Genomic DNA, 121,896 nt, shown 5'->3' on the forward strand with positions numbered 1-121,896 from the left:
TTGTTAGAAAAGAAAAATATCTTCCCTGAAAATCTTAAACGGGATTTTCAAGCATGATGTGTTTTCCACCCTGAAAAATTAAATATTTGAAAACCAGATTTGTAAGAGAGAAACAATGTAACAGGGACTTTTTGACCATCCCTTTTCTGTTGGCGAAAAACACAGATAAGGGGACTTACGGGAGCCTGATGTACTACCTGAATATTCCTGAAAACAATGAAATGATGGCTTACTGTCTGTGAAGACTAAGCCATAGATGTCATCAAATGCATTTATTTTATCAGAAGATGGTGGGTTTTTACCACCCATGCCCAAATGTCCCCAAAGCTTGCCAACTCCTGACTCTGCAACATAGCTGAGCTTTATGTAACTGACTGTTCATACAGGGAGAGAAGGATTCATCATCAATGCACCAATCATTTCCAGACAATTCATGGCAACTATCCAACTATACAAAATACTATTTGAAACTGTTCAGACTGTATTTGAGAACATTGCAGGGTTGGATCCATGCTGCTGGATAAGTAAGGCCATGCCATACTGACGCCCCTGTTGTCAGTGCTTGCGGGATGATCCGTGCTTGAATCGTTGCACTCAAGTCAAGAGATCTAAGATGATGCTCTTGTCTAAGTCTGCCAGAGTTACTGTGCAATTTTTAAACAGGTTAGGTCAATCTTAGGCCTCAGTTTCCCTACCTGTGGAGTGTAGTTTGTAGCTTAAAAAGAGAAGGAGCATTGCATTCATGCATTAAAATTTGCAAGGCACTTAAAAAGCATTGAACAGAATATGGTATACTCCTGCAAAATATGTTTATTAACTAACTGGCAGAGATCTGCTGGTGTATTAGGAACCTTTCAGAGATGTGCCATCTCATTAGACTGGTACAAAACAACTCACAGCAGGAGGGAACAAGTTGCTTCAAACAAGGTTCAACTTTCTGCCAGTTTAATCTTCATCTCATGGAAAGACTTCTGAATCTTAATTTAATTACAATTCCTTAAATGTTTTCTGATAACATATCTCAATCTCTCTGTTTTATGTCTTTTTATGGTTTCTTTTTTTGTTGTGGGACAGAGAACTAGATCATTTTTCTCCAGTGTCCATTAAAATTTCCATTGCCTGCAGTGCAGTATGCTCTATAAAAGAGATGAACCTGCTGCAAGTGAAATAAGCTGATGCTGCACTGTCTTTTTAGAGCAACTGAAATCTTTATAGATTATTTTTCCAAGTGTCATGAATCGCCTTCAAAGTCACAAGTCACTGTTATCAATTAATAGACTTAATAGTCTCATTTTCAATTCACATTCAGGCCATATAGAGTCTGTGCTCATCCTGGCAGATGGTTGAAAGCTTTGCCTTTCAGAGATAAAATGTTACCTTGTCTGGGGGGTACTGAGGAGGGGGGGGTGATTCAGGAGCAGAAAGACATGTTAAAGTGCAGCACCTGAGGCCTTCTTGTTTCCTGAATTTACAGTCTCAGGCTGGCAGTCGTATAAATGAGTGATGCTCTGTGATGTTCTCTTCCAAGCAGGCTACGAAATTGGCAGGGAGTCTTCAGTTTTGTGCTGATGTGTCCAGAATTCAAATAATTCGATTCTTGGGTATAATGACAATTGGAGGCACAGTATTACCTTGAGAACAGAGAAGGGAGAGACAGCTTCTGAATCCTGTATTGAATTAACAACCGATTCCCATTTACTCTCTCTGCTGAAAACTCTATTATGCAGGGTTCTTATTGCCCTTATTCAAGGACATGGAATTAAAAAAGTGATATCGATGGTAATGCTCTCATCTTCCTACCATGCATGACATTGAATAATGGGGACAAAGAAGGGAAATCTTGAAGGATGATATGCCTTTTAAAATACTGCTGATACTGAAAACATATAAAGGACAAAGCATTTGAATATCAGCTGATGAAGTCATATGCAGATTATTGTGTTTTTTCTGTGATGTTAAATAATTTTGGTGTTTATTTTTATCATTGTTTTTGAAGCATTTTATTTTCTTGTTGTTCCAGGAGGACTCTTTACTGTAAGGAACACACTTGGGGTGAGCATGGAGGTGAAGTATTGGTTACACTAATTCCAAGAAAAATCTCTTCTCCCTCCTCCTGAATCCAGAGAACAAGAGTTACAAATGACTTATGAGTGTTATGAGTAATGCAGCAGGCTTGAAAAAGTGGTAACTCACAGCAGTATGATAAACGCATCTCCACATGGGAATCTAGCAAAAGAAGTGTTAGGAATGACTACAGCATTTTGCCTTATGTTTTTACACTTGACAGTTTTATTTATTTATTTATTTATTATTTTTTTAACGTCTTTTCTGGCATGCGTATGTCTTGTTCTGTGATGTCTCAAGGTGTTCTGGCTGGGATTATCAACAGACTGGTATAATTATACAAGTAGAGTGATACTACTGCTTAAGCAGAGACTCTTCTGGCACAAGCTGTTGTTTTCCGGTTTAGCTTAAGCCCCTTCTGAAGTTACAAGGACTAGATAAAAGAGTTGGCCTTATAACAAAACAAGAATATCCACCCTGCAGCATCTTTCCATTACAAACATACTCATTCAGGTTTTAAACTTATTTCCCTGTGTAAGTTATACCTTACACAAAATAATGAGTGTATTTCCATTAGGATGTTTTCAAATTTTTAAAGAATAAGTGATAACATTTCCATTTCACAGGTGGGCAGAGAAGCAGAATATTTAACTGAATTGCCCAAAGTCACACAGGAAATACTTTCTGGGGTGGGAACAAAACAGAGATCTTGCTTTCATTAGCACAGAGCCTTCATGAACTATTGACACTGTCACCTAATTTCAACTGAGGTGTTAACAAGGCCCCTCATACTCCATTTTCAGTCAGACCTCTTTATAAGACACGGTATGACTGAGAAAGGTTAAAAATTGCACTGTAAAAGGAATAAATGTCAGAAGTATTATCTGTAATGATCTCAGTTGCTTCTGATCATGTCAGTGCTGTCTTTATACAGGTGTAATTCTGTGGTTTCAGATATTCCAGAGTCACTTGTACCATCAAGCTGTGTGAGATCAGAATGTGGCTCAAAACCTCTTAGTGGCACTTCTGAACAGTCAAAATCGCTGCCTACTTTGTCAAAGGCAGGCTCATTTTGACCCCCAGTTGCCCAGGCAGTGTCACAACCACCAACAGAACGCTGCCCACTGTCTGAAATCCATGCTGCTCTTCGGGAGGTCCTGCAGCCAACACCTCTGTGTGTTGGAGCGGACTTCATGCTCCCAGGTGCATCGCGTTCCCTTTGATACCTGTCTGTCTCAGTATGCTATTGGCAGGGGACTGCAGACAGAGCAGCTTTATAACCAGTTACTGTCATCTGTAAAATTTTCTTGCCATGAACTAGTCGATGAAGTTGTAAGCACCCCTCTCTCCTGCTCATACTGTATTATCATCAAGGTGTATTTTTTTCAGGGAAAGGAGAGGAGTGAGAGAAGAGGGCTCTGAGAGAGACACTGCAGTGGCATGACATGGCATGATGATTTGGAAAGTTTTAAAGCTTCATGGCATTTGCCATGAAGCTGTTGTTATTTCATTATCTGTCTATGTGGTGCTCACTGTGTGCATGTGCTCCCATGCACAGACCCAAAAATGATTGTACACATACACCCTGCATTAGCATCACAAATACATCCAGCAAGAGGGGTAAGCTAACAGGGATATTGAGACAGTATTGGCAAGGAGCCACTGAGGGTGAAGAAGATGATACGTGGATTTTCCTTGCTCTGGGTACATAACTTTCTTGTCTGTGTTGACAGGGATGTATTTTAGGCTGAGTTGTAATTATAACGGCTGCCTATGGCCTCCAGAGGTCAGCATATCACTTGAGAAGAGCTAAATCACAGAGCACTCAAACTGCACTTTCTCTTTTCAGGCATGATCTCATTACATCCCCTGTATAGTCTCCCACTTCAGTGGTAATAAAACTGAAAGCTTTTTGTCCCCAGTGCTGGCTGTGACAACAAAACCAAGAAGAAAAAAAGAGCTCTCAGAATATACATAATAAAATGTAAAATGCAAAATGTTGTCAGTAGTTAGTACTACCAGTTGGATGAGATCCCTTAGGTGACAATTCTATTGGAAAGAATCAGACAAATAGATATCCACATGCTTAGGTGCTATTACTCGTACTTTAGTACTGATGGGGTGAATGAATGTAACAACTGTCTTCTGAGCAGATTATCAGATTTGTTCCACTGTGCTCTATTTTTAAAACGTTTGGGCAGAATACCCAGTTCTTTCGACACTCTCAGAAGAACAGAGTAGAACTAGAAAATATACAGAGATGAGGAACAGAGATGTGAAGAGGACCAGAGGTGTGAAATAGCTTTCATGCAAGGAGGAGCTTGGACTATTCATCTCAGAAAGAGACAAGTTGGAGGGGATAAGTTATGGGCCTTTAAAGTCAGGAATAGTGCAAAAACCCTGACAGGAAATGACCATTCATTCTCTCTCCCAATATAGTGGATGCCCAATGAAGAGGTCAGGGAACAGGTTTTGAAATAAACACAGCATAGAATCAAACTGTGAAAATCATTGCTTTTGGACTTCACGGAGGCCGAAAGCGTAAAAGTTGAAAAAGGGTCAGGGCAAACTCATGGAGGATGGGTCTGAGTGTTGAGCAGAGGGGACTGAGGGGAAGTTCAAAGATCTTTGTGTCTCTTTCTGCAAGCTGGGAAGGCTTAATGAGGAGGTCACTCCATGCTTGCTGTGCTCTAGGCTTCCCTAACTCCTACTACTGGTCAGTGTTGGAGTAAGATACTTAATGTCCACTTTTGCCTGACTAGGCATATGTCTCATGTTCTTTATTACTACAATGCTAAGAAACTTCCTTCTACTTAAGACGCAAGTTGCAACAGTCTTCAAAGGAGAGGCTTTGAACTTCACTCTTTCTAAACACGAGCAAGTATTGATTGTCTCTAAGTTATATTATACTGGATTCAATAACCCAGAGCAAAATCAGGACCAGCTGCCTTTCTAGGAGACCCTAATCCTACACTGTCTCCTCTGAGATCAGATAGCTCCTGTTTTTGTCGCAAAGTAACACCCAAATGTATTTCATTGTGGGAATCCAGCCTCAAAACCTTCTCATAAGCACCAAAGAGCCTCAGTGTCACACAACACTACCTGATTTCCCCTCATTGTGAAGAACTCTACAAAGCTGGTGTTCTCACGTTACCGCTTTGAAACACAGCCTTAAGTGGATACAGCAGGAATCAGCTGTAGACCAAGTGTAGAAACCCCTCCACCAAAAAACATAAAATATTTAATGCAAACAAAATATCCAGTCTGGCTCCCAAGAAAGAAATAGCAACACTCAAATCTTCTGTTATTTTTATTAAAGCTGCAGAGTCTTACTACACACAACAAATATTTTATCGATATAATCTAAGTTATTAAAATAGTTGAACAACTCTTTAGATTTATATTTGTATAGAAATGATCTGTGGAACATCTCATCTTGAAACAGCAGTGCCCCCAAACAGCTATTCAGCAGGATTTTATTTATTTATTTATTTATTTGAAGAATAGTTTGGGACTAGAGGATGCACTCTTCATTCTCACAGGAAAAAAAAAAAAAAAATCCATGCAAAAATAACCCCCACCCTCTTCCCACTTTCTGTCCTACCCGAAATGTAAGGCCTTATTGAATGACCACATAAGTGACTGGCCATTTTCTTCCAGTATTCTTCTTCATGTCTACATTAGGAGCTGTTGTCTAAACTGAGTAACTAAAACAAGATGAAAAGAAAAATCAATTGCACAATCCTAGTCTGCAGGTGACAAAGTCATAACATCTCTTTACATAAGTCACTACTGTTTTTCCAGTTATGAGCATTCATTACCACATTATGGTTGTTCCCCAACTCTTGCCTATCTGGCTGATGTCAGTTATTGTCAATACGCCTTTGTTAACAGAAGTCAGTCTATCTACTATTGCTTCGGTCTCCCTTCTTCACTTATATGTAGTTTAGATTCTACGTAGCACTGCCTGAAAAGGGCCTACTCTGTGGTATTTTCCCCCCATTTTAGACAAAGCACATAGCTCAGGTGGTTATCTCCTCACTGCAGCTATGCGTCTGTGTCACCCGTGAGATGTCTTTTATAGACCATGAGCCATGTCTTTGCTATATCATTCCATTTAACTTAGTCCACTCGTAGATGTCCTGTTCACATACTATGTCCGAGTTGATGAGGAGGTATCTGTCCCCAACACAGAAGTGTTTCTGGCAGGCAGCACATTTGAAGCATTCCAGGTGATACACTTTGTCCTTCACCCGCATGGTCATCTCATAAGCCCGGATTCGTTTGTCACAGGAGGCACAGAGGCCATCTTGGCCAAAAAGCCTAAAACAACAACAGCAGAGAAGTAAGCAGAGTTACATTGCCGGAGAGATGGGGAAGAACACAAATCAAAACAGAAACACACCAAAACATCAGTGCCTTGCCCCATTAGTCATACTATTGCCAAAAATACATAGAGGTCACATGGAAAGCTGCTGAACAAAACTCTAAACTTTGCCATACCAAAAATTGAAGTAGAAAGTCCAAGGTCCTCACCTATTTTCAATGTAATTGATTTCTGTGATCAGTGACATTATCCTGAAATGCTGAGCAGCTTCAGGGGGAGTAAAGGACTGCTGGATCATAGCATGAAGTTGTGTGATGCAGATACTTGCACATATATGATCAATATAAATTAGTTACAGCTGCTAAATTTTGCCTATCTTCAGCTGTTGCATTTGAAGTTTATCGGAAGGAAGCTTGACACAAGCTATGATTTAGCATACTGCTGTCTCTTTTTGTTGCCTCCGCATTTGCAGTTCTTTCAAGCTCAAACTCAAACCTGTATCCATGAAATCCCTCCTGCTGGGTTTCAGATGGACACATGGTAAGACCTTCCAGGTACTATGCTAGCCCAAACAATTTTACAATCTGGACTGATCTTTTATCCACATTTAGACCCCCTGCTGAGATTATTATGGTATTGTTTATTAAAAAGAAGACTCTAATGAATGCACCACATATGTATCCCCACCACAGCATGCACCACCACTCTCTGCTGGAGCAGCGCAACATACTCAGCCATGTGTGATGACAAAATGAATGCCAGCACTTCACACAGACTGCTGGTTACAGAGTTTGCAAGTCAAATCATTAATAAATAAGCAGGAAGATATATATATATATTACCTATAGAAGATATATATATATCCTTAGAAGGGGAATTTATATATATATAAATTCTTAGAAGACTTTCTATTACTTGTTTAAGGTTTACAACTACTGAATTTGACTTCTACGTTTTGATACTAATTCCAGAAATACTTTGCCCACCCCCTACACTTCACTTTCATATACTTTGCGTGCTTCATATAACCTGAACTGGAAATGGAATACCCACTAAAGAGAACTCTTTAAGGGGAAAAGATATCATTTCTTTCATCTACCAGGAGATGTCAGTGTCTACTTCTGCCCAACAAAAGTAATAACAAGGTTATACAAAGGTTGCAAAATTTCTTGTTAGTAATGGAAGATATTATAAGTTACATTATTAAATAAATAAACACATTTGAATTCACTGCAAGAAAACAGATTAATTGCATTGCCATATTTTCTATTGCTTCTATTTTAAGATGCAAAGTATTTGGAAAGTGTAGCAAACACTGGTAGATTGCTGGAATATGGCACATGCCAAGTTGTTTATAAGAGGTCTCATTTGCATAACTTGGTTCTTAATTTCTGCTAAGCAAAATTCCCATCAGCAACCTCCAGGATACAATAATTAGGAGCTCCTCTGAGATTTTATTTTATTTTTTGTAGACTTTTGTAAGGTAACTGAAAAAATATAAAGTATCTTTATTCTGTCTATCCACAGACTTCCTGCACATTAAGGATCCATTAGAAGAAATGCTATACAACCAGCACAGCAAAGATCAAAATACTTTTCTTGTAATTGAGAATACAGAGATCTTTTATTATCATTTTTCTTGAAATATATTAATCTCAGTTTAATCCTTCTACTTACAAATTATGGCAAATCAGATAGACAGAGAGATATTAATGAAAACACCCTTAACAAGTGTGTTTGTGGGATCTGATTCAGCCAAATGTTTTAAGTTCATGTCTGCTCAGGACCAGGCTTAAGAAAGTAAAAAATCCACTGGGTACAAATTAGCAGGATCAAACTTTCCTGTACTGGCTGCAGCTTTGCAATAAGCATACAACACATTGTCTCTTTCTGCTTGAAGTGTTCCAGATAAGTTCACCAGTGATGCAGAAAAAGACATGAATCAATCCATGTATAAAAGGCAGTCGCTGCAGAAACCACACGAGTACAGCGGCCCTGCTGGTTGGTGGAGTCAAGCATCTCTTACACAGCCGATATTGCTGCATCAGGAAAATGAATTAAATTCAGTTACCTTGGATACCGTGTTCTTAAATGAGGGAACTAAATGATCTTTCATCAGTAGCTGATCTTGGCACCTGTTTTTATATAACTTCCAGCTCCACGGCTATGCTTGGAGAAGTGCAGAACTACTTAAAGCCATTCTGGGGAACTGGCTCATGGTCAGCTCAAGTGCAGGAAGCCCTTCTTGCTGAAATTCATCAGCGATCCCCAGTTTCTACTTGAGAGCATCCCATGCTGACACAGCTCAGTCAGTCTTGAGCTACTGGGGGGAACAGCAGCACTTAGCAAACCATGTTAAACTACAGTTAAAATGAACCAAAATGAATTAATTATGGATCTTTGTTCACTGCTATACCTTAAATTAATAAGCAAAGCTGAAATGGTAGAAAGAAGGAGAGCTAGGGTAGAAGAAGTGGGCTGGGGAGACTGTATACCTGAGATAGTCCCTTCTGCAGAGCTTCCTGCCCAGTTTGTAATACAACCGTCTCCCCACTTCTCCGAGCCTGCACCCGCACAGGTCGCAGCTGAGGCAGTCTTCGTGCCAGTACTGATCGATGGCCTTCAGGAAATACCGGTCCCCGATGTTCTGCTGGCAGCCACCACATGTCAGCAGTGATGGGGGGATCTGGAGCACTTCATCCACCGGCTCCCTGAGTGAATGAAAGCAACGTTGGAGAAGGAGAATGTACCCTGCAACCCCCCACATGAGAAGATGCAGGAGATAAAACTGAACAAAATGAAAGATTGGTTAAGTTAGAACAGAGAACATCCTCATTTTTTCTCCCAGCAGAGTAAAGATGTATCCCCTTCTGGCATGAGAGGGAGAAGGACTTCACTCTTTTGCTTTAAAAAGAAAGGGACAGCTTAAGATATAAGGAGTTAGCAAGAGTATCCAAGCATCTGCTAACTAGTTTTATACTTTTCTTCAAAGGGTAATGCACAAACACAAAAGTCTCTGTATCACCCATGTGTGTTCATCACTGCAAATACATCTACTTTGTTTAGAGGACCAAAAAAATCAAATAATGAAATTTTCACATGATTTAAGATTGAAGATCTTTTCAAAAAGATGCTTGGATTCACTATTTCATAGAAATGCTGGTTATGTCTGTGTAGACTGACAAATGCCAACAACCACAAAGTCCTAGAAGTTCTTACCATTTTCTTCCTATTTTCAAGTAATTCTGTTCTGCCCACAACACATAGCAAGGCTTTCTTTGCCATAAAAATGTTCCTGTTTTCAACAGGATTTTTGTAAACATTTGTAAGTAACCTAATCAACACAAATAACCTCTGGATTTCCCTATAACTTATGGAAGAACCCTAGCATTACCATAAAGCACCTGTGCATGTACCCCAGAATACATGAGCCTATCTTGTAGACCTGATCCTTCAAGCTTTGACAGTAGTGCTGCTGGAAGCAAGGGAATTCTGCCTCAGCAAGGGCTACAGGACTAGAAAAGATACCTGAGGGATTTTACATGCAGTCAATTTTCCTTTGGGAATTGCAAATTTGAGGACTAAGGGATGATATTTCACTGAACAGCATTAAATAAATACAACAGATGTGGCCATTGCCCAGCTGGTTTATGTTTTGCTGCTGTTTTTAATAAAGCCAGCATGTTAGCTGATGTTACTGCTGTTTTTTCCTTCAGCTAAGGACATGAATCCCCTGAGATGTGTCTACAACAGCATAGCTCAAATGATGTCAAACAATTATTGCAGATTTACACATCCCGTATTGAAAAGAAGCACAAATCTTTAGTGTGATACTAGCACTGACTATTCATGCAAGATTTTTTTTTTTTTTTCATTTTTAAAATGCTCTGAAGTCTGGGTTGGTTCTGGCAACACCTGGGGATAAAGCAGTAATGTTCTTCAAAACTCCTTTCTTAAGGAATACTCTTATTTGCCTTTTTGTGTAGATCTGCTAAAAAAAAAAAAAAAATCAGCAAAAATTAAAAGGAAGGTGCATGAGCTCATTTCTGCAAGTCTTGCAGTGACCTGGCACTGCCACTGAGGGCCTCATCCAGAACCCAGGGAAGTTAATCAAAAGACTAGGGGATCAGTCCTTTAAGCACTTGCTGAGTTTTAAACCTGTGGCTGGCAGCAAGGAAGTCATATGTTTGCACATTTATGCTTTTCTGCTTTGCTGGGTCATGACCAAGGTGCTCAACATGAGTCAGAGCAGAGCCCCAAATCGTTCAGCACACTGCCCTAACAGAGTCCGCCAATGCTTTGCCTCCGTCGCTGGTCTGTCCTCCGTCAGGATGGCGTGGGCAGAGGAGAACCACACTGAGAGAGGAGAGCCAGGCTGCTCTGAGTTTCCAACAGGAAAAATTATGTTGCTTCTGCCTCAGGTAGCTTTCTGTAAAGCATATTTCCTGGGTCAGCAGTTTTCTAGGAAAAAATTACTTTCTTCAGTGTGGAGAAATGATGGGTGGCCAAGAACTTCTGTGCAGTGAAACTGATCCTGCAGCTCTTATTTAGACAAGCTGAGCCCTCAGATATGATCTGATTATACACTAGTCTGCTTTTCGCTCCTCTGTGTTTAAGCTGCAGTGCCCTGAAAGTGCTGCCGTGACACCCCACTCCTTCCAGCTCTTCGCTCTGCAAATTCCATTAAAATCAGGCCCCACTTTTTCCAAGTTTTTTTCTTTTGAGCCCCATCCTTCCTTTCTTAAGGCATGGGCTCCTCTCCGACAAGTTCTGTGAGCCTCTCAGCAGAGCGTGCAAGTATAAGGAAATGCACGCTATTACCCTTTATTGTCCATTATTTGAAACTTCGGACATTGCCCCCCAAATATTTTGTCTTATGGGTGCTTGGGAATCGTGAGCCAGTTCTCTGAAAGCCCTAAACTCCGGAACAGCCTGGCGGATGTTTACGCAGAGCAGAATTTCTGTTTTCTGCATTAGCTGTTTGATGTCCATAGACTTCTAAGCCAGCGCCTAATTCACTAGAACACGCAGTACGTAAATAAATAAATGCTACTAAAACAGTATGGTTCAGACCCAGGCATCTCATACCTAGGAGCTTAGATTATCATTCTGAAAAGATTGCATAAAATAGGAAAAAATGTAGCATATAAAAAGTGAAAAGCAACATGGCATGAATTGATTTAATACACCAAACAGTTCCCATGTGTTCACTTGGGGCTTCGAGAGATGGCATTTTTAATATCTCACAGGAAACAAACCACGAATGGCTAAACTTTCCTAAGAGCAATGTTTTAAGCGTTATCTGAAAACGGAGATTTTATTTTTCTCTCTCTCTCTTATCGTGATTGCCGACGAGCGTAGCTGCGGCTATGGGGAGGCGCGGTGCTGTGCTGCCCTGCCGAGCCCGGGGCTGGGGGCTGCAGGTGCGGAGGGGCTGGCACCCATCCTGGCACCCATCCTGGCACCCATCCTGGCACCTTCCTGGCACCTGCCTGCACAGCACCGCCTGGGGACCCTGCACAGCGCCAGGGTCCGGCCCTGGGTGGGAAACGCGGAGGGCAATTCTCGTCCCCCGCACCCCGTCCATCACATCTCTCCGCATGCCCTTCGCAGCACAGCCACCCCCAGCGGTTTCTCCGAGCCCTTGAAAGTTGCAAAGTGCCTCGCATGCTGAAAATGTGGAAGTGGGGCACCCGCACAGCACAGCCCTGACCTTTCGCTCTGATCGGCGGCGGAGAGCCCCCTCCGAGGGGCCGCCGGCTCCAGCCCGGGCGAGCCCCGCTCCCGCCGCCTCTCGGAGCGGCTCCGGGCTCCTCCGCAGCCGCGGATGCCCCTCACGGCCGCCCGCTCCCCCGCCGCGGCTTCCCCGGGCTCCGCCGCCCGCTCCGCGCATCCGAGCCCGGCGGGGACCGGCCGAGGGGCGCCCGCGGCGGGGGTCCCCGGGGTGGGGTGGGGGGGTCCCCGCGGCATCCCGGCGGCACGGCAAGGGGAGGTGCGGGAGGGAGGAGGCCACTTACTCGGAAGGATCGAGGCTCTTCCTCTCGATGGCCGATGACATTGGCAGGGATTGCTCCTTTGTAGTGTGCCGGTGGTGGGCTCTGCCCCCGCAGAGGCTGTCTGCTCTCGACGCCTTCTCGCCAGCCGAGTTCCCCCTCCGCCCCCCAATGACATTCACAGGATTTCCTCCTGCAACACCAAAGAGAGAGAGAGAGAGAGAGAGAGAGAGAGGAGGAACGGGGGCTGGGGCCGCCGCCCGGGGCCGGGTGTCCGCAGGCCGGCCCGCAGGCTCTCACCTCCCATCCTCGCCGCGCTCCTCCTGCGCGCCGGGCGGCGGGGCCGGGGGGGGGCTGCGGCCGCGGCCACCGCTGCCTGCCCCGCACCGCTCCGCTCCGCTCCGCACCTCCCCGCTCCGCTCCGCACCGCCCCGCACCGCGCAGCCCCCGGCAGCTCTCAGCACGCCCCCGGCAGAGGCGCGTGTGCCGCCGAGGTGCGGCTCGGCATCATTATTACGGCTCCTCTGGCTCGGCCCCGGGGCTCCGGTTTCATTTCCTTTTTCCTGATCACGATTCAAATACAATAGAAGGAAATCACACTTAAAGAGACAGCTGCCCGTTTCTTAACTGGACTCCCGGGGCTTTGGCAAGGCGAGCAGCAGCAGCGCCGCTCGCTCGGCTGCTTAAAGGGACACCCGGGGCGCTGCGGTTCCCTATCGCGACATGGTTTCGCGACGCTCCGCCGGCTGCCAGCCCAGGCTCACCCGAAGGGCTGCGAAGAAGCAGCCCCCGCTTCACGTTTTCGGCTGCTGCCCCCCCTCAGCCTGTCCATCCCTCGCACACGCACATGCCGCACGCACGGGGCTGTGAGATCTGCAGGGGAAAACGCTAGGGGAGAACCCAGGTGCCGTCCTTCTTCTACCTAGGATGCAAACCGGCCAACTAAATGGGGTCTCGCTGCTATCCCATAGCGAGCACCCACGGCTGCCCGCTCCTAGGCGTCCCCGAGTTCTCGGGCAGCGATATAACGCCTTTAGGTCTCGACGCCGCCTGATGTCAGTGAGCTAAAAAAGCTCCAGAGTACCAGGTATTGATCTGCAGGGAGTCACAGAGGAGCTAAAGATGGGAAACTCTCGCCTCGGTGTCTCTATTTCCCCTCCCATCCTTCCTCTCCCCCTCCTCTCCATCAGCGCAGCACATCCCGGAAAGGAGCGGGTGAGAACTGTTACCGCAACTGGAGCATTTTCCAGCCTCGGTGGCATTAGATACTGGCGACTGCTGGGGGGCAGAAGCCTGGCTGAGACGAGCTGCTTGCCCTGCTAATTCCTTTAAAAACAGTCAGAAAAGATCTGCAATAACGCTCCGGCAGAAATACTTACTTAGCTTCTGTATTAATTCCCAGAGCAGAAATATGTTTGATGTCTATTTTTATGACTGCTTTCTATTTTTTTTTTTCCGGCTTTTTGGCAGCTAGGGTTATAATATCTGAATTACATTAATGAGCCCGATTCGAAGATTAGTAATGTCAGCAGAAGGACTGTTATTCATTTCAAGGGGCTTTGAACCAAGCTCTCGCAACACTTTAGAGCCATCACTGGTCATTAGAACACATCTTTCTTATTCTAAAAAAAAAATTATCTCTAACGTATTTCAAGTTATTACAGGATGACAGCCACTCTCATAACCGAACATTTCTGTTAAAGGAACAGCCTCCTTTGTTAGGTTCCAGACAGGATGATGAATATTTCATTTCTTACATATTTACACTGCCATCAGAAAAGTCAGATATAAACCTTTCAGGAAGACAGAAGAATTAAACTATTGCAAGGCACACACACACAAAAAAAAAAAATTAACTGATAGGAAAATTATTAGGTTGGTTTAAAAAAATCAGAAATTGGACTTAAAGGTGGATCAAAACCAAGTATAAGAACTTCAAACATGTTTGAAGAAAGAAAAAAAAAAAAAAAGTAATTTCTATGAGCTTGATTTATCCTGGCTCCATGTTTCAAGGTTTAATAAAGTATAAATCTGAGTCAAAAATTCCCTGATGATTGGGGTATTCATACTCTGAATAGCTCCTGATGGAATAATGTGAACAGTTCTATAATGCCAGGTAAATTTTCTGGTTTCTGATGATGTAGTTGTGCATACTTTACAGCCATATTGGCATGCCACCTCTCTCCTATTCACTTTTCCAAAATTTACACAAAATTAACAACTTATGACACCTGTCCTACTATCTATTTAAAAGAGTTAGGCTAGTTCAACCGCTTTGGTGAGGGACAGAAACATAGACATTGGCACATTTCAGATCCAGAACAAATTTCCTAGAAAAGCCAATTGTTTAAGCATAGTACTTGTGATGGTGCTGGTACCACTGCATGTTCCTCCAGACACCACCTGCCTCCTAGTTTAAAAAGAATTGTAATAATCACTGCCAGGTTATTTCTTGTTTTCTCTCTCCTACGAAAGAGAGATGCTAGGCAAAGTAGTGTGGGTAGATTTAAGAAAATTGAATAAAAGCAGTCAATCTGCTGGTTCATAGCAAAACAAATGGGTTGCTCCACCATGTTGAGTGGGACAGTGCTTGAGGTCAATCTGCTTAAAAAAACAGCAATCAGGAAATGCTGCGTGAGGATTAAAGTTGTCGTGGTGTCTTGAACAAACTGCACAGCAAAGACACCAGGCATCACTTGGCTCCATACATCAGGAGGGGTAAAAGCCAAAGCGTTGTTTTGCAAGCACCAGTGTGGCAGAAGATAAGCAGAAGCTGCCAGGGGCAGTGTCCTGCCCTATGGGTGAGTACCAAACTGCTGTTGGCTTTTGCCCAAATGTAATTTCTGTAAGCACTTTTTCTTCAGCTTTCGGGGTTGGTCTTTACTGAAAGTTCCCACTGGATTCACAGTAAAAGCCCAGCAAGAAGGTCTTTGGCCTTCTAAGCAGGAGCCGTGTCTTCTAATGCCTTTGGGGATCAAAACTGTATGCTTTCTGGGGAGACAATTCAATTTTCCTGTATTGGGTTTATACATAACAGATTCTCACTCTGGACAGTGAAACTTGGTATGCCCACCTGAGGAGCCCTGGGTCCCACCAGAACAGCTGGCCAGTAATGAAGAGTGGCTTCTTTTTTCCATCTCTGGCAGGTCCCTTAATACCTCTGTGCCTCAGTTTTCCCATCTGTAAATATTTACTTCCCTCAGCAGAATTGCTTGTTGATTTACTTTTGCCTCCTGCTGAATAATGTTCACAAAGACAAAGCGTTATTCAGTGCTAGAATTTGTGGTGCCTACATTTCCTGCACGGGGACAAAAAGACTAGTACTATTTTTAGTGAAGGCTTTTCTTTCCATTGTCCCTTTCTCTGTGAGGCCGTATTTTCCAGTGGTGTATTTTTTTTTTTTTTTAGTGCAGCTTTTTGTGTTCACTGATGGATTAAAGATCATGAGGGATGACTCTTGGTTTCAATTAACTTTTATTCATATAGATGCTACTATAGACTAATTCTTGGAGCACAGCTGAGATCAAAACAAGTGTTATTATTCATGTTTGACATTCAGTGCTTGGCATAAATTGGCTGGACTTTTCTCTATATTTCTCTGTAAGAACATTTAATGTAAAACTGCATGGTTTCTATGAGTGATGTCATCTAAAGAAATAGCTGAATGTGTCTGTTTCTGAAGAAACATCCCCTTTTGGACTGAATATTTTCATCTTTATTTTGGAACTCTGCTCATTTGGGAGAGCATCAGGACCACTCGGTCTCAGGTTGCTCCTACTTTTATTTCTTCAGTATATCCTAGCGTTATTCCCCCTAGAGCTTATGGATAATATTGAACAATTTCAGGTCTCCTTCATTTAGAGAAGCCTGTGTATAGAGAGATTAACTTTGCTGCCCTCAATAGTCTGTAACAGTGGTTGCCTAAAACGTACTTTATGAAGATTTAAGTCTCTGCATGGATACAAAAATTAGATCTCAGTGACTGTGGCCTAGATTTTCTGCTAGCAGTTTCTATGGGATGGGAAAGTCAAGACCATGGCTGAAGTTGAAGGATTAATATGAAAGGTAGCAGAGAAAAGGAATATGGATTTCTGTAATTTGGGATACGATCTGCCACTGACCCACACCGTATGGTGTTAGGAAAATCACTGCTGTATTTGAGGGGTCACCTATTTGCCAAATAACAGAATCCTCTTTCCCACCACATGGTGAAATGAATCTTTGATGTTCCAGGTCTTTGGGTGACACTCCACTCTAAAGAAACAGATTGTTGTTGCTTTTTTTTTTTTTTTTTTTTTTTTTTGACATGACTTTGACACTGCAGAACAAGGCTTGGGAGCAATTCCATTTGTCTGTTTCTGGTCTCTCTGAAGAATATAAAATGCTTCAGTAGAAATCAGTTTCTGCTGACAACTTTTGACTACATCACTGGAGAATCAGTGTCATATCAATAGTGTAACATCACCACTGTGTACTATTACAGGCATAAAAGACACCACATAATTCAAAGATTTTTTGTTTTCTTTTTCACAGACCAGGATTCTCTTTTTCAGACAATAATTTCTGTTATACATGATGTCACAACAAATGCTAGGTTTTTTGTTTGTTTGTTTGGTTGGTTGGTTGGTTTTTGTTTTCCATGTCGAAGACTGCACAGCACTCTTCCAGCTAGTGCATTTTCTCACTTTCTTGGGAATGGAAGTGGTGATAGCAGGGATAAGTTCTCCTTGAGTGATGACCACAGTCACAAATGTTAGTCTTTGGAAGCTCTTGGTAAAGTGTGATTCAGAGGATCTAAAGACTCCTGGCTAAGGACACACTTCTCTTTCCGGGGGTTAACCTTCCCTTTGAAAACAAACCAGAACAATAAAAACCACACTGAGGGTAAGGTTTGCCCTAGGATTGTGGGGTCCAGACTTTCCAGATAAGAAGTCTGGTGCGTAAAGAAGTTTGAGCCATAATAAGTTTTTGTTTTGCTGTGCCTTCTTTTCTTCTACAAGCAACAAAGATGAAAAAAACAACCTGTGTTTATAGCTGAGAGAAATCTTTGACTGTGGGTCACACCACAGGTGATGAAAGGTAACTTAGAGGCAGTCAGATGAAGGAATGTTTCACTGCTGAAATGTGAAAGGTTCCCCCTCCCCATTTCCTTGCTCTTCTTTTATTGATTTCTCTTGCTCCCATCAAGCCCTCGCTGCCTGGCACACCAGCCAGATCCAATTACCGTGTCATTTTTATTTTTTTTTTTCCATAAGGCTACTGCTCTACAGTACAGTTCTTTCAAGTAATTTGCACCTTTTCAGTCTTTTCTGTGGTTAAGTACTCTCCCCTGTGCTTATGCATGTGAGTCATCCCAGTAGGGCATTACGGATAGCTTTTATTTCAGTATTAAACATCTCATCCAAAGCCCATCTGTGTCAGAGAAAAGACACATATTAACCTGCACGGGCTTTGAGTCTGACCCACAAATACTTTTCCTTCAGAAAATAACCAGTGACTGGCAAAGAAACACCCTCAGAGAAATTTCAGAGGGAGTCAAAGACCAACCAGAAACTGGAGCTCAGGCTCCCCTGTTTACATATATATATATGCACATATATGTATATACATATTTATATGTTTATGCATCTTTATATATATTTGTATATGCATATGTGCAATGTGTATATAATTATATATTTGTGTATGCATGCATGTAGTTGTAAACACACAGAGACACATACAGACTTGTAAGTTACACGGTTTCATATTTTGCAGCTTTCCAAGCTGTTTCCCAAACAAAAGGTAGCTTTCCAAGATTACCACTGGTCTAGCTGACGCACTAATTCCTATTATCCGAGAGTCACCAGGTAGATGCAGTAACACGGCATCAGCTGGCAATACACCAGGAAGTCTCACATCAGTGCAGGAATACACCAGTCTTGCTGTTCCCCTACGTAACGCTGTTATTTCTGCATTCTGTTATTTCTGGGGCTTCAAGGTGTGATAGAACAATCTTCCCAATCTAAACGCAATAGCAGGTAGTTCTAATGAGCAAGCCTGCCATCCCCTAGTTCACATGGCCATCCTGGTGTCACCAAGGAGGCAGTGTGGTCTTCTGGGCAGCAAGCAGCAGAGACGAGAAATGAATCTGGCTGCCTGCTCTGCCATGGAGTACAGACGTTGTGCCTCAGCTTCTCTGTCTGTAACATGGGAATAGAGTAGCTCAGGAGCAGGGGGATGCCTGGCTTCTACTGTTCCAGGTTCGCAGCTTTCACCTCTTTTTTTCCTCGATGTGTCCTTTTCCAGCCTCAGAACTTCAGCCAGGGAAGTTGCTGCATTTGTCTGGCATTTCTGGATGTCTCATTGATGGTGAGACCTACTGCTGCATTGCTTGGCTATGAACACGTGTAGCACATGGCTAGCCCCAAAATACATGGCCCAGGAACTGCATCACGTTCTTACACTTTGTGTGCAAGTACCATGGACCTTTGGAAAGAAAAGAAAAGAAAAAAAGTCCGGAAGAAAACTGCTCAATTCGTTCTTGTTACACCAGCTCAGATAAAAATTGCACCGTAGAGGTTCATCTAGTTTCAGAAGCTGGATATCAGCTTCACATCTCATCATGCACTTTTTCATGTTCCGTATAGAAATTCGTCTTGCATGCTTGATACTGTGAGCCTGGCCAAGCTTCACCCATGGACCAGTGTGCTGGAACACTTTATATTCACGAACTCACCCTACTTCACTGGGCCATCTTCAGAAGATCTTCCAACACTCAGCAGACATCCCTCACTTGGGAACGTCTGATGCATCCTTTAAGTTGTTTCTTTTTCTCTCCATAACAAGGCTCTGTTGCAGGCATACCAGCCACCTAATTACTAACCTTGACCTTGGGAAAAAGAAGCAGAGTTCTTTTAATAATAGCCCCAGTGAGCTGAGGCGGCCTTGCAATTATGTTGCATAATGTAGGCATGAGAAGAGGGTTACCAGGGAGATAATGGTAAACATCAGCCTTAATTCTGTCTGAAAAATAATTGGAGTGATCTCCCTTTGTGGCTGGGGTAGAGGAGAAAATTGGATGGGTAAATTTCCAGTTACCACAGATGCTAGTCAGACATGCTGCACTCCAGCGATGACCAAATTATTCGCTGCCTCTAAGTGCTCTGGGTATGAATTGTCTGGCTTCCTCTCCATGCACACACGTCTGCGGGTGAGTATCATTTAAATGAGAAAAGAGTGTTGGTTGCAGCACAACTGGCCACTGATCTCCTGCTTACAGAGGCTCCATCAAACTCCTCTGTTTGGCAGAGGATTCATCAGTCTTGACACATTTTTTAAAAAACAGCCCTTTCAGCCCTGGTGACCTTGTCTATGGAGGTTGAAATTATCCTTGTGCAACCTTTCAGCCTCTCAGTGTGCAGCCGGGGGTGATGTGCTGCGGGCAGGCCCCTACTGCCTGCACTGACCTGGCCCTGGACCACTTGGACCATCTCTAGGCTACCTCCACAGTTGCCAGCAGTGCCACCTCCCTGCTCTGGCAGGGTGTGGAGAAGTCAGGTGCACGCCGAAGGAGGAGAGCTGGGATGCTGGGAGGCTTGCTGGCAGAGTACCCCATTTTTTCCCACCCGTCCTGGCCACCACTATCAGGAGCTGATACCTGCCTCGTTATGCCGCCGGCAGCAGCTCCACGTGGACCTCCTGCTGGCTGGCTGGGAGATGCAGGAAGCACGGTGAAGGCCGCTCTCAGTTTGGAAATAAGCCCAGAAGAAGAACAATAAACATTTTGCTCTTGAGTGCACTCTTCCCCAGAGCTTTCCCTTCTACTTTCTTAACCCCATTTGGGACCTTTGTACTACTGCGCTGATGTCACCTACCCAAATTATCCCCATGAAGCTTCTCTTCCTGGTCTGCAGGAAAAATGGCAGAGCCTGGGCATGCTTGTCTGCATTTTGTTCTCTGTCCAGACACTCCAGCTGGGACAGGCTGCCCATCTCACCCTGCCCATGCTACACTTCTGCCTCTAGGTATTTTGGGCAGTGAGTTCTTCAGCCTTTATTTATATTTAGATCAGGCGTTTAATTCCACAACCATAGGGTCTGTACATTTTCAGATTAAACTGTGGTTTCAATTCCCCATTCCCATTTACTCAGTTCTAGAGCTAGCTGAGCAGAGTTACACATACGTGTTGTTACGGTGTGTGCATCGCATGCATGTCAGCCAGCCTCAGCTGACTTGTTAGCTCAGACAAGTTTCATTGAGGTTTCAAAGTGGAATGATTTGGCATCTCCTGTCAATATTTAAGTGAAAGCAGTGTTAGGAAGCTGCCTGTGTTTTCCGGTGCGAAGTTTCTGACAGTTCTGCCTCTGCTTCACAGTGCCTTTGGAGAAGCAGCAGCCAAAGCGTGCGGTCCTGGTGGCTGTAGGTTTCTGGTTGCTGTGAGAGAACTGGACCACCAGTGCGCAAAGCCGTGGTGTGTATATGCTTTCCAGTCTTTGCAGCTCCTGTGTCTCCCATCTTCTAGCCAATTTGTGAGCACGAGTCCTGCTGCCAGGACGCAGAGACCCCTTTATTGCAGAGCAGCCGGGCCATCCAGCTCTGATTGCTTCTGACTCCTGCCAAACTTCTTCTCTGCCGTGGCTCTCCACCAGCTGCTGGTAACCTCAGTGCTATCAAACTGCTGGCTGCAAAGCACGAGCCCTGCTAGGCTAGGACAGCATCCAGCACTGCAGTACCACCACACTCTCCCCCTCCATTCCTCCGCAGATCTCTCTTTATGTCAGCCACACTTGTTGGCACAAACACATCCTTTATAGCTGCTTTCCCCCGGCCCCCTCTGCTACCCAATTAGAAGGCTGTCAGCGACAGGGCCATCACTCCTCCTGCAGCTTCTGACAAGCCTGGACACAGCTATACTGCCGCAGAAGATTAAAGGAGTCTTTCCTTTGTATCACCCAGTGGCTGTGTGCTAGCCAGAAACTAATTCCCCTTCCCAATGAATGTGTATGTGGAACAACTAATAGGCTCTGTAAGCCTGTCTCCATTCCTTATTAAAACGAACACACTCACCATGGACAGAACTGTCTAATACACATTTCTCCCCTGTTTCCCTTTTTACTAAGCCTCAAGAGAGTTGCAGTTCCTGAGAATTAGAGACGTCAGGGCGTGGAGGTGCTTTCTAGTAGTTATGACAGGACTGGGCATCAGGAATCATAGATGCTTTTTAATGATTCATTTGGAAGTGAGAGTGATTGCATTTGCTCTTCAGCAATTGCTTTCCACACTGCAGCTTCTCTGAAGCCGAGAAACAAATGGGTGTGTAATTCTTGTACCTCCAGATCGCTGGCTCAGATCTGCTCCAGGCTGGTAGTAACAGGACATCATTGTGCTCTGAAGGCTCTTTGGCAGCCTCTGTGAAATGAGTTGAATGACAATCCCGTACATTAACTTTACCACCAGGCATAAAGATTACTGGGTAGTACAAAAGAAATGTTGCTTTAATCTCCAGCAGCACTACAGAGGTGCTCGGATTTGTCAGGCGCTGCAGAAGGAGTGATGGTCTGGGGGACCCAGATCTCAACAGCATCCCAGGGTGCATCTGGGACTGCATTTGGCCCATTAACTTCTGAATTCTGGCTGCATTACACAGTAATCCTGGCTGATGGAGTATGTAGAGCTAAAACACAACTGAAATCATTTATCACCTATAAATCCTGTCCTACTCCCAAAGACATTGAACTAGCATGTATAGATTACTTAAAGCTTGTTTATTCATTTAGCATCCAATAAAGTGTACCTACTTACACTGGTGTAAATCTGGAGTAATTCCACTGAAGTGTATGAAATGTAAGGTCAGTAGAGTTGGCTAGATTTAAACTAGCATCATTGAGAATCATTTTTTAGCTATAAAGCATGAAAGATAAACGTCTTTTGAATTCCTGACCCCACTATGAAAATGAAATACAATACAGAAACTCTTTGAAACAGACAGAGATGTCTCTGCCTTAGATCTCTCTCCCCCTCTCTCTGTTAATCAAAACAAGGCACTGTAATCAGCTCCGATTCTAGGTCTATCTGTAAGGAACAAAGTGAACTTAGAAAATTAAATCATTTAGCATTTAGCGTTTCCTTCCTCATTTCGGCGCCGATTGAGCTTATTTCACAATTTCTCCCCCTTCTGCAGCTCGGTTATCCTGCAGCCTGCATGGGCTGGCAGTGCTGTCGCAGGGCAGCAGCTTGGCAGGAAGGCACCGACTGTTCCTGTTTGCTGGGGGGATCACTGCTTCTGAAGATTCCCCTTTAGACTCAGAGGTTTCTTCACTGCCTTCCTGATGTCTGGTTTCCTGTTTTCTTTACTACCTGCTGAGTAGGAAACTTGGGACAGGCCTAAATGGGGAATAGTTTGCCTATGCTATTACACCATAGCAGCAAAGTGCGTGATTTTGTAGCTGTAGCTTAAACCTTAAGCTTCTGCTGGAAGAGTTTATTCCAGCCTTACTTGGATGAAACACACTATGTTGGCAAAAATGCAGTTTTGTTGGTATAAATTATTCTGTGCTAGGAGCTTTTTGCCAGCGCTGCTGTGTTGATCAGGAAGCACGTCTCCTTACACCTCTGCCTGACGTGGCTGAGCCAGCCAACATGTGTAATGTCAACACAGGGAATATTCTAAAGGTCTTATGGTAATTTTACTTCATAGAAAATATAATGCTTGCATACCCAGTGGCCTGAGCAGAGGAAGAATATTTCCCAAATGGGATAAATCCCCTAGTATTTCAATGACAATTATGAACAGTATAATAGTTCGCAATCTCAACATAATTATCTGCATTTTCTTCCACTGTCCCGTGGTTCTTGTAGAATTAGCAGACATCATTCATTATTTAGCCATTTTAAAAGTGCATAATCTTAATTTGGGAGGAGGAGTTGGCTTTGCTTTCTTAGAAGGCTCTTTACTGAGATCCTACAGGTGCACTCTGCAGCATTGATTTTTCATGACTTATTTAAAGTTTTTAGCAGACTTTGTCCACTAATTTTTTACCTATTCTCTTCATCCTTCCTCTTAACCCTCTTGTGTTTTGAGAGTGCACCAGAACACCAAGCACAAATTTCTGGGCAGGCAAAAGTGACTCTTCTCAAGAAAGGGGCACACTGTGTTTTTCTAATTATTTCTATTTCAAATAGATTTCCTGTTAGCTACGCCTACAGGAAATAAATGCAAATCTGTTATGCATCAGTTTCTGAACTAAAGCAGTTTGCATTCCACGACTAATAATAGGTGACGATTTTCAATTGACAACTTGCTTCCTTCCTGGTGTCATTTATGGAGAGCGTCAAGGAGAAAGCTGTCAGGGAGAGAAACAAATGTTTGCAGAGGCAGCTGGCCTGGCCTGACTTCCTGCGGAGCTGCCTTCCTGCAGCCCCCTGCGGCGTGGGGTGCCTCCGTCGGCTGCCCGGTACAGATGGCTTCCTGCGATAGCTCTTCCTGGGCACCACGGCTTGCTGGGTACCAGCATTGCACTACTTCATGCGCTGTGGTAGCCAGCAGCTCGGGCTGCTTATTTCCACTCTGCTTTCCTTTTATGCTCTGGTAACCCCCTGCCTCTTAGCTTCACAATTGTAAGTTCACAATTGTAAGTGAAGGATAGCAGAGCATGTTGCTGTTGCTGCAAGTCCTGTCTTTTCTCCCAAGGGTTTCTTCCTTCCTCAGCCCAGAAGGACATAGAGGGGCCACAGTCTTATCCTGAAGTGGAATGACTTCAGTAAAGATGACCTCCCCCAGATGAAAAGGGGAGTAGATAAGTGCAGCAAAAGCTCAGCACTGATGAAACTGAATCACAATTCTTTCCACTTCTATTCAAAACATCAGGCCCTGCCAATAGTTGGGGCAAAATAGGATTATCTTTGCAAATAAATACCACTGAATACAGTGTCTTGACTGCCTTGTCAGGACTAATTCCTCTCCAGTTGAAAGTTATCCAGAAATTCTTAAATATTCTTTTGAGACATGAATATGCAGCCAGGTTCCAAAGCCAGCCTTATTACTCAGCTCTCTGCAGAAGCAGTAATTACCTTTATTTTCTATTTTCCTGTGGGAAGCTTTGGAGCTGAGCGTAGATGTGTAGCTTGAGGGTTTCATTTCCAGAGCACGCACGAGGCAAGTCCAAGTCTACAGGTCCCCTCAGTGGCTTTTAGCACAGAGGAACAAGATCTTCACCCCAACAGCAAGCTAAAGCTGTGGAGGTGTGCTGTAATTGATGCCAGGTGGGTGGGCTCATCCACTAACAAAAACTGCCTGAATTCTTCGATGGCTCTGAGCTAGGTCTGTATCTTGCAAGTCCTTCTTTTTTAAAGGAATCATTGGCTCACATATTTACTTATTACTGCAAAATTGGAGAAAAGGGAGAGCGTCTGACAATTTCCTACCAAAATCAACACTGGCAGTCAGTTTATCTTGAGGAGATTGTGCTAGTACACATGTCACAGAGCCACCATTTACCAAGACTATTTCAGCTTTAATAAGCTTTGGGGGTTATCAAATTACTTCCTAGTCAGCTTGGGCAAAATTCACTCTATCTTCATACAGTCCTGGCTTATACTCATAAGCTTAGGAGTAGCTGCTGTCGCGCCTCTTGGGTAAGTAATAAAACCCCTCAATCCACAGAAACACATTGTACATTCCCTGCCCTACCAGTGTGCTTTTGCTTTGGCTTAGAGAGAAATCCTGGTTTAGAAAGACTTCCCAAACAGCTCTTCTGCCAGTGGTCCCTGCTTAACTGGTCTATGGACATAAGTGACAGTGTTTTGCTGTCTATGCAAAGACTGATTTCACATTTTCTGAGTTTAAAGTGAGTTTAATTGCGCTCTCAGTTGTATCCTGGGTAGCTCAAATATGTAATTCATCCTGGCATTCCTTACGCGAGTGCATATGTTTCATTAATATAAGGGCAATTGTTGTCTTGTGCAACAAGGTTATTAGAAAGTTTGAATTGTTTTCTCAGCTTGAGTTGGAACAAAAGTGTAGATCTCAAGAAGCTTTTAAAGAAAATTGTTGGGATATATTGAAACAATTTAAATAGTTTTGAGACATATAGTTTTAATCATAGCTTTTAATTATTATTTTTTTTTTGCTATAAATTAATTTCTGTTGAGGAAATATTAAAATTAGGTACTTGGGTAATTTTAGTATTGGTTTTGAATAATAAATTCCTATAAACTGGCCCTGTATGACTCTATATTTTAATTTTGACGACTTGTCATATATTTTGAAAGATTTCTTCAGGTAAGCACTTTTTCCTCTCTGCAAATGGAAACATTCATTGCAGCACAGTTATTCTCATATCATTACAGTGAAATAAGAGGTTTACAAAAGCTACTGGCTCACCATTTATTCTTGCAGCAGAACTGTGACCTGCCTAGCAGTGAATGAACAGAATCCTGGCCATACTTATTTGCATATACCAGGCATAATTGCCCCAGTTTTGAATTACCTAATTTCTATATTCATATATGAATAGACAGAATTTGAGCACTCATTATGCCTTTCATATTCTTATGCACTTGAGTACTTATGAAGGCCTGACTATAAATTAGAAAAGCCACCAGTATGGACTAGAAATCTGTTTTCTACCTATTGACTTCATTTTCGTCTTTCCATCTCAGTACTCCATATTTCAGGAACTTAGGTAACACAACAGGCAGTGTTCCATTAAACCTGCACACAGCTTAAAAACTGTGTTTCCCAGGGGTCTGATTGGGTAAAAAATGAAAACCAACCAACCAACCAACCAAATAAAAATATGGTATTCTCTCGATATACCTGGATATAAAAGGTGATTTGAAAAAAAGAAAGCTTTCTACTTCTGGTCATCTTAGCACTGCCATCATTTAATTATAGAGGCCTCTGGATCTGTTGTTGTAGACAGTGTAGATACTGTCCAGCTTTGCTATTTTTCTTTCTAGTTTCTGCTTCCCAAAGATCATTGGTGAAAACTAGAGCCTGTAGCCAATATTGCAGTGGTGGTTTTCTGTCTCTTTAATGATGTTTTGGGTTTCTGAGCCTGGAGCCATGTTTATAGTGCCTCAGACACCTGCCGTTAACTCAAAGAAGATCATGAGTCTGAGACTATGAAATCCCACTGGCATAGCTGCTCCTAGTTGCCCCCAAAGGAGAGAGTGGTATCAGTAGATACTGTTAACCTTTTTGACATGAACTTGCTAATGCTTGAAGATGGTCCACACCATAGTCCCATGATCTAGAATCCTCTTAAATCTCAAATATCTAATCCAAAACTCAGAGACAAATGGATCCATGAGTTTTGTAAGAGCTTCTTGCTACTCCTCTGCAAAGTGATTTGCATTCATACTCTAAGAACAAGCCCCAGAAACCCTGAGCTAATTAATCACTAAGGAGAAGTCTCTTCTTCTCATCATTTTCTGAAGTTCTTTTCTAGTTTAATCTGCTATCTTAGACTTCTGTCTACCCAGTTTCTGTTTGCTTTCATAACTAACTTGATGCTGAGTTGAGCAAAACCCATAATGCTATAGCTATCTGACAAGTTCACATGTGTATTTTGCTTTACTTGCCTGGATTTCTTATGCAATAAATATGTTTCATTGACAAATAAAATCCAGTTTAAAAACTCACCATCTTCATTCTCTGGGTCTTTTATCCCTTTGTATACTTCAAGGAAAAAAAAAAAAAAAAAAACACACTTCAGTCCTGCTGGGTATGGCTCCAGCAAAGTAGATTTCATTCTTTATGAAAACCTCATTTTCCTTCTTCTAAAGCTTTAATTTTCTTTGAGCTTGAATGACTGCATGATTGACTGGGAGATGGGTAGACATACACATAGCCAGAGCAGTGCTATTAGGGACAACCTCTTCTAAGTTTATCCCCCTCTTGGCCGACATTTAACTGAAGTCTATCAGTTTCTGCTTGCATTGGCTTAGTGATGATATGTCTCACATACAACTCAGCTTGCCCAGTATTGGGAAGAACTTGAATTTCTGGCAGAAATCATTAAGCTTGTTAAGAAATATTATCAATGTGTGCATACAATTTCTTTTTCATCTTCTTTCTCTGAAATTTTAGGTTTCTAACAAGCTGTACATTTTATTTTGATTACACAGAAAAAAAACAAAACAAAACAAAACAAAACAAAACAAAACAAAAAAAACACCTTCTTTCAATATTTGTGCTGGACTCTTTTATCACCATAATATTTATTGCTAACTGACCCACGGAACCTATTCAGTACATAACCTTTCTCTCTCTCTCTCTCTCTTTTTTTTTTTTTCTTTTCCCTGTGACCACAATCCATTTCCCCTGTGTGCATGTGTTTCTCTCACTCCCTGTATCTCATCCCATCCTATTAGCTCTCTGTGCTGAATAGCCTGTTCCAGGACATCAAACTTTAATTTAAACAGAAGATGATCAATACGCTTAGCAAATTGCCTATGGCAACATCAGCAGTTTGAATCAAAGGGCTTTATAGGTAATTTAAAGGGCATCCTCATTCACCCCTCCAATGTGGCATATACCTATTGCTTGCCTTGCCAACTACAGCTCAGCTGGCTGAACAAAAGGAATAAGAGCTTTTTCTCCAAACCCAAAACGGAAAATGGTACATAGCAGCTACTCTAGGTGCTTATGATAGTGTGTTTTGAAACCACAAAAGGCAGGGCACTTCAGGGAAGAAAACAATCTAACAGAGACTTGTTAAAAACAAAACAAACAAACAAACAACAACAAAAAAAAAAAAAAAAAGAAAAAAAAAAACACAAAAACACATCAGAACTTAAAATCAATATCAGGACTAAAGAAACATAGATGTAAAAAAAATAAAATAATAATATGTACAGTCCTCAGCTCAAGCCCAGTTCTGCTGATTCTGTAGTTTGGGACCATCATTTTTTCATATAATAGAAGAAAGATTGTATTCTCTTGTTTCTGGAGCCTTGCCAGTGTGATTTTCAGACATCTTAGGTATATCCGCAATGTTTATGTCAGAGAGCTTGCAGAAGAAAAACTGCATCTGTAAACACAATTTTGAAGACACTCTGTTTGTCAGGTGTACATGTCCACTGGCCTGGATGATCATCTTCTCCTTCAAGCTGTGAACACTTTTTTTATTAAACTTCCCTTGAGAACATGAAGAGCTGATTTGAATACAACTATGAAGACAATGAACTAGTTTGCTAACTGAAGAAAGCCAATGGCTGTCTGACACATGGCTCAATGTTCTTGGCTCCCGCCATGTTTAGCTTCTGCACTACCAGTAGATGAAGTTTTATGTGGGGTATACACCTACTGCTTTTACAAATTTGAGCTATCAGCTGTCTTTTTTTGTAAGAAGAAACCTGGTATTGCATATGGGAGAGAGGAAAAGAGGTGCCATGAATACAGCAGTCAGTCAGAGGCAGCTACCAGACAGCCTGTGAGGGAAAGCAAAAAGGCTCCCAAGATGTCCTGCAGAGATCATGAAATGTCGTGTTACAGAGGTTGGTAGTTTCAGAAACCTAAGTGAAAGTATAGAAAAGGGGTCTTCAGAAAACTGTGGGCTTGGTATATAAATCTAGGGAGTTGCCACACTACGTGAGCAAGGTTTGCATCAGCCATTTCATTGCCAGGGGCCTGCATCTGCATTGCTGAGGCCTAGTTCTCCCTCACCAGAGGCCTGCTCCGGAGGAGTGGCTGCTCTTGAATTCCAGCTGCACTTCTGTTCCCTGAAAAAATTACATTGCTTCCGTGTTCAACATGGACAATTTGAGCTTGTTTCCCTGCCTCCACCACCATTTTGCCACAGTGAGGCCAACTGGGTGTCATAGCTGACTGACAGCTAGATGGCTGATGGTTTTTTTTGAGAGGAGGACAAAGCTGGGGAGATATGGTTGCTGCTACAGGTGCACTCAGCTACAAAAGGGGTTCTTTAGGCGGTGGGCAGCAGCTTGTCTGCAGAAGCTTGTGACAAGGAGCAGGACTTGGATAATCCAGACAGACAGAGGGCCCTGTAGAGGCCATGGCAGCAGGAGCCAGGCAAGACCTTCAAAACAGAAGAAATTATAAGACATAACGCTGTGGTGGCTTCTTAGGGTAGGTCTTTGGACTGTGTTTCAGAAGCAAAAATATCATGCCCTACTATTTAGTAGCACATGAGGCCAATAAGGCCCTTGTAAGAGAGGATATAGATTTCTAAAGGCACTTAGTTCCTAGCTGGCTCTAGATCGGAAATTACACAATGGATGTTGAAATGTCGGCTTGTTGAAAAGTTGTCATTTGAGTAATGGATGCTTTATTTCCTGTTTTTGCTGAAAGCTAAAGCGAAACATAATTAGCAAGCGAGAAAGCAACCTTGGCAGCCAAACAAAAAAAGCACATTTTGGGCTCCTGAGCCAATTAAAATTGTTTATGTAACCCACGAACAATATTTTTCTCCAAATCATTATAACTGAGAGAATTTATCAAAACGCAGCCAGACTTGCTTGTCAACAACCTGATCCCATGCCATGCTGTGGGCCATCAGCTCCCAGGGATGAACTGAGGGCACACTGCAGCGTCCAGCACGCTTGCAGGGAGCAAAGAGAAAATATACGGGACTGGGGGGAGGCCAGACTCATGACTTTTGGTTCTGAGTGTGTCCCCAGCACACCAGAATAACCTCTTTTCTAAGCCTACTGCTCCTTTTCTAGGGAAAGCTGGGGAAAATTCAGAAAGCAATAGATGGTGAAAGATTCATTATGCTTGAGGTATCATTCTCAGCATTTCAATTGTTTAATCTTTATCCAACTTTAATTTGCTTTCATGATTGAAATATACATTTATTTTAGATTACAGATATCTTTGTTTCAGCCTCTCTTACATATACAGAAACCGAGATCTTTTCCTTTTTATTTTGGAAAATCTTCAATAAACCTGCACTATCTTCCTTTTTGAATCCATATCCTGCCTGATTCTCATCTGGGTGCTCAGAGACTGAGTTTCTGATTATATAAGGTTTGGTGTCGACTTTCTTGCCATGTGAAAAAAGAATTTTTCAAAAAAATGCCAACAGGTGGATAAATATTACTGCTATTTAGTACGATGTTCATCTGTTGCTCTCGTAACAAGTTATTATGCTTTTTGCTTGTTTCCGAATTCTCAAGTTCCATTCCTGGGTGTACGTATGGTCATTTTGCGTGAAATGTCTTATTTCTTGTTGCTGTTGTTTTGTTTTGATTTGTTTGTGGTGTGTGTGTGAATTGACCTGTTTTAACGTTTTGGTTGTTTCTAAAGCAAAGGTAAATCAGCCTGTGAAAATTATCACCTCCTTTTGGTGAAAGTTGTACGTGTCCTGAAATAAGCAAAAGTGAACGGATCAATACAGAGGATAAAGAATTTTTCTATCACGTAGCCCATTGCCAAGCAATAAACATTAAGTGTATAGACATGCAAAACAAATGCAGCCTGTGTCTAGACTTGCCCAAAGTTGTATTTTTCTGTAAATGTGTTTTGCTTGCTGCCTATTTCAGGCCATGTTCAGTGCTGTGTCTATGTGTGTGTGTTTATGTTATCAAGCATAGCCTGTTTTGTTTAGAGACTTTCAGAAAGAAAAATGATTTGGGTGTGACTTGCCCTGGGAATGTTCTCAAAACAAAAGTTTGGGTGGGTGTTCAGTCTGTTTTGACTTGCCCTTGATATGCAGTCTAGAGCATAAATGGGGAAAACGGACTCAGATCATAGCTGAGGGAAGTAGAAATCATGGACATGGGCTGCAGTCCCCACAGAACTGACGTGCCAGGAAAAAAATGAGCAGAAAGAAAAGGGAGTTGTCTGAACATCTCCCAGGGAATGTCCCTGCTGCATTTGAGTTTTAGGGCCCTAATGGATGTGCGTGATTTTCACGGACATCAAAATCCCTATGCTGCCAAAGGAGGGGCTGGGTAGGACAGTGGCAGCTGCAGCATGGGAGGCACAAAGGGCAGATATGGAGAACAACACCTTGCTGGTTACAGTGCCAATGAGATATTGGAAGAAGCTTCTGTTGGAATGGTTATTGTTCTCTTCTTCTGGAGTTAAAGTGCAGGTTTTGGCATTTATTTAGCATTAGCAGCTTATGTGTTGGTCTGGAGCCATGCTCTGCTGGCACAACAGGCCTTGCACCTGGGACACAGAAACTGAAAGCACCATGGTTGATTCTGCACAGGTCTGTACCTGTTCTCAGGCAAGGGGAAGTTTCTATCCTCATCCAGATTGAGTTATAATCAAAAAGAGAGGGACAGAAATGCAGATAAGAGATTCGCATCTCCTTCATGAAGCAATTCCCAGGCTTCTGCCATGAATAACAAATATAAATATATAAATAAACAAAGCTGGGTGAAGGGAGGAATTAAACATTATCTTACAAGATGGGCCAATGTAAGCATTCAATGACCAGAAATAATAATCAGAAAAAAAAAGAAAAAAAAAAGCTCATCACAGGGAAAGTAACTGTAGAGGAGAACAGACAGAAGTGGAGCTATCGTGATGTTTACAGATACCAGTGCGGGACAGGTAGAATGAAACGGGCATAGCAGGCAGGCATAGTGCAATAGGGATATTTGCCAGTGTTTGGGATGTGCTGGGACAATCACAGAGTGTGTCTAGGGAAATATGGATTTTGATGGCACTGCTGTCGTTCATATGGTTGTCATCATCTCTGCTGCTGGGTGAGGGTCTCAGCTCAGCCCGTGCTGAGAGCTCCTGGTCCCACCTCAGTCAGAAAGCAGGGAGCAGTCAGTCAGAGCAGTCAGACCTGAAGTGCTTGCTGACAGGAGCAATGGCACAGCCTGTGCGTGACATGGTGTTCTGTGTTAAGCCTCGATGAAGTCTCCTGGGCACGCTCCTCCAGTTCTCTTCTTTTCACAGAAGTATGCTCCTGGGTCCTGAAAACAGTATGTCTTTACTTTGTTGGTGCACTACATAGCAAAAAAATGTGACATAAACTATAAGTACTTCTGCTAACCAGTCATATATAGCAAGAAATGTTTAGATCCAGACAATAAGCAGTATTATTTACTAACTGTGTCGTTAGTATAAAATTGGTAATGAAGCATGATATACAAGTGCTTACCTGATCAAACAAGATATTTTTTTTTCTACAAAATGTGTTAGCCCAGAGGGGGTCTAACAGTTTTCTTTGATAAATGTATGCCACTGAAACAGTCTGTGATGGGGCAGAGAAATGGGCAGCCTGGAAAGACCACGATAGCCTACAAAACATCTTGAATGAAACAATTGCTTGTCTAAAAGCTAATGATTTGGTCAAATCATTGCTATTGTGAGGTTGTGGGTTTCCTATTACTGTCATTGTGGCATTAATACACTGCGAATTTCAGATAGTTTATCAGCATCCATTAAGGAATGGAAGGAAATAAGGACAAAAGCCTGTTGTTTATTCAAGGTTGTGTTTTATTTATCCTCTGGCTTTTAAAAGCCTCTTGTTTTATATGCCTTCTGGGCACAGAGGCTTCAATTTAAAAACATCACCACTAAACCAAACAACCAAACTGACAAAAGTCATCTCAGGGAGAGCAGTTGAGATGTAAAAGCAACTCAATATTCACAGTGCCTCTTGAGGTAAAAGTCTTCCACTGAGGTTTGAAGGACAGTGACCCCCAAATCAGACCAAATGGGGAGATCATGACTCCCTGGTAATGAGATGTCCTTAATTTGGCTCTTCAGAGTTTATATCTGTGAATTCTTAGCTATCTAGGCTCCTGAGATGGAGAGTAAGAGGAAGTAGAGGGATGCGAGGTGGTGGAATGTGATTGCATCCCTTTGCATAGTGCCACCATGCTAGTGTTAAGCATGGGACACTTCCGTGTAAAATAGAGGGTAAAAATAGACAGGAAAAGTAGAGATAGACAAATATTTCTATTTCTGTGGCCTGATGATAAGCATAAAATCTGTGTGCTTTCTCCCCAGTGCTATCTGATTTTCCAGCTTCTTCTCCCACAGTTCAAGGCTCTCATATTTTTATTTTCCTAGTGGAACTCGTCAAACAGCAAAATACTGGAACTTTCCAAAACAGCCCCCTCATATATATATATTTTTTAAATAGTATTATTATTTTGCTTTTATTACTTCCTTTTCTGATCCATCACTGTCAGAAAGTCTATGCTCAGGATAGACTCAGTTGAGTAGAAACAGCTACTAAACCACTCCTCCAGGAGACTCTCCTGCATTTGTTTTCACAGGCAGCTTCTCCTTCACCACCAGCCCCATGTCCCCTGGACCTACCTCATCAGGTCAGGACCTAGAAGTCCCCACCTTTGTCCTGGGAAGAGGGGAAACCCATTCTGAACTGCCTGCCCTTGACCTGATCCTATGCTCCCTGGCTATGTCTTCAGAAGTAACTGGTGTCTGTGGACCAGCATAGTTGTGATGGACAGCAGCAAAATTCTGCATGCAGAGCTGAGAATTTGGGAAATCCTGCCAGTAGGATTTTGCAGGTCCAAGAGGTTGAGGTAGTACTCCAGTGTTGTGGACCTAATCTGCCAGGAGAACAAACAATTTGAAGCTTACTCACTGATTTTTTTTTTCCATGGTTGGCTCTGAGGACTGTTTTATTATTGTTGTCATTTATTTATTTATTTTTACAATTCTTTAATGCTCTCTATTCCAGACAGTTGTAAGGCTGATGCTTCAGTGCAGTGTCATGAAAAACTCCCTTCATAGGTGGCCTCAGTGCCACTGTGATACTGCAATGAGTGATGAGTGACTGTCCCTCTTCACCTGAGTCGTGGTGGGAACACATGCTGCAACTGCCATCAAAACAAACTTCTACAGAGTCAGCAGCTTTTCAGGACTCCTGATATCTTTTATTCTCGCTGCTAGATTAGTGCATATTATTATTATTTTTTAAATCAAATTTTCTGAAGACAGAGCAACTTGAACAGATAAACAGGAGGCCTCATCTCTACAAATCATTACAAATGTCAAAATACCCGTCCAGCAAAAGCAGAAGAAAACAGTTCTTTGGTAGAATTTAGCTTAAAAGATGAATTTTCCAGTCAGATTCTGGAATTATTAACTAAATCAGTGTTTCTATTTCTTTTTGTAGAACATGTTGAGAACAGGCTGGCTCTCGCTACATACTCCAGGTGTAAGTACTTGGTTCTCATTGGGTGTCTGTATATACGTGGGAGTGGGTGGGTGTATTTATGTGTGGGTGAATGGGTATGGAGGTCCTGGTGAATCTAACCATCAAAAAATACTGAAGTACCTCAAGATAGAGAGTAGATGAAATTAAGCTATCTTTGCTCTTGGACAGCGTTAAGAGGCCATTATGACAAATAGGTTCCAGTTTTATAAGAGAACCAACTCTACACCCACCACTGTTCCTGTGCCATATTGACACAAGCCATGGTATACGTATCTTTTATAAATAGGTTCCCAGGGAAGTAACCTGAAAAGGAGGAAAGTATAGGAACTGTGTCCCCCAAGAATATTCATGATCTCACTATGCTAGGGAAGTTCACCTCGTTGACTACCATTGCAGTATGAGGGTGGTTTTACTAATGTGAACTGGTGGAGCCCTCAGGGAAGTAATGGCACCAGTTCACAAAATAGCCTTTGCGTGGAAGGGTCCTGCATGCATGTTGAGGGTTTTTTTATGTTCTGTTGAAGAAATACTGAAATATTTGGAAAAAAAAAAAAAAAAAGAGGGAGGCTAAGAGGAGCCTGGGCTCTTCAAAAATCCTTTTGCCACAGACAAAAGTCCTAAAGCATTTTTCTGCACTCTGTCCTGTCCGTGCAAAGGGACCAGCATCCAATTGGATTGTAGCACTGCTGATTACTTATGATTCCCTTCCTGTGAGGACAGGCCCTGATGTGTTGTTTTTTGATAACACTGGCTCCTTTAGAGCAATAATGCTGGTACAGTTTCCTGTCTAATCGTAGTGCAATTACTGCACCTCAAACGGGAAAACATTTAGAAGAACCCAGTTTTAGCTCAGAAGAGATAACAGGAACATTTTCTTGCAAATCTGTAGTTAGACTTGAGCTCATGCAAGCATCTCCCATGGCTACACGTGACAAAAATCAAAAAGAGAGGAGAGGCTGAGGGTTGTTCTTATCTACCATGTTCCTGTATGATCAGGATCCCCTGCTGCTTGCATGGTTTGGGATCTGGGATCTTGTTCATGCCCATTGTTGTAAGGGAATGTGGAATCTTTTCCTTCCACTTCCCTAATCTGAATTTGGTCTAGTTTAGTGGTGAACAGCACTTGCTATTACTGATTTCTTTTCAACAATCGATGCTAACTGAGCTAGTGAACTTGGCAAGTTCCTCACTGATGGAAGGTGACTGCGTCCGAAAGGAGTAGGCTATACTTCAGTGGCTTGCAGAGACATTATTAGAGCTGCCTTTGCCCTGCTGGTAAACTCATTCTTATTTTCAAATGAATTAGCCAAACCAGTGTCAGAACAAAATCAAAGGTTAAAGGGCTAGGAATGTGTGGCCTTTTCACACCAGGCTGCCTTACTAAGGTGAGGCTGTGGTAGCTTGCTAATAAAGCGGAATGAGATTGCAGTGCTTTAGTCTGTTATGTGCTCCTGCTTGTGAGGTAGTAAGTTCACTTCTGAGTCCAGCACATCACACTAACTCTTTAGAAATGATCAGAAACAATTGATTATGAATTCTCTTAGTCTGTGCAAAGCTCTTGTGAACTCTAGATTATGAAGAGCTGTATTTTGCTGTACACAACAGTGGCCTTGAAACAATGGGTGAGACAATGTGCCAGTGTTTGAAATTAATGTACTGGTGGGGGGGCTGTTCTGCAGTTTGAGCTTATTTTTTTATACTGGTCTTATTATATTGAATGTCATTCCATCTGGCCCAACATTTTCTCAATGACAGACCTGATTTACTCAATAATTTTATGTCTGTTTTTAAGAGACACATTCTTTGCATCTTACCCACTTGAAAGATTATTCCAACAGAGTGATATAACCAAAGACAGTACTAATCGGTAGTTTTGAAAGCAGACTGACAAACAGAACATCTGAGGAAAAATAGTCTCACTGTACATCTCCATTTACACAGGATGCACTGAGGTCAGTTGACTTCATTGTAGTCAAGATTTCCTCCCTAGCTCCGTTCCCATCTCTGCTACTGATCCACAGTGTGACTCTAAGAAATAATATGATATAAACTCCTCGTTGACATGTTTTGGTGTTTAAGTGAAGCCAGAAGTGTGACACAGTTTGCTTGGACTCCTGGATTTTTTTTTTTTCTGGTGATTCAGTGTTTTCTGCAGAACTCATGCACCCAGGCATTTCCATCTGAGGCTGAGGCATGTGCTTCCGACCTCCTTGCTGGAGAACTCTCTGGATACAAAGGGTGTGTGTCTGTGCTGAGAGAAGCCCTATCTCACTGAAGTAGAGCAGAGAGAGGAAATGACTCAATCATCAAAAGGCCCTCCTTCCTCAGGGAACTATCCTTAATCAGTATTATCCCACTACAATAATACTATTTCAGAAGGACTGTGAACCAGAGCACTGCGTAGCCATGTAAACTGCTTCCTGTATTTGCCAAACAAAACAGCAGTCAGCAATTAATAGAATTTAGCTATTAGTCCTGCTATGATAAAACAACAAACATGGCTGTTAATCCTGCCGCCCATCTTGGTGCAATCCTTCTCCCAGCAAGAGTCCTTTTCAGTTTGGAGATGCCTTACCTGCTCTTCCATAGTTTTTGTTTTGTTTTGTTTTGTTTTTTACCAAGAAAGAATAAACAAGATTGCTTGCATTTTGCTTGGCTTAAAATGTCATAGCTATGAAAATTGTCCTCATTACCCTTGCAAGAGCTATAGCAAAGCTTCCTCCTGGGATACCCTGATTAGTCATTGCTTTAGAATTAAGCTGGGATACTTTGTGTTGCTTGCCAGGGATCCTGTACAATCTCTACCTTTTGGTGCTTGATAATAGGCAGCTACAGAAATTGGCAGTGGAAGCTACAGAATAAAGCAACGGGTCCTTCAGAGCTTGGGGACCAGGAGTATTACAGAGACTCAGCTCTTCATAATTAACTCTGATTAGACACAGCCACAGATGTGCAGCATCTCAGCAACAAATGGACCATTTGTTCTTCTTTGATTTGATAGAAGAGAACCTCATGATGTGACAAGAAAATGCCATTTGTAACTTGCTCTCCCCTCACCATTTCCCTTCTATGGCTGTCAATCAGCCATCTCCAAGGCTGAGCACGGGGGGTTTTGCAGGCTGACTTCTCTATGTGTCTGGCAGCAAAAATCATACCGTGGACGGGACAGAAATTTCTCTTCCTATGGTCAAGACTATTGCTGCTGCGAGTGTAATTGGGGAAGAATGTCTCATGTAGGAACCTCAACTCCAGCGTAGCTGGCCTTGTTTAACCATGCGGTGAGCAGACAGACGTGGATTGGGAGAGCTTTCATAACAGTATCAAATAGTATGAAACACGTGAATATAGGAACAAGACTGGGTAAATGCTAAATAAAAGTGGAGAGCTAGATTAAAATAACAAGCATACCAAATACACAGTAGACAAAAATCATTATTACATATGTTAATTTTGATGTGGAAATTTTTAAATATGCAAAGGAATCTCAAAAAAGATGTAAAAGTCTTACCTATTAAAAATTGCCAGCTTTTTTTTTTTTTTTTTTGTTTTTTTTTTTTTTTCTCCCACATACTAAAAATGGATTTTGGATATATCAAAAAAGAACTTTAAATATTTCAGTCAGATAATTATGTGTCCAAAGAGATGTTCAGGATCCCCAGCTACTCAGGATGACTTCACCAGTCTGGGGTTTGCTCCTGAGAATAAATTAGCTGATAACCAAACAGACTTAGCATGGGCATTTCAATATGCTTTGTAAACATTTGCTTTGAAGTCTTTCTGTGCAGGCTGCATAGGCTTACGGAAGTCTGACTCCCAGGGCAGAGCTTTGACTAGGAGGCTTCAGAACAAAAACACGGAACCGACCTTGGGGTTTGGGTTTGTGTCTAGTTATTTTCTTTTTTAACCCAAATGTAGGAATTAGATGTTTCAAATGCACAAGGATTCGATCAGGAACAGAACAGTGAAAGAGAACATGTGCCTTTAATTTTCTTGGAAATACAGATTGCAAACTTCAGTGTCTACCTCAGCTCATTTCTGGCTACTGCCTCAGTGGGAATGATAAAAATGCAAAATCAGGACATTAGGGTCTTCTCATCACAAGAGATGAAACAAATGGCCTAAATTTATGGCTGATGTAATTTCACTCAAGTCGGTAGAGTTACATTGCAGATTCTCACCATATGCTTAGGCTTTTTTATATATGATGAAGCTGAATGGCATTGATGGTACTATGACAGCTGTGATGTCTTTTTTCAACTCTAAAGAAAATGCCTGAAAACCTTCCACTGTATAATAATCCAGAAGGGATAAGTGTAGTAACAGTGAAGTTGTATATCTGATGCTCAAGTCTTTAAATTGCAAGAATAGTGTCAAGGAACTTTTTAAAAGAGACTCTCCTTTAAGTTCTTTGTATACAAACAAGATGTCACCAGAACAACAAAACTGCACCTGACCTCAAATGGCAAAGCTCAAAAAGAGCCAGTGATGGCACCAGTGAAATGAATATGAGGCATGGCTAATAATGAAAAGTGACAAAAATAAATCTTTTCCAGAGTCCATTGACTGCCAGCAAGGGTACAGAGTTCCTGCTGACCTGCTTAACTGAACTTCTAATTGTAACTTGAAAAAAAAAAAAAAGAAGTGGTTAAAATACTTTTCTGCATTGGATAATCTTATTTTTACTTTGCTTGAGAAAACAATGAAATATATATTTCATTTGGGACTCTATTTGAAAACCACTAAAATTGAAGAGTTCTTTCCACAAGATTTGTATTAGAAAATAAACTGATGGGGTGAGGAAGGATGGTCTTTGAAGGACTCAGGAGATGTTAATTCAGCTCTTGGCTGTGCCACAGGTTCCCAGGGTGATCCTGGGAAGACTGCCTCATCTGCCTGTGGAAGCTTTCCATTTGAGTAGTCAAATGATCCTGCTTCCTTTCTACTGCCATTGTCTGGCTTGTCCTTGGGAATTGTTTGGGTGGGATCCATCGCATACTGGAGTTTGTACAGCAGAATCCCAGGTGAGGTAAAATTATGTAGAAGGACGTGGAAGTTAATGGAAAAAGCAGTTTGGTGGGAACAACATTAATTACTAAACATTATTTAAAAAAATGAGCAGTTGAACTAGCAAAACATTAAAAAAAAATAATCCTTGATTATCCTTATGCTTGTTCTCATATTTTGTGCTGAAATTGAAAAAAACAAGAGACATAAACAGAAGAAAATTTAATGTACTCTTTCTTAAAATTTCATTGTTAGAGATGTCTACCAGAGGGTTAGCAATTTCAAACTTTCAGCTTCTGAAGATACAAGACTAGATTATTCTGAATACACTGCTGTAAATACGGAACAACACTTCCAAGACTTTAAAAAAGAAAAAAAAGTTTGTGGCTGCAGCTCAAAGAAAACACAGGACTAAGGTTTAATCAAAGAGAAAATTCATTAGATGCTCAATGAAACAACAAAGAAACAAGAGTATCAAGAATATCAGCAGGGCTTTCCAGAATTTGTTGTGGTATTTATATGGAAATTGTGCAAACAAAACTGCACAGAAAATGTTAGATATGTCCCATACTTTTGCCATACTCCAATCATGTATCTTAAAGCCATTCAAAAAAAAAAAAAGGTAGATATAAAATGATAAATCCACCAGCTATCCAGCTAGAGCTCTCTCTGGCCTAGACTGTAGTCACCATCTCTTGGAACGAGCTCAAGGTTTTAGGAAGGTGAAAGGGGAGGGTGAGGGTGATTTTGAGCCTCACTAGACTCAAATATCCCTCATATTGTCCCTGTATGAACTGTCTCAAAGTTGGAAAAAACAAAGTAAAGCTCCATTGAGCTATTTCATACCAACACTGGAGTGGTGGTAAGCAGCCCAGACCACAGCACAAGACAAGTCCTCCTTGTTTGGAATAAAAAGGCAGTGGCTGTGACTTCTTTCCACTGAGGTATCCAAAGGATGACTGTCTGGTACCTCCCTCCATCCTTCACATTTAGTAGGAGCAATGCTCCTTCTAGTCAGCAGCATTATATTTGGCATTTGCAGGGCTTGATTCAATAACAGGATCCAGTAATATTTCCCATTTGTTATTGCTGCCACATGTTACCCAAACAATCAAAATCCTTAACCTTCTTCAAACAATTTTCTGTGAGATGAGTCAGTGTTTAAGAATAGCTGCACTGGCAAGACGGGGAGGCTGTTTCTAACAAGTAGGCACATTTTAAATGAACAGTGAAACTTCTGGGGAGCTATTTGAAGAGATTCTCCATCTTCATTAGAATATCAGAAATAACATTTGCATTTCTATATCTGTCACTATTCCATTCTATTTAGCTTAACCAATCCAATTTGGATAGAAGATCTGTTTTCCTCTAAATTTGCGAGCTGTGCATCCCATAGATACATTCTTGTTCAGAATAAATCATGAGTAATGGAGACCTGAATGTGTTTAATGTCTATGATAACCCAAGGCAAATTTGCAAATTAAACCTTTGTTTATTATGGCAACTGATCAGGAAAATCTTCTTTCAAGATAAAAACATTAATTCAGAAGAAGCAGAGGCACAATATATCAAAGTCTTTGGCAATAAAAAGAGGAAAATAAAAAAGTTGGCATATCTGGATAAAAGACACAAGCCCAGGTGGGTAACCATTCAACCCAACATGATACAAAGTCAGCCTTTCCTGGGAGTACCAGTATGCTGGGCAAGATAACAACGGAGTAAAAAGATGACATTTTTCTAACTTTAATGGCAAAGAATACAAAGGGTCAGATCCATCATGCCTTTGTTAAACCAAGTCCGTAGAGACTTTTCTTGACACAACCAGATCTATCAAAAGAGGAAGAAAACACAGTTAGTACCGAGTAGCAACAGATTCTTGTCAAGTTCTCCAAAATTACTTTGTAAATATCTTTTCTTCAATGCTAGACTTGCCCCTGGCTATTAAACATCTATGCAATTGTAGAAATACTTGAAAGACTGCTCAGTGCTAAAACTCAGAATAAAATAAAAGGTTTTCTTGTGCAGTCTGATATGTGTATAGACATACAGTAAAATAGATCCCCTTCTGATGGTCATACAAGACTGCAGGAAACACACTCACATGAATTTGTCTACACCTAAATTATGCAGTCACTGTTAATCTAAGAGAGATTCCTCAAGAGTACAGCAATGTCTATTGTAAGCAGAAGGGGTGAGCTTTCCTTGTGTGAGGAAACATTCGTGTCCCTCTGGCCACATTTCTGTTTCTCCCTTGTTCCCTGAGCTTCTTATATATTGTCATGTTCCCCTATTACTCTAGGCATGCCATGAAAAGCACGTTCTGGCCTGGAATATTTGCAGATGAAAGCCTAGTATCACGGAGATCCTCATAACACACAAATATTCTGGCAGAACTCGGTAGGGCTGCACAAAATCTCACAGTCAGTTATGTACCTGTGTACCTGAGTGGTTCCAGAGCAGGAGCAGACATGGTATTGATACCAACATGCAGAACATCAGTTTTCTCCCTGATATGCTTTAATCAAAACTACTACCTAACAGGGTGGAATGTATACAGAATTGTGTAAGAAATGTAGGATATTTACAACTGAAATAAAATCTCCTACCCAATAAAAGTGCATGGTGCGAGAAATACCTGGAATGGAGGATTACAAATGTGTCGCCCTGCTAGCAGAACAAAAATGTTATGGGAAGAGAAGGAGCTTCTTGCAATTTCTGACCAGGCACAGAGGGAGCAGGAGCCAGGTCACTGGGAAAATCAGAGCAGCCACAACTCACCTGCCTGCCTATTGGCCCTTCAGATGGCTCTCCTAAAAGGCTGTGGGTACCCGTGAGGGTGGGCTCCCCGGAGGGAGCTGGCTGCTATTCCCACCAGATCCTAGCTGTGGAGAGCTCAGAAGTTGGCTCTAAGAATGTTATTCCCTTGAGATACTTCCTTAAAGGTAAAAGCTTTTGAAGAGGGAAGGTGAGAGGATTAAAAGACAAGGTATTTCTGGTTCATTCGTGGCTGATGAAGAAAACTGCTAGGAGGCAACCTGGTCTCCTGAAAATGCAGTCACTAGAAATACCTTGTACTGCTGGCCGAAACTTACCATCCGTCCTCATTTGAGGTAACCTTTTTCTTAAATTCTGCAGGCATAGGGCCGTTGGGCTGAGCTCCCCAAACACACCGCAAAATTGTTCTCTGAGTGGACAGGCCGTGTCTTGCTGAAATGCAGCTGAAGGCGCTGATAATGTTGCTTAACAATAGAGCAAGAAACACAAGGTATAAGCACGGCCAGCGAAGCTCAGGCACATGTTGCCGAGTGCTTTCTCTGCAACATGATGATAATGAGGAGACAGCTATCCCTCCCCCCGTATGTCCTGGTGTCTCAGAAAGAGCAAGCCAAGACGGAGGAAAGGGAAAGGCTGTGTGGTCAGCGGGTGGGGCGAGACCACCACCTCGCACGCATCCTTATCGGCTGTCACAGAGAGGCAAACACTCCTTTCACAAGGGTGTGTAAAATAGTCTTCAAAGTGATAGCAACGGAACCAACTGAGAAATGTCCTGTAAAAAGAATAAAAAACAAAACCTTTTTTTTCTGCTTTCTCTCTCTCTCTCTCTCTTTTTTTTTTTCTTTCCCAAACCCTTCCTTAAGACCGAATCTGCAGCCCATAGCCCTGCGTAATGAAACAACTGTGTTAAGCAAGTCACCTCCGAGGATCACTCTCTCTAACTTTTGGTAAATGCCGCCGGTGAACCCTTAGTCAAATGTCACAGTGTGTGCCAGGGCACAGTGCAAAGAGGAAATGTACAAAACGTACTGAGCACTGGGAAACTTGTGTGGGAGGGTGGGTCAGTGGGTTGCAGGGTGAGTAACTCGTCAGTGCAAAGGCACTTAATCATGTGTTTGTTGGGTTTTAATCTTCAAGCTAGTTCTTATTTGTGGAAAGTTGTATGTAAGCGTACTTTTTACACATCCTGAACAACACAGTGGGCCAAATTCATCACTGGGCCGACACCACTGGCTGCAGAGGACTCAGTGATCCAAAATGACCCAAATACTTGTTCTGCAAGTGGCTGAACTTCTTCGCCTCTGCTGCAGTGGGGGATATGGAGGGGCTCAGCAACTTCACTGAAGGCATAAGTGAATATAATAAAGTAGGCCCAAATGAGGGGTTCGCAGGAGGGAATTGATTCTTGGAGAAACATGTTCTGGGCAGGGGAAAAGAGGGAGAAAAAGGAGGGGAAAACAAAAATGAAAAGAGGTGAAGGAAGCTAGCAAAGAGGATAGAGAGGAAAGTCAGGGAATGGGATGCTGTACGTGATTAAGGCCAAAAATGTAGCTGGAACACAGTGACAAGAAAACACATGGTTTACTGTTGTGGAAGCATTCGAGTGCATCCATTTATATAACGACCCATCTTTATAGAAACAATGCACAGAAGGACTTTAAAGCTCAAATCATAAACACTTAATGCTAGTTTTTTTGCCCATAACAGAGATGTGAATAACAATGAATAACAGAAAAAGTCACGGTAAAGTCGAAGTCACAGTCCAGTTTGCTTTCTCCATAGTACACAAACAAGGAGACATTTCATGGCATTGAAAGGCAGTATTTTTTTTAATGGACAATGATTTTATCTTTTACCCAATGAACAGTTATTCTACACAACTCATCGCCATGATGTTTAAAGCCAAATATATGGGAAGACTCCAGGTGGGACATGACAAATAATGAAAGTATTCCCAAACACAACAGGTGAAGAGGGGAAAAAAAAAAGGCAACAACAAAAAATCAGAACAAACAAAAACTCCTGCATTTTTAACCATTTCACTACTAACCAACAGACACTAGAAGGAAATTTTGTCCTAGTAGCGTTTTCTTTTCATCATAATTCCACATTAAATTTCATCTCTAACTGCTGCCGAAGTCCTGTAATGGAAGAAGAAGGGTTGCTGATCCAGCCTAAGAATTCCATCATCATCTGCAGCAGGACAGCTTGTTAAGTACTCTTTCCACCCAGACTCTCATCATTCATTGACTTCAAGGAACAGGGACATGGGCATGAGATCTGAAAGGCTAACATTTTTAAAAAGTGGCCGTAATAGCCATAACTTAAAGAATTAAACCAAACTTCCTTGTACAGTGATCTTGTTATATCTGATATGTTAAAGAAGATCAGTACCTCCAAGGCCTTCAAGTACTTTCAAATGACATGTTAATGGCATTTGTTACTTTCAGTTAGTAGAAATCAGTCATATATTAAGCTTTAATGATAAAACACAGCATTGGCATCATGAACATCTTTGTATATGAATGATTTAAAGACGCTTTGCAAGAACAGGCATGTTAACTTGCAAGGCAGTGCTGAATCAGTACTTAGCCAGGATCAGAAGAACAAACAGAGCAGTGAATCAGTTAAAAATGAGAAAGGTAGTGGAGCATGTGCAAAAATACAAACAGCTGTGGGAGTGAGAGAGACTACCAGGTGACTAGCTGAAGGCAATAGCTCTAGAAAGAGATCCTGGCAAAAGAAGATCCTGCTGATCAAAATAATTATGGAAGTGTAAGCTTATTGTCAGTACTGAGAAAAATTCTGTTGAAAGCAATAGTCAACAGATCAAAGCTAGTTTTAGAAGGAGTAGTGAGACAAAAAGTGTGGCTGCAGACCAGGATGAAGTTGCATTAATCAGATATTCAGATTTTTACAGTTGATTAAAAAAAAAAAAAAGAAAAAAGAAAGAATGAGGTTTTAAAGTGTTTGTTATTTTCCTTGATGCTATGAAGGCATTTGTTTTGGTTTGGAAGGAGTCATTTTAGAACACTGAAGAAATAATAAAATATTCAGATAAGGATGTTGGTAGTATAAATGCTGGGAACTCCTGCAGTGCTATGGAATTGGCAGAAAATTAAGCAACTGGTTCAAACCAAGCCTGGTATGAAACAAAGGACTACGAATTCATCATATACTTCAAATGGACATTAGGTTAGTAAATGAGTTGAAGCATGTGACAATGGAAGATCTAAATTTCACATTATGCAAATGATACTGCATAATTGTCAGATAAATGAAGTAAAGATGATTCTCTTAGCTAATTGACAAAGTCGCTGCAGTCAACTTGTGTTTAAAAATCTATCAGTAAGAAGAAGGACAAAATAAATAGTATTTTAAAATATGCATAGGAGGGTTTAAATGGTATTATGGAAAAGTAGGAAAAAATAAAAACACATTCTTAGCCAAAAGCTTAAAGTATGAAAGCATGTATGAAAGAGAACATTAATACTCTATAGGCCAGACATGGAGCATTAAGTAACAGATATCTGAATATGGCTGATGTAGGACTTCCAAAGGTAACAGGCATTATATGAACTAAGAATGACAGAAATTGGGAACAGGCAAGGATGTCAAGCCAAGGTTTGAGACCAGCTACAATGGAAAAATGTGCAGGGATCCTGGAAAAGGGGCTCAGATGAGAGAACACCAAAGATGTTCATGCACACACACAACACCAACAGCTGCGCTGTGCAGAAACTGGCCTCCAAGTACATGGCTGGACATTTCTTACAGGAATGTGACTGAACTGGATTTGGCAGATGCATAAGCACTGGACAAGGATGTTATACTACTCCTGAGTTTGCACAAATAAGCCAGGAAAGAAGACATATTGAAATTTATGCCTTGGCCAAATTCCAACTCAATTAATTACAAACTGCTTTTTAAAATTCCCCCTGAAGTTTCAGCTAGATGATATTTATTCCTTGCATGTCCTATGAGGCTGAGAAGTGTTGCAGCCCACTGCAGAGCTACCCTTCACACAAAGCATGATTTCTGTGTGCAATTCTTATGTCAGGTCAAGTTTGTGAAGGCCTTGGGAACCTTGAAAATGGGAAGTGTTGGCAGACCGAATATGATGGAGCCACAGAAAAATAGCAGTAGTCACTATGCTATAAATCTTCCTGCTGTGCAATGTGTTGGTGAGGGTGCTCATAAAACCTCACATCTGCCTTCTAGTGGATAAAATACAGGAGAGAACTGCAATAGAAAAGGAAGAGAGAAACAACTGACAAGAGAAGTGGTTTTGGATTCCACAGCATAACTATTAACAAGCCCTGAAAATCAAATGCAAGCAAAAATCTGGTATTTTTTTACTCATAGCAATGACTGTTGCATTCACTTCTCACCTTTACTCCATTTGGCACTGAAGCTAATTAGGATATTTACATTGATTACCAAATTCCCATGTTTTAAAATGGAGCCAACACTATGTGGAAGCTCTGCAATACTGAAATGTTCAGTACAGAACTGATTTTGATTACTACAGACAGGTCTTTCTACATAAACTCCTGGCCATATTATGAATAACTTTGCCACTAATACAAAGAACAGAAAGAAATGTCTTTCCCGACAGGAGGCCTTTCAAGAAGGTGGTTTTCAAACTAACATAAGAAGTAGTGCATAGGAAATGCAGATTGCCACACAATTTTTCTTTAAGTAAGCAATCAGTGCTCAGGTTGGCTTCCAAACAACTTCAGTATCTGCAGCTTATGCTGATGTACTGTAAACCTGCAAATTAGACTAATGATAGATTAGTCTCAAAATCAATGAGTGCAAATGTAAAGACTCCTCTAAGCTTGATGAACGTGTCCCCAAATCTATATATTTCTGCATTCTAGAAATTACAAATGAGTCCAATGGTTTCTGGATGAGAGGAGCAAGAGAAAAGCAAGTTAAAATTTGATGGAGTTATTTTCAAGCAGAAGACTTTCGTTAAGCTTCTTCTGATACAGATATTGTCTGTACAGGTACATGTACATGTAGGAGAATAAAAATTTGGTGAAACCACCTTCCAAGTAGATGCTTCTTCTGTTTTTGGGAAGGAAGAGCCCCTGACAACCATACAAGCTAGGACCAGCTGGCTGGGGAGTAGCTCTGCTGAAAAGGACCTGAGTGACATGGTGGACAGTAAGCTGTATATGGGCCTGGCAGCAAAGAATACAGATCATGGGCTATGTTCAGAGGAGCACTGCTTGCCTGGAGAGGTTGTGCAGTGTCCAGCCTTAGAGGTTTGAGAGATTGGATTAGAGATCTTCCAAGATCCCTTCCAACCTGAACTATTCTCTGATTCTCTGGTTTCAGGGTTCCCAGTGTATAAAAATTATCTACAGTCAAAGGGTTTTGAGATGTTCTGCTAGATGAGAACCACTTCTGAGCCTTACCTGTTGACTCCTTAACCATGTATTTATCTAGCAATTGGCAGACTCTGCAGCAGAAAAGGAATACCAGAGAACATCTGGTTTGGGCAGAAGGGACTTCATTTTGTTGTTGTAACTTAGGAAGTGAGTAGGGTAGGGTACAGACAATGAAGAGCTGTCCAATACAGTATATTCCAGATTTTTTTTTTCTTTTCACTCAATTAAATGTGTCCACTGTGTCTAAAGGAGGGCAACAAAGATGGTGAAGGGTGTGAATGGAAAGATGTGTGAAGTGGTTGAGGTCCCTTGGTTTGCTCAGCCCCAAGCAGAGCAGGCTGAGGGGAGGCCTCATGGCGGCCTGCAGCTCCCTCACGAGGGGAGCGGAGGGGCAGGCGCTGAGCTCTGCTCTCTGGGGACAGCGACAGGACCTGAGGGAACAGCATGGAGCTGGGACAGGGGAGGGTCAGGCTGGGGGTTAGGGAAAGGGTCTGCACCCAGAGGGTGCTCGGGCACTGGGACAGGCTCCCCAGGGCAGCTTTCACGGCACTGAGCCTGCTAGTGCTCAAGAAGCGTTCAGATAACACTCCTGGACACATGGTCTGAGTTTGGGGTGGTCCTGTGTAGAGCTGTGAGTTGGACTCGATGATCCTTGTGGGTCCCTTCCAACTCAGGACTCAGACTCTATGACTCTATGTCAGGTAGTCAAGGGGATGAGTTTTCAAAGGCCTCAGGAAACTGAGAGAGGTCAGTTATATAACAAACATTTTAAAAGTGCAGAACCATAAAAAGAGAGTCCACGGCAACTCCTGTGGGACACTAATTTGGTGTAAAAATACATAATCTCTGGCAGGAGTGAGAAGCAGAGTGGCAGAGCTGTTTTCTGAGATGTTTGTCCCATTCCCTTCCATCTTGCTGCTCTTAGCTTTCCCTTTTTCTTCAAGGAGCTCACTTGCTGGCTTCAGCCACATCCCCATTTATTCCCCAGACACACCAGTGGGTGTGCAGGTTTATGGCATATCAGCTGCTGAAAATGAAAGGACATTGAAAAGTCGAGAATTGCCTCCATTCCCTCTTTATGTCCTATGCTGCCTGTGTTGGCAGAAGAAAGTCGTTTCATGCTCTCCGTATAGAATGGGTGACTCTTCCCAGCCCCGTCCCCCTCTGAGACTTCTCTCTCGTGGCCCTCCAGGCGAGGAGCCCAGGCAGCGCAGAGCAGTCCTCAGAGTTTTCAAAAACAGATTTTTAAAACAGCTTTTCAGCGCTCTCTAGTGGTTAAAATAACAAATGCTTTAAATGTCACCTATCACCTTTTCAACCTTATTTTAATTAATAAATTTCTTATAATGATTCATGTATCTACAAGCTAAAATAATGGTTTAAAATTATGGTTATAATTATTTTTATAATTATAATATTAATTATAATTTACTAATGGGCATTAGAACAGTGTTTTTCACTACACAAAGCCCCAAAAGTGAATTGATGTTGGATTAGATGATCTTTAAAGGTCTCTTCCAACCCAAACCATTCTTTGATACAATGATTCTATGAACCTAATATAATGATTGTGTGTCAAGTATGGTTTTTCTTTTTCTTTGGCCAACTAACTAACTGCAGTTTTCATCCTCGACTCTGCTTGCAAAGATCTGTGGTCACTAAAAATTCACATTACCCACAACAGATATGAACTCATTCCTTACTGCATATTTTACCACATATTTTAGGTTTCCATACTAAACCACTTACTATAATAGCCATTCAAACTTCTCGTAGAAGCCCTGAATATATGTCACAGAAAATGCTAATTCTCATTTCACATCAGAAAGCAAAGTTGAGAAAGAACTGGGTGACCCAGTTATGGAAATCTGGCAGCTCCAAGTCCAAAGGACAGATTAAAGTAAGAAACATGCAGCAGACAGTAATGACAAAATGCTTGTGTGGTTTTTGAATAATTAATAGATCACAAGCCTGTGTCCAAGTGAATATTTGCATGAAACTTTATTTACAAACCTTTTCAAATGTTAATTGTAACCTGCCTTGCAAAAACAAACATACTGGTTCACAGACATGCTATTTGAATTTATTTATTTATTTTTTCCTACACTCTGTTTATTTTAAAATTGTGTCTTCTTATTTGTCTGGCTTCCTTGTCAGTTACTACCTTAAGCATCATCATGTTCATCGCTTTAACCATCAGACTGCTTTTCAAGTAGTCTGAAGGAACCTGGAATGTTGCTCCAATAACAACCCTACACAAAAACACTGGGTCATGTAAAGCCCTGTGTGAGTATCGTATCCCCAGTGCTTCATTCCAAACCACATGTTTTGCAGATGTATATTTTGATGCAGTATTCATTCATTGCAATTTATGTAAATATGTATCTTCCTTAATACAAGAACTGTAAGTAATAATCTGCCAAATAATGGCATTTCTACGTGCTCTGAGTTTTGGACCTGCTGAGCTTCTGATGTGGTACTAACCACGTCCAGCATTTCTCCAAATTACAACAGCTTTTTCTGACTTTCTGGCAGCAAGTTGTTGTCCTTAAATTATTCAGCGCTCCCCTTTCTCCTGTCTCATCTTCCATTCCATCTTCTTCAAAGATGTTGTGCTTCCCTGGTGGTAAATCCTTCTGCAGAAGGGATATTGCTCTGGCAGCCACACTGCCCCATAGCAGGAGACAAGGTCTGATCTGGCTCCTTTGAGCTGCAGTGCTGCATGTTGCTATGATTGTTGACATTCAGCGCATTCGCAAAGGGAAAAGGCAAACTGAATTGTTTCACCACTGAAACGCTTCCTCTAGCTTGCTGTTGTACTCAGGCTTCATCCCTCTCTAGCAGCTGTGTTTTTTACTGCTGCCAAATGTAGGTCTTAGCTCTTGTCATGAACTCTTCAGGTCTTGCAAGGCCTCCCATTCCCACATGGTGTCTGTTACAGAAGTGGTGACGTGCCATGAAACTTGGTGGGCCTCTAAGGAGTTGTTACAAGCACGCCTCCAAATTTCTTGTTGGTAAGGAATATTTTCTGCTTACCGGCCAAATTGTACTCCCTGATGATTTTTCATAGCATTTCTCAGCCTTCATCCTGATGACAATTTCTCTGTTATTAAGCAATTAAAACATGATGTAATTAATTTTCTAATTAGATAATTGTTCTGTCATTGCAATTCTTAGAGTATAACATGTCATTATTGCAATGTGTTAGCTACGAAGGTCAATGAATCATTTTCTTTTATTAAACTTGAAACATTGTGTTGGTTCTCAGACATTCTAGGAGTGTGCTACGGCCTCCTTAGGAAAGCTCTTCCCAAATTTCTTATTTCTTCAGCTTCACTAGGGTCCTACCCTATGTGTTTATGATGCTGCCTGAAGAATAGCTCCACTGTTTATCAAAGTTGTTTATAACCTGTACTTCACCGGGTTCAATAGAATTGCCCAGTGGACTTGAAGAGTTTGGAGTTTCAGAGTTTGGACTTTACTTCATGACTGCAAAGGACATCACTCCAAAAGTGACTGACTGTAGTCATGTACGGGCTGTCAAGGACTGCTTCACGAAGGAAGGAGAACCAGGAGCCAAGGGCAGGCACAGCATGGGGCAGTGATCCCACTGACCAGAGAGCAACCCTGCAGTACCTGCATGGGGCCAGGCTGGTCACAGTGACAGGTTTCATCGAGAAGCCATCAGATGCAGTGAGGTGACAAAGTCAGGGTCTATCCAAGCAAGCTGGTCATGGTCAGGAGGAGATGGCTGAGCATAGGCCTTCTTCAACACAGTTTAATCTCAATGCCTCCAAAATAAACAAATATTGAAGGGCAGGCAATAATTAGCAATAAATCTGAATTTATGTCGGTGATCTCTTCACCTGCTTCAGCTTGATTTGTACGGCTTGGGTTTTTTGTTTGGTTGTTTGGTTGTTTGTTTGTTTTGAACAGAAGCATGTGGAATTCCTTAGTGGAGGAACTATTCAGCTTACCTGGGACATATATGGCTTTGAGGAACGTATTTGTGTATGACTCCTAGAGTACTGAGCAATCAGGAAGAAAAGGACCTACAATGCCAGTGGGTACTGCTAAAGACAGCCTGCTTTTGAAAGCTAGCTGTAATACTGGTGTACTTGGAAAGACTTGTTTAATCTAATCATTAGTTTTTCTTCAGAGTACCTGTACTTTAGTGTAGGGTCTGTGATTAGTCTTCCCCAAAACAGCTCAACTGAGCCTCAGGGACTGACAGTAGTGTGTGAATTATCAGCCCATCCTTTTTCTCATCTGGACTGGAGACATTTTATATCTACATGGAGAAAGGTTTTCTGCATCCTTTTCTTGCAAGTATTCATTGTGACATCCAATTCTATCCACTGTGAGGAAATGTTTTCTGTATTACCACTTTATCTTCTAAACAAATAGATAGGTAGACACTACAACAGCAGATAGATCCATACGTAGATAGATAGAAAACATTTAAACATGGCCAATATTCTGAGCACTTTAAAATATACCTGACTTTTGTGAGAATTGCAGTTCCTCATAGTCTTTGAAAGTTAGGACATTTGTGCTTAAATATGATCGAAAAAGAATAAGAAAACTTCCACTGGTTTTATTTTAGTTTATAGTTACATTGCTATGATTTAAAGATTGTACAGTGGAATTGTAATGTACAACCATTATCTGTCCTTTGTTAACTGTAGAAGCTTCATATATTCTTGTTTGTAACACCTTGTAGGTCTTTCAGCCATGCTTACTAAGCATAGTTTAATTTTCCACATAATAATATTTTGTATGCGGTTGTAGGCATTTCCTGTTCCTTCCTTACTATGTTGTAGTGGAAAACAGACAGTAGGATGATAACTGTAAATGATAAAGCCTTAGATAAGCAGATCTGTATAACCAAGTACACAAAACTTCAGAGGGGTATGTTCTCATGTCAGCGCACAGGGATCTACAGGTCAGCATTAGTTATTTTCTGTTTTGACAATGGCAGAACTTTGCCCTTTGAAAGCTTTTAATATATATATATATATTTTTTCAGATGAGAATCAAAATAAAAGCAACAACTTGAATTAGCCACTTGCACACAGAGTTATACACTAGATCTTTCTAAATTAAGTTAGAGATGCTCTACCTTTATTCATGAAACATTTGAAATGAGTGGGAATAGAGGAGATGAGTAACAGCCAACATAACTTTGTCAAAAGCAAACTGTGTCAAGATTTTTAATTTATTTCCATGAAGAATATCACGTGGAAAGAGGAGAAACAGATGACATACTTTGACTTCAATAAGGCTTCCAATACTTTATTATACAACGCACAAGCAAGCTAAGAAACTATGACCTAAATGAAGCTACCACAAAGGGGTTGCAAAGCTGGTTTACTTAAAGAATAATCATCAATAATTCTCTGTCAAAACGAAAGGGGGTATCATGCAAGATATCACTGGAATTTGTTTGTTTTTCCATGCTAGTAAATATTTTCATTATGACCCAGATGAGGGTATGAAAGCTGGAAGAAAATGTCAAATAATTTGGAGACAAAATGTGAAGTGGTCAAAAAAAGATTTAACTCAACATGGATAAATCCACTTAGGTCAACAGGCTAATCAGTATTTCTGCAGATGTGGAGGCGATAATGTATTACAAGCTCAAATTCAGTGTACAGTGTGATTTTTTATTTTTTTTTTCAGAAAAAAACAAGTATCATATATAGGTGTGTGAACAATAACGTATTCTGTAAGACACATAATGTAACTGTACAATGCTTTCATCAGTAATAATGACTCAGCTGAAGTACTGGATCCATTTTTAAGCACTACATTTCAAAGTATCTATAGACCAACTTGATAGAGCATTGAGGAAAAGGTCAAGAAGTCTCAGGTGAAATGAACACCACCTGTATGAAAAAGTTGAAAGAACTGGGGTTGCTTCCCTTTGCAGAGAACACTGTAAAGAATTGTACTGTCATATTGTAGAAAGATGGCTTCAGAGAGAAAGAGAAAAATGAATTCTAATGAATGTATGTGACCAAATCAGATGAAAAGCTTAGGCACCAGTTAACTGGCGGCTAAGTTGGAAGGCAATAGCTGGATCTGCCCCTTTGAGTGTGAAGAAATATTTGGACTTCTCCATTCATAGATACGTAGAAATTAAAACAAAACAAAGTTGTTAGACCCAGCCCAAGCCCCACATTGCCACTCCATCTACACTACAATCATTTCTGCTTGCTAAAATTTAAGGTTTAGAAAGGTATTAATTCCTAACCTGGAGACATCAGAAGATGGAGAACATATTACATGACTATTTGCTGCAGCTGTTAATCTTTCTCACTGCTAAAATGCGTTTCTCTCTCAGTTACAACCTGCACAGCTGTGAAGGCCCGGAGTGCACTCATAAGCCTTAATTGCCTTAAGCAGCCCCACTTGGGATCTCCACGCCCAGCCTCTGCCCATGGGCCCAAGAACTCCTTTTAAGCTCAGGCCTGGGCCTAGGCCTGTGCCTGTTTATGGGCCTTGGCAGTGGAGGTTTATGTCTTGGTTGACTTGGAAATAATTATTATTATTTTTTTAAAGAGGGTTTCTTTAATTTCCAGGACTATTCTGCTTTTCCAAGTTTTGGATATTAAAGATTCTAAGTGCTTAGAAGTAGAGGTTTATACTTGGATATAATAAATCTGAGTTTGACTTCAGCTGTATGATACTCTCACTTTAACAAGCACTGTAACTTATGTGGGAAGTGGCTGGCAGGTGCATTTAAAAATGTGAAGAGAAAATTGCTGTTTAGGGAGGTGTTTTGGTTGAAGTAATGCATAAATATGAAAAAAAAAAAGTAAATTACAGGGAGGACAGGCATAAAATAATCTAGCCCATGTGGTAAACTTGGTCTGTTCAAATGAGTTAAGTAAATATAAAGCCCTAAGCAATTCTGAGTTGCTGTTCAGTATAGAGATGTTTTCTTTACTATGTATAACCAACCTGCTCCATTTCTATGTGGGGGCTCTATGTTAAAATTAACTGTGGAATTTTTCTGCATATAGTTTATGCAGCAAAGTACTATCCCATCCTGGTTATTTGCTTCTGAAAATTAAAGGCTTAAGAAAATTGCTTTACAGAAAAGGAGAAGGGGAAAAAAAAAAGGCCAAGGAATTATGTGATATCAGTACAAACAGAAACATGTTTTATGATTACCTGTTGATAGCTTTATAGGGAATTCTATCATCTAGCTGTATTTAATCATTTTTTGAAGTACTGGATTGGAGTTACACTTGTTTTGACTAAATCATAAAATGGCTCCAGTTGTGTGCCATTAAATGTCATTTAATCTCCTTTGAACCCAAATATCTTCTGAATTTTCATTTATATGGCTGCTAAATTCAGTATTTGACAACTGTTATACACTATTTGTAATTTAATCTTATTCAGATAAACAACTATTGAGCTTTTAATTCTTATTCAAAGAGTTTTATTTTGTCTGAGTTCAGTTTTATTATGAAAGTTAGTCACCCTGTAGGGTTAGATAGAATGGGAATTTCTCTTGCCTGAACAAATTCCTTAGGAAAAAGAAACCTAAATAAGGACAAAGTGATAATTTTCTAAACCTGCCTGATAAGTGGCATGGACTACAGCTTTTGAAATATGCAGATTGGGCCTGTCTTAAGACAGCAAAAAAACTTGAGTGATTCAGGTTCTCATAAGATTCCATTTCTAACTAAGATTTATTCTTTGGGTTTGTGTTGCTGTAGATACAGCTCTAACCTCAAAAGTAATTCTGAAACCTCAAAGGCAACTAAACTTTGACTCCATGTTCATTACTCTAGCTTAAATGTTATTATTTCACAAGTTGAAGTACTGTGTTTCTTTGGCTAACCACAAGCCCTGTATACTGAACCTTGGAACTGGAAATAAAGGTTGGTATTTCTTGTTTTCTGTGCATCACTAGTGGAATAGGATCTGCTTTTCAAATTAAGCCATGGTTATCTCTTCCTCTGTTCTTATGGTCATGTTCTCAGTAGCATTCCTGAAGGGACATAACATTCAATAGGTCCATTCAGGAACTAATTAACAAACACATCTGTGATAATGTGCAAGAAGATTGTCATTTTTGCCTCATGCACCCTACTGGGGGGAAATAGCAGAATAAACAGAATAAACAGAAGTTGTTCATCTTATTTCATTATTCAGAATAATTCTGAGTGTGAGTAGGAAGCAGGCCCGCAAATTAAGAAGCAGATAACAGAATGCACTGAATTAGGGCTCCTGGTTTGAGGAGGCAGAGTAGAAAAGCTTGGAAAGATTGATTGCTGTCCTGGAAAGGTGGGTAACAAGATGGAAGGACACAGGTCTGGGGTACCAGATTTGGTGAGTCAGGAGCATGTCCCCACTTGAGTGCTTTGGTCATCTGTGGTCAGAAGGAAACAGAACTGTGGGGAGACACAGGTCATCCCTGGAGTTTGCAAGGAATTAATATGAGACCTGACTCCTACTTGGATATAGACTGTACAATGCTGGAGAAGGAGGTCTCTCTTATTTGTTTTTATTTTTTTCTCCAGGTAAAAAAAATAAAAACAACAGGCCAAGCAACTGGTAGTTACTCCCTGCAGGATTTTCCCAGAGGGAAGGCCAAGACTTGTCTTGCTGGAAAGCCACCAGGCAACTGGCCACATGAGGGTAAGTTGAAATGGGAAGGGCTGAGAAGGTGTGTCAGGAGTAACAGAAGAGATGTACAGGCAGATCAGAGAAACTTTGCCTGAGACATCACTTCAATGAGAAGGCTCTAGGTTCCCACAGAATATTTACACAACACTTGAACCTTGATTACAGGTACACCAGCAAGCTTACAGGCTTTCTTTACTTTTTTTTTGTATGTGTGTAACTGGTTGGTTAAGTTTTTTAAATACACCTGTGTCTGTTTTTTTGCCCATTTCTGTTTCCTGAGAGCTGGAAACTGAGAAATGGAGAAGTTATACTCAAACGCCCTAAGAGCAGGTGACATAAAATAATAACTGAAAACCTAGAGAGATCCAGCATGGGAGAAGCCTCCCTGGAATGCGGAGAGCAAAGCTCTCCACTGTCTCCTCAGTCTGGATCTCTACGCTCAAGGCCTTCCCTCATCTTGAGCAATGTTGTGGTCTAAAGGTTCATGTTTGTGCAAGTGCTGCATATGCTTTTGCTTGCTAAAGGGACTTACTTTCCTTTCTGTTTCTGGAGCAACTCAACAGATGTGACTTCAAAATCAGCAGCTCCAGATTTGACTTTTATTTACACCATTCATGAACATGGAATGTAAAGCCAGTGTCCTTCAAATAAATTTGATCTTTACCTTAATTATGCAAAAGAGTGATTTTAGCCAGCTATCTGACAACAGTTCAAGGGCAAAGAGAGCAGAATCCTATTCTAGAGGGAGATCATACCACGTGGTAAGCAAGGGGCTACTTATCACTAAGAAATGTAAAGCTTGAGATGTGTTCAAATGACAAGATTGTCATGCTAGAAGTTAGCAGGAAAACTTTTTCCACAGGATTGCCTCTATACAAGTTGTTCAACATTTCCCTGAAGTAAAAAGAAACTTGTATTGTAAGGTGACAAATTCTTATATAGGCTTTTCTATCAGGTGTTGCTTCTCAATATCGTTGGCACAGAAGTGTGGATGTATTTGTGGTCACTGTTTAGAGGAATGGTATGGAGGAGGTAGATGAATATATGACAGCATGACCTGCCTAAAATTATTAAGCACATTAATGTGCAATTACTAAGCACATTAAATATTAGAGATTTTAAAAGATTGACTATGCAGTACAGTTTGTGTGAAAGTTACTTTAAAATGTCCATGCTTCCAAAATTGACTTTAAAGTTGGCATGGACTAGGTAACCACGCACTCTTGAGGTGTTCCCAGGCTGCTCCAAGAAACTGCTGAAGGTTCTGGAGATCTGTTATGGAGTCTGCACAGAGCAATTATAGCACAGTACTGACAGTGAATCATGCTGTAATACAGCAATGACAAATGTCTTCAGTATAAAATTATGTTGTGGTAAGAATTTCCTAAATGAAGTTAGGAAGACTTGACCCATGCTAAATTTGCAAGTGTATTTTTTTTTTTTTTTTTTTTTTTAGTATAATGTGAAAGTCCTCCTTTCTGAGGACTTATTAAATTTCTATGTAAGATACGTACTTAATGCTTTGTTTATATTTTTGGTTTAGCATGTAAGCTTAGCAGCAGTCTCGGTTCCGTCTTTGGCTAACAAAAAGGCATCCAGTGAAATTATGAAGAGCTTTGACACAGTAATTGTCATGTAATTATTGCTTGTGTAATCTCATGTAATAACTGCTCTCAGGAACAGTATTTTTAGCCCTTTTTTGAGACTGAATACTTGCTATTTTGTTACCCCCTCCCCCAAGAATAAATATCTTATAAGAAAGATCAAGGCTTTTTTCAGGTCCAGCATGTACTTTTGATTTATTGTCACCAGTTCTTCCATCAGCTTTTTTTTTTTTTTCTTGCAGATTTTTGTGTTAAGAAAGACAGACTTTGAGTACAAACTACATTAGGCTTCTGTGACTTGGCTGCAAAGTTTTCCTAAGCTGTCATGTTCCCAGTGCTTATACGGAATTGCAATGGCAATGTAATAGAAAGGAGAAATTAATACCAGTGGATGAAAGAATTTCATATTTTCAGGTATTATATTTCATGGTTGTAAAGCCTCAGTGTGCTTCAAATGTTTATGAAGAAACTACATTTGACTTGGGGAAAACAAAGGTGATTTCAACCCCTGTGTAATGGGATTGCAGAAATAAATTACTACATAAAAATTAAATCTTACTATGGTATGAACTAAAACTTCCTGGTGAATAGTGAAAATAAAATGATTTTCGATATCTGCAGACATTTCTTTTATACTTTATTCAATTGAAATACATGGGGTTGACTGATTTGTTACAGTTGTGCTATAGCATGTTATACGAAAAGAAGTGAATTGGAAAGCAAATAATCTAATATAAAATGTCAAAGCACTGAGCTGCTATGCAAGCATACATGAAGAGTGTACAAAGCAATATTTACAGGTGCCACGAAGAAAAATCTGTCCATTCAAGCATTAGCTACTAAAGCATGAGGTCAAATGAAAGTTTCCTGCTAGATTACCAGCTTGAATGAACTCAGGAAGCAGAAATCAGGATGGAACAGGGGCAAGGCCTGTGTGGTTGTGCCCAGGGATCGGGTGAGGGCAGGAGGGACGAGATACCGCCCTTCTAGTGGCGGGGCTGGCCGAGCTGTTCCAGGACCAGCTCACGGTTGTGTTGATGTCCTCAGCTGTGGATCCAGGATTACATGGATCAACCAGCGTTGGCTTAAAGTAGAAATGAGGTCCTAAACTGGAGTTACGAGTGAAAACTTCATTAATTGTTTTTGGTGGAGACGATTTTAGGGCTGTAAGTTCCTGACATCTTGTGTCCATTAGTTCCAAGGTGACAACGGGACGTGTACTGAACTTGGCCCAACGTTGGTTAGCCCCCGGCCTGCTGCAGGCAGCGGTGTTTCATTTTCCAATTGCCTCAGTAAGGAGGCTGAGCTATCTTTCCAAGTTTTCTTCTCAAAAAAAGAGGAAAAAGAAGGAAAAGAGGAAAAACCCCTTCAGCGTGGCTTCCCCAGCCAGAGGCGATATCGGCTGCTGGCCAGCAGGTCAAGGTTCACGCAGCTTTGGGTCAGGGCAGTGTGATGTGAATATTTCAGGGATATTTCATGTTGTTGTGCTCAGGGGCTGTGCTTGGGGCACGCTGCGCCATGTAGCGCTAATCCCAGCCCAACGCCCGACCCGCGGCCGTTAACGCCCGCTCAGCGCCAGCGGCCGGGGCCGTGCCCTGAGGGCGGGAGCTGTGGGGGGGGGGTGATGGCGCCCGGGGTCCTCGCCGCGCCCCGCCCCGCTATTGTGTCCGGCGCTCGGGCGCCCCATCGCGCGCCTGCAAGCCCCGCGCCAGGCGAGCCGCGGGGCAGGCTGCTCGGCGCCGGCGGGCTCAGGCGATCTGCGCGGGCAGCCTCGGGCGGCGAGGACCCGGCGCCGCTCGCTCCCGGGGCCGCCTGCCTGACGCGCTCGCGTGCGCGCTCCCGCCCCTCTCTCTCTCTCTCTCTGTGTCTCTGCCTCTCTTTCCCCGGCGGCGGCGGCAGGAGGAGCAGCGCGGGCGGCGGGGCCGGAGTCGGCTGAGGCGGCCATCCCCTGACAGACAGCGCGGCGCACCCGCACACACACCCCTCGCGCGGGCCGGTCACGCACAGCGGTGAGGGGCTTGGGGGGGCTGGGGGGAGGCGAGGCCGGGCGGTGACCGTTGGCTGGGCGAGAGGCCGCCCGTCACGTGACCGCGCCCGCGCGCGCCCGAGGCCGTTCGCGGCGGGAGGGGGGGGGGACGGGGGGGAGGGAGCGCGCGCGCGGCAGGTGCGGCTCCGGCTCCGGGCTCGTGCGCGCGCACTGGGCGTGGGGAAGCGGCGGCGGCCGTGGCGAGAGCGCGCCCGCCCGCCCGCCCTCCCGCGTGTCCCCTCCGGCGGCCCGTTCGCCCGTAACGCGCGCCCGCTTCTCTGCCTCGTTGCCTCCCGCACAGAGATGCCCTCGGCTACCAACAGCACCGCGGCGAGCAGCAGCAGCGGCAAGGCCGGCACGGCCACCGAGCCCGCCCCGGCGGCGGCGGCGGCGGCAGCGGCCCCTCAGGCGTCGGGCGGCAGCATCACCTCGGTGCAGACCGAGGCCATGAAGCAGATCCTGGGCGTGATCGACAAGAAGCTGCGCAACCTGGAGAAGAAAAAGGTGCCCGCACGGCCGCCCCCCCGCGCTCACCGCCCCCCTCCCGGCCCTCACGGCGGGGTTCGGCCCCCGGGGCTCCCCCCCCACCACCACCCCCAGGCCGAGGGCGCGCGGGGCCCCTTCCCCGAGCCGTGCCCTCCCGCTGCCGGCTCCGGGTTGTTCCCGGCCTCGCCCCCAGGGGCCGCCCGCTGGAAGGTTCCAGAAGGGCGAGCTGCTCTCTCTCGGCCTTCCCCCTTCCTCTTTCGGGGGTCCCCGGGCCCCTTTTCCTGGGGCTCCCCCCGCCTGGGCCCCGCCGCCCCCCGGTGAGCCCCCCGGCCGCTCCCCCTCCTCCTTTCACCGCAGCGGCCGGGGGGCGATGGGGGGCGGCGGGGGGGCCCCGCAGGCTGCCGGCGAGACCCCCGTGCGGCGCGGTCCCTCCCCCCCCTTCCGCCTTTTGTTCGCCGCGGCGGGGCCTTGCCCAGCGGCTCCCCCCCCCTCCCCCCACCTCCTTCCCCGGGCCCTGCTCTCGCTGCTGCCTTCCCCCGGCCCCGCTCCCCCTTCCCCATCCCCATCCCCGTCCCCTCCCGGCCTCGGGGCGAGCGGGCGGCGCTGCCGGCCCCGGGGCCGCGCACATGGAAGCGGCAGCTAACATGGCGGCGGCCCCAGCCTCAGCCTCCCCGGCGGAGCCGCATTGTGCCAGCTGCCTGCACAAAGCCGGGGGCCGCCCGCGGCTCCCAGCTCGCCCCTGCGGGAGGCTGAGGTCAGCTGGAAGCGGCCTCCGAGCGGTTATTTATAGAAAGAGCCGCTGGTAAAGCGGCCGGCCTCGGAGGGTTCGAGGTTGTGACAGAGGAGAAGAGAATAGAGGGTGCTGGAGCTGCTCGCGATTTATATGGCACCCGCTCCGCGTTGTCAGGTGAAATGAGCCTCGGAGGGGTTTCCAACCTACACAGCGTGAGGTGTCCGGCAGTAAAATACTACCAGATGCATAGCCTAAGGACTTGCTTAAAAACACTGTGTTACTAAACTAAAAATTGGGAGCACTAAAATAAAATTTTAGGCCTGCGCTGAGGCCCTATATCTCTTTCTTCTGTTAAGAGTGAATAGGCACAGTTACTCTATTAATTTTTTTAACCTAGCACTTCAGGTTTTAGTAGTCTAAACTAGTATTCTATATTTATAGAAAACAAAACCATTAGCCTGTACAGGTGAGTCAAAAATGAAGAAATCCATGCTTTACTTTGTAGCTGTAAATCTGTATGGTGTGTGGTTTTTCACTTAAAAAAAAAAGTTGGATTTCCCTTTTCTTCAGCAAACAAAGCAACAAAAAGAAGCAAGGCAGGAGCTTTTAGATAAGCTTTAGAATTGGAAGATCTCTTCTTGAGCCTTGTCTGAACACTGTTGTGTATATAGGGGACAAAATATTTTTCTTAGCACATGCAAATGTGTGCACACAGAATAATTCTGGTCCTCAACTTGAAAAAGAATGCAAATCCTTCAGTCCCAAATGGTTGGGTTAAAATAAAGTGTTTTAGAACAATCGTGTTCCACCCAAAAAAAAAAAAAAAAAAAAAACACTCAGGAAATAGTCTTCTGTGATGTTGAGAATCTGTATTTTTAAAATTAAAAGGTCTTCTGATCTATTTTGTGGCTTAGAAGAAATACAGAAGATAAGCACACTTATTGGTGTGCAAGTCAGCTTTCCTTTCTAGTAGTGTTTTTATTCACCTTTTAAAATAAATAATTTATACCTGATTTATATTTGGTGGAGCCATTCCCTTTTATTTGAATGGACCTTTTGGATGGCTTCTATAGTACCTAAAGTTAGAAGGATGTGTGGAAGGCCATTACTCCAGAGAGAATGCAGTGAAAATTACTGGTCTCATTAAAGCCCTAGTTTTTTGTTATTTCTTTGTGTATCTGTGGCTGCTGTCACTATGATTTTGTAACTATGGTGTCATTGCAGGTATATGCAGGGAAAATGCCTTTTTTTTTTTTTCTGGAAATGGCTTGAAGGAAGATCTATTAAAATTACTTAGTTCCTCTCTGTAGGGAGAGTTGGTGTTAAACAGTGTGACCCTAAAAACAGACAAAAAGCTAGGTCTTTCTTTAAAAAAAAAAAAAACATATATAAAGTGGTAGGTATTCTCTTAGAGAGATGAATGAAAATTCAAAGATTTCTGTAAGTCTTGTTGGCTGAAAGCATTTGAAACTTAATGGAGTAAGATTCTAATGTAAACACTGTCACAATCATGAGATAATTTTGCTTAAACGCATCAAGATGAATTTACTAATTTGTGGACTTGAGCTTGCCCTTTAGTGGGGGAAACAACAGTTCTTTACTAAATCATCATTCCTTATTAAAGAGATCATCAAATGCTTAAAATAAAACTTGCTGTACACATGGACTTCATTATTTTTATTGTTACTTGATAAATTTACTTAAGTACACAAATTCATTTCCTTTATTTTCAATCTTTTGATGAGAATGTCTTTTTTTGGGGAGATAAAAAAAAAAAGTCAGGAAGAAATCTTTCTTAATGAAAGACTAGCTTGCAGAAAGCTCCTGCTTAGCTGAACGTTTAGTTCTTTGTGAGCAGCTGATAACAAAGGCCTGTAGAGATGATTTTGAGGGCTTTATTTTTGAGAACAAATATAAAAATATATTTGACACTACAACGTTCTTCCTGTGCACAAAAAATACTCTGTAAAAAGTACCATCTTAGCTCGTAAATATGTGCAGCTTTTGGTTAAATAAAGGTCATTCTTTATGAAAAAAATAGAAAGATGGAAGTAAATTGTTGTAATGTTCCCTTTTAAGCTCTGAGGATAAAATGATGTGAAGGGAAAAATAGAGAATTCAAAATCATAATACTCCTGAGTTCTGTGCTGTTTTTGAGTATTCATAAATTAAAAATACTAAATTCTTAGTTATGCTTTTTTCTTCTTGTAAAATAGACCTTTTTATTTTAAATAATTAGTCTGGCTTGTATTAAAAGGGATTAGGATAAATTGAATTAATTCCTAAACGTATGTAGGAACATGGCCTGAAAATGTCTGTGCTCTCTTTATATTTGGAACTGATAGGAGTGGTACTCTTGTTTTTTTCCTCTGTTCTTAGATGACTAGATCCTTTCCAAATGAAGCTGATTGAATGTAGATCAAACTCTCACATCTTTGTACAATGGGGAATGAAAAAACAAAGAGCTGTTTGATTTCAGCTCAAATAATACAGCATGAGTTATATGAGAATGGTTTTTAAAACCAAATGTTCTGTAAGATGGACAAAATGCCTCATTTGCTAACATGTTTTAAGGTATGGGCCAGTGATCACAAAGGTTATTCTTGAGCGACTGCACGTATGCAGTATGTTAGCTTGAGCTACCTAACATGAGTTGGGCTTGGTGTATTCAGGTTACAGTTGTGAAGATGGGGCGCTTTAGCTGTAGATGGTAACTTAAGATGCAGTTGCTTTATCAGCTTGTCTCTGAATTCCTGAATAAGTAAAATTGAGACCGGGTTAAAAAACTAGCACTTAAAATTGCCTCTGATATTATTACACATGAACTTGCTTTGGAGCAGTAGTTGGGTATTTCAGGTTGATCTGACTTAAGAGGCAGCTGTCTCCCCATTCAATGAAGTGTTGGATTAACAGCTAGCAACCTATAGCGAAAGCTGAGATCAGTTTTCTATTCCTGTAGGTGCAGCTAGTGACAGCAGGAAGGTGCTGTGTTCCAAGTTACTTGTCAGCACTCCCAAGTGCTTTTGCACCATTCCGTGGGCCTCTCGCATGTTCAGGGCTTGTGAGTGTCTCTCCAGAACCTCTCCTTGGAGACTTGGTTCTGTCAATAGTTTGCCCTCTGAGTGAGCCGTTGGGTTTTATGGCATCAGATCAGCTCTAGGGGTAGCCTACGTTTGCAGTGTGTGTAGGTCCTGTCCTGTTAGGATGGAAGCAGTCACCTCCCTATTACTGGCACGGCACCACAGTCTTCTCTCTGCAATCTTAAAAACGCTTGAGGGATGCAGGGTGTATTGCTGTTCCCAGCAGTTACTGTGGTCTATCACTGTTACACGCTGTTCTTTAAAGAAGGAATTCTTTTATCACCTCCTCTTCTCCCCCCTCCTACCCCCACACATGTAAGTTGGTTCTTCTGGAATGCTGATCTAGAATTTCCTTTAGAACAAGCACTGCTTCAGAAGGGTCTGGTTACAGGCTATGCTGGATGGAAGTACCTGGCTAATTCAAATCCCTCTTCAGAGAGGAAACAATTTTGAAAGCAAGGAACCGTAAAACTCTTTGAAACTGTATTGAAAGTCTGAAACTTTCTCTGAAACCTTTTTTCATACCAGTTTTGGATAACCAAGCTTCATCTCTTAAAAACCGAGCAGATATATCAGTGAAATTATTTGACGTTTGGTAGGTTTTGGTTTCAACTTACTCCATTTTTTTTGAACCATTTCATATAGCATAGGGATTATTTCTGTTAGCAAGTTCTGTTAACTAGGTTTATGTTGACCCTTAGAAGCTGTGTAAGGTCTTCCAGTTGTTCAAGTCCTGCTGCTGCTGACTTGATGCTTTGCTTTTCCTGTTCTTTCAGAAGGAAAAGATAAACAGAATGTACTGGGAGAAGGTTGTACCAGTGGTGTTTTTTCTACACTGCAGTGGGGGTAAAGAAATAAAGTATTGTGAAGCAAATATGCAAATAGGGTGTATTGATAATGTAGAAGATGAGACAAAAGTAGGAACTTTTATAGCTTTATTCACAAATAAGAGCCTGTGTCGTGGAGTTTCCTTGCTGTTGTAAAAGCAGCTTGTGTGGAAGAAAATCTAGGTCTCTTGCAATATAGACAGCTTATTTACTAATTCATAGTGTTTACATAGGAAATGGGTAATTTGGAAGGAGAATGTACATCCGTATGCAGTTGACAGAGCTTTTAGGAGTTTCACTAATTTGTGACTTAACTTATTGCAGGTAACTAAGAAGCAGGTTTTCTCTTTGTCAACTCATTTGCATTTGAAAGTTTTCAAAGAATGCACAGTTCTGCATTGCTTTGGGATGGAGTGGGACCCGACCCGCTCCTCGACCCGCTCCTCGCTGTTCTCACATCTCTTATCACTATACATGTTTGGCTGGATCAGGTTCCTGACCCAGCTGTCAGTCTGGCCATGTTGGTGTGTAGGCAGGGCTAACGGTGTGGCACCCAGAGAAGGAGAACACCCCTTTTGTGATCAGTCTCGGCTGGAGTAAGCTGATAATGAGGCTCCTGTCCTGGAATGGTCATGTATCGTTCACTTCAAGCTTGTCTAATATCTCATGGAGATGCTTTTTCTAAACTGTCAGACTTAGTTTTGGGCAAAAAGAATCATAAAAATGCTTAAAACTGTTACTTCAAAAATTGTTTTAAAATGAGCTCTAAGCATGCCTGTTTTGGAATACTGGAGTACTTCATTACCTCTCTTTGGTTATAAATCAAGACTGAAACAGCTTCTTGGGACTTCTGTTAGGTGTGTATATATAATTTAAAGTATATATATTATATATAAAATATGTAATAAAGTGAATGTGAGAATTGTGGGATGTTTTTGAGAGATTTTGAACTTCTTTTTTTCATTCATTATACCATTCAATTATTTCACATTTTTCCTTTTTTTTTTTTCCTCTCTTTTTCTGAGGAAGTAGGAAGACTGATTTTTTTGATCATTTCTGAATAGGCTTTGCTTGGAAGCTAAACTGTTATGTGACTAGAAAATGATGGTGGGGGAAAATAAAGTATAATGTGCAAATGCAAAAGGTTAACACAACTGAATTTCATAGCTTGGCTTTTTTTGGTTGAGTGGGAGAGGTCTAAGAGCTATGTGAAGTTTTGAATTTTCTTAATTGCTTAATGATGATTTAAAAAAAAAATGCAATTTTTGAGATATCTTTGAAAACAGACTTGAAGTAGTCGTACCACCCCATCTTTTCTTGGCTTGTAGGGAAGTGTGCATTGCAGTGCTTGCCTCAGTGGGTTGAAGAGTTCACCCTCTTCCCTTCCAGCTTGTCACGTACCGTTGTGCTGATGGAACTGGTATAAACCATATCATTGAAATTACCTGGTTAAATATAGTGCCTCCTCCTGCTCCCTGCACCCCCCCCTCCCCTTTTTTTTGAGGGTTATTTTTAATCAGATCATTCCAGTGATCCGGTTTATAGCATAGCACTGAAAATGACTGTAACAGCACAGCTGAGTGGTCAGGCATTTTGAAACTAGTGTCATGTAACTGCACTTCTTTCACTTCAGGCTGACATTTTGGAGGCAGTTCAGGTAATGAGAACCTGAATCTGAGGGGAAGGTAACTGTTACCATAGAGAAGTAACTCAATGTTGGATTCCTATTAGAATAAGATACAGGGTTTATAGTTAAACAGCTAACACCACCATCTCCCTGCCTTCCCCCAGCCAAAGCATGTTGCCTGTACGTAGTGCTTTTCTCCTAGGGAACTCCAAAACAGTTCAAGAATCTCAGTGGAAAAAGAGCTGTAGCATGTTGGTTTTGTCTGCAGAACTGGGGTCTGCTGACTTGCGAGCTGCTTAATAGACAATTTATAAATTCACTTTTCCACCTGATTTTTTTTTTTTGTGCTGGTTTAGCTTTTATGCTTCATCATGAGTAAGGGTGAAGTTGTAGAAGGGGTAAAATTAAGAAAATCTTGCAAACACTGCAGTAGGTTGCTAAGTGGGAATTTTACTGCAGTTATTTCACAGCACTAATGCTGCTGTTTCATTGGTGTTAGTTGACAGTGCAGATTAAAAAGAAAGCTTTGTGCTTCCTTAATGCTTCTGTGTAGTGCAACATTTTGATCTTACTGCTTCTTTGGGATGATAGAAAAATGCTTACCTTGGCACTTGAGATCTTTCTGATAACGTGTAATGAACTGCACATTGACTTTGTCCTCTGCATTGCAGCTGAAAGGGATTTCCTTCTTTTGCTTTTCCTTTTCTGATAGGGACGTTCTCAGGGAAGAAAAGGTGAAGAGAATTAGCTGTTCTGCAGTTCCTAAAGGCTAGAAATAGGCATGTTATCCTTTGCCTTTTAGTTGATAGAACCGCAGAATGAAAAACAAATGAATAAAGCATTTACGTTAGACTTCAAGATATTCAACCATTGAAGAAAAGCTTGTATACTATTTGAATAGGTTATTGCAATGTGCTTAATCTGAAGATACCAGCCATGCTGAAGTAAGGCTGTGTGGAAAAACTATGCTGAAACAATCGTAGTAGTCAAGGGTATTTTCATCTCATCCCTTCCCTGTGTCCCTAGCCAGCAAAATAGATTATGTGAGTGTTATGCAGCATTATTTTGCAATATGTTTTCTTCAACAATGCTGATCTAAGTAGTGTTCTTCTATATTTTGGTGTTCCATCCTATTGGTTTTACTGTTTCGATATTTTATGGGCTTGTGTTGGAAATTAGATCACTGAAATTGTGTTTTTTAAGGCTTTTAGCAGACACTTTTTGAATAGGCTGATATTAGCAGTCAAATTTACTGTGCAGCCTCACAAACAATTGCATCAGTGTGACTGAGGGAATGGTAAAACTGCAGCATGGGAGTAAGTGCTTAAGCATGGGAGTAAGTGCTTAAGCAAATAAAAACTTCTTGAAATCTGTTTGTGATGCCAGTTTAGCGTAGGGCTTAAGCCACCTTAAGCAGAGAGCTTCGGTTAACCTGGCTGGCATTGCACTGGGGCATTGGCTTGTGTGAGCTCTTTATCCTGCCTTTTCGACTCTTCACAGCTCAACTAGGATCTCTGAAATCATGAAAACTACTACTTTTGCTGTGCAACAACATCATAATCTATTTTAAAAGAAGACAGTATGTGGAAGAGTCAAATGCCCTTATTTTGTGTTGTAGATTTCCAATATGCCGAATGCTTTTCAGAGTCATTTTTAATGTATTTCCAACCGTGGCTGCTGCATTTCACAACTGTTGCAGTGCTAGTCTGTCTCCAGCATGAACTTCCAAGTAATGTATTTCTGGAGTTCAGGAAGTTGTTCTTTGATTTTGCTTAGGCCTTTCTTGACTCTAATGCAGTGAAAGACAAAGTAGTAAAAATGTTAAATGTGTGGGATTTTCAAAGAAATAAATTGCTTTGTCTGTGGGTAATGTCAGAGGACCAAGTTGCGTAATGTGGTTCTGTATTTGACTAAGTGATGCTGGGCATCGAGTAAGATGAGCTTTGTTGTTAAACTGTTTCACAGACTTAAGCCATTCCCAAAGGTCTGATGGTGAGCACAGAAGGTGAATTATCTAGAAAAGTATCAATGAAATATTTTAACTGAAATGTCATGAAGCAAAAGAAGTTAGAAGAAAAAAAAAAAAGGAAAACAATCAACTAACTAACCAGCCAAAACTAAGCCACTACCACCACCAAAAAAAAATAAAAAATCTGTCATTGAGTGACAAGTATAAACTCGAAAACAGTGGTTGAGTTGTTTTGCAGGGTTTTAATTCTTTTACATTCAGAAGGAAGTGTTTCTCTTTGTTACATTGTTGTTATACTAGATTGGAAAGATAATTATTAAGGATTCATGTTAATGCTTTCAATAAGGTCAGGACAAGCTTCATAAAATTAAAACCAGTTCTGATGTAGAAATAGTGAAAACTTTGAGTTTAGTGGGAATGTTATCCTTAAAGACTTTGCTTCCATTCTAAGACCCTTAAAACCTACCCCTGTAGATCCTTTGTCACTTTGGGCATGCATAAGTTTTACCTGCTTTTGGCTACTTGTCAGCGTTTTGCATGGTTTTGTATTTAAGCAGATCAGAGAATTGCTCCTGTTGAAAATTAACCTAATGATTCCCTTTCTTTTTTTTTTTTTCCTCCTGAAAAAGAGTCTTGATGCTTTTAAGCAAAAATATTCCAGAGCTATTAATATGAGTTGTGTTGGTGGGCATTCTTGCACAAAGGATTGGAAACTATTTTAAATTCTTTGAGACTATCTTAACTGGTGCCAGCACAAAGAATTAGAGCTCTGAATGTTATTAGCAGTGGCTTTTTTTTTTTTTGCAGTCATGTTTTTGGTATTGTAGTGATAGAGTGATGATAAGCTCAGGCTTAGAACTCTGTTCATCTCTCTATCACTAGGACTAAAAGAAATGTGTATTGAGAGCATTCTCTCCGTTAGGAGAAATGTCTTTCCTTAGAAACTAAGACTGTTCATGAAGATGTATAGCGATAGTCCAAGCAAACAAGATTAAAATATTTGTCTCTTGGGAAAGTATTCACATTTTTAACCGAGTAGGCAAGTTTTCTCAGGTACAATTTGTACATGACAGTTGCGTGTTTTGTGTAATAAGTTACAGTCAGTGTTTACTGTAATTTCTTAACAGAAGTAGAAAAAGCAGTAACCTGATTTTGCCTCTTTGTAATATCATTCTTCTTCCTTTTCAGAGTAAACTTGATGATTACCAGGAACGAATGAACAAGGGAGAACGTCTAAATCAAGATCAACTGGTAAAAGAAAAAAAATATACTAACCAGATCTCTTTTAAAGTGTTTAGTGATGGTGGTGGGGAGGGAAAGGCTGAATGAATTTCACTTTGTTTCCCTTGCTAAAATCTGGATTTTTATGAGTTCTAACTTGGATTCAGTTTCTTAGTGCTTACAACACCTCAGTTTTTCTGTTAATACGAAACTGAAAGAATCAGTAGAGGAATGTGTTGTAATGCTTTGTTATGCTTGTTGAGGTTAGGTTGTAAGTAAACTGTGGTGAAAATTGGCCTATGTTATAACCTAGTACTGTTGAAAGAGCTAAATGATACCTTTGAGGTTCTCTGGACATCATTCTTTTCTTCCCAGAAAATGTTCCTAGGGAGAACTTCAGGAGCTTAGTCACTTGGTGGTAACTGACAAATATCATGCAGTCTAGTTACAAGGGTAGCATGGACTGAGTTCTGCAGAGCTCTCAAAAATAAGCTATGTCAGTGTGTATCACAGTTACCAGTGCAACAGATATAACACTAGGTAAGCTGGGCTTATTGTACATATGTGTTTTTTCTCTTTGTTGAGGCTGTTTCTTAAAGTAGGTTATTGCAGAGCTCAACTCAGCAGCTATTTTCCAGTTGTAATAAATATGAAGCAAGTATCAAATTAAATTTGGTTGTATTATGCAAACATGCATATTGATAGTAAAGAGATTACCAGATGCTTGGTAATCAACAATATTTTGTTGATGATTTTCAGCGCTGAAAAGGACTAAGAAAAAAAATGTACTCTTCAGCAATTGCAGCTGCTCACACTGCAAGAATTAGCTGCTTCCCTTGGTCCATGTGATCTTTTTATCTGTCTAGGCTTCACGAATGATTTTTTGTCTGTGCTAACTGACAACTGAAATATCACCAATTTATATATTTTTATTTTTTAATGGTGTTAATGAAGTTATAAACCATGAGAAGTTTTCTGCTTGATGAGCAGGAGAGATAACTGAAATTGCTCTTCTCCCATCATGATCTTCTCCCATAACAGGCCTGTCTGTTAGTTTTTCTCAGAAACTGCATAAAGTCAAATCTTAAATTATATATGCTTGTGAGCATATAAGATGCATACATTTCAGTTTACTTACCTAACAAGTGCTGAAGACGTACACAAGTCTCTTCCGTATTTTGGATGGTGAAAGTCAATACTTGAGTTTGATGCAGTTCCATTCAGAGATGGTTACCTTTTTAAAGCTGTCTCACTTAGAAATTAAAAAGCAGGAAGTAGTTTGTTGGAAGTGTATACTGTATTCTATTTCTGATGGCTTACTTTTTTTTTCTTCAAGGATGCAGTGTCAAAGTACCAGGAAGTGACAAATAATCTGGAATTTGCTAAAGAACTGCAGAGGAGTTTTATGGCTCTGAGCCAAGACGTAAGTAAAGTAGTCCGATGTGGGCTATAAGATGCAGTGGGAAATGTACTTTAAATTCTCTTTCGCTAATACTAGATGCGTTAAAAACTTCTGTTAATGGAAGACTAAATGCTCGCTATCTGTATGTTTGGCTGTCTTCTCTTACTGTGTACTAGCTTGTATCAGGTTTCCTGAAGACTATTCCTAAAATATTTTTTCTGAAGGACTGCATAAAGATATGACAACAAAAATAAAATGTTAATTTTCTGATAAAAGCTAACTGTTGAAAACAATGTGATCACAGAAGAGGCCTGCAGTACAACATAGTAGACTGCTTACTGCCAGTAGTAACAGTTTCTTTTAAAAGAGTGACTTCAGAGGTCTGCTTTTTTCTTTGGCTGAGTGTTCTGCTTTTTTATATTACTATATATGATATCAAGTCTCATCAAATGAAAGGCGTTGCATTGCAGTTCTTTTTTTCAAGATTCATGCAGTCTTATTAATGGCAAATATAGTCTGAAACTATAGCATAGGCTGAGTTTCATGACTAAAATTATTTTCATAAAAGATAAGTTAATTGAATACTAGTAAAACAGGTAGACTGCAGCTGGCGTTTCATCAAGTGATAGTGTGATTAGGTTATAAAACTCAATAGACAATTCAGTTACATGAACAGCTTTGTTATTTTCCTTGTGACATGCTTCAAATAAAAACTTTAGACCTCTGCAATATTGTTGCAAGGAAGAATTAATTCTGAGCAAGCTGAAAGCTTAATCCATCCTACACGCTTGGAAGATTCTAAACGTAGTTAGAGTTGATGAGTTACAGAAAGAGCAGCAACACTGGTCTAACAAGTGTATTTAATTCGTGAACAAGCTATATGATAATTTTAAGGGCATTAGCATCCTTGCATTATAGGCTGCTTTCTGCGTTAGATTTGGTTATAAATTCGCAGGCATCTAAGGCAAGCCATTTCTTCGCTTTTCTTGCGTCAGGTTTCCATGTATGTTTATGGAATGTTAGTAATGAAGAACTTTCTTTCTCTGACAAGTCTGTCCTGAAATATTTTCCTGGTCAGCTGACTGCTAAAAGAAATGAGTGAATCCAGGAGTAACAAACTGATAATTCTACTTTAAAGTTTGCTTGCATTTTTTTTCAGATCGGAGTTAGCTATTACACAGTTGAATATCAGATTAAGTTTTTGGCTTAAAAAAATAAATTTAGATGCTTTGAAATGCAAAAGTTACTATCCAAGATTACATTTCTTTGGAAAAGACTGTTAAAGTATTGTGTACTTGCAGAGACCAAACTGAGTTTTGCATGCTAGAATTAGGAATAGAAGAAATATCCTGTGGGTTCAGAACAGTAATGCATTTTGACCAGTACTGTGACAGTGGTTGCAGAAGGTATTATGTAAAGTAGTACCTGGCTGATTATTATGTCATCTATTCCCTTCCAGCATCCATCATCATCAAACTGAGTAGAAAGTATATCCCTTCCTGTTCCCTTTAGTATCTCTGGACCAGTTGTCCAAGGTTTTGTTCAAATCCTTTTTCTAGTTTTGCCGATAACTGCCTCTCCCCAGCATTTCATGGAAAAACATTCCATGAGTTACACACTCCTGTGGGGTGTACAAAACAAGAGTACTTTTGTTTATCTGTTTTAAGCTGATCTCCTAGTAGTTTCAATAAATGCGTTCTACTATGATACGATATGGTAAATAACTACTTGTTCATTTTATCTGCTGGCCTTTGTGACCTTTATAAAACAAAACAAAATAATCTGGATTGCCCATACTTCTCCAAACAGTAGAGCCTGAAACTTGGTCTCTGCTCATAAAGCAGCTGCTCTATTGCATTAATTGAGTTGCCCTTTTCTCATACCTTTTCTACTTGTTGTATTTCCTCCCTGAGTTATGGAAGTCAGAAGCTGTAAATAGCCATAATGTTCCTTTAAAAGGTACATTTGTACGTTCTTGCCACTTTCATCTGTGTCAAAATCATTTTGTGTTCATAGAATAATTCATAAAGGAAGCAAATAACAATAAGCTGGGCTTGTTTCATATAATACAATGTCTGAAGCTTTAGACACTGTAACTGCAGTTGCTTGACTAAACTAGTTATAAGTCACACAGAAATACAGGCTTCAAGTAAGAATATGATAAAGACCCAATACAATCCAAGATTTGTGGCATTGTTTGTAAAGTTTGCCTTAATTTTGGGGCTTTTGATTTTGCTTAAGAAGTATTTCTTGTGCTTCACAGATTATTCTACTGTAATGTTGAATCGATAAGTGGCAGTTCAATACCAACATCCATCTTTACGTATCAATAAAAGACATTTCAAGTCTACATTTTCCCTTGAATTCACTACGTTGGAGTTGAAACATGCTGAATTCCTTTTTCTTCTTGAACAGATCCAGAAAACAATAAAAAAGACGGCTCGTAGGGAGCAACTGATGCGAGAAGAAGCTGAGCAGAAGCGTTTAAAGACTGTACTAGAACTGCAGTTTATTTTGGACAAATTGGGTGACGATGAAGTGCGTAATGACTTGAAGCAAGGATCAAATGGAGTACCGGTGCTGACAGAGGAGGAACTGACAATGTTGGATGAATTTTACAAGTTAGTTTACCCTGAACGAGACATGAGCGTGAGGTAAACTTAAAATAAAGTACTTTCCTTTGTAATTGTCAGTCAGTTGACGATATATTTATACTATGATAATGTAAAGGCTCAGTAAGAAGTTCTGTTATTGTTTTTTAAGGTTGAATGAGCAGTATGAGCAAGCATCTGTTCACCTGTGGGACTTACTGGAAGGGAAGGAGAAACCTGTTTGTGGAACAACCTGTAAGTGTATTCTCTGTATTAAAGGGGCAGTGCACCCAATTTCTGTTTGAACTAAAATAGCCTGATATAAAAAAACTTCAGCAGTTAAATATCTTTCCAGCTTTTTAGAGTAGCTACTTTTTCCCGAACATTGTACTGTAACAATAATTGGAGAGTGAACTTACGGTGTAGTGTATCTGTATTTTTGTCCACTGATACAGCATTATTCAGTATTTAGCTTAGTCTGTTCTTGCTGTTTTAGCAGTATTCTACTGCCATTGATGCTTGGTAGCAATTCTTTGTTTTCTGGAAACGTGTGTGTGTGGACCAGGAGCTTAGTCAATAATACGACCTAATATGTAAACTGTCCTGGCCTTACTTAGTGTGCTGTTCAGCTCTCTGCTGTCCCCTCCTACATACGCATTTTATTTCTGTCCTAGTTTTATTAACTCTGCAAATTGGGGCATGATCATTCACATTGCATTTCCGCAAGAAAACAGTCAAATTTCCACAGATACTTAGCTTCTAACATTAGATATTAAGAAAACGGCTCTGATAGACAGTTGGCTGTTTCTTGTATTGTAGGGAATTTCTGAGGTTTTTAGCTGGAAATAAATAGCAAAATTTTAGGGAAGATTATCCTTCTTTGTAGGTAAAATGGCTAGCAACTTTTCTTACTTGCTTTTTAAATTTCCAGTATTCCTTATTATGTTACAATAATACAGAGCTGTTGAAAGAGTTTTTGTTCTCTTTGTAGAAAATGAAATAATGGCATTGCAGTTGTTATCTAGCCCACTTTACTGAGGAATGATACACAGAAGATTGTAAAATACTGTGTCTTTAATGAGTATAAGACTCTGCTTGTTAGTGGCAGAATACAAAACCTCAAACCATTTATATTGTTAAAATGAAATTTTGTGATGACATACCAGGCTATTGGTTTTTTGATTAATACAACCATTTCAGACCTAGAGTTCTTGCAGAACAAGTGATGTTGGATTGTTATGAGTGCCAGTAGATGTGTAGTGTATACGTTTTTAGAGAGAGACAAAAGAGGAAGGAGAAGGTATGGGGAGTAGTTTTGGGGGAGAGACTAGGTATGTTCCTTGGAGGCCTTGTCATTTTCTTACTGGATGAAGTCAGGCTTGGCATTACATCTGGACCTCAGGATGAGCTTTTAGTCCTGTCACTGGCAATGGATCTACATTCTGTGCTCTCCTGTGTGTATGTATTGATTCATAAAGTGACCAACATCACTTGTGAAACATGCATTGTAAATCTTCTGTTTTGAGTCTATTTTTTGTTGGACTAAACAGACAGTATTGCTCACTTTCCAGTGTGGTTATACTGATTTGTTCTGGATTGAGATGGCGTTTGTATGAAGCACTGAGTGTAAGTTTGTGCTTGTTTCTCTTAAAAAGCTTGTTCTGAGCTGCTTACCTCATGGGAAAAATTTTTGTGATGGTGGTGCCAAATAGTTAATTTGTACTGTTACTTGTTTTTATAAGACATTGACTTAAAGTAAAGTTTCTTAGTTGGGAAATTGAAAAGAAATCAAGTTGTAATTTTTCAAAGTCAAAAGTGACCAGCGATACAGAAGTAATACAAGTGTAATCAAATATATAAACTCTATACTCACTTCAAAGCATTTCACAAATCTTCTGAAGAGTATTGTATACTTCTAAGGTTCTTCCTGCCCTTCAGATTTTTCTGAACTAAGGTAGAATACTTATTAAGGTAGATTAGTTATTCATTTTAATATGATCTAGTAATGTAGGCAGTAGTTCTGTAGCAGTAGTGTCTGTGGGCTAGATAGACACAGCAGCATCTTCATAGCAAAAGGTCAATAAAATGTACATGGTATCTTTGGGAAGAAAGGAAAAGGGTTAGTAAAAGGATGAGAATTAGAATTGAGTGCCTTTTCATTTTTAACTTTTACATTTTTCCTTTTCCCAGATAAAGCCCTGAAGGAGATTGTTGAACGTATTCTTCAAACTAGTTACTTTGATAGCACCCATAACCATCAGAATGGGTTATGCGAGGAAGAAGAGGCAGCACCCACACCTGCAGTAGAAGACGCTGTAGCAGAAGCTGGTAAGACCATGAATATCCATTGTGACTAGCATGTTTCTGTTGTAGTGTCTTGTTGCTTTGGATTCATCAGAATGATTAAATTGAAAATGTAATTTTAAGTGCAAAAGGCACTTCATTTTTTTTTGAAATTCTTCATGCATACTAGTGTCTTGAATAGAAATGTAGTTATGTGATGATCAGATACACAAACAGCTGGGCAGTGTATATCGGAACAGTTAGCCATTCATCTGGCCCTGCTTTCAGCACTGAAGAAAGAAAAGCAGAGCTGTGTTTCAGAAGATTTCTGTAAGGGTGTCTTATGTCAGCTACTTTTTTGGAAAGATCACTAAAGTCCTTTCTGATGATCACATTGTAAAATTTCCTTAGTCATCCATAGGGAAAGGCTTAAAATTCTAACTGTGGAGCATCACCTGAGTGAAGGAACAAAGTCACTTGGTGGGACTCGCTTCTGAACACATCCTTCAGCATTTGCTGAAGAACCCCAACTAGAATGAAATGATTTGGAAGCAGTGTTAAGCAAATGAAAATTATTTCCAACATCTTTCCTATTCTTTTTTTCCTATAGAACTTCATGTTATGAACACTTACAAATAAAATTTTGTTTGTGGCATTAAAATAATCAAAGATTTAAGTTCTGGTTGCCAGACGCTTTTCTACTTTGTGGTGGTTCTTCCGTCAGTTAGTCCTTTTTTGGAGAGCAAGAGCTTTTGAAGCCAAGAGTATGCTTACATGCTTAAAGTTCTGAACATGAAGGAATTTTTTCTATCCTTTTTTGCCCTTTCGAATATGTTCTGGAGAAAATTTGAAATTTGGGGTAACTGAATGTAATTCTTTGTAGTAAGAATGCATTTTTTAGTTTATTTTCAAAACTTTGAGTATCTTTTTTATTGCTTAACTGTTAATATTCTGATACTTTTTATTTTCTTAATTTTGAGACACAAGTTTATTTATAGCATCAGGTTTGTTTCAGAGCCCAACAGATACTTAATTGAACAAGGCAGTGATATTGAGGCTCTGATTTTAGACCCAGTAGAATCCCATACCCTTTTGTATAGTAGGCTTCTAATGTTAGATATTAATATGAATCAGGTGTAAATGTGTCTTCACTCTTACACCTAGCTGTAATTCCTGTGAACTAGTCATTTGTAGCACTTCTTTAAAGTAAATTTTTTTTTTGTGGTAAAGAAAATCTAATCTGTAATGTTTGCTTCTGTCACATAAGTGGTGGGTGGCTTTTTTTTTTCAGAACCTGATCCAGCAGAGGAATTTACTGAACCAACTGAAGTTGAATCGACTGAGGTATTACTCATTGGAAAGACTGTCATTTTATATAGCTGTAATGCCACTTACTTTTACTTTCATACCCTTTCTTATTTTTATTTTAGTATGTAAACAGACAATTCATGGCAGAGACTCAGTTCAGCAGTAGTGAGAAGGAACAGGTAGATGAGTGGACAGTTGAAACGGTTGAGGTAAGATCTTGTGTACTGCAGGTAAAATTGCAATCCCTGTTTCCACTGAATCACAATTCATGACAGGTTTTAGTACTTCACCCTATCTCCCCCAACATGTATAAAAAATATATATATTTAAATAGGCTTGGGATGGCTATTCATTCTTCAATGGTATATTTAGTTCAGGAGTACTTAAAATAAAAACTATGCAGCCTGGCTAAGCTTGTGGAGATCTTGCTTTATTCAGTAGTAGCTTGTATGGGAAAATGGGACTTTAAGACTTAGACTTAAAAAGACTTGAGATTTGAAGACTTTTTTATTTCTAAGAGACTTTTGTTGCAAATGTAGAACTTAGGTTTACCTGCATAGCTGCTGACAGCATGGCATAGTTGTGTGTTTCCTTGTGCAGTTTCATGGAGAGCAAGCTGAATTTTAATACCTGTTCCAGATTGCGTATACACATAATACAGCATTAAAATATGCTTATATATACATCTCTGCTTTCAAGAAATACAGTACTTGACATTGTTTAACTCGTTGCTGCCTTGCAGTTGAGTGATTGTTACTCGTGATGTTTGTGGTACATTTCTACTGGGATCTATTCCCAGCTAAGTAATTCAGACTCAGCTGTGTGTTTAAGTCGATCATTGTTATACTAGAATTTGTGTTCTTCGTGCATTGGAAAGGAAAAGCCTCATGGAGTCATTCAAATCATTGGTATATTGGACTTTGGTTTGTGTCTGTTAGAGCCAGTTACAAGCAACATCTTTCAAAAGCTGGAGATGTAGTTGTTGGTTCACATTAGCTTTTTGCAGCAGGAAATTCCAGATGATCACTATTTTAGATTCCTCCCCTTGCTTTCTTCAGGTTTTTAAAGTGTTGGAGTGGAGTGAGAATTCATCATCTCTTTAAGGGGTGTAAAAAAGGGGCCATTTTGACATGATTATCTGTTCTGCCTTGTTTTAGTTTGTTTGGCCAAAATTCATATATTAGGGTGTTGGAAACCACTAAGAGATTTAATAATGCTTAGGATGGGTGTGAGGCTTTTATTGTTAACTAGACACTAACTAACATTGCCACATGTGAAAGATTTTAGGAGTATTTTCTCATAGTATTCCATTCCCTCACATAAACATGCTGTAAGGCATCACTGCTATTGAATGTGTTTCAAGAAACCTCTTGTAAAATAAAGAAACACTCCAAATAGCACACAAAAGAGGGATGCATATTTGAGGTATTTGTACTAGACACACTAGTTTAATGTTGAGGCTTGCTTGGCTTCAGTCTCTCTACCCAAATTACGTCTGTGTTTGTACCAGGTGTCCAGAGTAGCTCAGAGGTTCAGTTCTCTGTAGTTCCTAAGGTAAGTAGTATGGATAAAGGCATGAGAATATAGAAAGTGTTGTTATGATTGGAGCCTGGTGTGCTTCCCTCTGCTCTTCAGGTGTAAGACTGTGTATTGCACAGGTGAAAAATCTACCTCATGGGAATGATAATATGCAGTAATCGTATTAGTATGGTAAAATCATTGTAGTTTTGTATGAGACTGCTTTCAGAAATTCAATTTTCAAAGCCCTTTTAGTCAGCTAAATCTGTGTTATATCAGTTTTGTTTCTGTAGAACAATACAAAGCAGTAAGAATTAGATATTTAGCTCTCCTTTTTGTCTGAATTTCTTGTACTTTAAGTGAGAAATTCAGAAAAATCTGAAGTTGAAGACTACTTCATAATTAAGAACTTTATTTTCCCACATTTAACTCAAAAAGGGGTAATTGAGAATAACTGTCTTTGGAATGACTCTTGCTGTACTTGCTGGCGTCAAAATCCCACTCCTTCTGGAGAGAAAAAGAATTGTCCTTAGGAAAGATGATTGTATATACTGTATAGTTTTTCTGCGCCTCAGCTTACAGTAGCTGTGGTGATATGAATGATAGCTCTTTATTTTGGAAGCTGATAGTGTTCTGAAAGAGCGAACTTGCATTGATTTCCATAATGGTTTATGAAGAGGAAGAAGGCTATCATGAACTCATTTTTTTCAGTAACTTTCAAATAGACACAATACATTCCAGTTCTCAGTGGTATGTTTATAGTTTGAGAACTGACAATATCTGGCATGACATGAGCCTTCCGTAAGTTTTAAACTGAAGAATTTGCTTGTGAATTCTCAAAGTGTGCTTCTTTTTGAATTATGTGGTGTTTTAATTTCGGTGAAGGTGTCCTTTAATGGTAATAGTGTTTTTTCTTTTTTCCTTTCTCCCTTTGTACCATGTACCTGAATCTATGTCTGCTTGTATACAGAGTTCTTTGAGGTTTAGATTACAGAACATTGGATGAATGTGTGTGTATTTTGTGTAAAACTGGAAACTGTCCTATGATTGCCAAGAGCAGGTGTTCATTCTGGCTGACTTTGTGGTCCCAAAAATGTTTGTTCTTTCATCCCCTTCTGTTGTTGGTTGCCCACTGGCCTTCTGGGTTAGCTCTGCCTAGTGAGCAGCTGGGCATACAGTTTGAGTCAAATACTGCACTGCGGAGGGAGGTTCAGCTCTCCTAAGAGAAAAGTTTCTTCTTGATGCTGCCCCACTAGGATGAAGGGAGATACATGATTGTGTAATAACTTGCTGGGTGCTTTTTAAATAATGATTTTTATTTTTAAATAGTCTCTGTGCCTTTCTCATGCAGCAGACTGGTAGAAAGCAGTTAACTTCAGACCTACCAGAGCTGTTGTGCTTGTTAACAGCCTTAGGGCATACTTCCATGGGAATTCTCAAGAGCTTCATTTTGTAAGGCTAATAGTAGAGATTTGGATATGAAGGGAGTCTTGAAGATGAATGTAGATTGTGGTTGGCTTTTACTGTTGTTCAGAGATTTTTTTTTTTTTTTATTTTTTTAATCACAGATGGCTAGGGATTTGGTACAGGGAATATCTACTGGAGTTTGTCAGGCACTTACCCATGTAAATGTCACATGAGCAATGTGTGTATGATCAAGGAGTAGGCATGTTGAAAGATGCTTAAGGTTTCTTTTGAGAAGTTAAAAAGAAAAGTAAATGCAGACTTGAGAGAGTTTAAGTTTAAAGTCTAGATCTGTGATTATAGAACTGGACTAAAGTAAAGGTTTCATCATTTGTCATGACTGCTGTACAAAATTTGTCTTCTGCAGTTATATTAAACCAGATGTTTTACATAAATTTAATTATTTCAGACTTAGATGCATATAGGCTAATTTATATCCTGTTCCATCGTTAAGTTTAAGCCTTGCTTGCTTATCTGGAGGATGATTATTAATTAAACTCTTGGGATCATGGGATTAGAAAAACAATGGTCAATTTTTGTGACAGTTATCTTCTTAAAGGACAGTTGTTGATGTAAATGCAAATTGGAAATGGCATTTCTGTAGTAGGGGAGTTACCTGAAAAGCAAAATTGGTTCAAATTGCAGAAATGCTACTTCTTGTGCACCTCAGCCATCCTTGTAACTCTCGGCTTTTGAGCCATTTGATGATGGCTGTGCTTAGATTTAGATGTTCACGTTCAGCTTCCCTGATTACTTTGTTATCTTCAGCAAGGTGGTATGTGAAAGCATCTGTTGTCTTCTTGTTTGCACATGACATGCTGGAATATGTCTAGTAAATCCTGTCTGCTGTGCTATGTCTGATGAAGCTCTTACCATCTTTCAGTCTCAGCTTTCTTGCCTGCTATGAGTTGTACTACTTCTGGGCTTGTCTTGCAGTCTTTCCACCAGACACTGCTACCTGCTGTTCTCAGACCATAAATAAGTTTAGCTAGAATAATGCTTGTGAAAGACATGGCCATGAAAACTTAAAATTCTGTAGTCTTAAGAATGATCCGCAAGTTCAAACTGTTTATATTCACCAGAAAAAAAGGTAGAAGAAAACAGTTGTTTTCCATGTGTAAATATTTCCAAAACTTGCTTTTCCCTTTATTTGAATTGCTAAATGTTGACAAATACAAGATAAATTGTCGCAAATTCAGTGCTTAAAAAAAAACAACAACAAAAAATTAACATAGAACAAATTTTTTTTAGCACTTTAAAAAATGGAAAATAAGAGCAGATGGAAAGCAAATAGAATACAGTCTAAGCTTTCTAATCCTGTGAATTGCTTAGATCATGTCTGCAGGAGGATATAGGATTTTTCCTTCAAGAACACTAGTAATTACGTCCATAATGAATACAGTGGTTTTTGTAATTTATGGCTATTGTCTCATTTTTTTTTTCTGTGCATTGTTATCTTAAGCTTAAATTTCAGTTAGATGCTTGTTTCTTACTAGGTTGTAAATTCACTGCAGCAACAGACACAAGCTACATCTCCTCCAGTTCCTGAACCTCACACGCTCACTACTGTGGCTCAAGCAGATCCTCTTGTTAGAAGGCAGAGAGTACAGGACCTCATGGCGCAGATGCAGGGCCCATACAACTTCATGCAGGTATGATGAACCCGCTGCAGTACTGTGAAACTGGAGCCAAAACCAAAAAACAAAACACACACAAAAAAAAAAGCACTTGCTGGCTTTTAATCATTTAAAGAGCCGCTGATGTTTGTTTGAAGAATATGATGGTCTTACAAACCTTATGGTGCTGTATGACAATATTTCATCCAAAGCCAGCAAACTTATTGTATTGCTATGGAAGTACAATTAGAATGCTATTGAGCTTTTCAGTTGTGTTTGTACTAAATCTGCAGAGGATGTGGAACGTAGTGGACCACTGAATTAAGTAATGTATGGTGCCTAAGTGAAACTTGCTATAAAATACCTCAAGCTCATTTTAAATTGTGTTATGAAAAAAATCTGCAACACCCAAAGGGCATACTTTTTGGGTGGCTTCTTGAAAGTTTCTGAAACAAAAAGGTTTCCTGAAGTTTCTAGTGTCTTTTAACCTCTAAAATTGAACAACTAGAAATGCATTGGGAAGTACATGAATGCGTTTCTTCTTACTCCCTAAATAAAAACTTCACTAATATATGAAGCATATACTTAAACTTGTGGTTTTGGTGTGTTTTCTGTTTGTTTGGTATTTCCGTGTGTGTTTTTTTTCCCTACAAAGAAAAATGCTAATTTAGGGTAAAGAATAAAGAACCACATCACCTCCTATTCTACCTGGCTATTTAAATCTGCCTCTATTTATATCAAATAAACTCTAGTTTATGTATTTGGACTGAATTTTCATTGTCTTAAATACCTTTTGGAATTCTTAGTATTGATATAAGTTTTAAATGGTAAAATTAGCTGTTGGTTAACTGTGGACTAGGCTTCTTTTCTTGTGACCTGCTCATTTGTACATTTGAACACTTTATCTTTTAAAAATCCAATAAACTAAATTTGATTTTTCTTATTTTTTTCCCAGGACTCTATGCTGGAGTTTGAGAACCAAACACTTGACCCTGCCATTGTATCTGCACAGCCCATGAATCCAGCACAGAACTTGGACATGCCACAAATGGTTTGCCCTCCAGGTTTGTAATGGTAAATCCTAAACATAAATACTGGGGAAGCCTGCAAGTCGTCTGTTAGAAATGCTTCAATTACGGCTACATAGTGAAGGGATCATTCCAGCTAATATTACAGTACTGTTCAGGTGTGTTTTTCTACGAAATTGGATTGTACTTCTGAGGCGTACTATTTATACACTTCCAATCCTCCTTTTTGTTTTGAGTTGGAACATTTTAAACGTTTTTAAATAGGCAAATTAGATTATTGCCTAGTCTTTTGGAAATACCTGGAGTGTTTCAGATAACTGAAAAAAGTATTTGTGTGGAAAATAAATGGGTATTTTGTATATAGTTTTTCCATGCTAGAGGGATAATCATCTCTGATGATGATGTGTCAAATAACTGAATTTAGATAAGATTGCAATGATGTTCTGTAAAAAACTTTGATTGTACTATATAATAAGTGAAATTATTTCATTTCAGTTCATACTGAATCAAGACTGGCCCAACCTAACCAGGTCCCTGTGCAACCAGAAGCTACGCAGGTAAATTTTCAGTAAATTTACAATTGATTTTAGTCTTAATTAGTGCTGTAAGAGGATAAAATTCCAAACTACAGCAGAAACTCAAAGGTGAAATGCAAAGGTTTTTTTGTTTGTGTTTTTTTTTTTTTTTTTTTTTTTTTTAAGATCTAGTGGAAGAACTGTTTGGAAAGCTGCTTTGTGTAGTCCCACTCTAAATACATGTAGTTGAAGGTTTCTCTGCATTCTGTTTGAGACAGATTAATAATTTGACATGCCAGTATTTGCCTAGTAGCTTTCTCTTCTATGTAAGATATGTGGTGTGCAGTATTTTTTAATATAGACAGAAGCAAGTTACTATTTATTCATTTATTTGCAGCAGAAATGCAAAGATCAGAATCACTTGGTTAAAGGGCAGTCTGTATCTGTTTAAGTGATCAAAACCAGATTTTACAGATTAATTGCATAGTTCCTGTTATTTTTGTCTTGCTCTGTTAAGAATTAGTCCCAGTTGCTTGCTTGGAGTATTTTATACTGGAGTTGTAGAGCTGCCAGAATGAGTTTGAATGCTGTTTTCAGTTGAGCTTTCCTGCAATTCTTTTTAAAGTAGGATTAATTAAACTTGATTCATTAATGTATATGTGATGTATTCTGCCTCTCATTAAGATGTGCAATTTCTTACTGAGTTGCCTAGTGATTACAGAAATTCCTGACTTGGTATTAAGCATGTATGGCATCTCTGAAGTATTCTGCTGATCTCAAGTAATGAATCTGATCCCTGTAGGTGTGTGGAAGCCAAAAGAAACAGATGTGTATCGTAAGAGTAATGACAGTATAAATGGCTGGCTTCATCTTTTAGAGATTAGCTCTGCAGCTTTTAAGTCACTTGTTTTTGTAATAGCAGGAATATGTTTTGTTCTTTTTTCTTGAGAGTTTCCTCTGTATGAAAATGCTGAAATGCTAGTACTTGTGCAGTTTTCGTTGTTTGTAGATGTAGAATATCTTTTTTCATCAGTTCTCTCTGCCCTAGCTTTTATTTATTTATTTATTTATTTATTTATTTTGTTGTTAAGTGTTCTGTAACTTACCCCTGTGGATTTTTTTTTCTGATTTTCCTTGCTTCAACTAGTGCTGCCAATGATTCTCTCAGCAGTCTTGCAAGTGGTAGCTAAACTCAGTTCTTTTTAGTATTCAACAAGATGTTCTGAACACGCCAGTAACTCAGTATCAATCAATTGCCTCCTGAAGTCCTCAGTAGCCTTAAATGCAGAGTTTGCTGGTTTGTTAGAGTTTTCACTTACCCTGCGTAGGAGACCATAGACTGTAAAAAGAGCAAATTCAGTCCACTGAATAACCAGTGCCTTTTCCATTTCTGTATGAGTTTGCCGTTCTCCCATATAAACTTCCTTATTTTTCTCTCACTCCCTCATTTCCCAGGTTTATTGTAATGGTAGTTGTGGTTGTGTAAGGAAATTCTTCAATTAAAGCAAATGTCCAGCTGATAAAGAAATATTCACAGAATCAAATTCGGCAGGCGATTGGTGGCATGGCATGTCACAATATGTCAAGTTGAGGTAGCTAAACCTCAGCTCATTACAAAGTACTTCATTTTTAATGGTTGTAAAGTTGTGCTGGAATAATTATTTTTACTAGAGAAAACCATTCATTCCAGAGTTCTGTGATATTTTTTATAAAACTCTGTGTGAGAATCAGCTGACTTGGGGGCATTTGGGGTTTATTTTGTCAGGTTCCCTTGGTTTCTTCTACAAGTGAGGGATATACAGCTTCCCAACCCATGTATCAGCCTTCTCATACAACAGAGCAACGGCCACAGAAAGAATCAATTGACCAGATTCAGGCAAGTCAGATTTCACAGAGGTGGGAAGGACTATGCTTGCAGGTGTGATCAAATGTTCTTCTGTGGTTTTTTTGAAACTGAAGCTTTGTGATTTTCAGTTATCTATTGATAGGGCTGTTACAGTTCCATATAAGTTCAAAATTTTGAGCCTGTCTGTGACCAGAAAGTCAGTCCTTTATAGGGTTGTTAAGTTACTAGATTGTCTGTTTAGTTAGAAGTAACATGCCAACATTAGCACATGAGCATCCATGGTATTAGTTTAGTTTACACATTGGCTACTAGTTAGTCCAGAAACCTGTTCATTTTGCCCCCTTTGTTTTTTTTATAGTTGTGTTTCAAGTTAATGAGGAAGAAGTCTGTTACATTTTCCCTCTCCCATTATGCTGTTGTGAAAGAAGCTGTTCAGCTGAAGTAGAAAATGTTCGTTTGCTGGAGTGAATCCAGTGCCTTTCCTTTTTTTTTTTTTTTTAGTGAAGTTTTCACTACTATTCAAAAACTGCTAAAATGTCGTTTGTCTGTTTATTAGGCTTCAATGTCACTGAATGCAGACCAGACCCCGTCGTCATCATCACTTCCCCCTGCATCCCAGCCCCAGGTTTTCCAGGCTGGATCTAGCAAACCTTTGCATAGCAGCGGAATCAATGTTAACGCAGCTCCATTCCAATCCATGCAAACAGTAAGTAGCAAATAGTTTTTGAATGACTTTATTTTGGTAGTCATTCCTTTTGTTGTTGTTACAACATTGGAATTGGTTATGTAATTGCAAAAATGGTCTTTGGTTACTCACATTTCTTAGTCTTGCATATTTCTTTACATGATCCAATGAGGGGTTATAAAAAAATGCATTGGACCAGAAAGCTATCTTCCTATATTATAGGTATTCAACATGAATGCACCTGTTCCTCCTGTTAATGAGCCAGAAACCCTTAAGCAACAAAATCAGTACCAGGCCAGTTACAACCAGAGTTTCTCCAATCAGCCACACCAAGTAGAACAATCAGATCTTCAGCAAGAACAACTCCAGACAGGTAAACTTATTTTAGAGAAAATTAAAATGCTGAGAGTTTCAGTAGATCAGATAATCAAGGCTGTGAAGTCCTAAGAGATACAGCAAAGCATGTCACATGTTCTCACATATACCTGGTCTTGCAAAGCTGCCCTTCACTGGGCAATGTCTGACTTCTGTTACTTCATTTTGCACCCCAGTATTCTGTCTTGGTTTGAATATTGAGCAGGGGTTGAAATTCAGTATTTCTCCAACTGTCAAAGTAATTTTGCCACTTGGTTCAGTTATAAATAGAATTATAAATCACAAACAGGATTAATGATTATTTGAAAGGTGAAAGCAGTATAGTGGAGTCCTTGCTCTGCTGATATTAAAGTTAAATGTGCCAAAAAAAAGTTCATTGTACTAATTCAGATGACAAATTTTAAAAAATAAATGGTAAGATAAAATTGTGAGCAAATATGGACTGGTTCTCAGAGATGGTGGAATGTTCGCAAAGGTCTAGAACCTTCTGCAAAAAAGGTTAGACAGTTAGAATATAGCAGGCAAAGTGGTTTCCAAGTTAGCAACTTAAGAAAAACAACTATAATACAAAGTCTATGTACAAAACTATTCTCCCAGCCTTCCTATTATTGCTTTCCACTCAGATAAAATGTGTAGATGCAGAGGGGGATTACAAGTGAAGGACATTGGAAAGAGATGGCAATGGTGAAGTGCTAACAGCTACTGGAGGTGTGGAGTAAAGGAAAAATGTGATCCTTATTCTCTGCAACCGATTATGATCATGAATTTTGTCTTCCTTGCAAACTGGGATAGGGAGGTGGGTAGATGAGAGGAGGGGGAACCAGATTTCCATTGTTGCATTGCACTTTGTATGGCTCAAAAAACAACAACAAAACACCAAAAACGGAGTCTGGGGAACAGTATTGAAAGTGGGCCATGCAGTATTAAGTGCTTGTCATTCTGTAACATTTAAGTAAGTGTAACTGTTGACGCAAAAGAAATACAGTGCCCTTACAATAAAACCCTGCCCATTGTAAAACCTATAAAAAGGATGACCACTTCATGCATTCCTCAAGAACAGAAAGGAAGTTGGGAGATCAGAGAAGTTTGTAGCACCCTGTGGCTGAGTGAGCTTGAACTACAGTCATGCTCCCTGTTGATGATGAAGTCTTTTTGTGTATAGGAAATAGGAGAGGGACTTATCGCTTAAAATTGAGATCTTGCTTTAATATTTGTTGTCAAGCTGAAGTTTTGCAGCTGCTTCACTCTTACATACAGAATTCCACTTTCTGTGTTGTATTCCTAATCCATTTTTGATGATTGCTGTGATACAAAGATGTGACAAACATTACTCCCAAGAAGCAGACAGTTTTAAGCTATCTATGCTGCTTTTGCCTTGTGATTTATGTATCATATAGAAGGAAAGGATCCCCCCATCCTATACAGTCAAAGCGGCCTCCGTGTTAAAACATTCCCACAACCTCACCTGTAGTCAGGACGGCTATGCCTAAGAGAATTTATTTAGAGTGATTGCAAGTATTTGTTAGTGGCCCTCCGCTCAGTTCAGAGGGGAGGAAGTTAGAGACATGGGCTAACTTATTCACATTGGTTTTTAAGAGTGTGTGTGCGTGGCTGATTTTTTTTAAAGGGTTTGAAATAGCACAGGAAAATTTTACCTGCGTTATGAATACTTATTTCTGAGCTTACAATAGAGACTATTTGACATTGACTTAACCCAGAAATGGCAGATGGATGATTTATCTTAATATTGTGGGATGGCTGACTAGTAAGCTTGACACTTAATTCTGCAGATTATTTTTCTTCAGTGGGTAAGCATTTATTGATGTGTACAATGGTACTTCAAAGCTTTGAACGTTGAGTTAGAAGGGGGTATGTGTGGGAGTATAAATACTCAGCCTTTATGCTCTGCTTTTTCCCCACTTGAAATATATAGTGGTTGGCACTTACCATGGCTCTCCGGACCAGACCCATCAAGTGGCAGGTAACCACCAGCAACCTCCCCAGCAGAATACTGGATTTCCACGGAACAGCCAGCCTTACTATAACAGTCGGGGAGTGTCTCGTGGTGGATCACGTGGGACTCGCGGCTTGATGAATGGTTACAGGGGACCGGCAAATGGATTTAGAGGTAAACAGCTTAATTAAACTCTCTCATCTGACTTTTATCTGGTCCTTTCTGGAAACACTGCGTCAAGAAACCATGTGTTATAAAAATGATGGTAGGTCATCTGTGCAAGCTATTTATACTTGTAGTAAATATTCAGTTTGTTTTGGCTTACTTAAGCAGCTCAAATTTTAGATGCTTTGTTAGGCTTCCTACTAAGATGTAAATAAAGAAGCCTTTTCCCTGTTCTGCGCTTGAAGGCTTAATGTGTTTGATGAGGTATCTTAAGTTGTATTGCAAGCATAAACAAACATGGAAATACCCAACAGGATGTTTCACAACTATCAAGTGATGAATTCAGACGTCAGCTGGTACTTCAAAAATGTTTTTTTTCTAGTCATGGTAGAAGTGGTATACTTCAGAGTTTCATCTTCCATCTTATTGAAAATGGGCTTGATAATACAGAAATACAAGAACAAAAAATCCCAAAGTCATTATTCTGAAGGAATTAATAGGAGTGGAGGAATGATACTGGATTTCTGGATAAATAAGAACAATTTAATCGGGTATTGTTGCGCTTTCAGTGTTGCAGAGATGGCTGGGATGTGTGTTAGAATGAGGAAGACATTGTTTCCTTGTTTGGTTTTCTGGGATTAGACTTGTGAATACAGCACTGAAGGCTGGTTTTTCTTGCTCTGGTCTTGTCCTCTCATGTGGTTGGAGAGTAGAGAAGAAACCTGTGTAACAAAAATGCAATTGATTGTAGTTGAGAGGAAGTGTTCACCATTTGTTTGCATGGAATTGATTTGGAATTCTGAGTTTTGGACTTGGGACTGAAGCCATCCTTGTCTGTACTTCCTGGCTTTCAGAATATTCGCTCTGGAGGAGGTTGAGTTGGCTGTTGTGGCCTTGCAGGTCACAGCTGTTATGTTTAGATCACAGTGTTTAGCTGTGGGTTGAATGTTATCTAAATGAAACCTCAAATTACTAGAGAAACACATTGAATGGTTATCTCCTCCTCGTTCTTACTAGATCGTTGTTCTTGTTGCTTGTAATAGTACTAGCACTGATGCTGCATAGAGTTGCTTAAATTGCAGGTTAAACAGTGCTTTTTTTTTTTTCTCTGAGAATTAGGTAGAAAGCTCTTAAGTTTTTCTTTGTGGTAGCATAATATAATAGGTTATCATTTCTAAGTGAAGGATGTGCATTCTTTTCCATAGGAGGATACGATGGCTACCGTCCTTCATTTTCCAACACTCCAAACAGCGGTTACACGCAGCCCCAATTTAATGCTCCTCGAGATTATTCAAACTACCAGCGGGTAAGCTACCAGTATGTCATGTCAGTCTAGAAGTAGAAGAAAAATACATGCATCAACAAAAGCACTGATGCAAGTCAATAAGTGAAAACATTTCCCTGTGACTTTTTTATTTCTAATGAAGACAAAAGTTTTATATACTAAACATATATTTGGAAATTGCTGAATTGGAAATGGCCAGTTATAATTGGGAAGCTGAGTGATTTCTGAAGTAGCTATAGCAAAGTTGAGTGAATTATAAAGAATTCTCTTAAATACAATTATCATCACAACTTTGTGAGAAAGAATGATACTTAAAGAACATAAATCCACTGAAATCATCTTTTCAAACTTGTAAGGGACTGTCTATCTTCTGCAACACTGATTTGTTACTCTGAAATGGATGTAAAATTTCAGTGTTCTGTAGGAAGTATGCTCTGTCTGCTCAAAGCTTAGTCTGACTGGAAAATATCTGTCTCTGCATTATCCCCAAGCAAATATTCACCAACAAAGGAGAAGACTAATTTTGATCCTACCATTAGAATGTCAATTCATTTTTTGACTGGTCCTTTATGGAAATCCATCTGTTTGACCTGTGTGGAGTTGGTAAAAATCAAACACTAAACAGTTCTGTTCGCCTTTATTACTTATATTGAAAAAATATTCTGTAACTGGAGAGAGGATTTGTCATTGTACATTCTTATTACAGTTGCTAGATGCTAGGAGGACTAAGACTTCATTTTCCTCACATGAATTAAAGCTAGTAAAATGCTGTATGTCGAAGTTACAGGTGTTGCATCAGTGCAGATTGTTTTAAAAGCTCTTTATTTCACTGATAACTATTAACATCCTGAAACATTATAAAATATTTGTTTTATGTCATAATGTTTTTCCATTTTTATACTTCAGGATGGATATCAACAGAATTTCAAACGTGGCTCTGGACAGAGTGGACCTCGGGGAGCTCCTCGAGGTAATTTCTGAGTAGTGTATACTTGATTTGCGCTAAATGGAAGTTCTTGATCCAAATTCTGAACTTTTGTATTTAAAAAGCAACCTCAGTCCTTATTCAGCAGATCACAATTGAAGGATAAGCTTGCTTTCCTCTGACCTCATAGTTGACCCTGCTTTGGAACACGGTCTTTTACTTGTAGAAAACATCCTGAGGTCCTTTCTCACTTGAATTTTACTATGTAAGGGTATGGAAATGTGTTGTCCTGTAGCTTGTTAGTGTCTGCTATGTGTACGTCTGAGAAAACAACAAAATATTTATTGTAAGGCTGTAATTGAACTTACATGTTTTATTTTTCAATGCTGTTTTCCACATTTTTTTTCAGTAGATACTGGGTGATAAGATTGTCTTCTGCCTCCTGCAGACATTTTTGTGATAATTCAGGTTGAATTTTGAAAAGTTCTGTCCTTGACCCACTTGGTACTGAGGGCCCCGTAGTGTGGAACTGTGGCCTGGAGTTAAACATTTCACCACAGCCTGATGCAGCTGAGAACATACTACGGAAACCATAACTATAAATGAATAAAAGTCTTGAGGTTCATTGTCAGAGATGTGCAGGCAAGCATGAGAGGACTTCACCAAGTGACAGACAGTTCTCATATATTGAGAGTGCAAGCTACAAACAAATCCTTTCTTAATGAGGGACGGAATAAATGGAAGTAAAAATGTGATTTCGTTAGCTTGCAGTATCTATATTCAAACACTTAAACAAAAAAACGATTGCCTCGCATTACTGCAGAGTTTGTTGTTTTAGTTTTCATACCTTCATGACATATTTTTTAAAATTTTTCTTAAAGCTAGTGTGGCTTAGTGGTTCTGGGAAAAAAGTTACTGGGCTGAAGTTGCAAACTACAGACAGGTTACATAATGCTGAAATTTGATTTAAAGGAGCTTTTAGAACCATATATAGCTTAGATACACACCAGGGACTTCTTACCCAGTTTATACTCAAGCTTTTAGGATTTTTTTTTTTTTTTAACAACCTGACTTCATGCATAATTCAAGTGCTTTTTTATATTTTTTTCTAGGTCGTGGAGGGCCCCCAAGACCAAACAGAGGGATGCCTCAAATGAATGCTCAGCAAGTGAATTAAACGAATTCACAGGATTACATGAAACGCCAAAACCACACTGGCCAGTGTACTATACATGTTACCAGAAGAGTTATTATCTATTTGTTCTCCCTTACAGGAAGTTTGTTGTAAAGGGACTATTTTCATTACCCATAATGACAGGACTACAGTTGCCAGCTTTATATTACCTGGATATGGAAAGAAATGAAACAACGTTTACTCTGCATGTTCTGTCCTAAGCATCATCTTGAGCCTTGCACATGAGATTCAGATTCCTCACCCTTGCTAAGAGTAAAGCAAAAAAGGCAATTTTCAGGGTGATCCAGTCTCCATGGTTAACTGAAGTGGCAGGAAAAAGCAAAGACTCACTTCTGACATTAAAGTGATGCAACAAATTTTGGATATAATCTGCAAATTCATAAAGATTTTCTGTGGTGGCAGTTAACAAAATCTAATGTTCCCATGAAAGGATTGAAAAAGTGAAGTGTGGCTTGATAGAGCAACTGCATTTCAGCTTTTTCGTATTAAATTGAAGCACTGAACAGTTCAAGATGTGTAGTGATGCATATTTCCCTAAGTAGGCTTATAGCCAGTTTTTGACAAAGAAGAAGCACCCTTAGCTACAGCACTCCTCATCACCAGGGCCCTGTTTACTGTGGCTAAGGATTTAAGATCGCTTGCATAACTGCTAATGTAACTGTGTAATTTTTTTAAAAAAGAAAAAAGCTTTGATTTGGCACTTCAACAAAATTTTGCAACAAATGTGAGATTTAACCTGGATGGCCACTGTATATTTGATGTGAAGTATTTAGATATCTCTTTGAAACACATTTAAGTTTCTTTGATAGCAATGACTTTTGTAAGGATTGGTACTCTCTATCATTCCTTATAACTTGCACATTGTCTGTCACTAATACTTGACCTTGCTGTATTATCACCTAAATAACTGATGCCGGTACTGATGGAAATCTCTAATGGATAATCATAACACTTTTGGTCACATGTCCTTTTTGTCTTTCCTGCAGCCTTGAAGGTTTTAAGAAATCTCAAATGCCCGCTGCTGCTGCCCTTTTAATTGCTATCTTTTGAAAAGCACCAGTATGTGTTTGAATTGATTTCCCCTTTTAAGGGAAATGACAGCCAGCAGTTACAGTTCTAATGGTATAAGCAAGACAAATAAAACATGTTTATAAAAATTGTATCCTGGAACACTGGTTTTCAGCGACTGAAACAAATTCAATGTAATGGGTTGACATTTCATAAGGTTTTTTCATTGAAAAGATTTTCTTTTTCCTGAATAGATGTAAACCTTCCTCCTGTTTTTCTGATTTTATTTGAATATCTCTTGTGACTTCTTCTGGCAAACTTTTCTTTTTATGGAGACTTTCCTTTTCATCAAGGCAGCAATGTATAGAAAAAATGGCATAAGACTAGGAGCTGGAAATAACCAAGTCTTATTCAAGTTTTACTGCATACTCGTAGTATAATCTTTGGAAAATCACTTGTGCCTAACTTTTGTGCACATGCACTCTCTCTGCAGTGGGGAGAATATATTGATAGCTGCCTCCATAGAGGTGTTGGTAGTTCTGTTGCATTTATAGCACATGCAAGAAGAAAAGTGCTATAGTGCTCATCAAATAATTTGTGTGTGTGGAAAGGTGAAATTAAAGAACAGCTACCTGTTGTATAACTGTTATATACAAAACTGAAGGTTGTTTTCGCTCAGAGGTTCACTCAGAGGGCCATTTCTACTTTGTATCACAACCGAACTTTCTGAACTTGTAGTCAGATTTTTGACTTCATTGTGAAATAATCTGAAACTCCATATAAATAGGTGGTAACATCACTTTTCCTTGTTGCGTGTGAAGAGCACAAATGAGAAATGTTTTTACTGAGAGAAGTGAAAAGCTTTTGAAGACAATACTACACAGCAAACATCTTGAAACAATGCTGATGGTTAGAAGCGCAGCAGTTTTAGTCAAGGCCTAGAAACATTCCATACCAGTATAATGATATAACCTGCAGTCCGGTAAGAAATTGCTGTTCTGTGTCTTTTTTAGGAAGCTATTACTGAAATAATAGTCCCAACTGTTTTTTTAACTGGAAAAAAAATAAAAGATGAACCTTTTAATGCTGAACTGACATAGGAAAATAGTGAATTCTTTTTTTTTGTTTTGTGCATCAGCTTACTTTTAAATGGTTGGTAGAACACAAGCTATTCAGCCTTTTCTATTGCACACCAAATGCGAATTCAAAAGCTAATTGTAGTTTGATAGTAAACTTGCAGCGTACTGAATTAAAGACCACTGAATGGATCAGAACATTCCACTTAAGTTTTTTTTTTTTAAAGCATAATTTAAATTTATTAATAAAATGTGGGTATCTGAGAGGTCTCTTATTTGAGGTACACAACCTTGTGAGCTTTTCCATGTATGATAACGGTCTTTAGAATAGCTGCTCTGCTGTATGCTGATAGAGGGAGATGTGTTTTAGTAATAACTACAAAACAAGTACTTAATACGTGTTTGATCTGGGAATTTGCACTGATTCCTTTAATCAATTCATGCAGCTAATAAACAGTATACTGAAAAATTGCTTTGAGTCACAGTGTGGCGCACAGATCCACAAACTGGTTTTCTGGCCTGCTCAGGGGGTTCTGTTTGTCAGCCTAATGGTTGATTGTAAGGGTCCAGATTGTTTTCTTCTCTGCTTGATCCACTGCAGTGCGAGTGTGGAGCTATGCATTTTAAAGAACTATATTTAGAGAACTAAAAGAGCTTTTAGGTATCTTCACTCCCTAACTTAGTTCAAGATCTGAGTCACATTCAGATCACAAGCACTCCTAGATAACTTTAATTTGAAAAAGATCGTCTTTAGAACAATGACTGTTACAAAAAGTGATGATACTGAGGTAAAAAGGGGGGTAGTTCTGGCTCTGTGTTGCAGAGTACTTTCTGGATGCCGGGGGGGGGGAAGGAATTTATTTCAGTGAGCTGCTGCTTTAGGCTTAGCTGGCTTTAATGCCTGTGGTTGTAAAGAGTTGAGTGAGTGTAGTACACTCCTTCTGAGCCAGTATATAAACACATTGATTGCCCTCTTTTGGTGGTTTTACTTGATTCTTCTGTGAATTAGTCTCCTGAGAGCATAACACACTTGTAATGACTGCCTTACATACAGTCAGCTAAGAGAGAGACAGATTTTTATTTTTGTCTGGGGCTTCGTTAATATTGTTAGGCTGTGATGATATGCAGTGGTATGCATTTGGGAGCTGACTTTTAGCATCAGTGTCTGTAATATAAGGATTCTTGAGTAAATCATTTACAGATGGCTCCAGAGTTTCCAAATGTTTCCACCTAATGTTACTCTGGCAATCTTGGATCCTTTCTAGACATCCTATAAGTTTTAACTCAGAAGTCATGAGTTGCTTCTCATACCCGAGGACACTTTTTTCCTACTTTTTACTTAGTTCTCCGTGTGTATGGGCTCTCTTCTTAAGAAGAGTTCACTAGTACAAATTTTGTATTTTGCTGTGGAGTTAGTTGAAGACTTTAATCACTATTTTCTTTCCAAGATACTGTTTCATGTGTAGCAATATCTGAAGCACTGAATTCTGATGGCTCTAAACATCATCCAGAGTAGCTGCAAGAGTAATGTTGATGACTTTTAATAGCTAGTAATGTATTCTCCTGGGACTTTCTAACTTTCAGAGAATTCACGACCTTGAAAGTATGTTGTATCAAACTGTTCTGCATATCTTATTAGGTAGATTTTTTGATTGAATTACAGGTTACCTTCATACATGTTGTCTTTGTAGAATGGATTGAGCTTCCTTCTCTCACCAAATGGTATTCAGTGATTTATATGGAGAGGGAAAAGTTTTCAAATGGCTTTAAGCCTAGACAGACGTTGAAAATAGGATTACTGCTTTCTCGGTATTTACTTCCTGTGATTAACTGCAAATAGGGCAAAAACTCTGTAATCCAGTAGAATAAGGTACGTAAGTAATTAGAGGAGTTTTGATCTTCCTTTCCTTTATTTGAAAGATGTGGCACTAGCTAAGCTGAGTAGTTGACTTTCACTTCTTTGCAAGAGCTATTCATTATAAATGCTCATCTGAGACACGGGTTTAGTGTCAGTGGACAAAATTGTGCTGTTCAGATTTCTCCCATGAGGAGGCTGCTTATTAACCAGCCCTGTTAATGAGGCTGCCAGATTTGCATCTTGAAAAATGAAGATTCTTCCTGTCATGCATGCAAAACTGTTCTTGAACTGAACGCAAACTCAGATACATGAAGTTACAGACTTACAGATGGAGTGGAGGATGTTTGCAACTATATGAACATGTCTGCTTGAGTCTTTCAGGTCCTTGTACCTGTTTATACAGTACTCTGCATCTGCATTGGACATGGATGGAATTTTAAAGGTTTTCAAGCATTTGAGCTAGCACCATTGAAGTTCTACAGATGGGGCAGATAGTTATTCACCACTGATTGACCTAAAAATCAGTGCGTCATCTGAAAAGCAAGCAGGAAATGATCCTAAACAATAAAATTTTCATTTTGAACTTGGAAAGATGATTTTTTCTTTTTAAAACCTGGGCTTAAATACAGTTATGATTGTCCTCTGGAACATTGCTGGAAACTCGAGCACAGCAAAATTGTCTGGTTTCCTTGTGATTCTTTCTGTAGGTGACAGTATCTTCGTTGAAGCTTCTTTGACTATGCCATCACAACATCAGCATCTGAGTGATCAGTCTCATACTAGTCTTGGGTTTCTTACATTCAGTGGCAAAACTAAATACAAGGATCTTTGACATTAATTTTGTGAAAATTCCCTTGTTTATTTAACATCAGGTTGACATATCCTGTACTCGTGAAGGGTAAACACTTTTTTGTTTTCAGAGGGAAAGGGGGATGATTTCTCAAAATCTCCAGTTCACAATTCCTGCTTTCTCTTGCATTCAGATGGATTTTCTTCCAAATCAGTACCTTTTCGAGGAATGAAGCTTTCATGCATTTTTATAAACACTACACTTGTCTGCTTAGAGAATGATGCCGAATTGAAATCATCTAACATTTAAGAAGTAATCTAAGCTGATGAGAAGGCTCTAGTGGACTTTTAATGTCCTTTCCCGTGTGAAATAAATCCCTACCCTCACTTGCTTCTACGAAAACTTAAAAGCAGCATCTTGGGTTTCTACTCTATTTCTACAGAGTTTCAGAAACTGGACATCCTTGAATTTCTACTGTGATTTGACAGAGCCGCTGATAAATAGGAATTTCTGATGATAAACTGATTTTCTAAATGGTTTATTTAAGGGAAGAGGTGCTATTCTATTCATTTTCTTAAGCTTTTTGAATATAATGCAGTTGAAGTTATTTGTGGCTCTGTAGATGTAGCCTTAATGGAGGGAAGGTAAACTCCCAAATTTCACATCCTGAAGCCAGTTTGAGTGGTGTTAAAGAGAACTGTGTTAGCAAAACTAAAGTCTAACTTAACAATTGTAAGTAGTTTGTTCTGAGTGAAGTTTATCAGTTAGCTTTTGCTGCAATTATCATCCCTTTAACTTTAGAAGTTAGGTTACTTTCCTCCCTTTTAATGTTCATAAAACAATCAAATGGATGTAACTAGTTCAGTTCCAGCTATGGTGTCCTATTTCTCCTTTGTATGAAATGTGCTCGAATACCTGATAATGGATCAAGATTACACCTGATTTTTTTGGGGATCGAGATTAAATTTTACTAATAATCCATTATATGTGTATTAAATAAAAAATATATTTTTAAAGCTATTCAATTTTAGAATAAATTTTAGTAATGCATCTACCATATAAAGTAAGTTTTCACAGTTACATTTTAGTTAATTGTTAGGTTCAAATTTTCTGATGGCCTTAAACATACTTGTATGTGTCTGCAGTTCTTTAACTCTCCAAGACAAATTGGTCCATGGCTTATGTAAACACTTGAAAAATAAATTATTTAAACGTTTTATGTCCTTTTAAGCAAATATTTCATACCTATACCTTAAGGACTTGGTTTGCTCCACTTCTGTTGCATGGGTGGTTTTGTCTCAGTAACTGGGGTCACCTCACTAGGAACTGTTTCACAGCCTGTATTATTTTTAATTCAATAGTTTTGTCATACTTTTGCTATACTTTAAAACTTAAAATATCCCAAAATACATCCCCTGGTATTAAACACCTTTTTCTATCATGTTATCTGATTATTAAACTTTATTAATCATTTTTTTTGGCAGTCTTAAAAGCTAGGAACAAATGTATGTATGTTTGAGCTTGGCTCAGCTGTGGTAGGGGAGGGTTCAGTGTCCAGCTGTGAGGGCAGGGAGAGCCGTGCTGTCAGTTTGAGAAGGAACACGGAGTTTCTGCATTCCCGCAGGGATCGGAACCAGCTCGGAGCGACAAATTTTCACTTTGCAACTTGTGGTGTTGTGTGGAAAACGGCACCAGCTCTGCCTTCACTGCACAGCACAGCTTCAGGGCTACGAGCTGCTTCAGACTTATTGGGATTTCACACTTCGGCAGCACAAAACACCCCAGGCTTTGCCCTTTTCACGTGCGTTGCGTTTTTATTTCGGACAAAAGCGGGGCGAGGGGGCTGCAGGCCTGAGGCGCTGAGGGAGGCGCGCGCGCAGGCGCTCGGCGCGGGCAGCCTCGGGGTCCTTTGCCGCGCTGCGGCGCGCGCGCGACCGAAGCCGCGCGGCTCCCACGAGGTGCGGCGCGTGCGGCGGCCGTTGGCGCCGGGAGGAGCGGCCGTTGGCCGACCGTTAGGGACCGTTGGCGGCCGCCTGAGGGGAGGCGGCGGGGGGGGAAGCCGCCGCCATGCAGCGCCGCAAGGTGGACAACCGCCTGCGGGTGCTGATCGAGAACGGCGTGGCCGAGCGGCAGCGGGCCCTCTTCGTGGTGGTCGGCGACCACGGCAAGGACCAGGTGAGCCCCGCAGGGGATGGCGCGGGCCGGGGGTGCGGTGAGCGTCGGGGTCCCGACGGCTGCGGAAAGGCGAAAGTGCTGGAAATGATTTCGGAGAATTGGTTGTCAGACGTCTGCCTGAGGAGCCTTTGAATGTTACCTAAAAGCAAGTAGAGGCAAATTGGGTTTGTTTTTATTTTTTAATGAGGTAGAAAGACGTCTCGTTGCCTGCCTGGCAGGAGGTTGCTCTGTCCACCCGTACAGTTTTTCTCAAGCCGTGTCTTACCCAGTGAGTCATCTTGCAGATGTCACAGCTTGGACCGGAGGTACCCGGTAGCAGTCCACCACTAAACCCCGCTGTCTTAGTGTTTCTGTGCTTTGGCAGGTCGTTATACTTCACCACATGTTGTCTAAAGCGACTGTAAAGGCCAGACCCTCTGTTCTGTGGTGTTACAAGAAGGAGTTGGGCTTTAGCAGGTAAGATGCTCCTCATGTCTCATGCTGCAGTAAGTGCCATTAGTGCTCTGTGTGAAGCAAAAGCTCTGCGGCTGGTCTGCTCAGTGGGGGTTGAGCAATTTGGTTGTCAGGAGAAACACGATTATTCCTGAAGGAGTTACAGGAAGTTCAGTTTTCCAGTATTGAAATTTGGCTTCAGTAATGCAGTTGACATCAGCATGAGGTACTATGTAGGAGTCAGTACAGATCGGGCATTGGAATTACTTTAATTTGAAAAAGGGTTTAAAATTTTAATTCTTAGATTTGCACGCATCCTTACAGTCTGGGCACAAAGTCAGAAGGGAAGTGTTACATGAAACTACATGATTACTACCAAATGGTTTCTTGCAAAAACAGCTGTTGTTTGTGTGTGACTTCCACTGCTTTGGGCTGAAGGCACATGGGAACATACCACGAATGCAGCATGTATGATACAAGATCCTTGGAAGCTGAGCTCTGAATTCCAATTAGACTTTGAAGTAGGATTTTGAGCAGTCTTCGCAAACCTCTTCCCAAGAAAATTTCCGTATAATTTTGTTTTCTAGCCACCGTAAGAAGAGAATGAGACAACTGCAGAAGAAGATTAAAAGTGGAACCTTAAACATAAAACATGATGATCCTTTTGAGTTATTTATAGCAGCCACAAACATTCGCTACTGCTATTACAACGAAACTCATAAGATCCTTGGTAACACTTTTGGCATGTGTGTACTTCAGGTAAGGAATTAAACTTTTGACATAACACCATTATCAGTTACTTTCAGTTTAAAGGCTGTAGGAAGGTTTAAAGTTTCAGTTTAAAGGCTGTTTGTTGCTCCTATTATTTAAATTATGATGTTCTTTTGTATCTTGTATGAGTTTTGCAAGGGTGAGATAGCCTCATTGGCAGAATTTTAATGGGAAATGGGTTAATGCAAATATTAAGTTTGAATCAAACTTTGAGAAACTATGCATTTAGATTTTCTGTTCCTTCAAGTAGATGCTAATTGCACTAGTGAATTCTAGGCAACTTTGAAGGTTTTTTTTTTGTATTTCCTAGGATTTTGAAGCCTTGACTCCAAACCTGCTAGCTAGAACTGTTGAAACAGTAGAAGGGGGTGGAATTGTGGTAATTCTCCTCAGGTCTATGAACTCGCTGAAGCAGCTCTATACAATGACCATGGTATGTTCTGTGTAACACGTCTATTCTACGTAGGCAGGTTCGGCTGGCGACTTAAGGGGTTATTTTTTTCTTTCTTTATGGGCTGTGGTTTTCTTTCTGTCATTTTTCCAGCTTTCATTCGTTTATCATTGAAGCAGTCTTGTGGTCAGGCAGTTCTGCCAACAAATGTAACTATTTCTTTTGTTTCACAATAATTTGAAAAAGTATTTATACTGTTGGTCCATGCAACAAAGTTAAGTGACAAACATGTTTTGATGTTTTGTGACCCAGCGCTATGCAAGATCTGCTTCACAGTTCCTGTATATTTCTAAATATGATCTGTTCACCCTGAGCATACTTACCCCTAAAGCAGGAACAATTTTTATTAGTAACAATGCTAGTAGGGGAATTAAAGCAATGGACTTCTTGCCTAGGTTGTTTGAAGCGTTCTGTATCTGGCAGAACTGACTTTTAAGTCTGGAAGAATACGTAAGACCACTGTGAAAAGTATTGGTGGGAAAGGTACATTTTAAACCAGTATTTGGAAAAAGTGGATGTCTCACAGCAAATAAAATTGGGAAGAGAGGGCGTGGTCCACAAGAGTGGAAGAGGTGTTGGATTATTCCATGAATAATAATCTTGTACATGTCACAGTTACCACCTTTCCTTCTCCAGATTGACTTTTTCGTTTTGTTTCAGGATGTGCACTCCCGATACAGAACAGAGGCACACCAGGACGTGGTAGGACGGTTTAATGAAAGGTATGTTATTGTGAGTGTAAAGCATCTCGGCTGTGTGCCCAGTATAAGTTGTTGGAGAAATGGTATACAAAATTTTGGCATGATGTTACAAGGGATGTGCAAAGGGGCCCTAATTTTTAAAGTATTCTGAGTCCTGTTCTTGAAATGCTCTCTAGCAATGTATGCTCCACATGACCAGTGATTCAGATACCTTTGACGTTAGCTTGAAAGAGAAAACTGCTCACTGTGGGGTCTTTTCTGTAGTCTAGAACTTTCTTGTAAAGGTGTTTTCTCCACTTTTGATGTACTGAATAGGCAGCTCTTCTTAACTGAGCCATATCTATCCCTAGGCATCGAAGAAATGCAAAATTTGTTCTTTAGCATACAGGTGGTGGTTATGTGGTGTTAGAAGCTAGAAGGATGAAGAAGCAGCCGTAATTGACCACAGTCTTTGGCGGTCTGCATGTGTCACAATTGCTGTAGATTCAAGTCTTAAGCTTTTATACAGCTGCCTTCCATTTAAATGCTGGGAGTCACTTTCTAGATGTCTTAGGAGATTGTCTGAAATAAGCGGTTTTCATTGGAGGTATCCTGGTAGGTGGATGTCTGTTCTGCATGGACCATCCTGATTCTATGGTAAGGGGCACACAGCTAGTGGTGTGAACTTAGCTCAGCTGTAAGCAGCTCTTGCTGTAAATACCATGTTTGGGGTTAGAAAAGAGGGTTAATTAACTATGAAAATGCACCAGTGTTGGTACTGCTTTTACTGATTTGCCTTTACTTGACTGCTCAGGTTCATTCTGTCTCTGGCCTCATGCAAGAACTGCATTGTGATTGATGATCAGCTGAACATCTTGCCCATCTCCAGTCATGTTGCAAATATCACGCCTGTTCCACCACGGTCACAGGTCAGTAGACTACATCAGCTAATTTTCTTTGAGAGAAACTGATCTGAGTAGAACAGTGTTAAAGAGAGGAAACTTTTCACCCTGATTGATATCAAATAATGGTCTTGCAAAGCAGATGAAGAATGATTTGCAAAAAATATACCTCATATGGGTGAAGTACGGGAAACTGTCTTTTCTTTCCTCCTCTTTTTTTTTCCCTCAGCCTTTTTTTGTACTTGTCTGCGTTTATTCATTTTGCTGCGTTGCCGTTTAGCCTCGTGAGGTGGAGCTTAACTGCTGTGGTTGCTGTTTCCGAAGAGCTTAAAGAGATTTTAAGCTGATGGACAGCTGGGAGGAGACAAATAAAAACACATTTCAGGCGCTGGACAGTGAGAAAACACTTGGGGGAAAAAGCCCCTTACAAGTTCAGGAGACACCTGGTACCTCTGAACTGTGGTATTTACTTCAGTTTCGGACTGAGTTATGCATGTCAGATATAAGAAGGCATTCGCTGAATACAAGCCAGACATACAGCTTGCACTGTTAAAATGCATCCCTTCATGACTTTCAATTGTAGCTGAAAGTAAAGTGGCGTGCAATTTAAACAGAAATATTTGAGCTTTTGAACTGATCTGTGTGTCCAATGAAATAACATCATTGATTCTGCCAGAGACATTAAAAACATCTGAACAGAACACTGATGTAAAAAACAAATAACAACCGCTTAACATTCTAACTACGTTGGCAGCAGCACAAATGCTCATCTGTTGGATGGGTAAGCAGATGCTTTTGGTAATCAGTCACAATTGGGCAATTCAGAATCAACTTCTACTTAAAATAGATTTCTTTTGTGTCCAAGTTCATTTATTGGCTTTGAAAATCCTGACATTAGCTTGAAAACTGATCTGTTGCTTCAGTAGTTTTTCCCCCTAGTAGTTTTCCAGTATGCACCCCATATGACAGGTATAACAAAGATCATAACATTCTGGCATACCCTGAAGACTGAAAAATGAATTAAATTCTTTAGAAAACTTGTTCATGGTCTCTTCTTCCTAGCACTACCATTATCCAGTTACCATCTACTGAAAAATACTTGCCTTTTTTCTTCCAAACTTGGGGAAGCAAGGATACCTCTTGTGTATTTCTCTTGAAAATGCATTAAAGTCAGTATTAAATGCCTGTCTGTCCATTTAAACATTTCTGTCTCTAGGGAGTATTCAACTTGTTTTAAGTCTTTCTTTCAAATGTCTCCCTGCCTGATAAAAGATATCACAAGACATCACAAAGGTATAATTGTGCCAAGGTGTCCTTTATTAATCTTTTAAATACTGTGTTTATAGGAAGATAGCCTCCGGCCACAAGACTTGGAGCTAAAAGAGCTGAAGGAGAGCTTGCAGGATACACAACCTGTAGGAGTTTTGGTGGATGGCTGTAAAACCCTGGATCAGGTTGGTGTGGTGCTTAAACTGAAGATGCTATGCATTTGACAAGTCAGTGTAGGTGCAGATGTTTGTCTCATTTTGCAAGTAATCAAATCTGAGAGTATGAACATCGATGGGGGTTGTTTTAGGGAGAAAGCTTCCTTGAAATTAGTTGGACAGGGTAGCTCAAAGACAGTATCAGTGATTTTATTTATGAAGTTGAGAACAGTGGAAGGACTAGAATGGAGACAGGAAGCTGATCTGTAGAAGTCCACATTTCGTCTATAATCCTCATAATCTATATCAGGTTTTGTTGTGCCCTCATTCCTGTCTCTGACACTTTTCCTGCTGTCATCTGAGAATCACTGACTAGTGCAAATCAAGGCCCTACAGCAATTTCTTTCAGAGTATCCACTGAGAAATTGCAGGTTGGTGTGGAGGCTCCCAGACCTGTGCACTATGTTCATCCTCCTCCTCTGGTAGCTCCCTAGGCATGTACATCTTCCTGTTGTACTGAATATATTATGGGGTCAGTGTCATGAAAGTAGTAATTGAGCTTTATTGATTGTTGATCTGTGTTTTGACCTTGCTAATTTCAAGAACTCACTGGGTCAAGATAACTGCTTCTTTCACATTATTCATCTGGAATTTAATGTTCAGCTTTCCCATGTTGTCTTTTTCTCCTTCTTCCTGTTCTAAGGAAAGACTGCCTGGCATTAGTGGTAGGTCTAAGTAAAGAAAGTTCGGAAAGCAGTTTAACCACAGCTCCTTTTTGTTCTCTACATTTTTCTGATCATCAGGCAAAAGCAGTTCTTAAATTTATTGAAGCCATTTCAGAGAAGACTCTGAGGAGCACTGTGGCATTAACAGCAGCCAGGGGACGTGGTAAATCTGCTGCTTTGGGACTGGCCATTGCTGGGGCAGTAGCTTTTGGGTGAGTAATGTGCCCCATCTCCAAGTTTCATTTGCATCCATGAGTTTAAAAAAAATGATGACCAGATTTGAATATATTTATAATTTCCAGACCTACGTCCTTCCCTTTTGTTGTTCTATCTTTCATTTGCTACATAAATAAATGCTCAAGTTTTTCTGTTTTGTAGTAATCAGAACTCCTCAGTCTTTAAAAATCAATTAATTACTCATACAAAAGTGAAATAAATATCTAAAGAAACCTGCTGTGTTTTGGTAATTAAGTAAAATCAACCCCACATATTAAATATATATATACTTATCCTTTCTGTGTATATGAAAAATCTCTTAGAAAAAAGAGTTAAACTCGTGTTGTTTGTTTTTTTTTGTGCAGTTACTCCAACATCTTTGTCACATCTCCAAGTCCTGATAACCTTCACACTCTCTTTGAGTTCATATTTAAAGGCTTTGATGCACTGCAGTATCAGGTAAGGAGAGCAAAACATTTTACAATGTTTACTGTGAGCCCGAAAGTGGCTCACAGTACACTTGTATATACTTATTATAAGTCAGGAAAGTCAGTTTCTTAATATGTGAAAATAGTTTTTAACAGGAGTAAATAATTCCTCAGTTCTCCTGCTTCTGAAGGTTTTGTTACAAGAATTTTTATGTGTAATTTGAAAGGCCAGGACACATGTAGCAAACTTATTTTGATGGTAATGGTAAACAATGTTTTTCTTACATCTTGGCCTGTTAATACTGTTTAACAATGTTTTCTTTCAGGAACATCTAGACTATGAGATCGTTCAGTCTTTAAATCCTGAGTTTAACAAGGCTGTTATCAGAGTGAATGTGTTCAAGGAGCACAGACAAACCATTCAGGTAACCAGCTTTGTTTGCACACTGGCCTTTCTGCTTTTTGTTTGTAATTGTTGGCATTATTGGTTGCTGCAGTTGTTTGCATTTAAAACATGTTAATTTTATGTAATATGTAACTATACTGATTGATTTTGCTTTAAGGCAGACCCTCTTTTTGACATGTGAGTTTCACAAAATTAGTTCTTTCTGTGAATAACTTGTAGGTTACAAAGCTTCCATGGTTATCGTGTGTTCCTTCTTGAAACCAAAGGAAGGTGAAACAAACAGTGAAGGAAGAGCATATGTTTCCAGTGATTAGGTTTCCTATATTTTTGTGGTCTATCCAAAAAAGTGTCTGTGGAAATGTTTAAAACAATATGTGTTACCTAGCCCTTGATAGAGAACAAGAACCCTCTGCCATCGGTTCTCTGATCTGTTCAGGAAGAACAGGGAAAACAAACAGCTTCTCGGTGCTCCATCTCTGCCAGTTCTGGCCTTTCCCTACATCCCAGAGCTGTTGTTGACAGTGATGATATCCTCTCATTCCTTACAGTACATACACCCTGCTGATTCTGTGAAACTGGGTCAGGCTGAACTTGTTGTGATTGATGAAGCTGCTGCCATTCCTCTCCCCCTGGTGAAAAATCTGCTAGGCCCTTACCTGGTTTTTATGGCTTCTACAATCAATGGGTAAGGCTTGAGCACCAGCTGTCTACATGTGAAAGCAGTTGTGCGAGTGCTAATGGACTGTTTCGTATCTACAGTGCTTCTCTTTTTACTGCACACTATCATAATCAGGTCATGCTGATACCTGATCACATGGAACTGCTCTTCAGAATAACCAAGAGTAAGAGTCAGTCGGTGCTTTACTTTTGGTTCCACTGCAGGTTCATTGAGCATATACACCTCTTCTGTTCTGCTGCAGGGAGCATGCAGATAAACATTCTGTAGTCTGTTAGGAGACAGGGAAGAGTGCCGCCTTACTTCCAGTATGCTGGGCATAAGAAAGTGACAGAGGAAGCTGCTTTGTCCTACATGTGCAAGAGCATCAAGAGGCAGTAATTCTCAGAGATGGCTGGGGCCATTACAGGCCTCAGAATGTCACACAGCTCTGGATAGCAGCATAGTTCTCTGTTGGAGCTTCCCCATGGCTCAGGATTGCTTTTTTGGTTATTTGCTTCAGGCTTTTGTCTTCTGCTTTTCAGATATGAGGGTACTGGTCGATCACTGTCTCTGAAGCTTATTCAGCAGCTCCGGCAGCAGAGTGCACAAGCCCAAGTCTCCATGACAGCAGAGAACAAATCTACAGCTACAGCTAAACTCACCTCAGGTACTCAATTGTATTCTGGGCTGCAGTGTGCAACCCTGATCCGTGGTGCTGCTGCCTGACAAGCCCTGTGTGTGTCCCATGTGTCCATGTACTTTGCAGCTGTAGGAAGGTAGTGGTATGGGAAAATGAAGGAACTCTTCTTTTAAGTTTTTTCCTCATGATTTTCAGATGTAAAGTCATTTAGAGGATAACAGCTATGCAAGTAATGATTGCTGTACCTTCTTCCCGATGTTATATGAAGAAACAGGCTGTGAAGGCTCCAGTTAGAGCAGTTACTTCTCAAGTGTCTTCTCTTCTGTTCAGATTTGGTGTGTTTCTAATTCCTTGGGTACTGTACATAGGACAGTGATCCTATTGGATTCTTAGCTAGCTGTAACTTCCCGTACTAGAGGTTCTTCTCTGAAATCTGTTTGCAGCTCGTACATTGCACGAAGTCTCCCTCCATGAGTCAATCAGATACGCCCCTGGTGACCCTGTTGAAAAGTGGCTGAATGATCTGCTGTGTTTGGACTGTCTCAACATCACCAGAATTATCTCTGGCTGCCCACTGCCTGAGACTTGTGACCTGTATCCTTACTCAAATGGTGTATTCTGATAAAATACATTGCTTTCAGGTGAAGGATGCTTTTTCAAACTGATTAGTAGTGGCTTCTCAGGCTATGACATGATTACCTCAGTGCACGATCTTTTGGCTAAAGACCACACTTCTGGAGCTGAACTGTTACCACTGCCTTGTAAGACTGGTGGCTTGTGTTACCAGGACATTACCAATGCATTTTATTGCAGAGACAATCCTAAGAATGGATTGAATGCAAGGAAATCTTGGTTTATGGATGAGGAGTGTGAAAGATATGAGCACTATGCAGTCATTCTTACTTGTAGATAGAGCTGCAGACTATAAGAGTTTTAGCCAGCATGTAGCCTAAGGCTGCATGGAAAATAACACCCCTAAAACAGCAAGGAGCTCTTTTCCTTTTTTTTTTTTTTTTTTTTCCCCTAGGAAAGTTGTTTCCTTAACCCTGTGTTTAGATATTATGTAAATAGAGACACACTTTTTTGTTACCACAGAGCATCAGAAGTTTTCCTACAGAGACTGATGGCCCTCTATGTGGCTTCACACTACAAGGTAAAGCTCATGCTACTTCTATCAAAAGTCCAGCTTGGAATTTTGTGGAGGAAGTACTGCTTGTTGAGGGCAGTCTAATTGCATTGGCCTAATGGAGATTTTCTGGACAGCTTCAGTTGTATTTTGTTACATACAGATCTGTATTCTCCTAAGAAGATTTCTGCCTTAGCCTTAGCTGAGTACGCTGGATTTAAAAATACCTAGAATATTTTAGTCTTGGGAAATCCTGGAGACTAAATTCTAGATGATCCTGCAAGTTTGTTGGGAGTGGTATCAGTGATGAACCCACTACTCTTCTCTTCACAATATTTCAGTAGCCTCAAATTAACCAAAAGAGTAGTGTCATTGTACTATTGATAAAAGTAATAATTCATCTCAGTTTCAGGACCATGGGTGACTAGTAAATTTGGCTAGTGAAGGCATTAAATGGTGAAGTAATGAGTACTAAAAGTCTGACACTTCAAAAAATATTTTAGATCTGGTAGCAGAGGTAAGTAGCTATATAAAAGTAGAAATGTCAGTTCTACACATAGGAGAGCAAGAGATTTCACTTGAACAAAACACATGTTGTCTGGTAGTACAACTGCCATGAGCTGTCTTGTGAGGAGCTTCATCCATCAGTACTGTACTAGTTCTGAGTCCCTTAATAGCCATAAATTGAGAAAAATGGAGGAGTGTGTAGAAGTCAGATACTAACACTATACAGATCTTTGAAGCTCTTCTCATGGAATAATACGTGAGCTTTCTGATGTGTATTTACCCTCCAGAACTCTCCCAATGACCTCCAGATGCTATCTGATGCACCTGCCCATCATCTTTTTTGCCTTTTGCCTCCTGTTCCACCTACCCAGAACTCATTACCAGAAGTACTTGCTGTTGTCCAGGTAAGAGAGCATCATATAATGATGAAGTGAACTGTTCAATAATGAAGCAGTGATACACTGTGAGACAGCAGTGTACTGTCTAGGAGTAGATGATATCTTCAGGCTGTGTTTTTATGTGCCACAGCACTGTATTAAGGCTGGGTTTTTTTCTTCCACTTTTCTTTTGTTAAAACTATTTGCTCTATAAGTATATTGTGAAGCTAATCCCTTCATATAGACCTTCCAATCTCTAAAATGGTCTGTGCCAAGAAGCCTTCCGAGGAGCTGAATTATTGGTTCAATAAATGACTTTCTCCTCTCATTTCAACTTCGCGCTAAGGAGAATTGATTCACTGGTTCATTCTGCTTATTCTGTGTCTCCAGAATTCCTTTTATTTGCAATAGAACTGCAAAAATACAAATTCCTCAGATACAGATGTTCAGAGATGTAGAAATATTTCAGTCCTTGACTGTTAGATATCTGACTAAATGCTTTCTTCCTTAAGAACACGGATTCTTAATTATCTGTGTTCAGTGCAACTAGTTAAGTCGACTATTTCTTAAAGGGAAAAAAAAAAAAAGCTGTATTTGACTCTTAAAGAGAAATACTGGGAGGGATAATGTTTTATGTTTGCTGCTGACAGACTACAGAAAACACTTAGAGCACATTGTATGCTTTAGTCTCTTCAGGCCTCTGTTGCACCATTGTGTAGTGCCTGCTGTGCCAGATATACCTGGCTGGCTCACTGGTGTGCCTCTTGAGACTGCTTGTAGGGGTAGAGCCTGTTGTTTGGCTCATACACATTTGTTTATCATGTTGCAGAGTAGGGGTCAAGTGACATGTCAATACTGCATAGTGGTCTCAGCAACTGAGGATAAATTTTGTTTACGCTGTATTGGAGTGACTCTGGGATAAAGCACTTTGTCTCCATTCACGGTCTTCTGCCTTTTCTGTCAGGTGTGCATGGAAGGGGAGATTTCTCGCCAGTCTATCATGAACAGCCTTTCTAGAGGAAAGAAGGCTTCTGGTGATCTTATTCCCTGGACTATTTCAGAACAGGTGAATAATTTGGCTGTGTACTCACACCCACACCCAAGACGTCTTTCAGCACTACTGCTTATTTCCAGGGCACCCTTCCGTGTACTTTAAATTGACTCTTGTCTCTTATACAGTTCCAAGACCCGGACTTTGGCGGCCTCTCTGGTGGGCGTGTTGTTCGCATTGCAGTTCATCCGGATTATCAGGGGGTAAATATTTTGAAACCTATTGTAAGTAGTCAGCAGTGGTACCACGAGAATGGCTGTACAGGCAGAGCTAAGTTCTACTTGTCCCCGTGTACAATCAAGATCCAGTGACACTTTCTGTGAGATTACCAAATGTTCACACTGGTGTTTGGTATTTTCAGAGTGCCAGAGATAATCAATGAGAATTATTATACTGTCTTGAGCTACCGACTGTGCTCTTGTTGTGCTTTTGGTCACCCAGCAAGGTCTATAGTTTTCTTCCCCATGGAGTTCCTGTGTAGTAAACAAAATGCATTTTTGTGGTGGCCGAGTAATTTCTAAACGGGTGATTGTTAATGGAATTTTAAGGGGAAAATGTTGTCCTGCTTTAAAAAATAGATATATCTCTTTGCTTATATAGCATTGTTCATAATTCACAGATGGGCTATGGCAGCAGAGCTTTGAATTTACTGCAGATGTACTATGAAGGTCAATTCCCTTGTTTGGAAGAAAAAACAATTCAGAAGCCAAAAGAAATTGCAACTGTAAGCAGTGAGGTATGTAACTCAGTATGTTTCTTTTATTTTCTGTTGTACTAAAGCTGTCTGCTTCTCACTAAATCTCAATATTGATTTCTCTGTGTAAGGATGAAATATTTGTATTTATTCTTTGTACAAAATATGAGACTTAATTTGCAAATTGCCATGAGGAATGCTACTAACCCACTTCCACTTTCTCTTTCAGACTGTTAGTTTATTGGAAGAGGTTGTGACGCCCCGGAAAGACTTGCCCCCTTTACTTCTCAAACTAAGTGAGAGACAAGCTGAGAGTCTAGACTATCTAGGGGTGTCGTATGGCCTAACACCAAGATTACTCAAGTAAGACCTTTTTCTGTTTAGACCCAGTGCAAAAATATAACTATATAAATAATAGAGTATCTGTGATTTGTAAATGATATGTAGATACAGATGTGGGTATTTTACCCCATAGACTTTCTCCTCTCTGCATGTTTCACTTGGTTTCTAAATCTGGGCAGCTCCAAGCCCTCTTCTCTTGCAAGGCCTTGTCTTGTGCAGTAGAGCTGAACCTAAGCACTTAACGCATCCTTCAGGGTAAATTTTCCTCAAACTCCTCCTGAGGGAAAACCCATTTCCTTCTTGATTTTTTCTGTGACCCTTCTGAAGAGTTAATTAGCTTTAATTGATCAGTTTTTCTAGGCTAGAGAACACCACCTCTAGTAAGTAGGAAGTTAAATACTCCTTCTTGTGACCTGTAGAAACTTGAGCTGCTGCTAACTTCAAAGTTAGTTGTTTGTTTCCTGCCTTATGTAAACACTTGCCAGTAGCAACTGCATCTACTTCTCTTTTTTTTTTCTCACCAAGGAGGAAGTGAATTACTGCAGCAAAAAATCATTTATTAAAATTTTTAATTTTTCTCTCCATTTCAAATTATAGTTCTGTATTAGAACTTACAATTTTATAATACATGGTAACTGTTTTTATATATTACGAGAATTGGTAAAATATCTAGGTTTTTCAGACTTTCTCAGTGTGTTAAGAGTGGGAGACAGTTTCAAAATAATGCAGAATTGTTTCTGCTACTAGCCTAACAGCAAAGCAGTCATTTATCACCTGAAACTTTGCTCCCTTGCTGGCTTATCCTTGTTTGCAGGGGACCATCTCACAAAAGATGAGATTGAGTCCAACAGAAGACCCAAGGAAGCCAGTTTGTGACTGACCCAATCAGAGCTGTTAGACAGCTGTGTGCGATTTGGCATTTCAGACACAGACTGTAGCCTGTTTTGTTCCATGGCAAGCATGCAGCAAAATTCATGCCAAAATGTGATGGTGAATTGTGGAAAAAGTCTTAATCTCTGCAAATTATGAAGCAAATGGTTCAGATATCTTAATTGAACAATCTCTCTCAGGGCAGAGGAGTGTTTGACTACTATGTTTTTAAAATTATTTGTCTGTTAGGTTTGGTGGGATAGATAAGGAAGAATAGTGGGGTAAGGAGAGGCTGGGATGCACATATAGGGCTTCCTGCTAAAATCTGCCTCATCCTGCACAGCTGGTGGGTAGTCATCCTGTGGCCTGCGGAGGTGGGTTGCCAGTGACAGTTGCTGTGGGGCTTGGCTTCTTTCTTTTGTCTAGGATGCCATATATTTTGTCTCACCAGTTCTTTTTATTACTAGTCCTCCTTTTCCTGGGCAAAATGAATTGTAATATCAGTTCACAACTAAGATGCAAGAAGGAAAAGGAGGATGGAAAGGGATGTTAGTAGGATTTTGCAGGTCAGATTGGGTTTCTCTCTGGTCCACCAGTGATTGTGAGAAACCTGGAATTTGCCAGGGAAAGTCAGCATTCATTGAAGTCTGAAGTAAACTGTAAATCCTTCAGACCTTCCCTGGGGTATACTTTAGGAGTCTGTAGTATTTGTTTGTGATCAAAACCAGTTTGCATTTTTTTAAAGGAGGTCCTGGAAACATGCTGAATTCAAGAGTTCTTGTGTCTTACCTGTTAGTCTTTGAAAGCTCATTTATTTTCTGTTGTCACAGTCATCATTGTTTCACTCCTCAAAGTTAGAATCTCAGTCAGTTTGATTGCTCTCGGAACTTCCTGTCAGTGGTGAATTTTATTAGCTGCAGGGGTAGTGCCTACCTTTCAACAGTTGTTATTGTGCAGTAGATAGATTTTATTTAACCACAAGTATTACTACAAAATCAACAGCTCCATAATTATCAGTGTACTTTCTCTTATCCTTTTCCCTAGGTTTTGGAAACGTGCTGGATTTGTGCCAGTTTATCTAAGGCAAACACCAGTAAGTAGCATACTGTTTCTGAATGAAATCCAGCCCTATTGAAATCACTGGGCATCTTTCCATTAACTTCTGTGAGATGTGATTTAGGAAAAAATAATTCCAGGACTACATTTGGGGTTTGTTTTGTATTCATTTTTGTTCTTTGGTCTAATAGTTAACTAAGGGTTTCAAATTTTAGGGTTTTGAATGTGGTCCTCTGAGTAGTTTGCACCTAAAAAATTATAACAAAGATGCATCTGTTCAGCGTTGTTACTGGTAAAATATGCTACTGGCCCTTGAACTGACTGCCATTGCTTTCCCTAGGTGTTTACCAAAAAAAGCACGAGCTGTTTCAGTACTGTTGGAGAGAATAATTTGTCCCTTGTTATCCCACTTTCCTTATGTTTTTTTGGCTCTTGAGCTATAACTGCGATTTGCGACACTGGTGAGTGGTGGTTATCTCAAGAAGCCAAAATCTCTCAGCACTGGGATTTACCAAATTATAGAAGTTCATCAGGTTTATATTTGGTGGTGGTGATCAGTAGCAGTTGATATATGAGTTGTTGGTTTAGAAGACCCTTGCCTTCTTCAGTTTAGCATAGAGTATACACAGTTCATGGAGATGATGGGAAATGTATCTTCATTATTAGAATGACCTGACTGGTGAGCATTCATGCATCATGCTGAAGATGCTGAATGAAGAGGAGTCTGAACAGGAGCCTTGGCTTACAGCCTTCTGGAAAGGTAACTGAGCTAATGCTGGAAAAATATTCTGGAATATTTTTTCTAGAGGTCCACATGAGTCATTTGTTTTCTGATCTTGTCCTGTAGATTTTAGGAGGCGCTTCCTTTCTCTGCTTTCCTACCAGTTCAGCACATTCTCTCCTTCACTGGCATTGAATATTCTACAGAACAAAAATATCAAACAGCAGTCACAACCCCGTAAGTACCCTGGCTCACATACTCATTTAGAATGCAATTTAAAGTCTTTGTGTAGGTTTATCAGAGTTCTCAAGCACATGCATGGTGTGATGCCTCTTGTGAGATGTGATGAATTGTTCTTAGTGTTTTGTTTCCATCATCCAAAAAATAAAAAAAAGCTTGTATTTTTGAGTAAAAACTAACAGGACATTTTCTGCCAATTAAAAACAGGTAGCGGTTTGGGGTGGTGGTGATTTTTTTTTCCTGTGCTTTTTTAATTTCAGTCGGAGATTTAAGTACTCCAAAATTAGAGGACTGTAGCAGCTAAAGGCATGACAAAACAAAATCTAGTGAATGAATAAAGAAGTCTACTCAGTTCAGTATGGAGTTAGAAGAGAAGCCTTGAGAATCAAAGGTCAATAGGCAAAGCAGCTAATTTAGGATCTTAGGGAGAATGTTATCAGAAATTTGGAAATTCAAATTATATGTCTTTCTAAGAGAGAAGCTTTAGTTGACTGTGTGTTCTTTGGGCTTAGTGCAGCACTTGCTAGGGTGAACACATATGTAGTAACAAAAAGGGCCAGATAAGGCAACTCTTAACAATCCCTCATGGCTTAAAAGTCCTCTTTAAAAGCAAATTGATGTCTTCTCAGTAAGCCTAACAGAGGGTGGTCCTCTTGAGTGAACTTGGTAATCGGCGTTTTGTAGGTTTTAGTATGTCTTGGTGAAAGAGGTTTGGTTGCTGCTACAAAGAAAGTTTTTATCAGCAAAACCAGTGTAATACATTGAAAGTCTGAGCAAACTGATTCCCAGTTCTCACTGTTTTTAGTCTATCTGGCATGTTTGAGTTGATAAACTGGTCTGTTTTGACAGTTGCAATGTTCTTTATATGGTTGTATTTCTGTCTGAAAAGACTTGGAATAACCAAGCCAGTCCTAGTAGCAGTGTTATACCTAGTGAGTTGAATTCTGAAGTGTGTTGGAAAGTGAACTTCAGGGATAGCAGTTGGCCTTCAGTCAATGATGTGAAAAAGGAGTTTGTTAAATAATGAGATCCTGGAGAGCTGTGAATAGCAGTCTTGACAGTGATGTCTCTTTATCATTCAGCCATCAGCCGTGCTGAATTAGAATCTGTTTTCATCCCATATGACTTGAAGAGATTAGAGATGTATTCTCGCAACATGGTGGACTATCATCTCATCATGGATATGGTACCTACCATTGCCAGGATGTTTTTTCTCAACCAGTTGGGTGATATCTCTCTCTCAGCTGCACAGTCGGTATGTATCACTGAGAGCAAGCCATGCTTCATCTCTTTTTATACTTTTCTGCTGTCTCCTAATTTTGGATTAGTTTCCCATTTCATGTCATTTTTAAAAAGAAGCCTTTGCTTCAGTTGATTTATACTTCTGTGGTCCTCTTTATGGTTTCTCCTGCTTGTGTTCTAACTTTAGTGCTTGCTTTGAATAAAATCTGCAGAGATCATACTGTTGCATGTTCGGTGAAGTACTTTGTGTGTTTATAATATTGTGTGAACTATGGCTTAAAAGCACCTCAATGTCTTTTGGTTCTTGAGCTGTACCTCAGGAGAGAGGTATTCATTTGCACTAAGTATGGAATGCTGCCAGCTGACTACAGCATAACATAGGGGTGTTCAGTGCATCTGAGCAAAGCTTGAGCTTGTACCAGAGGAGCCCTGTATTAGCTGAGTAGACAAGGACTTGGTAAAATGTCAGGGACATAGAAGATACTATTTATGTGTTTGCTCTAAAAGCCTCTCTAACTGAAATGTCATTTCCTCAGGCCCTTCTTTTAGGGATTGGCCTACAGCATAAATCTCTGGACCAACTGGAAAAGGAGGTAGAACTGCCCAGCAGTCAGTTGATGGGCCTCTTCAACAGAATCATCCGCAAAGTAGTCCAGGTAATTGCATCATGATGAGCTTTGCCTTGGGTGTATCAGACCAAAGTATAATTCCAGTACTGAGCCTGGTGCTAGTAGAAAGCTGAATTGGAATTATGTATCTTTAACATCTCCACAAAAATTGACTGTAAACTTTGTTTGTAAGAGGGGAAAATCCTAGTGGAAAAAGCAGGTATTTATGGCTTTGATTTATATTGTGTTTTCCCAAATAAGAGTGCTAATGTTACGTTTTTAAGTGTTGAAATGACCCAAACCAAAATGCTGAACATACAGCTAGTGATGCCAGCTGAACTTGAGACATTTGTTTATGATGGTTCACTGCATTGACAGCATCTCTGCCTTTGTTTGCTTGTTTTTTTTTTTTGGTTTGTTTGTTTTTATATCAACCAAACAAAAAAACTTTCTCTAATGTCATTTAGAGGTGGACCTAAGTCTAGTGAAATTACTGGAAAGTTTTGGGTCTGTTTTTTCGCATGGTATCTGCAGTAAAGCGAGTAGCGTGATGAGTTACTAAGGAAAAAGACAGACATAAAAGTTGCTAGCTGCTTGCACTCACTTGTGCAGTCTATTGCCTCTAGTTCTCAAGGAACAGAATATATTAGCGAAGGTTCTGTGGTATGGCATAAGATGTTCATTGAAGAGATGCTATGCTCTACATAACACTTACCTAATTATCTTGAAGACTGTTACATACAGAAAAATAAATATGCAGCTTTTAACTACAAATGTTCATCAAATCAGTGTATTGATATAGAATGTTGCTGAGTTCTTATTTTTTATTTTATTTTTTATTATTTATTTATTAATTTATTATTTTTATTTATTATTTTTATTTTGTTTTTATTTTTATACTTTTAATGAAAGCTATGTGTAATTCTGCCTTCAGGAAGAAGCTTTGAGCTTTTTATTTTAGTATGATGGAACGTATGCATCAGAAGTAAACTGTCTGAAAATATTTGCAGGGTTACAAGAGTTTCATGGGGACAACCAGCATTTATTACTTATTTTTAAGCACAATTGTAGAAGAAACACTGAGTCTTACATGTGTTGGTTTATTTCATTTTCAGTTGTTCAACACTGTCCAGGAAAAGGCTGTGGAGGAACAGATGGTAGCAACAAAGGATATTGTAATGGAACCTACAATTAAATCTTTAAATGATGATTTGGTAATTATGAACTTTCTTCTTAATACATACATAAGCACTGTTCATGGAACTCCCTTGAGCGCAGAAGCCTTGTAATCTAAATTTTCTTGGATTAGAGTTGTGTGTCACCTCTGTCACTATGTGGTAGTTATAAATCCAGTTTTTGCTGTTACATTCTTTGTCATGCTTTGTTAATCTGCCATACAGATTTTCACAGAACCCACAAAGATTTTGGAGTTATGCATTACAACTATATGTATATCGATTACATAAAAATGCAGTTACAGAAAAAAGCTTTGTAGGATCATCTAGTGTTTGTTTTTTCTCTTTAGTGGGGAAACAAGTTTTGCTTGTATTACATGATTACTGTTGCAGTCAGAACTTAATGCATCTGTTGTGCTATCCTTTTTGTAGGAAGAAGCCGCAAAGGAATTCCAAGAAAAACACAAGCAAGAAGTGGTGAAGCTAAAAGAAATGGACCTTACACAGTAAGAACTCATCTGTATGAGTGTCAGATCCACTTTTCCTCTGGTATCTATTTGAATGCTGGGTCACCAGCACTAGTACATCTTGCTGAGTCTTGTGCAGAAGGCTGTAGTCACAAAATGATGATCTCACACCATCAATAAGTGAGAAGTAGCAGTGTGTATCTTCAATGGTAGCCATGTGGGATAAGCATATGCTGCTAATCTAATGGAAATGTTAGATATTATGTGCCTGATAGCCAGTAATTGTCTTGATCAGCTCTGCTAGCAGTTCCTTTGTTTCATACTCGCAACATTCTTTCCAGTATGAGTTAAATTCAGTAACAGAACTTATCTGTTCAGTGTCATTCACCCGCTTAACTCAATACATGAATTTATTTTCCTGAAAAGTGTGTCATATGCATGAATTTTACTTTTTGCCAAGCATGAGGTTACTGATGCCCCTTTTTGAACAAAAAGCAAAAGACCACACCTGATCATCAGTGAGATCTGTCTTTGGAACCATAGAACTGAATTATTAAAGTTGGGGCTGGTTCATCATTGCAGTACTGCACACAGCAGATGTGGAAATGCCACTTCAGTTCTCAGTACCTTGGATATGGTCTTAAGCACTTTATTTTACTTGTGTTCTCCTTTGTCTTTTATTTAAATGACAAATTACTCTTATTGTGGCAAGAACTCTTACTATGTATCTATAGGGCAGTCTTGATCCTGACTGTGTATGGTATGTATGTTACACATGTAACTTCTATAGTTCTGTAATTTGGAGTAATGAAAAAACTGCCTGGTTTTGGATTGTTTATAATTTGACAGTTATTGTGCTTCTAGAAATGGTCATTAGTTTCCTCAAACCAGCATACACAGGTCCTGTTGTCTGCTGTCCAGCTTTTCTGTATTCAGCTGTCTTCAACTCAAGTAAAAATTAGTACCTGGCTAATGTTAGTATTCTCTTCTTTAATAAGAAAAAGAAACCCCACACACAAAATACCCCAAAACCAATATTAAAGAACAAGAGAGAGCTTCCTTTACTAACTGCAGCGTGCAGATGCTTTTAGCTGTTGTAGAGCTGGACAGTTTGTAGAATACAGAATTGCCAAACCAGCAACTTCCTTGAAATGTCAGCAGATGTCTCTCTTTCTGGGCCAATGGGAGTTACACGTGCCGCTCTGATCCTCTCCCTTTTCTCTCTTGTCTGTTAGATCTGAGAAAAGGAATCTTTGGTCCTCTCATTTGAGGGTCGAACAAAAATGGATGTGATTTGAAGTGACTTGTAAGGCGATCACACTAGGAAAACAAGATAACCAGAACTTATAAAGAATTAAAATTCTATTTACTAGATTTGATAGTATGATATACCTGTTTGTGATTTTGGACTATGCTCCTTTTTTATTTTATCCAGAAACAGATTCATGTTCTTCTCTATAAGGAAAGAGGGACACAAATCTGTTTTGAAAACTTTTTAATACAGGTTATAGAAAGCTAATAGAACAGACAGAGCTGTTTGATTTGTCTTTGTCCAGTGTTGTTTCGCCTTGTATAAACAAAGATGAATCTAATCTGAATCTCTAAGAACTTGAGATACAGAGCAACCACTTAGTCTTGCTACATGACTACTTTGCCTAGTTAAATTTGTGTTATTTTGAGGGTATTTGAACATAATGACAAGAACCACAGCACGTGAGTTTAGCTGAATAGCAGTTGCTGTTTTAGTTTCTTTCCAAAACAAACCTGCAGGTCTTCAGTTTTTCCTGGATGGATGCAGAAAAACTACCATTCAAGCTTACTGCTGGCTAAGAGCAGCTGCTAATTTACCTTTCTGTTATAAGCCGTTGCTTTTTGCAGCCTCTTCCTTTACTACCACAAACATCCATCTTCCTTTGTGGGGGAGGAAAAAAAGAAAAAGCAATCAACCTTTTAGAAACAAAATCTATATAGTGAATATAGTTCTGATTGTGTTTGTCAGTCTTATAGCTGTAATGTGCGAAAGTGTGTGTTTTAGGAAATCTAGTGGGCAGAGAAGTATACGCCACTGCTATGGAAACTAACACCTTTGTGGCCTTATTTTTTGCATTCATAAAAGATATACTCTGTTAAGTATTCTGCTTTTCTGATGAGAGGCTTTCAAAGAACAGTTTCGTGATGTTTACAATAGCAGCTCCTGAGAGAGCTTCATCTGCTATTGACCAGCTTTGGATGAAGACAATTGTTGGTTGCTATCGACCTAGTTCAGATTGAGTCTGCTGACAAAGTCGTGACGAGCTGTTGTATCTCTTTGCCAGTCTAGTTTTGTATGCATTTCTAAATACTGGTTTTGTTGGGTGCTAATGCAGTAGCTTTGTTTGAAGTATACTGTGTATCTGACAATATAATCACTTTTTTTCCTGCTTTGAGCTGGCAATTTTACTTGAATTTTCCTTTACCCTTTTCACTTAGATATATTATCCGCGGGGACGATGAAGAATGGAATCAGGTGCTGAGTAAAGCAGGACAGAATGCTTCCATCGTCAGTGTGAAAAGGTTAGGGAAGTTGAAATACTCTACAGTCTCTTTTGTCCTGCTAGCTTTACTGCATTTTTTTTCCTAAAAGGGTGAAGCTGAAGAGCTAATTCAGATAAAAATGAATGTAATGTCCTTAATATATTCCCAGTTTTCCAGAGAAATCAGGGTATGAGCATTCCTCTAATGGAGAGCGCTTCTGTGGCTTGTGTGTTTGTTGCTCTAGATTATAGTCTTGTCTGCGTATAACTCAATTGCTTATAGCAACTCTTTCTATTGACATGGTTAAGTCTTGATCTTGGCCACACAAATTGGTGCTATTTCTCCCTTGGGACACTTCCAAAGAACAAACTCACTTCACATTACTGTCCTGTTGCCTTGGGGGCTAGCACTGGGTGGAAGCCTATGATATTCCCATTGGAGAAAATAGGAATAAATTATGGAGAGTTCTTTCAAATTTGAGTCTGCAAAATACTGAGTGTGCCTTTCTGCAGTTCCTTCCTTTTCATCCATCTTATTTCTTTTACCTGGCCCAGCATGGAGTGTTTCCTCACCTCTTCCTTGGGAATTTATAATTGGGACTTGGCCTGCTTGCCTGTTGCCCCTTCCCTGGGTGTCTGAAGGTTGAAGTAATCATGTAATGTTTTTTGCATCTCTTTTCTACCTTGTGTGTATTCATGTTCTTTTCATGAATGCTGGCAGCTGAGAGTTTCTAAAAACCTTACAGAAATGAGAGAATCTCATCAATGCTTATAAAGATTGGAGCCCTGTCATGTTTGCTGTAGTCAGAATCTAATGCAGGAAAAAAATTGTGTACTTAAATTTACAGCTGTCAGTGACAGTATTTTTTCTAGTTACTCTAACTTCCAGATGCCTTAAATGAATTGCCTTTAGGAGACTTAGTCTTGAAAAGCAACAACAAAATGCAGCTAAAAATCAAGATCTCATGGGATTCAAATTGGGTTAAAGAATCTCAAGACAGTGGGAAGTCTAGGCCATACTCTTATTCATGCTTTCTGTAGCATTCTAAATGACCCAAGAAATTGGAAATATTTTCTCTCAGTCACTTTCTCTGGGAGGCCTTGAAGCAACCATTTCTACATAGATCCTTTCTGCTTTTTACAACAAGATTTTTGCAGCTGGATGGGCTTCCCAGTGTATTTTAAACAAATATTTTGTTCCTGTTTCCCAGTGAGAAGAAAAGAAAACTAGAAGCAGCAAGAGGACCCAGGCAACAGAAGAAATTTAAGAAGACTAAAGATATAAAGCAGAAGTGGAAGAAATGACTTAAAGACAATCAGTGAACTTGAATTAACAAGTGACTGGTCTGTACTCAAGAAGTACTATTCTCCTTTCAAATCAAAAGACTTTTTTTTTTGGGGGGTGGGGAATGGAGCAGGGGGGTGAGAGCTAGGGAAAAAGAAAAGCCTTAGAGGCACTTTAAAAATGTTTGTATTAAGGGAAGTGCAGTGATACTGCCAGGAGACAGTCTGTGGAGATTTTTTATGAAGTGTGATTGCAGAGCTTGAGTGAGGCACTGTGCAACACACTGGGATCTTATGAGGGTGCCTTAGCAACTACAAAGTTTTCATTCAGACAGGAGAGATCAGTCTGTAAACTTCGTTGCTTCATAGTTGTTGGTGTCTTTATTAAAAAAAAAGAGTGGCCAAACAATAGAAATGCATTAGCCTGTGGTATGTGACTACGTTTTAGCATTGCAGTACATCTTGATATATTCAGCTACTGATTCAGTAGTACTACCATTCCTTTGTAGCTCAAGGGGATTTCAGTGTGGGCAACAGCTCACTTTTTTAATTTGGAGCTGATTATTCAGTGAGCTCTAACAGTGTTGTCAATGATGTAGTCTTTGCTCACAAGAATTCAGGGTATACAATGAACACTTCTATTTTGGAAGGTGGTGTATAGTTCCTACTTACTGTGCTGCTCAAGCAGCTGTAATAAAAGGCTCTTTTGCATTCACACTTGCTTACAAGGTCTCAGCATTTCCATAGCTCAATAATTTACATTTCCTAGTTCTCAAGCAGGATAGGATGATTAACAGATGCTGTAAGAGTGGCTCTGGCTGTTATGTCTCCCTTGCTATCTGCTCACCTAGGCCTACTACTTGACTTTGTTGGAAAGCTTTGTGTAAAGGTTGCCAGGAAATCAGCACTATCATACTGACACCTGGTCCTAGTGATCTGCTTTT

At 40.2% G+C, this 121,896-nt stretch overlaps 3 protein-coding genes across 5 annotated transcripts; 2 read left to right on the plus strand and 1 right to left on the minus strand.

Annotated features, from left to right (window-relative positions):
- Positions 1-5,361: 5,361 nt before the first annotated feature.
- LMO2 (LIM domain only 2) lies at positions 5,362-13,083 on the minus strand. Its single transcript, XM_068684623.1, has 4 exons — positions 12,685-13,083; positions 12,409-12,577; positions 8,887-9,102; positions 5,362-6,387 (listed from the first exon to the last, which is right to left on the minus strand). Exons 1-4 carry the CDS (start codon positions 12,689-12,691, stop codon positions 6,168-6,170), a joined length of 612 nt encoding a protein of 203 aa, XP_068540724.1. The 5' UTR covers positions 12,692-13,083; the 3' UTR covers positions 5,362-6,167.
- Positions 13,084-59,686: 46,603 nt separating this feature from the next.
- CAPRIN1 (cell cycle associated protein 1) lies at positions 59,687-93,199 on the plus strand. Of its 3 annotated transcripts, XM_068684628.1 has the most exons (19): positions 59,688-59,924; positions 60,243-60,445; positions 69,852-69,914; positions 71,221-71,307; positions 73,702-73,940; positions 74,050-74,132; positions 76,068-76,205; positions 77,452-77,504; positions 77,591-77,677; positions 81,947-82,102; positions 83,022-83,130; positions 83,590-83,651; positions 85,375-85,485; positions 86,012-86,161; positions 86,363-86,513; positions 88,449-88,643; positions 89,840-89,940; positions 90,826-90,889; positions 91,957-93,199. In XM_068684628.1, the coding sequence occupies exons 2-19, from the start codon at positions 60,245-60,247 to the stop codon at positions 92,019-92,021; spliced, it is 2,115 nt and encodes a 704-aa protein (XP_068540729.1). In that variant the 5' UTR covers positions 59,688-59,924; positions 60,243-60,244; the 3' UTR covers positions 92,022-93,199. The 3 variants fall into 3 exon arrangements, with proteins under 3 accessions (XP_068540730.1, XP_068540729.1, XP_068540731.1); XM_068684629.1 differs by lacking the exon at positions 77,591-77,677 and having other exon boundaries at positions 59,687-59,924; XM_068684630.1 differs by lacking the exon at positions 85,375-85,485 and having other exon boundaries at positions 59,689-59,924.
- A 5,484-nt stretch (positions 93,200-98,683) lies between these two features.
- NAT10 (N-acetyltransferase 10) lies at positions 98,684-121,667 on the plus strand. Its single transcript, XM_068684624.1, has 28 exons — positions 98,684-98,946; positions 99,311-99,402; positions 99,966-100,137; positions 100,460-100,582; positions 101,261-101,322; positions 102,095-102,209; positions 103,529-103,636; positions 104,410-104,543; positions 104,913-105,006; positions 105,302-105,400; positions 105,930-106,066; positions 106,582-106,706; positions 107,123-107,273; positions 107,736-107,832; positions 108,600-108,716; positions 109,654-109,755; positions 109,869-109,943; positions 110,360-110,476; positions 110,664-110,797; positions 112,691-112,739; positions 113,369-113,462; positions 113,550-113,660; positions 114,746-114,918; positions 115,442-115,561; positions 116,629-116,727; positions 117,121-117,194; positions 119,625-119,708; positions 120,880-121,667. The coding sequence occupies exons 1-28, from the start codon at positions 98,839-98,841 to the stop codon at positions 120,971-120,973; spliced, it is 3,060 nt and encodes a 1,019-aa protein (XP_068540725.1). The 5' UTR covers positions 98,684-98,838; the 3' UTR covers positions 120,974-121,667.
- Positions 121,668-121,896: the final 229 nt, after the last annotated feature.

This window comes from Anas acuta, chromosome 5 (genome assembly GCF_963932015.1).
Source record: "Anas acuta chromosome 5, bAnaAcu1.1, whole genome shotgun sequence".
Lineage (NCBI taxonomy): Eukaryota > Metazoa > Chordata > Aves > Anseriformes > Anatidae > Anas > Anas acuta.

What these genes read in the sequence shown, in the direction of transcription:
- LMO2 (XM_068684623.1), bottom strand. An exon ending in AAGAGCCTCGATCCTTCCGA is followed by an intron (nt 9,103 to 12,408) that starts GTAAGTGGCCTC and finishes TCATTCACTCAG; the next exon opens with GGAGCCGGTGGATGAAGTGC. An exon ending in TGCAGAAGGGACTATCTCAG is followed by an intron (nt 6,388 to 8,886) that starts GTATACAGTCTC and finishes TTGTTGTTTTAG; the next exon opens with GCTTTTTGGCCAAGATGGCC.
- CAPRIN1 (XM_068684628.1), top strand. Translation starts at nt 60,245, where the DNA reads ATGCCCTCGGCTACCAACAGCACCGCGGCGAGCAGCAGCAGCGGCAAG. An exon ending in GTCTAAATCAAGATCAACTG is followed by an intron (nt 69,915 to 71,220) that starts GTAAAAGAAAAA and finishes TTTTTCTTCAAG; the next exon opens with GATGCAGTGTCAAAGTACCA. An exon ending in CTGAAGTTGAATCGACTGAG is followed by an intron (nt 77,505 to 77,590) that starts GTATTACTCATT and finishes TTTTTATTTTAG; the next exon opens with TATGTAAACAGACAATTCAT.
- NAT10 (XM_068684624.1), top strand. Translation starts at nt 98,839, where the DNA reads ATGCAGCGCCGCAAGGTGGACAACCGCCTGCGGGTGCTGATCGAGAAC. An exon ending in GCTGTAAAACCCTGGATCAG is followed by an intron (nt 103,637 to 104,409) that starts GTTGGTGTGGTG and finishes TCTGATCATCAG; the next exon opens with GCAAAAGCAGTTCTTAAATT. An exon ending in AGCACAGACAAACCATTCAG is followed by an intron (nt 105,401 to 105,929) that starts GTAACCAGCTTT and finishes CATTCCTTACAG; the next exon opens with TACATACACCCTGCTGATTC.